We start from the raw sequence: 144,179 nt of genomic DNA, 5'->3' as shown, positions 1-144,179 counted from the left end.
TATCACAAATTTCCATCCATCCATTATCATTAACCGCTTAACCCTTTACAGGGTCGAGGTGGGTCGGAGCCTAACCCGGCAGACACAGGGTGCAAGATGGGACTACACCCTGGACACACACACAGGGCAATTTAGAGTGACTAACCAACCTGAACAGCATGTCTTTGGACTGTGGGAGGAAACCAGAGTACCCGGAGAAAACCCACGTGAACATGGAGAGAACATGCAAACTCCACACAGACAGACCCCTAGGTCGGAATTGAACCTAAGACTCTGGCGCAGTAGCGCTAAGCACCATGCCACTCCACAAATATAATGTGTTTCATTATAAAGCTGAATCTCTAATTGTATATTTTTCGATAGAACAATTACAAATGATAAGAGCACTGGGATCTTTTCTGGGATTGGTCAGCTGCTGGGTTCCAGGCAAGCGCTGATGGACCTTTTTCTGTTTGGAACTTTTTATATTCTTGTAGTATACACTGTACTGCATAAAATCATATTTCACTGTAGATTTGAGCTCAAGACTCCAGACTGGTGATTGATTAGTTATGTATATTATAGTCTCAAGTGTGTGTTGTATTGTTTATTGCTAACCACCTAAATGTATTTTGAACTTTAAGAGTTTTGGTCTCTTTGCACATTGCTGTCACACAGTGTTCTCTGATGCTTAAATTCTCATACAGCTTTTTAGATCTGAGACTATCTAGATGGTTATTGTAAACTGGAAGTCCATCATGAGTGACCAGTCAGAGTAGCATTTCTCAGTCACATCTCTCCAAAGCCACCTGCAAAGCCTGGTTTTGTCTCAGAATGTGTTAAAACATTGTGTCTAGCACCAAAAAGGGTCTTGCAGTCCAACATCTTGTGGTCTTATAAAAGCCCCTCCATCATTTTCATAGAATAATATGCCTTGTTCCAGAACACCCTGCAAAGTTTTCAAAAAGCGCATTACGTTACCTTTGCTGCGTCCTGTGTTGTCCGTTGTCACACAGCTTTATTAATCACAAATCATGGACCGTAAAACAGCTGGGCAACACATTTCTTAACATTTACTTAGGAAAGTTTACCAGGAGAAAAAAATGTCTTTGAAAGATTGTAGGGTATCCCTATATTGTTCCTTTTTGCAAAAATGCTGTTTTGCTGTTCCCGCAATACACCACTCACTTCATTCAGAGTGAATAAATAAAAATATCAAAACTATTGGGAATATGTTTAAAATATATATGCTGCTTTATCAGCAACATGGGATACAGCAAAGGTAAAGTAATGTGTTTTATTGTAACACTGCATGGGCTTCTGTAACACAATTTGAATGGGATGATACTGTCATAGCAGTTTCTCTTCATGTAAATCTAGCCATTGGGAGCATTTTAAATGACCCAAGAGTGCCATATAGGCCGTATATTAAGGTTTCCCTGCATCCCATTTAAAAGCTTTGTTTTTTATTTCTGTTCAGTTTGAATAGGCTCAGATATGCAGCGTGAAAGTGAGAAGGCACGATGCAAAGCAAAACAAGCAGAAAAGCGAATCATGAGGGGATACTTTGTGTCGTTGTTTAAAAGGGTACGTCCTTGCAAAAGTACAATATTCAAACAAGCACAGTGTTTATTGAATCCTGGAGCACTCAATAACTAACAAGCGTATTGGCGACATTCCTGCACTACCATGACAAACATGGAAACAAGATAACCATGACCTGCTGCCACTGTATGCACATGCACAAATGAAAGTGTAATCCATATACCCCAATGTTCTGCTTATTGTATAATTGTTGGGGACAGAGAAAAGAGATGCTTTGATTAATGCAAGTGGATCATTTTATAAGTGCCCAGACCAAAATGGTGTTTATGCTGAAATCCTGATTTAATCTCTTGTCCAGAAAATTGTAGCACAAACAATAGTTCCTCCTTCAATTTCACCGATTCTCCAGCTCAGAGAGATTTTTTTCAAAGGCAGATTGTAGGCAGGTGAAATTGTGAAAAATAAAATATCTTTTTATTGAAGTAAAATATCACTGTTTAAGGGACTTTCACTATGAAAAGATATCATTTAAAAGTGAAAAGAATCTCTGAAACATGTAATTAAAAGAAGTGTGGAAAGTAGGGCTCACATAAATTCAAGCTTAAAAAAAACGTAGCCAGTAAAATTAAAATATCTTCCCCTATATAAACCCAAGCTTTTCTTTTTATTATTATTATTATTATTATTATTATTATTATTATTATTATTATTATTTATTATCCGAATGATGTATTCAATATATTCTTAATTTTGAGTTATCTAATAGGGTATTTACAGTAAAGATTGAATATCAGTCCAAAATGTAAGTTGTGAAGCATAAAATACAGTACAATGTTATTCTACGAAATAGAAATGAACATTGCTAAGGGGGCTAAAACCAATTCCAAAATGTCTTTCCAATATTACAACAGCAAGAGAACATTCAAAGAGGAGCTTAAATGTCTAAGAGATACAAACGGCAAAATCATAGACAAAGAAAAAAAAAAAAGCAAATATATTAAATGATTACTTTTCACAAGTTTTTACAAAGGAGGATACGGACAACATGCCCCACATGTCAACCTGTTCCTATCCAGTTTTAAATAACTTTAGCATAACAAAGGCAGAAGTGTTAAAGGGACTAGGAGCTCTTAAAATAAACAAATCCCCTGGGCCGGATGAGATCCTCCCAATAGTACTCAAAGAAATGAAAGAAGTTATTTGCAAACCACTAACCAAGATCATGGAACAGTCTCTTGACACAGGGGTGGTACCGATAGACTGGAAAATTGCAAACGTAATACCGATCCACAAAAAGGGAAACAAAACTGAACCAGGTAACTACAGACCAGTAAGCCTGACTTCTATTATATGCAAACTTATGGAAACTATAATAAGATCCAAAATGGAAAATTACCTATATGGTAACAGGGTGCTGGGAGACAGTCAACATGGTTTTAGGAAAGGTGAAATTGCAAACGTAATACCGATCCACAAAAAGGGAAACAAAACTGAACCAGGTAACTACAGACCAGTAAGCCTGACTTCTATTATATGCAAACTTATGGAAACTATAATAAGATCCAAAATGGAAAATTACCTATATGGTAACAGGGTGCTGGGAGACAGTCAACATGGTTTTAGGAAAGGGAGATCGTGTCTAACTAACTTGCTTGATTTTTTTGAGGATGCAACTTCGGTAATGGATAATTGCAAAGCATATGACATGGTTTATTTAGATTTCCAGAAAGCTTTTGACAAAGTCCCACACAAAAGATTAATTCTCAAACTGAACGCAGTAGGGATTCAAGGAAACACATGTACATGGATTAGGGAGTGGTTAACATGTAGAAAACAGAAAGTACTGATTAGAGGAGAAACCTCAGAATGGAGTGTGGTAACCAGTGGAGTACCACAGGGATCAGTATTAGGTCCTCTGCTATTCCTAATCTACATTAATGATTTAGATTCTGGTATAGTAAGTAAACTTGTTAAATTTGCAGACGACACAAAAATAGGAGGAGTGGCAAACACTGTTGTAGCAGCAAAGGTCATTCAAAATGATCTAGACAAGATTCAGAACTGGGCAGACACATGGCAAATGACATTTAAAGAGAAAAGTGTAAGGTACTGCACGCAGGAAATAAAAATGTGCATTATAACTATCATATGGGAGATACTGAAATTGGAGAAGGTATTTATGAAAAAGACCTAGGAGTTTTTGTTGACTCAGAAATGTCTTCATCTAGACAATGTGGGGAAGCTATAAAAAAGGCCAACAAGATTTGCGGCTACATTGTGAAAAGTGTTGAATTTAAATCAAGGGAAGTAATGTTAAAACTGTACAATGCATTAGTAAAATCTCGTCTTGAATATTGTGTTCAGTTCTGGTCACCTCGCTACAAAAAAGATATTGCTGCTCTAGAAAGAGTGCAAAGAAGAGCGACCAGAATTATTCCGGGTTTAAAAGGCATGTCATATGCAGACAGGCTGAAAGAATGGAATCTGTTCAGTCTTGAACAAAGCAGACTACAAGGCGACCTAATTCAAGCATTCAAAATTCTAATGGAGATTAGACAAAGGGGCATTCAGAACAGAAAATAGGAGGCACTTTTTTACACAGAGAATCATGAGGGTCTGGAATCAACTGCCCAGTAATGTTGTTGAAGCTGACACCCTGGGATCCTTCAAGAAGCTGCTTGATAAGATTCTGGGATCAATAAGCTACTAACAACCAAACGAGCAAGATGGGCCGAATAGCCTCCTCTCGTTTGTAAACTTTCTTATGTTCTTATGTTCTTAATTTAAATGATTGTGTATTGCTCTCTTTACAGTATTTTTTTTTTTTTTGATGTTGACAGCAAACCCACACATTGCCTTGATGTCGACTATGAATCTCACCCTTGACGACTACCTAGCCCACTATTCCTTCTCGCTGTCCCTAAGAGGTAAACACTGTCTCTGTGTGGAGAGTGAATGTGATCTTCCCAGGATGCAGACTGAACAAGCAGGCTGAATTGATCCCAAGTGCTTTGGTTTTATATGCAGTCGTCTTAGTCTCATTTCAGTGGAACTGAATACCCAGTGGAGAACTGTGAAAATAAGAAGGGGATTCCTGATAGAGACATTGAAGCAATGCTGGTTACTTTGGTCTGACAAAAAAGCCACTATATTGATAGAAGCACCGTGAATGCAAAATAACCCTAGGAAAACAGTCTATAAAGATATCTCAGTAGACAACAGTTTTAATCCAATGTCCACTTCTATTCTTTTTAGAATGAAGTAGCAGCCTGAATCCAATGCTATTAACCCAAGGGACCTTGGAGGTGTATAAGTGGGCCATTGAAAGACTGAGACCCATCTTGCAAGAGAAGTAGGTGCACATCCACAATACTCAATGACAATAACTCTATACCAAGAAGCAGTGATGCAAACTAATGCTACCATGGTTCCACAGTGATCCATTTCCGTATTTTGACATACCAGTGTGTTGCACACTTAAATTAATACAGCCTACAAAATCATGCCATAAATCTTATCCATTTTTTTTTTTTTTTACTTGCATTACTGTGGCTACATAGAAGTCAGTTACTGCTTTACTACTTGTTCATTTCACTCTAGAAGTGTCTTTTGGGTCAAAGCATGTTACTGGCTGAAAGCATGTCCTATTGGCAACCATACTAATGCAATAGAGGAAAATTTAGAATACAAGTGCAATGATGGGAATACAAATGGCAGGTAACACTGTAGATTAAGTGTCTCGAATTTACATATTAGTTGCATGGTAAATGCATGTGTACTTGCACATAATTACGTATAGTTACAATGTACTTAACGTGTACGGCTTTTTGCACAAAATATGCAAGTACACAGTTGTATCAGGAAAGGGTTTAGGATTAGGGTTATATCATGCAAAAAAAAATTAGTACATGTAACTATGCATAATAACAGAGTATTAACTATATGTAAATGTGTGTAGTAAGCCTGTTAAAGGCTTCGAGGCCACGAGACAGTAGGTGTGCTTTAAATGTCATACATCCAAGTTGTTTCTAAGTCTGGGGAAAAGCATGTAATTGTGAAATGTGTCCTATTTTTAATAGGGAAAACATGTTGTGTACTCACTAATGGTATTTTGCTAGAATGAATCACTTTAGCAAAGTTTACACGCATCTAGACTGCAAGTAATTGATGGACCAGCAAACTGTGGTTTCTATGTATAATATCAGCTAACCTATGTACAGTATCTACTGTACTGTATACAGTTTGGCAAAATTGTGTTTGTATTTCTACAGGAAACTGGTCTCTATGGCAATACGGAAAGGTCTTTTTAGGACAGTTTAGCTGTTTTGAAACAATCTAATAAAACAATCCTGTGTCAGCAATGTGAGCAATCAGGCTCCTGTTAAATCTGCTCCAATCATTTCCACTCTAATTTTTCATGGTTCCAGGTAAAGTCTACCATCCTCGTAGCTCATTCCATTAAGCCCTGGGATTAGTATGACTGCTTTTCATTGGATTCTCTCCAGGGCCGCAATGTTCATTGGGTACTGTGGTGACCAAAATTGATTGCTTCCCTGTACTTTGTGCTATCTGCAGGTACTAAAAGAAAAACACCATAGTAAAAAAACAAACAAAAAAACCCTCCAATTTAATTTAAGCACTAGCAACAAAATGTCAGATTGAGTCCATTTTTGATACTAAACTGACTAGGCAGAGTGTTGCCACCCCCTCAGGTCTCTGTGATGCCGAGAAATCTCCTGGTTTGAAATCCTCTCATCCCACATCCAAGTGGAAAACTGGCCCTCCTCCCTCTCTGAACCCAGTAACGTGGGTCTCTGAGGGCTCTCCTGCAAAGCTTGCAGCGCTGAAGAGGAACCCAAGACACTGACTGTCCGCAGGTCTGTAGCTAAAACTGGCACCGCTTCACCACCCTTAATGAAAAGGGTGTTGGAGGGAATACGAATACATGTCAAATTAAGCACAGAACAAGCCATGGGAAACGTCTTTATGTAGTCTGCTTGGTAATTATCCCCGGCTCTAAGTCCTCAGTGTAGAAAAGAAACAGCAGAGATCCAAGCACCAATCCCCACTGAGCACATTGCTCCAACTAGGAGCTTCTCCAATTACAAACACTCTGCTTCATATGTCATCTTGTGTGTGGCACTTTGTCAGGTGCTTTTTTTATGATCAAATTTTTATTTGAGAAATGAGATATACATAATACATCAAAATGTAACAAAAGAACATTCCCATTGCCACGTGATCTGGAACCACAGGGTGTCAGTGGAACTATTAAACTTGAATTGCTGGAAATCCATGGTAGTAAATGCACTCAACACAGGAAGCAGGGTACTTGTAAGGGGAGTAATTTCTAGTTGATGCCATGTACACAGTGGGGTGCTGCAGGGATCAGTGTTAGGACCCCTGTTCTTATCGACATAAATGACTTACACAGAGGTATATTTAGCAGACTTTGTAGATGACACAAAGCTGGGGGAAGAGTTGACAAAACAGACTGCTCAAGAAATACACTTTACCAATATATTTGAATATAATTTATAATAAGTAAATGTTTTATACCTATGTAATGCGTTTTTGAATCAAGCAGACTTGTTCAAAAAACATTGAACACCTACAATTTCAGAAATAGCAGTTCTGTGTTATTAATAATGATTCATCATGTTTGAGTACCCTAGAGTATCAAACAAGTAAGCATGGAATGAAATTATGAAAAGCCTAAATCTGCTGGTAAACAGTTTGAGAAATAGAGTAACCTGGGCCTATATAATAGGACATACTCCACACCCCAAACATGTCGTTTTGTTGGTTAGAGGTTATACCGTTTTTGCTAAAACGATCATACACAAAAAAGTCCTGTGATTTAAAATGAAAGATTTCAGTCTTGACACTGTGTTCTTCTTTCAGATAAAAAGAACACTTGGAATGCATTGTATTTGTAATGACATCTTCCATTGTGAACACAGTCAGTAGGTGAATGTTTGAGCTGCATTTTCCTGGAGAAGCAGTGCATGATTTTGCTTTATCTTTTTACTTCTTTGGTCACTCTGTCAGTCATGCCGTGCTTTATAACATTATAGTGAGGAGCCATGGTTAAGAGGCTGTGCTATCTGTATTGTGCCTTACTGTATATCGAGAGTGAAAATGCTAGCGGAATGGCATTGTGGGGGGCCACGACTATACTTTCTTATAACTTGTTCCATGGTATTCACTTGTAGTCTTCATTGATTTTCATAGTGCTCCCAAAACCCCTATAGACTGGTGAGGTATGACATTGCCACAGCGTCCCGGCTGACAAAAACAAAGACCCCACTTCTGGTAGCAAGACATGATGTGAGCACAGAAGTGTGCTGGTAAGTCCTATATTATGACTGAACTACAAACAGACGTAATTCAACCAAGAACTATAGATTATAGGGAATGCTGTGTTAAATTGGGATTTCACATGTACACATCCATTTCACAGGCTCCAGCACACCCGGACACAGCAGACACAACAGAGTTTCTCTTTCAGGTAGGCGGACGTTAGCAAGCAGAAAAACAGTGAAAGCTGGATTCCATTTCAGAGACCTCTTCCACTTGTATCACATTCTGTATCTTGCCAGGAATTACTATATGGCACCATTCTCTTTTAGAGCAAGGAAACTAAAAAGGAACTACTTGTATACAGAATGAAGCAGTTCAGTTTAGAACATAAGAACATAACTAATCAGGTCTCAGAGGATGCAATGAGTCAGTATCAACAACATGACTAGGTAGCCTTTTCCTTTTGTGTAAAGAACAGTCTTCTACCTTAAGACTATCTTCACTTAATTTCTAGCCATGTGTACTGTAGTCACTTGGCTGCTGTTAATTTTGACAACTTTTTTTAAGATAAAGAATCTAGTCTTACTAATTCTTTGCTCTATATAAATTCAGTTCCCTCAATATTTTGAAAAATGTCCCCATACATATAAATGAGTGGTGTGTTCCCCCTCCCCGTGTTCATTTGCTTGGTTGAAGAGTTATTGTGCCTCTGAAAATCTCTGTAAGTGACAAAGGGCAAGGCTGCTTGCTGGTCTCCCTGAGTAACTGCTGTGTTTTCTTCTCACTTCCTTTGAAAGGGCGGAGGGGCCTCCTCTGGCCTTGACTTGCATCTTGTTTCCCCTCTTTGTTTTAAAGCACACTTTTAAAGGACAGCAGATCTTGGGAGAATGCAAGTCCTAGTAACAGGGCCTGGGGGGGAGCGGCTGGCAAACACAGCGAAGATCCTTCAGATGGCTTATTTGTTGTTTTCAAGATCTGTGTTCTGAAAAGCCCTCTCCAGGATGATGTCTCTATGCTTTGCTGTATTTCATCATCATCATCATCATCATCATCATCATCATCATCATAATAATAATAATAATAATAATTCATCATTTCCAGAGTTTGTGAAAAACACAATTTTGGCTTGAGATTGATAATGTTTACATTTCTGAATGCTTCTTTCGTAACAGAGTAATGAGCAGGAAAGAAAAACGTCCTTACCATAGCAACCATTGCAGCTCCTGGTACAGCCTGAGGTGATGACATATATCTACAGTCAATGCAGGAAATGCAAGATCGTCAAATTACCATCTAATCAGATTGATTTTCCTATAAAATGCAAAGACCTTGTTGTTGTAATAGACCCATCTCTGTCAGCAGACAGACAGTTCACAGAAGCAATCAAGCCAAAAGTGTAGAGTACAAAACAAAGGAGGTTATGATGAGCTCTGTGTCCAATTCTTGTCACCACGGTATCAAACTAAAAGTTACTGTACTGCTTAACAGAGTACAGATTGAATGCTGAAAAAATAGAAGGGTGTTTTGCCTAGCACAGCAAATGTACATGCAGTCGATCATGCTCATACTACAGATTTGTTACAAGCCAGTGGGTACTGTATATTGAGAAGTTGTATATAGTTGTATAAATATTGAGTCATTCTCTAGTAGTGTCGTAGAAAAGTGTGACATTATACATTTCTTGATTTTCAATTTCACAGCCAGGGCAGGGAGGAGCTCCAGGGTGCGGAAAGCCCTGCTCTGTCCCCCTGTAACACTGCCAGTTTGCAAGCGCCAACCCCACCCTGCCCTGTAGCTGATCATCTCACTACCTTTCCTTGGCGTATTTAATGGGTACAACACAAGCCAAGAGGAGCAAGTATACACCAGGGGGTGCTACAGGGCTGATCCACGATTAATACACTGCAGAACACTGCCATGTTCTGCACTATTGTTTCCAAAAGTAACTAATATATTAATAAAATGTGTGGACTCACCTAAAAAAATACTGATACTTGCACTGCTACTACTGTACTAATAATGTCATGCTGATGATTATTTTCACCACATTCCAGATGACGGGGCTTATTCTGATATTAGTTTGGCTATTAAGTGGGGGGCTGGAGAGTGTAGGAATTTCACTCTTTTGCTTATTTTGACATGCAAGTCAAGACAGTACATGGATTTCTGCTATAGTTGAACAATACATTTCTTTGTCTTTTTCTGGATGCGCAGACCTGTTCTATTTAAGTCAGAGTAAATCATTGAACAGAGAATGGTTCATTTCTAATGTTCTAGGATAGTGAATGATTTGCTGAAGATTGCCTGTTGATCGTGAATTCAAATAATTTCTGTATTAATAAAAACACCTCCCTTATATCACTGAACTGGCAGAGATTATGTTAAGGCCGTCATTTTATTGTATTCTTCTGCAGTTGTTGTGATAGATTTCACCAGAATTCAACAGGGGGAGGGTCCTGACAAAGCACATCGCGTGAATTATTGTAAACCCACCAAGAGTTCTGTCTGATTCTGTAGGGTTCTTTATGTCTAGTTAAAAAAAGCATACAGCCAAGATCTCCCAAGACTAAAAACAGGAAAAGGAAAACTGAGCGGTGCTGTCCAGAGACTCTCGACCTCAGCATGCTCGTCTCTACTGTCAGGCCCTTTCCTGTCTGTTTGTCAACAGATGTACGTTCAGGGGAAACTGTTTTTTGGAGGTACTGTTTTGAATGGATTACGGCTGCAGCAAGAAGGACCTGCTCAAGCAGATCGCCAAAACACACAGGGATTACTTGATGGGCGACGTCCTGCTTGATGACTACAATTTTAGGTAAAGGGGAAGCATAGACTGTATCACCCAGACTTGTTTGGGACCCAGGATGGGCTGCGAGTGGTTATAGATAAGACTTTAAGATGTCTTTGTAGATGTCATTTGGTTCAGGGGACACCACATTTAGTTGCTGGTCTTATTATACTGAAATGGACACTGCCAATTTTTTGGGCCCTGTTTATGAATTGTGTTCTCGAATGTAACAGTGGGCATATGCACAAAACTGACTGCAAGCAAACTTGGGGTTTAGCAACATTTTTAGGCTTGCAAAGTTGTCAGTTGCACATGCACCATCAGTCACTGGCCCATATCCCTTAGACATAACATTTAAAATAGATCAACACAAACATAAAATCCTTTACAAATAACCTGGACATTATACACATACATTTCCTGACCACTTAAAATTCAACCCCAGGCATTTTATTACAGCAGTGAAGATATCTGCCAAAAACCCAAATAGAATCATTAGCATAGGAATTTCATAATGGCAGTAACCTGCTTCCTGTGTCCAAAAAAATGCATGATTTCTTACCGGAATTTGTACAAATATTTACATTGATTTGAATAATATGACCACTTTTTTTCTACGGAGTCCTAGAAGTGGTGAATCAATTGCCAAGTCCTAGATGTAGTTATAGCGCATAGTAAGAAACGTTTTCTAAGAGGGGTCAGCTAATATTAAAGTTAGTTATTCAATTGCCAAAATATTGAAAACTAGAAAAGTTATAGTGCTATTCACTTTAGTCGTGTTACTCTCTATTCAGCCAGACCTTACTGCATGTTCAAGTTGGGGCCTAAAGCTGAGGGAGCACAAAGCCACTTTGTGGCTTGGAACTTGGTTTCAGTAGACTGGGTTTCAAGCCTCTGCACGGCACACCAGGGGAGACTTGGAGTTTAATGCAGCAAACTTGCCTCAAACCAAGTCTCTCGGTCTCCTGGAAGTGGGTTTCAAGCCACTGTTCCTGAAAAACTGGCTTCATGTTCCCTCAGCCTAAGTTAGAAGGTGAAATGCTAGTGCTTTAATGTACTATGAGTCGCCCCTGAGTTCTGAAATAATATGATTCATCAGACCAGTGAGATCCTCCAGTATTGCCATTGTGCACTTTCCCAAAGGTTTAAGGGCTTTTCTTGTTTTCAGGGATGCTGTAAAGGCTGTATTGCAAGCCGTCCTCTCAATAAATAAATTCCCTGCGTATGGCTGGTTTCTGGTACTCAGAGTGAAACTTTCCCTGGTTTACAACAACCTCCCTGTTGTGCTCGCCAGTAAAAAAAACATCTACCTTAAGTTTCTGCAACCAATGTTTTACGTGGTCTACAATTCAAACCATCGAAGTTCACTAATTCAGTCAATTTTAAATTGAACATGTTTAGTGCTTTATCATTCAATAATTTCTTCACGCCATTAGTTAAATGGTCCCAGATAATTCCAATGCTGTTGATAATAGTTTAGATTCGACCTATACCTGCATTCAATAACATTGGCAGAAAAAAAATCTAATGAATTGATTAGGCAAGTCATCCCTTAGGAAGAACATTTTTTTCCACATTGCAATGTGTTTAAACTATTTTTCCAGAATACAAATATGTAAAGTAGCAGCAGGTTAGTAAATACATGCGTACTTACACATAATTACAATGTTGTTATGCATTGTTACAATGTACTTAATGTGTAATTTATTTTGCATGCTATAACTCTAACTTTACACTTAACCATAGCTCCCCTAATCCTTTTCCGATACAATTGTGCACTTACAAACACTCAATTAGAAGATATGTAGTAATACTAAAATAAATGTATCCAATTATTTGGAAAACGTTTCGACTAGAAGCTTTTTTTTCAGTGTCTTTAGACAAAGTTAAAACCTTAGTTCTTTAAATATTTTTACATAAAAATGTATACATATATTACCTTTCATTTTGAAAAATAGTAATTTCTAAAATTTTGGAAATCTATACCTTCAACATTGATAACTAGATCACTATAACACTATATCTTGATACATATTTGTGTTATGAAGATGCCATGGTACATTTAGCTGCTGCAGAAATCAGATGAGAACCGAAAACGTGAAAGAACACCAAACTTCCTGTCAGGTGAAATCCGAGTAAGGCGCAAAGCAGGAAGTGAAGATTTGTTTGTCATGGCAACGGGCCTTGAGAGATAGCGGATAGAATGCAGGGAAACCCATGCAGAGTGACTGTAAAATTAATTTTATAAATTATTTTGTCATCACTTGTCAGTACAATATTTCCCTTACCACATACACTGGCCTTCGAAAACAAACACTTAAATACAACCAAATCACATATGAACACACATGCACTGCAATAAATTAACCAAATAAAAGCAGAACATAATACAACTTTAAATTTAAAGCTTAAAATACAACCATATAATTAAATAAATATTTGAATGAATACCACATACTGGGGCTCCAGAGTGGTGCATCCAGCAAAGGCGCTCCACGTGGATGTGCCCTATACCCTGGGGATGTCACAGCCAACCGTAACCGGGAGCTCCTAGGGGGCAGCGCACAATTGGCCGAGCGCTGCCTAGGTAGGGAGGACTTATGTCAGCAGATGGAATCCACAGCTCACCGCGCAGCAGCGACCCCTGTGGCCGATAGGGTGCCCGTGGTTCTCCAGTGGATCCTCCAGATCTGTGTCCTCCAGCACTATAGGTCTGGTGGCCTCGCTGTGGATCCGCAGCGTGAAAAATGATGGATTGGCAGGAGCACGTTTCGGAGAACACGCGCTCCAGCCTCCGTTTCCCGAGTCGACGGGGGGGGGGTGTTGCGAGCAGTGAGCTGAGGATACAGATAATAATTGGCTATACCAAATTGGGGAGAAAAACCAGGGTAAAAAAATGGAGATGAATTTTAAAAAAAAAATAAATAAAAAAAAAAGAATACCACATGCAATATATACTATGATACCGCCCAAAAAAACAACCACTTATACAAGAGGGTATTGCTTTAAAAATAATGGAGGCCTTTGAATGATTTGTTTGCATATCTTTTTTTTCTGGAAGAACTATTCAAACAGAAGATACACCATGAGAACCTTGCTCAAATGAACCATTGTGGTCTAATTCTGGTGTTCTACATTGCCCTGCCCCCTCACCTCAATCAGGAGTGCATGAATACCAGTTATCACATTGTCTCCTGCAGTCACTATGTTTTGCACTCCTGTGGCTGTTTAATTCAGCCAACAGCTGAGCTCAGGAACTCTATGATTTAACTCAGCTAGTGTACATAGAGAGCGTTTGAAACCCTATAGAGACAAAATGCACTGGAAAGAGTTTGCCGGTTCCAATCAATGCTGTGATGGATAATGGAGTGCACCTTTAGTGTAAGTAAAGACCCCCCCCCCATAGTCTGCATAACAAGGAATAATAAATGATCCCTGCGCTCTGCTCCGACTGCGTTAATGTCCGCGCAGTCCATCAATGTCTCTGTCCATTGCTGTGAATGATTGTGTGTAGCGGCATGCGCTTGCCCCTAAATGAAGGAATTAGTGAGGAAATAAGAGGCAGAATGTACATCATGTTATTAGGTACGGTAATGTCAGTTTTGCTGCCTTTTCCTGCAGCTCATGCACATTTCCCATATTCTTAAAGAGCTTTTGTTGTTCCAAATAATAACCGAATGATTTAACACCCTGGTTATGTTTGTTTGGGGTCTACAATGGCCATTATAAAGCATGCATTTTAAGAGCATAAGAACAAGAGAGGCCAAGCCGTGCCATCAGTGCTTGTCTGGCTTCTCGTAGCGGATTGATCCCCAGTGTCTTTGTTACGGCTCTATCGTGACCCTACTATGAGAAAATGTGAACATTATTGGCAATTATACAGCATCTGGGCACTGCTCGCCCATTGTTTTCTATAATGGTCTGTTATAGCTCAATAATGGAAAAGATGGCACTAATTAATGACACCTGTTCCAAAAAAACTGCTTAGTGTTGATGAGCTTCACAGAGACGCTCGAGCCCTGCTGTCAAAACACGAACCCTCAGAAGAATCCAGAAATGATTAAATAACTATTACTACTGTACTCCACATATTTAATGGAGACCCGCTTAAAAGGGTCTGTTTATTTGGAAAGAAATCTGGAAGAAATTATCTAAATTTCAAGTTATTTATTTATATTCAATGTATACCTTATTGTGATTAGTTGATTTAATCCCATTAAATAATGCTCCACAATTGCTCTATTATGTGTACACTTTTAATCTCTAATTTCTGTAAATTAATGTGTACCTTAAGGGTGTCTCTATTAATGCAGGAGATTAATTAATATTACAAAACTAGCAGTAAACAACTTGGAATGTTCATTGAACTATCTGTCTGTGTGCTTTTTTTCACTTTCCCAAATACAGTAATTTTGTGTAATTTGCCTGTAGGTACAATACTGACATTGATAAACCTGCACCTTTGTGTCTAATTGGTTAGTTATACTGTATTAATCAGCCTGGATTGGCAATGACTTTCAATTGTCCCAGGGAACAGTCATGAGGCAGAAACAGTAACTATCCCAAAAACTTTGATTGAAACCAGAAATTTGTACGATAACAAACACAAAAGAACACAGTACAGTAACTTTTTTTTTTTTTTTCAAGGCAAAACATCACATTACACAGGTATTGTCAGCATTAATTTCCCCCCATTTTATATTTCAAGCAATAAATAAAATGTAACGTCCAGTTTTTACAGTGAGAGTGTGTTATCCATCACAATATCACATACGTCTTAAAATCTGTACATGTTATCCTATGTATTTTTTAAAATGTGTCAAGTGGACTTGTTCTTCTGCTTGGTAAAGTCAATGTTAGTACATCACCTTGGTAACACTGAGGAACAAAACCTTTGCAAAACATACTTTTAATCACAGTCCTTGTTAGAAACTGAATATGGATTATGAAAACCTAATAATATCAGTTTAAGATGGTATCTAGAAGGAAGAAATCCATCAAAAGAAAGTTTGTATTTGTTTCTAACCAGTATATTTACTTATTGATCTATCATTTACAAGGGGGTCTTGGAAAACAATAAATAGACAATTACAAAGCACAAACACAATAAAATGTGTGGTCTAAACTTAAGCAGCAGCAGCATACAGAGATCAAAGAATAGAATAAATAAAACATATCTGTTTGTTCATGTGGACTGAAGGAGAAGCACAGGCAGGAGGTTTGAAGGAATTCCCAAATACGATCAGAGAAAGATGATCACATTCCATCTTCATGCTGTGATGTAAACAGTTCCTTGTCTTCGGGAGTTGATATGCAAAAGATAATTCTCTCAAACGTGGTTGAACCTTGGCAAACACCTGCAAGTAATCAAAACATGGGTGCATTTCACTCACACAGCTGTAGCCTCTTCCATATGTGTTTGGCTCAGCTGAATAAAAGACGAATGCAGAGGGGATGCTGCCAGTCCAAATATTAGTTCTGTTATTAGATTTTCAAAACATTTGTACAAACATTTGTCTCAACATTGGTAGTTTAGATCCGTCATGGTTTAGATAAATAAAAACTCACTTCTGAATTCTCTGTTTCTTCAGAATTTCAAGATACACCCCTTGCCTTTTAATATGATCAGCTGAACCACGTATATACAATAACTTTTGGGTTTCTCCTTTTGGTGAGTAAACTAAAGATAAAAATGGTTCCTCTTCCTCTTAACCTTTGTTGTTAATCTTGTTGACCAGCTTGGCTTTCTCTACCCCAAACAGTTTGTCTCATTGTTACTAGCTGCTTTTCTTGCCCGAGGGTCATGTTTCATTGGATATTCTCCAGCCCCTCTTGTTTACAAGCCCTGCACATTATATCCTATTGACAGTGTCCGATTGCTTCTTTAACAGGCAGAGACCAGACTCCACTCTGGACTATTTACTCAGGAATTTATCAGACAAAGATTGTGTCTCCTCAATGGTGAAAAGTGTGAATTTACAGGTATCCAAAGAAAAGTGACTGATTCTGATTTATATGGAGGAAAGATTAGACTAATAAAGTATGTTTCTTTTTCTGCTGTATGTTTGCTTAGTTTTTTATCTTTTTAGATGTATCAAGTCAAGTTTTTATCAACACGAACAATATAGACAGTGATAATAAAGTAAATTTCAAGATTACTGCTTGAACACAGACAAGTGGATACACCTGTCTATGTCACCAGACTCTGATATTCTGAATAACTTAAGCTAATATTTCCATCAAGTTTCATGACAATTGGATATGTGGTTCTCCAGATATGTGCAAAAATGAATGTCCTTGTTTCTGTTTTGACTGTTTCTCTGCTGTACTGTTCGTGTTGCATAGAAATAAAATGGCAACCTTCCCTCTTTTTCCCCCATTCCTGTATACGAAAATATAAAACACAAGAAGAGCGCATTTTTATTTCAGTATAACCTTCAATTTCCATGGTAACACATTTAGCAGTAATACATCTATTTGAATTACATTCTGCGGTTCTACTAAATATGAAATGACCACTGTGAACTAGCAGAGCGTGCCAATATACGACATTGTTGAGACAGCCTTGGGCAATAAGGACTACAATAGCTCAATGTTAATTTTGAATCTGTTTGAGCCTTTTCCCCACTAGTTTCTTACTACTGTTAAAGGTCTGAACTTGCCATTTGGACTAACTTGGACCTTCCTTTGGAAATTAGCACTATTAAACTGAGGCCAAGTTACTCCCAATTTTGTAGACAATCATACTTTTGTATGGCTAATCTTTTTACTTCAGCTTTGATGTTTTTGTGCATGCTTGGAGCCAATGCATTGCCTACGGTCAAACAGCAGTCACATATTAAGATCTAAAAGTGATAGTCAGTCAGTAGCACTTAACACAGTGTCATCTAGATAAATACCTGTATTGGAAATGTTCTTCTAGCTGCTAAAAAAACACGTGGCAAAGCATTTCACCGCTTTACTGCTTCAGTTAATACACCCCTAAATAAATTCCATTGGCTTATTGTTTCTGTTTATTGCCACTATCGCTTTGCAAGACTTCAGCTGATGTGCAATACCATTACATGAATACTGCTGTGCAAGACAATGATTACCATTGGACCAGTGTATGAGGAAGCAAAAAAACCCCAAAACTGCAGCTTTTCTCAGCACAACTAACTGTTAACATTATTAAAAAAAGTTAAACTGGTAACATAACAAACAAAGTTCATGACAAAGTTCATGGCAACCTAATATCATAATGGTACACTTTATTTTATACATTAGTAGACTGTTGTGTTGTAAAGCTGCCTAGAAAAAAACACTTAAATCAAGAGATCAGAAACAGGTTTGCACATGCATTTCATTTCATTACAAAGCACTAAGGAGCTATTCTACGAGAACGCAAGTACGGTAAACTACGTTATTGAGAGTTTAAACATTTCTTTGTCTGAATTGCACTGCAATGGAAAACTACTTATTTCTAAACATAAGAATATAGAAAAAGTTTGGGAATGAAGAGAGGCTGTTTATCCCATCAAGGCTTACCTCTTCCTAGCTCACAATTTTTCCAGACGAAGGGGATCTAATTTAATAAGACATTATTCATTCTTGTAAGTTTCCATAAGAAAGGGTCAGATCAGTTAAACTCTAGAAGACACTGAACTCTAGGTATTAAAAAACAAAGCAGGTTATTTTAACAGCAAGCGATCCACTTATTTCTGTGAAATGCTTAGAGGGATTTTGCAATTGAAGGTTTTATTTTGATGTCTGTGTACGAGGGGCAATATCTTTACATTTACTTTCAAATGGTTTCATGTTGTGGATAACGGATCTAATGGACGTTTTATGGCTGCTGCAGGAGTGATAAACCTGACACTTTCACTCCAATAATCCCTTCCCTCAACCTCACTAGAGCTGAAAGGAAAGGCCAATAAATTTCAATTTTTATTACAGCTCCTAGCATCGACAAAAACTGTCCACAAATGAAAGCCTGCTTAAAACCTAGTGAATTTTATTTTACAGTCCTTGTGAGGTTTAAAAAAAAAAAAAAGAAAACTCTACAGTGCAAAAGTGGTTGAGCTAGCAGTCTATGCTTTATTGATGCTTCATGGGGTTCAGCGGTAGGGGGAATAGGTTTGTTTTGTTTTGCACTTTTTCAAATTATAAAAGCTTTTATGATTTGTTTTATGATATGCACCATTGTATTTTCTTGTTAGCATATTGTGTCTTATTTTAAATTTTGTTTTATTTGCTAAATGTTTCACAAAAGTAGAATATTAAGATCCCTGAAGCAATGACATGGCTTTTTTCTCCCTCTACCCCTCACCTCCCCCCTTTTGATGCTTTTATCCACTGTGCAATCAAATCAGCTCAAAACAGCTACTGTACATTCTCTTCTCATCTGCTTATTTGTTCATCCACCCTTCTAGTCTATCTTGCCCTATAACCTTGGGTTCCCAGATGTTTGCCCCGTCAGAGTTTATTTTTATTTCTATTCAAACCCTGAGGTCACACTAAACATCAATGCTGGTAAGAATATATTTCCTTTGGGGGTGTTTTTTCAACTGTGGTGCTGAAAAGAACAATATATAAGCATTCATCTCTGTGTCTCTCTATAAATTAAAGAAACTGATTCAGTGCATTCAGAAGGGAAGGAGAAGCCCACCCATTTACTGATGCACATGTTCCACACCCCCTTCCCTATTGTCATGCTGCTGTTGCTTCCCTGCAGGAGATTATTGGAACATTGTGAAAGCCAATTGCACAAAAGTAGGGCCTACACTTTACTGACCTTTTATCACAAAACAGTGCCTGATCTTTACAGAACCACCTGATTATTAAAAAGATTACAAAAGAGAGGAGGCCATTCGACCCATCTATGCTCGTTTGGTTCCTAGGAGCTGATTGATGTCAAAGTTTGTCAATATGACTAGGTAACCTATTCCATACCCTCACCACTCTGTGTAAAATTGTTTCCTTCCCTCTGTCCTAAGCCTATACTCACTTCATTTCCAACTGTGTCCTTTGGTCTTGGTTAAGGTTAACTTTGTCAACTCCTTTTAAGATTAAAATAATAATAATCAGGTCAGTCTGTGGTACTGTAGCAGTTTTGCCTGTGTGTGTGTGTGTCTCTTTTGTGGCTGGAAGCCATCTTGGCTGGAGAAGAACCACCTGCAGGGGCCAAGATGGCCACCTTTTCACGGCCACCCATTGTAAATTGGTGTTATTGTTTAATTGTTTAACTCTTACATTAGTTTATTGAAAAGGGTAGGATGTGGCCAGGTGGCGATTGAATTATTGATGATCAATTAACGTCTGGCCACAGCCTATAAAAGGAAAAATGACATGTTTGTTTGAGGGCAGCACATGGAGAGTGCCCTAAAGACAGGAGTTCAGTGAAGGCACTGCCAAACCTAAAGAGGAAGAGAAGAGAGGAGAAAGAATGAAAGAAGAAATAAAAAAAGAAAGCACCACGATAGCTGTGCTTGGGAGTTGTTTTGTTCTGGATTTGTTTTGTTTCAAACTTTATTTTGTTCCCTTGTTTTATTTGTTTTGTTGTGAATAAAAGTGTGCTCCGGTGCTATAACAGCAGTTACTGTGTGAGCCTGCTCTTCTCGCCCCTGACCAGCTTTGACCGCACGCCACTTTGCCACACACCCCTAATTCTTCTTTGTTCTAGATTCAGTTCTCCAAGAGGTCTTTGTGTCAAAATCCAGATATTTCTGACTCCCTTTCCCATCGCCTTGTATGGGCAGCTTTAAATACCCCAGCACACGACAAGAAATGTAATAGCTGCCCCCTGTCATTACACATTAAATCTGATCATTTTATTGGCTGTGTTAATGGTCTTTGTCCTGTGATGATAAAACACTGCTCTCCCAGTTGGGGTAATACAGTATTGATATTGAATTATTTACAAAAGCACAATGAAGGCACTGTAAAAAGGATAGATAGCATTGACATATTCAAGGTCCAGACACAGAAACTGCAGTTAAAGTGCTTCTCACGCATTTTTGTTCTTGAAACACAAAACCGGAAACAAATAAAACAAACACAGGAACAAAAAGAAGGTGTAAACAAAACTCTTCAAAATAAACACTTCAGCATCCAAGTGTCAGCTGTCTCAATACTCCCTGCTACTCTCAACACCCTCTCCACTCCACACTCACACTCACCTACACACTCTCACAAACAAACATTCTTTTGTCTCTTTTATACCATGTGACCAGGGCTTAATTGACATGGGCCGGCCCACATTTAAGTGCTTCCAGCAAGAGACAGAGAACCGTCAACAGGGGACCAGGGCGACGTGGATGGGGTGTCGGGAGCGCAGGTTGGTGTCCGGACGACTTCAGCAGCAGCAGGTTCTGGTTCACCAGGTGCAAATGGTGGCCATCTTAACTCCAGGCTGTTCCTTCACCCCTGAGCCAAGATGGCTGCCAGCCATCTCACACACACACACACACACACACACATACACAAAGCCTCTTCTCTGCCATAATGGATACATACGGATTTAAAAATGGTTAAAAAAAAGTTTAATAAAATAATCATCTTTCTGTAAAAGAAAATGTTCATGTACTGTATAAAGGTGTGTGTGTTTTTAGAAATAGGAAACAGAAAAGCTACAATATTTACAAGGCCGTAGCCAGCTATGAGGCAACCGAGGCACGGGCCTCGTTTAAATCATACTTATCATTTTTTATTTAGGCTCTCTTACACGTTGCTTTGCTGCAAAATAAAATGCATTTCATCCCTCGTTGTGTGTACATGAATTCTCAAGTATATAAGACAGTACAGTAATTGATAGTGATACATTCTTTTCTCACCATTCTTATTGTACATTATAACAAACATTATATATAACTCATATATATACATTATAACAAACAAATATTATATATATATATATATAACTTAACAAGGTTCCAATGTTTGTCTGTCACCAATTTAGAATGTCTCATTACTCTCCCTCACAGCAATAACTGCCCACAACAGCTCAGAAGACCTGAAGCACCCTTCTATCCCCCAATCAAGCCAGTCTCTGTTACACCCGATGAAAAAGACCAGCCCTGCGGGTGTTTGGCCAGCCATGCCTGGTGTAGCACAACAAGGAGAAAAAGTCCCTTCCAGTTTTACCTCCCCAACCTGCGGGAACACCACTGTCTATGTGACTCTCCCTATTAAATCTCCAGCGAATGCTATCAATTTCTCACAGCCAGGATGCAAATCTGCGGTTCCTTGACTGTATGAAACACCACATGGCCGTGCCTTTTACCAGGTGAAGCCACTCAGGAAACCCATATAAGTGAGACTTTTTTAATTGTATCAGTATCAGTTGGGAAAGTAATAATTCTGATGGTGAATGTCACACTTGTTACCAGCAGAGCTCAAAATGCAAAATGACTCTGACTTGGGGGTTCTGCCACCCCTACAACCAGCTCCCCTTTTAAGAGTGCATTCCACCTTTCCTCCTGCTTTGCTCGAGAGCCAAAGTCTAAATTACATGTTTCTACCATAATGATTTCGTTATATATGCCTAGTTTGTTAGCACCTAATTAATATAAATTATATAGTGTACATGAGAGAATAAAGGAAGACGTTGATAGTTAATTAGCCTCCATGTAGTTCATTAAGCAGAGGGCAGAGGGATCCTCCCATTTATTGATTGATATGATAAGGTGAATTAGGTAGCTCCATAGCTCATCCTGTGTAGAATCTATCTTGCCTTGTTATATTTGAGCTCTACACCCGAGTTGTGTCCATTTCTATGTTCCATCAATGGAGCTGACAAAGATATCATCTATATGGGGGCATAAGTGTAAATAGATGTTATTGCTCAGGGTGTTAACCAGTTGCAAACGAGTCAGAAGTCTTGGCTGAATATTCTAAACAACCGCAATGCTATTTAAAACTTTTTAGGGAATGCTTTGCAGTAGCAGTTTTAGTTTGCAGTTGAAGATTAGATGAGTATTTATGTATGTATGTATTTGTGGGTGGTGGAGATCTTGCAAATGGGGGTTCTCAAATATTACAATGAGATGTACTAAAGCTGCCGACAATTGCGACACTTACAATTGCATCAATTTGTTAAGAACTTTTGAAAGCATGTTTTAAACAGTCGCAATTGTTGCTGGCATTTCCCAGTCCACTTTTTCTTGTGCTCAATGCATTTTTGAGGCGAACACCCAAGTACCTAGGGTGTACTTACAAGCCTTGAAAACACATTTCTGGTTTCCCCAGTGTGTTGGGAGCAATAGACTGCACACATGTGCCACTAACCCCTCCAGGTCATTCTAGCATCTGTATAGGACCATGATCTATTGTGTTAATAATAATAATAATAATAATAATAATAATAATAATAATAATAATAATAATAATAATAATAAAACCAACTGAAATCAATTAAATCAATTTAAAATAACTTGTACAATACAACCAGTATGTTTACAGTGCAGCAATATGGTTTATTTTGTGTTACCGGTAGCCTATAGGCTAAAGTAAAAGAAGGTGCTCTAGGTATTCATTTGATTGTTACTACTGTACTGTATACTGTATAGGCCTACTGTAAAGATTTATATTTTTACATAATGCAATGTGTAGCCTATCCAAAACACATTAGTGTTATTTCAGCACAATGATTTATACATTTAAAATACATTGAGCACTATAAATATATATGTGTGCAATTTTATTGTATTGATTTTAAACCCGAGACCTCCTTATGTTGGACAAACATGTCCGGTTTAGCATGGGGCTACTGTGTGATTATGAAAAACTGTTTGGGGGTGAAGGTGGGGTCCCACTATAGAATCTGATGGGATTAAACTGCCTTTCATGTTTCAATAACAGTATTAAAATGAAGGTCAAATGAAGATGGAACAGAATGCATTGTACAGATGACGTTTACATTTAACAAAAACTGTTACCCTTACATGCATAGACGTTATCCTTCGGGCAGCCTCTGCTGCAGCAAACCACAACTCAACTATTTATCTGAACAATGTTGCACGATTCTCCCAGTGTGTAATGCTGGAGATCTCGCTAAGAAGACGCAATAAATATATAAATTAGCTCTCTTCATTAACATATTTTCTGTTATATATTTCTCGTACATATGACAAAATGTTTAATGTGCTAAGTTTCGCAATGAAAATACAAATTGCTGCTGAGACTGGCCCATCTTAGTACACCTACCCCTAAGACTTTGAGTAGAATTTCAAATTGAAGAAAAAATTGTGCTTTTATACTGTTTCTAGCAATGACTTCAGGGACTAGTAAGAATGAGAGCCATCTACCACATCTTTTATCACCTTGGTTGCCCTTTGGATGCAGACCACACTAGTGTAAGAGGATAGAGGGAAAAGGATTTTGGATGATGCTGAGAGTTACCTGACAAGTATCCAGTCTAAATCCTTGTCATTATTCTGTCCTCATTAACATTTAATGGAAGATTTTATGGTTCCTGTCTAGGCAATGGCCTCCCCGTTGTAGGCGTTTGAAGTCAGCTGGGGAGAGCATACAGATTGAGAAGAGAGAAAGATAAAAGCACTAATGCAAAAAATGACCTTATCACAGAGATTCACTTATCGAGCGACCTTGAAAATGCAGTAAACACCGGTCACCTGGTACAGGGAATTCGACCACTGAAATGGGTGGGTGTACTTGAGATAACAGACATATTCTGTAGTGCTGAGACAAATAGTCGAATATACCAAACACTGCTGCAATGTATTCAGAAAAAATTACCATAGTCATATTTGTGATATAATAGAATTTTAAAATGACTATCAAAAACATTAAATGACAGTCTACTGTGCCAGGTTTATTGTACTGCAATATGGCACAAATTATAGTTTTGTTTTCTAACTAATTAAAAATAAAATAATATTTGTTAATTTTTGAAAAAAAAAAATTCAAACATAAAAAAAAAACATGTTTGGCCCAGCATGATTTTGATGCATTGTATACTGAACCAATGTTTTTGTCCCATAATTTGGTAGATTTGCAATTCACGCGAGTTCTGCTTCCAATCAATGGTCAACATTTAAAGAGATGTTTATGAATGTGTTATTGACATTCAAATAGATTTAATTAAGCATTAAAAACCTACTACCAGGTATTTGCATTGTAATAATAATCAATAAAAACTGAGCCATGTTGACAACGAAAACACATACAGAGCAACAAAGATTTTTTGGTATTGTAAAATTGACAGTATTAAAGACGAATTAGCTTGAACAGATTTTATTCCCACTTGTCTTCCTGTTGTGTGGTGTTTGTGATCGTTCAGAGTGGCTCTGTGTTCTGTCACTCCTCCAGTATTGAACGCTCTTTCCTTCTCTAAATCTCTGGATTGAATGAAGTGATGAAGCCTGTTCTGAGCAGGCCTCCAGTGTTGCAAGCTACAAGCCTTTAAGAAAGAACTGGCACAGTATCTGTTTATTAAACTTAATGACCACGAGGTATACCAATTCATTACCTATTTATATCTTACCTAAAGGAATACTCTGGAAACGTATTGAGCTGTAACTGAGCTGCTTATTTCAGCAATCAGTGCACTGAATACTTCTATATAAAACTTTAGTTTCAGCATATTGGCATCTGTCAAAGAAAAGTATCTGTTTTTTTTCTACATAATTTATTAATTTATCAATTTTTAAAACTTTTAAAACCTTCTATTTGTCAATTTGACTGCATATGTTTTGGTAGATTTTATTTTCACTTTTGTAATAGTGTACATATTTATCCTTTGAAATACTAAATTGTAATTCACGGCCCCCGTGGGTTGAACAATAGTGGGTGGCCAATCAAAAATAAGCCATGTGTGCTGTGCAGTGACTCTGGAGCTGAATCAATTAAACCATCAACTGTGAACATCGAGAATGTTGTCAGTTCTGAAGTTTAATTTCCTCTTTTGTTAGTCATGCTCTGTGTTATTTCCTAGCTGCCCTCCTGCCTTGGCTTGTAAAACCCCTGAGTGCAATTTAAACCAGAGATACAGTACATACATATATATATATATATATATATATATATATATATATATATATATATATATATATATATATATGAAGACATTGTCTAGGAATCTGGTATCAATTTCATGACAATGGTGTCTCATGATAATTATGTTTCTTACCGTTTGCAGATTATCAAGGATTTTCACTAAAATGATTATAACGATTAAGATTGTAATAGTAAATACTATCAAATAGTCTATAGGAGTCTCTTAAGGATGATGGGTCCGCTTTGTCTTTCGTTCCTCACGCTCTTAAAGACATTGCAGTATCTTAGAGCTTCCATGTTAGGGAGATAGAGAAGTGCTGAGTGCTGTCTATTTGCAAACACTAATAATGGGATAATAAATTATGAAACGCTATAAACAACTGGAATGAAACCCTGTGTCAGCTGGAAATGCCATCCAAACTCCTTTCACTGTTAACTGATCATTGAAGTTCATTGGTAGTGAGTAAATCTGAATAATTAATACATTCAAGAGGGGGTGTTTGTGGACAATGTTTAATTAATCTGACTTAAATTATTAATTACATTTCAAATTAAGGGGCAGCACGGGGTTCGATTCCGGCCGAGGGGTCTATCTGTGTAGAGTTTGCATGTTCTCCCTGTGTTTGCGTGAGTTTCCTCCGTGTACTCCAGTTTCCTCCCACAGTCTAAAGACATGCTGGTCAGGTTGATTGGTCACTCTAAATTGCCCCTGGTGTGTGTGTGTGTGGTGCCCTGCAATGGATTGGCATCCCAACCAGAGTGTAGCCCTGCCTTGCACCCTATGTATGCCGAGTTAACTGCCCTGTAAGCAGTTAATGATAATGGATGAATTTCAAATAAAGAAAAAGAAAACAACAACATTGGATAATTCAAAATGATATGGCAAGAAGTACCCCTGTGCTTATAAAAATATTATGCTAGTCTACAGCAACACCCCAATGCAAACATACCCCTCTGTTTTAAACAATATTTAAACAGTATTTGCACATGCTGTAGCTATGATAGTCCACGTACCCTCTTCCAGTAATCCCAATGGCAAGGTAAATGTGAAGGAGGAGTCTGGGTGACATCCCACAGGTTGTTAATTCATCTCTATGGGCAGGACTTGTTTAAGCCATTGGATTGAGAAGAAATGGAACGCTTTAGCCCTGGTGTTTGATTGTGATATCTCTTTTTTATTCAACAGGTAAGCCCGTGACCCTCCTGTGAATCTGTATGTGTGACCCCTGCTTTGAAACTGGTATACAGTATATACTGATTGTATATTATTCCAATGTGTGAGGATAGAAAATTACAGCCTGAATACAGTGTGGGATTAGGGCAGTAACAGTTTTCTTGGGTGGCTGTCCAATTTGTACAGTATGAGAAAATATGAATTGCAGCTACGCCTCTTCCTGTATAAACACAGCTGAAACCGTATTGTGAGTTTTCAAATAGGGTTGTCTACACAACTACAGAGAAAATAAACAAAACAGTATGTAATTAACTTATGACAGCTCCGAAACATTTATATGATGCAGTATACACTTTAAAGTTGTGGAAGGCTGTCCCAGAATGAACTGTAAAAGGATGAACTGAAAAAAAAAGCATTCCCTTCAGTGAGAATAGGTTTTAACTCAGTCTTGTGGTTTGATTTGATCAGCCTATAAACCAGGATCAACTACAGATGGACCTCTTTAGAGCATTTTATAAAACTAGGGAATCTTGCATTGCATCAAGCAACTAACCATGGTTCCCCGAGGTTACCCCAGTGCAGTAATATGCTCTTATAGAAAGCAGAGGTGGCTTTTGTTGGCAGGGTAATCAGTTTTATATTTAGGTATCATACACCACAAAGAGAAGAAAGCTTTTGAGTCAAGGCAGAGGACTCATTTGTACTCCTAAACACACTGGAGTGTAACCCTAATCAATGTGTTTACATAGTACAGCCTGTTATTAATATACATTTCCATTTAGCCATTCCAATGAATTTGTTTCCATCAACCACAACAAAACAATACATTGATGTAACCCTAGAGTTAGTGGGATAAATAATCACAGCTGAACCACTAGATAGAATTAGAACATTTTTCATATCCATCATTCTGTCCATCTCTTGGGATAAGACGGACTGGGTATTAGAATAGAAGCTTCTAAATATAACTGTCAGGTTCTAACAAGCTGAATACAAGCGTGCTCAATCAATTTGAAGAGCTACTTTTAAATCCAGTAAATTAATAAGTTCTTTAGTTGTTGTATGATTATACATTATGCTGATTAGCTTAGTTTTCATTTTATACTAGCTTTAAGGATTTCAAAAATCTCTTCTTCTGGTGTAAGTGGAGATATAAAGAAACTGATATTAGTGTTTACTTTTGCATAACAGAAACATAATGAACATTGACAACACCCAGCCATTACTCTCCATTATTTTCTATGGAGGTCAGCGGTTCTGTTGTAACCTAATAGTGTTAAAGATGACACAAATTAATATATAATGATTATTTCAGACAAAAAGAGGTAAACACATCACTTTACAAAGCAATATAATAGTGATAATGGCATTGCTGTCGCATGTTCTCCCTCTTTCAAATAATGTGTTAGACCTCTAGTCTCACTTTACTGATGCAGGAAGTCTATTCTTACCTTGTAAAATACCACGATCCCTTAATTAACGTATGTTTCTTGAAATTTCCACTTACACCTGAAGAAGAGACCTTTGGAGTCTCGAAAGCTAGTGTTTGCATTTCATAGTTAATTTTAAACCAGTTCATGTATGAATAGTTCATTTTAAAACAGTTGCAACTAATATCATTACATTATACTGTATATATTCAAAACTTTACATACCCCAATGGAAATTTTTAATTTCTGGACATTTTTAATTTCTAGACATTTCTCGAAAACAAAGAATTATAGGAAAAATCTTTTGTAGCAAAAGTTTTGCTTTTATGGGTGAGGAAAAAAGTTACAATACAATACATGTATGCCTTAATACATATGTTTAATCGTGAAACGCAATGAAATAAGCAATTTTTTACTGGGAAAAAAATACAGCCATAAACAAATATCTGCATACTGTACTGCTACATGTACAATAGGCTTGTGAAGGCTTTGTACTGCTGTATCCCAAGGATTTCAATGTAATATTTTTTTATGTTTATACTGTTTTAATGCTTGAACATAATTGGTGAGGTGTGTTAATGTTTAAATCATTGCTTCCAGAATATACCACCGCTGAAGATCACAGCCCCACTGTTGATGTGCTGTGGAACCCCTGAGCCAACCATTTTGCTTCTTTGTGCCTTAATTGATCAAGCTGTAAATCCAGATGAAATTCATTCTGAATACAGAAACCGTTGTGTCGATTAGGATCATACAGTATAAATGGTAATTCCATGTGTTCCGCTACCTTTTTATGGTGTTACCTTTCCTTTTGATGCCCTTGTTTCTGATAGTCACCGTTAGCATACAAATAAGGACTGTCAGGGCCAGCGCTATCATGGGCATGACTTCTTTATATTGCCACCAAAAAGCACTAAAGGAAACGTCACTCCTCACACAAAAGAAAAATGCTTCTAAATGCTTCTACAGCTTAGCATTGATCAGAAACCAAGCATTAATAACATATGAACATATGAGGTGCTAAGAACGAGAGGAGGCCTTTCAGCCAAGGCTCATCCAGTTCCTAGAAGCTGCTTGTCTACAGGTACACACATTGAGGCTTTATAAGTCACAGCAATGGAAACTAAATAGTCATGCTCATGGTAGTGTTTGCTGCAGCAGAGTGGTCTGTTTCAGCTCAGGGGCATGCTGTATGGGGTATGGGGATTTTTTCTTTGTTCACATTTATTCTGACTATATATATATATATATATATATATATATATATATATATATATATATATATATATATATATATATATATATATATATATATATATATAATCCAACATTGTAAGGTAACAGTATTCTTAAAAATATACACTGCTGTGCAAAAGTCTTAGACATTTTGTATTTTTCTACTCTGATGAGCATCAACAATTTACTCAGAGTCTCCACTAGTGTTTTCTACTATTATAACAACCTTGACTTCCATAAAGAAGGAAAAACATTGAGTGAAATAGCTTGTATCACTTGATTTTCAAGGTGTGGTATCCGTAGCATAATCAACAAATACAGAGAAACATCATCTGTAACTGACAAACCCAGGACTGGAAGACACAAAAAGCTGTCTAACAAGGATGAGCAATACTTGAAGATAATATCCTTAAGGAATAGAAAGAAGACAAGCGTTGAATTGGCAACAGAACTGGCAGATGGGATAGGTGTCATTGTCCATCGAATCAGCAGTACAAAGGTCACTCTTGAAGTCAGGACTTAAAGGATGTGTTGCAGTAAGAATACCTATGTTAAGAAAGGGGAACAAGACTAAAAGGCTAACATATTCACAAGAACACAGGACTAGGGAACAATGGTCAAAGGTGCTTTGTAGTGTTGATTTGATGGACAACGACACCTGTGCCTTCTGCCAGTTCTATTGTCAATTCAGTGCTTGTCTTCTTCCTATTCCTTAAGGATATTATCTATATAGCATACAGGAAAAGTGGAATTTAATAATTCAGTATTAAAATGTAAAAAATTGAAATATTCAGAATAATAGCCTTTGGTAGGCTTTCACCCAGCAAATATATGAACATCTGATTATGCATTTTCATGAATGCAATACTGTTTCTGAATAGAAATGCTTATATACGTATATAGAAGAGTGCTCAGCATGAATTTGTTTCATTTGGTACATGTGTGTGTATTTAAATAGTAGGGTGAATAGCTGACAGGAGTTAGAACATAAAAATATAAGAATATAAGATTTACAAACAGGAATTCTCCCAAAAGAATAAACTGACAACACGAAATGAAACAGCCATACAGCAATAAAGGAAAACAGTGGCAGTTATTTATCAGTTTATACAATTCAATTCAAGAACTAACTGCCAATTATATTACAGATAATGTGAATACAATACAACTGTGGTTCCATGTGTAAATAAAAAGCAAAACACAATGTATACATACTGTAAATCAGTGCACAATACCGTCAACGGTACAAACTCATGCAGTCACATTATATATAAGTAAGTGAGTGATTAAATCATTTTCTAAATGGTGTTATATTACTAAACATCTAGAATGCATTACCAATTAATGCAAAAGATCCTTAGATTATTTTGGGCCGAACATATTCGCATATCCTCTGAAAATTCAGACAAATATTTGAGTATTTGTTCATGTGCAAAACCTAATCAAAACCATTGTATGTAGAGGAGAAAAATATCTCACAAGTAAGATTAGGTTTGGAAGGTTCTTACATTACCCACTGAATTAACTACAAAAAAAAGATGCCATATAGAAGTTTAAGTTAAACAATTTTTCTTGTGTGTATTTCAGGCAAAAACAGTACAAAAAAGGCATTGGTTTGAAGTTTGATAATCATTTTATATTCGCAATATCACATACCTTTCACAAAACAACTTTCATCTGAAGCTGACCAGCTGTGAATATTTTCACAATCTTTGCTTTAACTGTGAATCCTATAGATAGTTTGTGAAAATCAATAGAATATCCCATATAACCGTATATCAAACTGGGATGAATGAGCAAACTTTATTGCATTTACTGCAACTTCTACCCCACAGGATTTGACCACTATATACTGAGATAGTATTCCTGTCCTAGTTCTAATCTCTTCGTATAATAACTTACTATAATTTATATTCTGACCTAGGGGTCTGTAAAATACCCCAATATAAAAAACCTCTAGTGTTTTTAACTAAATTGACTTGCTTTGTTTAATAGTTTAAAATAAATTAATGTTTTTTACTTCTACCCGTCCCTAACAGACAGTGGCATAGCTAGGGGGTGGCTTCACTTAATGCTGTAACTAAAAGCAGCAAACCTGTCCCAGGGAAATAAAGAATATTGCTAAGAGGGACAAGACAGGAGTGCGATTAACATGCGTTAAAAAATTAATTTCCCAATAAATGTTAACTACAATTTTATTGACAGCCTTAATCATTACCCATCTTCAAACCCCCCCCCCCCCCCCCCCCCTTTAATCAAAATCATGGCTACGCCACGGCTAACAGATAAAGATACACCTCCACCTCTCCTCCAGTAAGAATAGCTTCTACCCTGTACAGTATGTGGATTTCTTCTCCATCTTCACGAATAAGCCAAGTTTCTGTAATTCCAACAATGTTATACTTTTCAGTTCCATTCATGTGTGGTTCAAGTTTTATCAATTTCTTTTTGATGCTTCTGGCATTTAAAAACAGGCATTTAATGTGTGATTCTATACGACTTATTCCTTTAGCCCTAACTAAAACCTTGCTTTCAGTAACAGTTATTTGTCCCTACATAGACAATCACTGTTGGTTCTGTACCTGCCCAGTTTGTGACCCGGTCTACAGTGTCGATCACATCTTCAACTCCGGCACCAGGAAGACAGATAACACTTTTTTTTACACTTTCCCTTCCGCAGAACTTCCTGTCTATCAGCCTTATAATTGAATCCCTCAACATGATTGTCTGCCTCTGTCTATCCCCACTCTATTGATCAGCAGGCTTCCTAGCAGCACAGATACTTTCCTCCCCTGTATTACTAACTATTTTATAGACAACCCCAACACTCCCCCCCCGGTCGCTATCAGACTCTTGTTCTTGTGACCTAATGAAACTTGTTTGCAGGTTCTGGACTGTCCTCTGCTCTCCTCCTGTGTGCTGCTGATCTCTGTCTTACCCTATTTCCCCTTTTCCTTTTCCTTTTAACTTCTGTCCACTCCCTGTCTGCTCCACCCTACACCCTCTGTGTATCTAGTGGGGCTACATGCAACTCCTCCTGGGAGTCTTCAAACTGCCCTAACTCCTTGATTGCCCGCTGCTGGTCTAGCTGTTCTGTCAGACTAGCTGTTGGATTTTTGTACTTGTATTGTGCTCTGCAGCTAGCTCATAACCAACCCAGCTGTTCTTTTGTCAGACCTGCTAACTCTCTCGTCAGCCACCACATACTGCACCCAGGGCACTGCAGCAAATGCACTCCAAATTATCCAGTACACAGCTTTTTATTATGTCTTCTGCTAGTGGTGTCATATTAACAATTTTACCTGGTTTTAGATAGTAATATATTGAATTGATATGTTATTGATAGTTTCTTCAGTTCTTTTTGCTATTTATATAAATAGTTGATTGATTGGTCTTGCAAAGTAATTATTCTACCATATAATGCATATTATGAAACAAGATAAACTGTAGCGCGGTGACTGGAAACTGTGGAAGCAGTCAAGGAAGCTGTCCACATTTATAAAAGTCCCATGATAGCTCTGGAACAGGGATTACTGAATTCATTATTATCACCATTGGGAGGATTGATGAGCTATCTCTATGATAGGAACCAGACACCTCCCACCAGCATCTCCGTTACCAACAGTCCCATCATCTCTCCCAACAATCTCATGAATTAATCATGATACTTGCTTCTTTCAACAAAACATTGTCTCCGAACGCACAACCCAGTCTGAGTCTTTGTTCACAATATTAAAACACAACCTTGGTATTACCATTGTAAATGTGATTCCAAGGGAGACAATATTAATAATAGTCATCCTTATCAGGCTCTGTTGGGTCCAGCTGCGATTAATATTCCTGTCTGTACAATGTGTTTAAAGAAAGCATATTGCTGGCTATAATTCATCTGCAGGTGACAGGGCCTTGTGATTTGGGTTTGATTCTATTACTGTTTACACTCAGCTTGACAAATATCCCATAAAATAATAAAGGAACTTGGCAGACAGGATGTGAATTGGCATACAGTGCAAAATCTAATAAGGAATGGTGGCCATAGTACAGTAAAAAAAAGGAAGAGCACTAGCGCTTCTATAAAGAAGCAACCATATCTAGACAATCTCTCCGAGTTTGTAAACTAGTTTTGTCGGTGGAATCTGCAATTAAGCAAGCAGGAATTTCTAAACTTAAAACAATAAATAAAAAATGACCTATTTCTACCAGCATTCACAACATTGAGGGGGTTTGTGCTTTCCAATATACTGTTGTCATTGCTGTTCACTAAGTGATATAAGAGGCTTATTTTTAGTAAGCGCATAGGCAAATAATTAATGGTATAAAATTAATAAAAACGGACTCACTCACCCAGTAACTTGCAGTATTAAGTGAAGACATACTTGTCAACGCAGATCAGCTGTTTGGAAATGCAAGGTTCTGTGGCTGAAAAAAATATATCAGGAGATAGCTGACAGGGTTAGTGTGGTTGGTACTAAAAGGGAGATCATATACTGCCAGAAGTGCTGTTAAGATGAACATCAGATTGTAAACAAAACTGTGAGGTCTTCTCAATGGCAACAGGTGTTCTGGGACGTCAGAGACAGGAGAATTGCTACCAATTGGAGGCTCGGCTTGCCGTGCGGGCGGGACCCGGTTGCAACATTGTTGTCACAAATCAGTAGACAAGATGTTGCAACAATCAAGGGCTTGAGAGCGGGAAACCATGCATGCTTGGGATTGGTGGCTGGTGCACTGGGGGGTGTGGGTTGAACGTGGCCAGCACAGTTGTACCCCAACCAACCCAAACAATGAGCCGCCGGCAGTGTTTTGTCAGCCCAGCACGGGCCGAGCAGACCCCCACCAGCTGGTAGCAGGGTCTACATAGTTCTTGTCACTGGACCAAAAGAGAGGCTACTGGAAGTTTGCCCTTGCATCAGCGGCTAGGCCCAAGATAGCCTTTTTGACGGGCAGGGGATGCTGGCAGTTCCGCATAATGCAATTCAGGCTGTGCAACACCCTAGTGACCTTCGAAAGGCTCACTGAGAAGGTTATGGTCAGTGTCCCCTCTCAGGAACGCCTCGTCTACCTGGACAACCTGCTGGTGCATAGAGCATCGTTCCAGGCTGCTCTTGACGGCCAGCAGAGAGTGCTAGACTGAGTAACCACGGCTGGACTCAAGCAGCACCTAGACAAGTGCCGCTTTAGAGGCAGGGAGGTCACCTTCCTGGGCCACCGGGTGGGAGGAGAGGGGGACACACAGAATGGTCACATGCCGCCCTCCAGCAGTTTCCTGTTGGCGGACCCATGCAGACATCTTGGGCCTATGCACATGCCTGACCAGGAGGTGGAGATGGTGGCTGAAGCATTGCTTGAGGTGTTATTCAGCTGATTCAGGGTCCCCCAGGAGCTTCGTAGTGACCAGGGGCAGAACTTTGAAATCAAGGGCCACCAGACCCTTTCACTGAACCACCCGGCCAGAGTATGCCATGCTGCCGCAAGACTGTCTGGAGTTGGCCCACGGCTTTGCCAAAGAGCAGTTACAGGCTACGGGCTGCCAGCAGAAGAGAAACTACAACACCAGGGCACAAGGGAGGCACTTTGCAGCGTCGGAGCTGGTTTAGATGCACACCTCACAACGGAAGCGAGGCCACTGCCCCAAGCTGGAAAGCCACTGGCTAGGACCCAGTAAGTAGCCTATCACATAATTATTGGATAATTAAACAGACTTTTTTTGTATTATTACTACTGCCTTAAGTACATGGTCCTAAACGCAGGGGAATTGCATTTAAATGAATTGCATGTGCGGTCTATTAAAGTCATCGATTAAATTAGACAATCACTAATTTGCCTATGTTTATCATTTTCAAAATTTTGAGTAACACATTTTTGATTTCAGATACACAACAAATCAAAACAACAGAAAAAATTGGGTGTTTTAATACATTTTCACGCTACTGTCAATAAATAAATAAACCCCCTCTGCCACAGATGAAAGGGGTTAGCACACCGAAAACTTGCTTAATGAATTAAAATCTGATTTAAAAAAATAAAACTAGTCCTTAAAGCTTTGTGAACAGCACCCATTGAATGAAGACCAAATGTTGGGTCTGAAATCTGAAGCAGAAAATCAGCAGTACAATTCAAATTCTCCCCCTTGAAATCATGTCTTCTGTTCCTCCCATGCACAGCTGGGTTGTATGGTCCTGTGAAAGAACCGCAAACATCAACAACATTCCAGTCGTCATCCCTTATTGGAATATCTAACAGTGCCAGTTACAGCAGCTGCAAAGAGCGGATTGCTTTTTCAAAACTCAGCTCACCCAGGTCGCCAAGAAGTTATTTTTTCCTTCATGAATTTTAGCGCTGTTCCATATTCAGGCAGTTTTTATATTTAGTGGACGTCACAATAACACTTCTGGATCTGTCAGTGTTCGTTAATAGTAACTCTATTATGTGCCAATATACCTATTGTAATATGAAAAACAAAACAAAAAAAAAAAACTCTTTTTATTTTCCTTATAACATAAATATTTGTTCTCTTTGTGCTATTAGAATCCTGTTTGGGTTTTGTTTGTTTCACATCAGTTTGAATCCTGGCCAGACTGGAGTGGATCCATTAAGTAGGGGTGGCTTGTGACTAGGGTTAGCAGACATCTTAGGAAATTAAGGTGAGATGAATACAATTAGAATAATTAGTTTATTTATCAGACGCCTTTAGCCAAGGCGACTCACAGAAAATATGAAAAGTCCCCTTTAAATACCAAACTGGGGGCTGAGAAAGATTAGAAACAGATTGATTACATTAGGCAGAAGGCTAAATAAAGGAAGATTGTCTCCACTATATCTCAGTAAACCATTCAATGGGTTAGCCTTGTTGAAATATAGTGAAACATGTTGCATGCTGTGCAAGAGTACATTTTATTGCACTGCAAAAATACTAATGTTGTATTGAACACATATGTGTTGCAACCCCTGTTTAAATAAATATATATTCCAAACTGCTTGTTTTTCTATTTGAAAGCAGATTTTAATATTGCAGTATTGCAAATACAATGACCCATTTTGCAATGCAATATTACAGTGCGTCATAAGGCAATCAGAGAAAATTAGGTTTTGTTTTAGGGCTGCTTATTATTTTTCTATCGTTGCCTATTGAATATAACAGAAGGCTTGATTGTGAGTGACACAGAAAAATTGGAGGGATTAAAAATCACTTTCTGGAATGAGTGCAAATATTTTGAGAGACAGAGGAAGAAACGGCTGTGCATGTCCTGCTGTAAAACAGACAGAGAAGTTAATGCTTCAGCGACAGAAAATACAGCCCACTCACAACTTCATACTATCAAAAAAGTTTTTACTGCCATTCACTTTGCAATCAAAGCACACTCTAAATAAAAGCTGCAGGAGACATTGTGCCATTTAGTCATTACGTAGACGTTTGTGTGCTGTAATTGAAGGGAATACTGGATGCAAGTTAATAAAAAGCTGAAATGTACTTAACTTGTTAGAGGCTAAAACTGTGACATAGTGAAAGATTCAGATTGACACATTCAATAACATAATAAAATATGAGGGCCTTCAGAAGCATAGCATCAACTGAATTTAAAGTTCCATTTTTACCCTGGAGCGCAGTCCCTCCCCTGCAGAAGCAAGACAGTAAAAGAAATAGTTATGTCGGCAGAGAGGCAAATTATATATAGCAGCCGGAAAAATGAAATCTGTGAGCTTGGAGTCCACTCCCCAAAAGTCTTAAAACAATCAGTAACAGGAAAAAGTTAATCAAAAGGGAGTTGTTAAAGAGTTATGTAGCTATTGTTTACAGCTGAGGTCTGGTGGGCAGAAACCCAGACTTGCACCGTCTTTGTTGACCTTTGACTACAATGTAGGTGGCAAAATATTTGGGTGAACTTTTGATAAGCTGTATAACAATACAATACGGCTCTGTCATTAATAATTAAACTGGAATGCCCCTGAAACCCGAAAGAGTTTCATTACTGTACATTTAAGATTAAGAAAATACACAAACAAGATGAGGCCATTAGGCTTGTTCGTTTCCTAGAAGCTCATTGATCTTAACGGATCCAGGTAATTCTGACTCAACAGCATAACTAGGTACAAATGTAACTTGGATAGGTGCCCATGGTAGTTACTACATAAAATTAGTGTAACATGAATTGCATCTTATCTTATTGCTAAGGGACTGAAAAATCTAATCTTAAAGCAATCAGCTATCCGATCACCAAACATGAAAACAGCAAAAGGTTAAAGAATAAAAATACCTCTTTCTATGCTTTGCAAATGGCTTTGTTATTATTATTATTGTTATTATTATTATTATTATTATTATTATTATTATTATTATTATTATTATTATTATTATTAGTAGTAGTAGTAGTCGTAGTAGTAATATTATTATTTCAGTTTGGTTAAATATTCTTGCTAGGTCTACTTTCTTAGTTGATGATGAAGAATTGCTTTGTACAGCCTTTAGTTATAGTAGAAAGTCATAAACGGGATCTTCATCTCTGAAGTCTTATCATGGTCCAACTTTCAAATCTTAGTTTTTGGTCAATTTGCATGGCTTTTTAGCGCGAGAAGACAATTTACCCACTCTCTTGTTGTACCATGTTTTGGAAACCTACTTAGGCTCATTTTAAGATAATTTGTCCTACTTTGCATCCATTTTTTTTTTAGATTTGCTCCATCTTTAAACAACTTCTTCAGTTGTGTATCATAAGATGTTCTAAATATTAAAACTAGAAGCTGTTTAAAGATGGTGCTTCCATAAAAAAATTGATGCAGAATAGGACAAAAAAAAATCTAGTTTTATTAAAACTTCAGTCTTTAGTATGCTATTTAGGGTTATGAGATATGATCACATCAAAAATGGATACAAAGTTTGAAATAATTTTAAAATGAGCAAAATTACACAAGTTGGCTTACATGGTATTCAATAAACGTGGAAAAATATTGGCTGTCACCTGTAGAAAACATTAACATTTTATAAAGCCTTTCCCTTTAAGGCTTTCCTGTTTTACTCGACAAACAATATGAAGGGATGCCTTTCTTACCTGAATTCTGTACTACTTACACTTGCTTTCCCTGTCTTTGAATTCTCGTTTCATTTCTGCTCACATAAATAAACTGTAAGGCGCTTGCGTTGTTTCTCAACAATGTGCAGTCATTTCTCTTCATTTCTCTTCATCCAATCTCATGGCTTTTGAAAAAAAAAACTCACAATGTGATATGTTTTTCACTCTTGCAAGTTTTTGGGGGCACTTGGTGCAGCCTCGAAATGTTGCTTGATATCTCAACTGGCGCTGAGAGAGATAGGCAAGGAGGCAGTTCAGCTGGCAAGGCTGAAAATTAGGCAGTGGCTGGGAAGTAGGACGTAAATTATAAGCATGGCACTAACTGCAGAGAGAGGTAGATTTCAATGTAACTGGCTGAAATACTATTAGAGGTTGCCACTGATTGAAAATTGACATTAGTTTTGTCTTCAATCACTATACTGGAAGAACACTTGAGGGGAGTCAAGAATAGTTCAGGGTAAAGAAAAAGTGCTAAAGCAAAGCACTACTTTGACACAGGAGTAGCATCAAAGCTAACTAGGTATGTGAGCTCTGCATCACTGAGAGATGTTGAAAGGTTAGGCTTTACATATTTATTGTCAAACAAAGTCTCATGGCTTGCATCTCAGCCCATTGAATTATAAAATATTGACCAGTAAGGTAAAGCTGCTTTGCTGGCAATAGTCATAAAATATCAAAGGTCCTCTAAATAGCAGTATCGTCGAATGAGATAATGACGTTGAAACTCAATATGTGCAGGATGGGTTTTAGTATTTGAAAGAATTTAGAAAAGAGAATGATATGAAATTTGCTCAAGCAAACAAAGTGGATCACCTAATTTATTTGTAAATAGATAATACAGAAATACAGCCATGGTGCAAATAGCTGCTCTCACCTGGAAAACGTCAGGGTACGTGACGTAGCACTGTGCCCTTTTACTTAGCAAAATGAGTTTGAATCTGCAAACTACACCTGAGCACCTTGCCTAAGAGAAGAACAAAACAATTGCTTCATATGTTACTGAGCAACACAGTGGCATAGCCAGAGACCAAAGTCACAACCGTTACATTTTAATAAAGGGCCCTGCTGTTGATCATCTGTAGGGTCTGTGCTCTCCTGGGAATTGTTCCTGTTGAGATGCTGACTTTGAAGTCTAGCTGTTTGTTATTGTAACTTAATATACAGCAACAGTGATATTGAATTACTTTTGAATAGAATTTGAATCAATCTTGCAGTCGTCACTTTTTTTTTTTTTACAATGCTTTAAACGTCTAAAAGGTATGTCCTCGACTTGCTCCATCATTTTTTAGTCTTGTTTTTCATTTAAAAAAAAACAAAGCAAGAGTAGCGTATTATTGTTTGTCTCAACTGGAATTGTGTATGCGTTAGTTTAAGAGCATTACAGAAACCAGGACCAGAGGACACAGTTGGAAATTAAGTGGAGACAGACTTAGGACAGAGAGTGATACCAACAGCTACGAGGAACTGAATGAGCTTAGATGGGTCTAGTGGCCTCCTCTAGTTTATACATTTACTTATTTTCTTATCCTACTGTAAGCTCTGACAGGGATGGGTGTTCTTTCTTTTTTCATTTGCCCATTGTCCAGTTCATCTACCCAGTACAGTCTGCAGTGAATGTGTTTTTCATAACAACTATGCAAAGTGGCCAAGTGACATTAGATTCCCCCTGTATTTATTAATAACAACCCCCTTTGTTATTGTACTACGTTGGCTTTCATCAGTTAACACGTCCATGCCTGATTTCCTGATTAACCCCAATGTTGTTGAATACTGCACTGTGAATATTTGTTTTTTCACTGTGAATAACCCATTTCAGGAGAATTTCCTCTGCATGATGCAGTCCATTTAAACAACATGTTTTGCTCTGGCCTTCATTGACAGGAACACTGAGGTAACAAATTAGCCAAGTGACACAGCAGAGTGCGAGCGCATACTCTGCTTGCTTACAATAAGGAAACTGACTTGCACTAAAAACATGTTTTCAACTACCACACATCTGGAGCACGATTTACCAAGAAAAAGTCAACACAATTCAAAGCAGCCGTTTGTTACTGCCCTTCACAGCCACCACTACATTTTTTTTTTGACCTTTCTGCACCAAACAATAAAGTTCGGATCAAATTTAGTAACACTGGCAATCGAATGTTTTGCAACAAGGGGAAGCATCTTGCTGTTTTGCAGAATTTCTTTTTCACAGGGTCTATTTAAGATCATGCAAAACAAAAGGACATTTGTTGGCCATTACAGTTTAAAATTAAATAAAACCATGGACTGAATAAATGCTGCTAAACTCACCACACCCCGGACCCCAATTCCAACTATTGGTTCTTGTTTACCCTTGGGAAAGCTCCCCTCGCCGATTCTATTTCTAACCCGACTGCACCTGCTCAATGGATACACCAGACAAAGGTTGTTGTATTCACTCATGTTCAACCATGCCCCCACCCATATAAGCTTCACATTAAACAAAACTGCATTAGTTACTTTTGAAAACTGTGGGAGTGAATGTCTTACTCCAAACCCCTCCCCCAATTCAATGAAAGGATAGTCACATCTTTGGAGCTAACATTGCTGTTGGTTAAGAAGGAATTATACTTGCAGACAGATGAACCACAGTAATCGGATTGTGAAAGATTGATATTTTCTTGATGGCCAATTGACTGCCTGGCTGACAATTCTGTTTGTACTTTATTTGAATCAGGCTTATCTGACAGTAATTCTCTTACATAAAAAAACTGTGAAAGACAAGTTCATTTTTGAAGGTTAGTGTTAGGTTGGGTGTAGAAGCTAGGGAAGAGGGTAAGTCCTTAAGAAATGAATCTCTCTGACGTGTTTTAATAGTTTTGAGGGCAGTTGAAAGCTTTTCCTCTTGAAATCCCATGTTGTCAATGTTCTCGACTTGTGTTTAAACAATATACCAATAATGCCTTTTGTAACATTGTGCTGTCTTCTAAAGGATGTTTTGAACAACATGCTACATTGACATCAACGTTAACATCCTAAACTTGGTAATGAAATAATTGAATTTATACAACAAACATTGATAATAATAATTTTAATTTATACAACAAACATCTAGCATTGAATTGTTCTGATTCTGTGGTCATAAGTGAATGTTCTTTTTACAAGATCAGATTTTGGAATCAATCTTACACCCATTCAAATCCAATGACAGAATGGTGTGCAAATCACACTTTTACACTATGTTGTGTTATTACTTTCTTCTCCATATTATTATACTTGCTACATGAACAGAACACTCTAGTTATAACTATAGTTATCTCACTCATGTATAGCTGTAAATAATGAGTCTATCCTCATTCGTGTAATAACTATAGGACTCGATGAACAGCCATGGTGTATCCTCTATGAAGTTGCTTGCTATTTCTAAAAAATATAATTAGCTTTTGTTGTTTGAAACCATAGTGATAATAGGTTTGAATAGATACTGTGTTTTAGATTAACTATGCTTTTGAATCACTAGCTTTCAGTACCCAAAAGTCTCTTCTTCAGAAGCAGGTGGACATTTAAAGAAACAGATGTTTACATTTACATGTCAGAAGAATTGTCCGATTGTTGGAACAGAGCATTTCTGAAAATACACAATTCCTTTGGAAACTGAATGGGATGCTGATATAACTGGGAAAGAAAGCCATTGCTATAGTCCATGGTAAATATAACCAAATTGGTTGATTTTCGTGCCTTTGAAAGATGAGAAATTGCCTTTCAAGGCAGTACAATCCTCTTATCTGTATTCTGATGTTCCTGTCACATTATTAAGGATGGTATAGCATTGTATTTCAAAAATATGAAAACACCCCCTTGCTCAAACATAACCTTTGCTGCTTAGTCATTTTTGCAGCTGTCTATGCTTTTTTTCTTGAAAGCTCATTTATATTAGCCAAATTTTTTTTTCCCCTGGAAAGCATTAACATACCCCCCTCCCCTGGCAATGGGAGCTAGTATTTACCTGAGAAAATCATCTTAAATAATATACACAAGATGTATTATAAGACATTAGCCAACTTTTTCAATGATGTTATATGACCAAACCAATGACAAATTGCCATGTGTATATTATAAATGTATGTATTAAAAGCTTAAACATTATTATTATTATTATTATTATTTATTATTATTATTATTATTATTACAGGTACTGTATTTATTCTTGGCTGAAGAGAGAGAATACATAATGAGTTATTTTTTTATTACTCAGTTAAGCTGTTTTGGTGTCTATCTGAGGCTTTCAGTTTACTCATTAAAAAAAAAGCAGTGGACTAGGTTGATTTCTTTGTAAAACACCAATCATATGAAAAACACTTGTATGTAACATCTCCTAAGCAATACTAAAGAAATATCAAATCACCTGCAAACATTTAGACTAGAAGTCTTTTCTTAAACACTCTCAAGTTGTTTCACATTTATTCTTATATTTAAATCCGTTTTTTTCCTTGTAAAAAACAGAAGTAAATTAGAGATGGAGAAAAAACTTTCAAAATGTGGCCCAGAGTTTTAGTAACAGCACAATACGTGATAGAAAAACTAATTGTAGCCATTTTTGGACATTTATAAGTTCTATAACTACCTGTATCTCACAGTACTTTGGAGTTCCCATCCATAGGCATTTGCTGTAATAATGTTTGTAGCAGGTAGCCTGCTTCCGTTTTAACTATACTCTGACTATAATTCCACTATATCCACAGAACAGATCATTATATATTTAGCTTGTCTCCCAATGCAATATAAAGCATTACTGTAACTCACTGTCATAAGGCTGGGTTCCTTAAAATGATTAAGTAAAATCTTTAATAGCTTGCATTTATAAATGATAAATAAATGCACTTTAAAGTAAAACTGAAAAATGAATCACAACGTAATTGAAATATTAAATCCAGATCACAAATATTTAACACATTTTAAAATACTAAACAGAATCATGGCTATTGGCCTGATTAATACTAACAGCTCCATGATTGATTACACTTTGCACCAGTGCTTCAGTGAAAACTGTGGCTGTCAGTTTTCTTGACAGTTTGGAACCACCAACCTTCATATACAAAAGTGCTTCTCACTGAGGCATAAATTCTGCTAATCAGGTGAAACACAGACACAGCAGGATTTAAACAAGTCTGTATTAAGCTGTCTTCTGTTACTCTGGAATGTAGTGTTCACAGTTTTATATATACTGTTTCTACAGTACTTTAAAATCCAGTGATATGTACTTTGGTAAAATCGGATCCAGGATTGGCTTGGGTTTGGTATGAATCAAGAACTTATTTTACTGACTTATCTCTACTGCCATTTAAAAGCACGCTCATACAGGGACCCGGCTATGAATACAGTATAGCAGACATTATTTTGTCATCCAAACAGAGATGAGAAACAAAGCAAATGTACTGACAAATGATCATTATTGTACAGCAATCTATCTGTGTGTATGGTGCTATTTAATGTAACATCTGTAAATACATGTCAGAATTATTTAGATTCACAAAGACATTACCTAAAGCGTCAAATAGTTGAGTTCAAAATATGTTAACTAATCACCCCTTTAAAAAAACTAAATGTATAAATCCCATATTTTGAACATGTGTGGTGCTCCATTTGTGAATGTACTGTTTTGTAACAATTTGGTGCTTGTGCACTGTAATATAAAATTGATTTTTTTTTTAAAAATTTTTTTACCTTCTGACATTTATATGATATATGTCATTTATATGTTAATGAACGCAACCGTGACTGCACTTCAGTCCTTATGAAACTGCACATTTCATAATTACTTCACAATCACCTGACCTGCGATAAGCCGACTGACATCTTCTGAGGTTGAATGCCAGTTTTTTTTTTTTTTTTTTAATTCGACTAGCTGACTGTTATGCTGCTCAGGCGTTTACCTGCTGTTTCCACTTGCCACGTCTTTCCTTGGGCACAGACCCAAACACTCTTACTTTAAAAATTAGGCCAGTTCCCAAACATGTCAGCACTTTTTACCTGTAACTGTAGGGATATTGTTTTTATTATTATTTGTTCATTTAGCAGACATCTTTATCCAGGCGACTTACAGAGACTAGGGTGTGTGAACTGTGCATCAGCTGCAGAGCCACTTACAACAACGTCTCGCCTGAAAAACAGAGCATAAGGAGGTTAAGTGACTTGCTCAGGGTCACAAAGTAAGTCAGCGAATGAGCAGAGATTTGAATTGGGGACCTCCTGGTTACAAGCCCTTTTCTTTAACCACTGGATCACACAGCCTCCTATATATAAATCACGTGACATAACTTATCAATTCTGTGTCACATTGACATGCCCGGTTACGTGACGACAAAGGTCGGCTTTACTTGACAGTTTGACAGAAATCAGCTTGACTGAATCACACAGTAGTGCTACGGCCATACATTTTGCGTCGCCTAAAAATTTAGGATTAAGACATAATTAAAAAAAAAAAAAAGATAATATATTAACATAATTTAGATATTGTATATAACATCATGTAATCAAATAAACTACAAAATGATATCACTAAAGTCTACCGGAAGCCATAAATGTAGTACAGTATGTCATGTTAGATTTCAACTTGCCATTTTTTTGTTAAGTATATAGGAAACTACAAAGCGTTATGTAATTCAACATGTTAACATAGCATTATTCAGCAGGTTTAATTTGACTTTTAAAGCAAAATCAGTTAATTCTGTAAAGTGATACAAAACGTTTGGCAATAGCTGTAGATTAATGCATTTTGAATTCTTCGGGAATCCTTTCAATCAAAACGTATTGATCCCAATTATTGTTTCTTTCAAAACAAATTCAGTTTTGCTCTGAAGTGAATTCACACTGCAAAAGAATGCAATATGAAAGGAAATTCTAGTTTATTTTAGTTTTTTCTTAAACTGGTACAATGAATTATGGCAGATTCCAGAAGGATATTGAGCTAGTAAAAATATATAATATGTTTAGTCTAACAGAAGAAAGAAGGGTAAAGGTAAACTGGATTATAGTTATTAAAATCCTAAAATAAGCTGTTTCAAGTTAACCTCAGACAATATAACAGCAACACAGAGACCAAGATGGATGGCACTGTTGGAAAGTCTCTGTTTTTATAACAATAGTATAAAAAGTGTTTTTTATTTTATTTTATTACCAAAAAGGTAGTGACAAATATAAGTTTAGCCTTTATTGTATCGTTATAGTTGTGTTATTTGTAACTTTGTAAATTCCTATTTGTGTCTAATATGGCACCCTAATGGGTTAACTGTGCCAGCTTTGTCCATCTGTTGCTAAGGAAATGGTGCTTGTAGTTCAGGAAACAGGGAGAACAGTTTCCTGTTATGAAGAAAGGTTTTAAGAGACTGTTTTCCTCCAATCAGGCAACATATGTATGGGCAGGAAACCGGGCCTGGTAAAGCCTATCCCAGGGCCATTGGTATTTTTATGCTATGTTTTGTTAGCAAAGATGCAAAAATCATGTCAGTAATAGTTAGTCTTTGGAATGACCAATTTGTACCTGTTCCTAAAAAGCTCCCAAGAATATGTTTGGATTCTGGTGTCTGCCGGGATTATGAAAGGATTTATCAAAGTCAATGGGCTCTTTCAATAAAATACATATAGCCTAGATGTGTTAGGGTACAATATATCTCTTACCCTATCTACCAGGCAGTATATCTATACAACTTTCTTATGTTCTTATGTTCTTAACTACAATATGCTTCATATTGTCTGGATCCCCGAGGGAACAAACATTCGTGTACAGACTACTTATAAAAAGTCTCTTGAAAAATGCTTTTGAGCGATAGACAGTAATGACCCTAGGGAAAGGGGTGTCTATGGTCTGAATTAAGTAAGAGATTTGTGATATATAATAATAATAATAATAATAATAATAATAATAATAATAATAATAATAATAATAATAATAAAAATGATGTACTTATTTATATTTACAATACAAGCTTATATATTTGAAAAAAAAAAAAAAAGTCTGTGTATTAAAACAAGCATGAGTAATTCAACCCTTTACATTGAAGTGTTGTAAATGGTTTAGTTTGAAAGACAAACAAGCAGTACAGCCCACCCCCTTAGCGTATATTATTATGGTCAGTGACTGCTATAGCGCTATGAATAATACAATAAAAACGTTCACGTCCCCATATGTAATATATTATAATTAAGGTACTATGTATAAGAGTCAGAACCAAAATATTACACACATATAGGCGAATATTGGAGTATTCTTCAGAGGATACTTTTGTAAATTCGTGTTTTACATGTTGTGCCTGCAACGTATTCTGTATTGAATGCTTTACGCGTCTACATATTTAAATTACCGCGTTAAAGTAGAAAACCATTTGGTTTTTAGAATAGATCACAGCAATGTATGGTGCAGCTCGTATTAATGAAGTCATTAAGAAAGGGGTTACCGACAGTTGTGTTAAAGAGCAAGTTAAACTCGGATTGCTAAAAACAATATTAAATAACATTTAAAAGGTATGCTACCGTCTCGTTGATCCAAAACAACAACATGAAAAAGGATACATTGCTGGACACTATTAGATACGTCAGTAAGCAGCTCTTACTCTCCATTATTCACAACCACTTGCATGTAATCTAAATGCTGTGTTTGTGTGCAACTATTTATCTCACATCTGTGTACCCCGACCTCTCCTCACACGCGGACCGTCTCCGCGGTATGCAACCACCCTGCGCGCCCTGTAATCTGAGAAAGTAGACGTGAGACTGTCTCTTTAAATCCTGGGTTTGTTTTTGCCTGAAACTGAGGTTTGCACTGCACAATCCCTGATTGTGCAAAAGGGCTTCCTCTGCAGGAAAGGAGGGGAATGCGCGCTTCATCCAGCTAGACTTCAGAACACATTAAGCAGCATCTCGACAAAAGGGGACGCGAACTGAATAACGTTTACAAAACAATTTTGAAAGAAAAAATAATAATAATAATAAAAGAACTGGGAAAGATGAGCGATACGCAGCTTTTGTGTCTTTCCTTGTTGCTGGGGATTTCTAATAATGTGTTTTAATGTATATCTAGTGTGTAGCATCACTTTTAAAGGACTGTGATGATCTGAACACATTCTCATTGACTATTTGGGTGCGTCTCCCAAAATGAATACAACAGCAGGTACGTCTCTGTTTTGTAATATTTTCTTATATTGTTTGTATTAATTTTGACACTGAAGTGGTAAAAGATATGCATTCATCACTTTTATTTACATTACGTGTTTAAATTAAGACATCCGTAAATGCACCTGCGTTTGAACTGTGTAATTATTATTATTTGTTTACTTTTACGTCTTTAAAACTAATTAAGCAGGTAAATGTTTACTACACAAAGTTAGACTGCTTAGTGTCGTACAGTATAACTTTTATAGCAGGTTGTTTAAGTTTTGCAAGACCTGTAATACAATGTCAATTGCATATTATACAGTAACGGATATGATTTAAATTCCAAATCAGCCAGTACATCATGTATGATTCATAATTTCAGTTTATATTTCATTAAATGAAGAAAAGCTACATGATTAAGTTGATTTATGTTGATTTTATCCTAACAATACTTTGCAAAAAGTTTTGGGAAAAAAAAAAAAAAAAAACTGGCATACTAGAGAATAACGCAACGGTGCAGCGACTGGTCGTTTTTTTTTTTTATTATTATTAAAAAATGTCGCACTCTGTTCTGTGGTGACAAGTGCCAGTCCGGAGCTAGTACAGTGTCCAATGACCTGGAGGGTACAAAATCCATATATCTCCCGGGAGATATCAGAATTGCAATGCTAAGAAAAGTCGAGAATCAGCGCTCAATAAAGTTATTCTGAAATTGGCTTTGGTGGAGGTGAGACGATACTGTACAGGATTATTATAATTGAAGTTTTACAATTAGGTTTGTCATTTGTGAAATCGGATTCGTTCTAAATATAATAGTGCTTTCTGTTTAGGAAAATACACCTTTTATATTTATTGTCAGGTTAAGCCGAACACAATGCTATGTTACATTTTAAAACATATTGGCCTATTACCGACATTGCTTTTCCTCCTTTTATTATTATTATTATTATTATTATTATTATTATTATTATTATTATTATTATTATTATTATTATTATTATTATTATTATTTGTAATGAAACTGATTTTTGCAGTGTTCTGTTTTGAGGATCCTGGCAATTATTATTATTATTATTTTATTATTTATTTTATTTTTTAATATTTACAACTTTATTGTCTTCATCCATACGGATGTCATAGGAACGGTATGCAATCACATTAAACATATCGGATAAATGAGTACCTGCATGTGTCGATTTTGAAGCACACTCTGTACATAGAGTATATTGTAAATTGATACAGTAGTGTGTTTGTCTAATTAATTAATTAATTAAATAAGTGTAAAAAATGTTAACTGGTAAATATCGCAGTAGAAATGCCATTTTACATTTTAAGACAACTAATACATTCATACAACTATGTACAATATATACAATAATTAATGCACAATGTTTAAGTCGTGTATTTTGTGTTTACTGGTAACAGTTGATATATGGGTGTATTGTTAATGCAAGGCTGAAGTCGGTACCTGACTTAACTGTGGGAAAAATGGTCTCTTAGTGTGAAACACAGGAAACTCCCATAAGAGCTCAGTACCATAGTCTCACTCATTCACCAACAGTGAATAGAAATCTTGACAGGATTAAAGCAAACAAACAAAAAAAAAAAACTACACATTTTACATGGAGTTGGTTTTTAAAACTTAGCTAGCACAATTAACCATAAACATAATGAGCTTAAAAGTATCTGACCATTCTTTAAAAAATATTTTCTGTCGGAATGGTCTGTTTTGCAGTTTATAATATAATAGTGTACATTTTTAAACCTATACTTGAAAGTTTATTATTCCATAGGCCGTGCAGTTAACCCCCAGAAGGTTGAAAGGTTATAAATCGGCAAAGGCTATTAGTCAAACTGTTATAGTTGTGAACAGTAATACAATGAAGTTACTACAATGTACTACAATCAAGGCACTTTATTTTTGGTTTTTATTTTATATAACATTTCGTGGGATTTTATCAGAGTTTGTTTAAAAACTAAAATCATTTCCAAGCATTTCTGGGTATATATGGGGGTAATATTCAGGGAATGTTTTTAAAGCAGCTCTCGTGCTTCTGTTGATTGTGAATGCAAACCATGTAAAGCTGCTGAAGTTAACCTGTATCACTATTTCAGTTCTATTATGTTAAACATACAGTTATTTTTTTTTAGAGCTATATATACTGAATGTACAGTGATGTATTTTCTTGGTGTAAAACAGAATTTCCACACGTTCAGTGGGTTAACTTCAGGTTACAATAAGAAAATACAGGTCTTTTGTAAAATCCAGAAATGTTTTGGTAAAAATCGTTAAAACTACTGCTTGCCTCTATTAGAAAATGATAGAATACAGTCAGCCAATCGCATTCCAGCTCACATTCTATTAGACGGTAAATAAATGATGCAACGTCAGCAAATCAGCTGTGATTCCAAAATGTCATTTTCACTTCAAGCTTTGTCAGCCTATCAGCGTCCACTGTCAATTTGGTTTCTTTCCTGGAGGGAACATCAGCGTAGGGTTAGCACCTGGTTTGCTGTTAATGTTTCCAAAATTGAACTATTTTAGACTCAGAATGAACTCTGCAATGCAACATTTAATGTTTCAATAAGAATAGCAATCAGACCAGATAAATCAAAAAAATAAGTTAAAAGAATTAAACATTTTTAAAACAAATATGTTTTAATTTTATTTATGTTTTATTAAACTGTCAAGACTATTTACATTTCTCCGTGGAAGAGTACCTGACAAATGATAAATCCAGGTTTTAAATGTTGTCTATGAAAAGAAAAGAACAGTTATATCTTAATAGTCATAGTTTCACTATTGCCCGTGTTTAAAATACTATTTATAGAATTGATAGTACCGGCTTCGATACTTCTAGTGATAGAATACTCCAAAAGTACTAAAGTATCAGATTCTAAAGTAATTCTATTGGCTACTACATCCTTCTATATGCGGTAAAGGAATACTACATATAGAGCATACATTGGGATCACATTACAAGGCGAAATGCAGACACTATTACCACATACAGTACACCCAATTTCACTCTGATTTGGGGAGTGTTTTATTTCATTGCCCCAGCATGTATATAGGCTGACAAAACACTGTGTGAATTGTTTTGCTCCACACCTTTCCTGTGTCCTGATGATAAAACAAGACAGTAATGTCAAGTCAGGACAGAGGAGTCTGTAAACCCAAGCCTTACTGCTCAAAGCAGTGCAGTTTAACAATTTCAACACTGTCTCTAAATAGGTTTGTTCTCCAAAATTATCATTTTCTAAATTTGCATATCAGTTGTGTGGGAAACAATGTAACCAAATTTGAGACCTACATACTCAATAAGTCAATCTTTTTTTCCTAGTCAAATATATTTCATATATATGTTTACAGTATTTCTACATTAAAAACAGTATTATAAAAAGCAGTGCTAAACAATCACTTTTCCAGGACTGGTGCAGCTCCTCGATAACTAGGCATTAACACCATAGTGTTCCAGCTTGTTTCACAGACATGAATTAGCATTAATCTTAGACCACTTTACCTAGGGTAACATTAGCTAGTCCAAAATTAGTAGAACCAGCCATCACTGTGTTATAATAAAAACACATCATAAAATGTGTGTACACAATGTAGTTTACTGTTTCGTTTTACAGCAATAGTGTTCTGTAGTTTTCAGCGACGTTATCTTCCCAAGACCTGTATACATTTATGTAGAAGATATAACTATTTCTGTCATATTGTTGTTGTTTTTTTTTTTTATAATACTCTGGATATGATTATTTTCTACTTCTTTTTCAGATGATAAGAAGCCACCTCTAGCTCCGAAACCAAAGATTCTTGATCAGCTAACATCTAAGCTGCCTTCATCCCTGATGTCAAGACCTTTGTCTGCTTCCCGGGGTCCAAAGCCTCCGATTGCTCCCAAACCAAAGCTGATTCAGGATTCTGAAGATAAATGTTGCTTGTATACAAACAATAACCTGAACAGGTGCACAAATGGAAAGTTACTGTTTTCTGAAGAAGAGTTTAATGAGGAAAATACATGCAGCACCCGTTCTGAGTCTGAGGGCTTCCAAATCATGGACGATGGGTACATTATGCTTCCTGACAATGAGACTCTTACCAATGAAAGGGATGACAGTGATAATGAAGAGAGACAGTTGTTTGAGCTCTCTTGTGATGCTGAGGTGCTCAACTCTACTGATAGCATTGATAGAAATGGAGAGGTAGAATTGGAAGAGGCTCTTGAACCTGATCAGACTGAAGACAATGTATCATTAGAAACTTATGAAACTGGTGATACAGAATCAAGTAATACAGTAGAGGCTTGTACTGAACTTGTAGAAAGTGTTGAAGCCTTGAATGATGACAGAACATCAGACAGTGAGCACAGAGAGGGAGCTGAAGCTGTGGACTCAGGAGCTGGTGCACAGGATAATGATACAGGTGGGGAATCAGCTCAAGATCTGGGAGAGGTTGCAGAGGATGTGATTACCAATGATGACGAAAACCAAAAAGACCAGATCTTAGATGATGACACATCATGTGGAATTAGTGAAGAGAACAACCCTAATCAATCTCCATCACTTATTGAAGGATCTGATGATTTAAATGAACAAACTGATCCTGAGAAAGGGGATCAGGAAAATCTTGAGGACCTTTCATTAAACCAGGAGTGTGAGGATCAAGTTGTTGAACTGTGTGAAAATATGGTACCTGAGGAACAAGAAACTCAGGATTACCTTGTTTTTTCTTCAAATGCTCAGCAGTTGCAGCTTGCAAAACAAATAGTTCCTTGTTCTCTGATTCTTGATGCAAATTTATTGGATGAGACTGTTACTGTAGAACCTGATCTTTCACTTTCTGTGGGAGATGATGTGGCCACCATAAATATGGACAATGAAACCAATATGTTGGAGGAATTCACAGAAAATGAAACTAATGATATTATGAACTTGGAAAAATCTGAAAATATTGAGTCTTTTGAAGAGGAGCAAAACGTACCTACCTTAGAAGATGACATTGTAGAAGATGACTCAGCTCCAGAGGAGACTCATGCATATATTGATATAGAAAAGCCTTCTCATGAATGTGAAGGTCTTGACCAAGAATTAGTGTATGAAAAAAAGGATGATGAGATATTTCCCAGTGACACAGAGGAAAATGTATATAGCTTAGCGGGAGCAGATGATTTATCTGATGAAAGTGCTAAATCTGTGGACACTAGTACAGTGGAAAATATTAACAATATAAATACTTTTGAAGATGAGGCTCTAAGCAAACTTGAAGAATTGGTTGTGGAACCAGAAGAGACAGAAACTGTGTGCACTGATGTTAATGATTACACAATCTGCAATCAGGACCATTATGGCCTTCAAGCAGAATTATGCACCATTACATTGCCAGAAGACTTATCAGTAGATTATCTTTTTAACAGACCAGCACTGCTAGATGACTCAGAACTTTTTAGTGATGATAATGAAGGTCTTATAGTGCCCTATATGGAAGACATAGAACAGGAAAAATCAGAGGATACCATCAGTGAGGAGCATGTGTATGAAGAGGCTGGACTAGACACAGATGGTGAAAATCTAAACTTTGTTGCTGTCGATAGAAAAACTATTGTAACAAGAACAAGGTCTTATTCTGGCAAAGTGCCTGGTTATGTGCCTGAGACGGTTCCAGAGGAATCTGATTTACAAAACACCAATGAATACTGCACAGTGGCATTGGACAAAAGCAATCAACATCTTGGTGAAAGTGAACAGCTTGACATAAACAGAACAATGCTATCTAAGTCGAGGCGTTTTATTTTATACCCTAGGTCATACTCGGTTGAAGGTCGTGATATGCCAATGTCTGTTTATAGAGAAAATGATGGAGTGGAGAACTGTGGAATTAAGAGGAACGATGATAACCTTTTCCTGCCTTGTGTTATCGGGTCCTCTGGCAGTTTCTCCCAGAGAAGCTACCTTTCCTCCAGCGGGATGTCAACTCCATCCTCAGTAGTTGATATTCCACCTCCTTTTGAACTAGCTTGCATAACCAAGAAGCCGGTCACTAAAAGCTCACCATCACTCCTAATGGAGAATGAGTCTTCAGACAAACCAAAAAAGAAAAAGTTGTCGTTCAAGCGTTTCTTAACACTTCGGTTCAAGAAGAAGACAGAAAATAAAGTCCATGTAGATGTTAATGTTTCTTCGTCTAGGTCTTCTTCTGAGTCCAGTCATCAAGGACCTTTAAGACTGCTGGAATTGGACAGGAGAAGTCTTAGCAGCTCACCACAAATGAAGTCCCGGTCAGGAAAAGCACGGGCATCAGACTCACCATCTACTTTTCTGTTTTACAAGGATGGCAAGAGAAAAGGGACCCACAAAACATTCAGTAGGAGTGTGTCTAGAGTGGAGTCCTTTGAGGATCGGTCGAGACCTCCTTTTATGGCCCTTCCTTTGACAAAGCCAAGATCTATTTCTTTCCCGAATGCTGATACTTCAGATTATGAGAACATTCCAGCCATGAACTCTGACTACGAAAATATTCAGATTCCACTCAGGAGACCGTCCAGAACAGGCACCTTTACAGAGTTCTTTGAGGATCCATGTAGAGCCCTGTCTTCTGCCAATGAGAATGATGGCTATGTAGACATGAGCAGCTTTAACGCTTTTGAAAGCAATCCTCAAACGCCCGACCAGGAAACAGAAAGGTACTGTAAATTATTATGTAAGACCTGTTAGGTTTTTTTTTCCAATTCAGGAGATTGAAAACTTTCTACGTTTTTTTTTAAATGTACAATTGACTTTATTTACCAGTTGTGATGGGCTGCCTCACCAAAGAAATGCTTTCAGCATAAAGAACAAAACATGGGTAACTTTCTGTAAAGGGAAATCATCAATAAGAACACATTAAGAAACACAAATATTCTGTAATGAAAGATGCAATGGATCTGCTTGTCAGATGTGCTTTTATCAATAAATGGATGTTTTACTTTTGACACCAGAATCTTGTTTGGAGATAATAACACTCATAACTATCTTCGAATCACTAGCACATATTAAGAATTATTACTAAGCCTTCTCCCTTAAATGATCATTTAACATATTAATTCAGACATTGTGTCCCAGATTACCTCTGCTAACCATATTAAGGCACTATAAACAATCCTGCATTTGTTTTTCCATACATATTTCATGTACTTCTTTTTCTTTTCTTTCAATTTTTGCAGCAAGTCATGATTTATTTATATAACTGATAGGTATTCTATACTGTTCTATAAGCTATTGAGATCAAATAATGTGTGTGTGTGTGTGTGTGTGTGTGTGTGTGTGTGTGTGTGTGTGTGTGTGTATGTATATATATTTCATACCTGTTTTTGTATTGACACCAAAATATCACAGTATGATTTTTATAGTTAATAATTTTACTCTATCTTTACAGCTTTTTATGTGTATGTGTTTGAATTTGGGCTAACGTTGTTGCAATGAATGGATGAATGTAGAATGTATCATGAACAGAAGATTACTAAATCATTTGTAAACTGCTTACACTTATTGCAATACCTCTTATTCGATATAATTACGTATCTTTAATAAGATTGTCCTTTAGGTATGTGCAAAAAATAAATAAATATGAAGAAGTAAAATCACTCCAGTATTTAAACATCTGTGATTAGTGACAAATACAGTAATTTAGTTAGATGTTCCTAATCAAATAGGATATTCTAAGGATCTAATAGGATATTCTAAAGATCTAATAGGATATTCTAAAGATCTAATAGGATATTCTGAGAATCTAATAGGGTATTCTAAAGATCTAATGGGATATTCTAAGGATCTAATAGGATATTCTAAAGATCTAATAGGATATTCTAAGGATCTAATAGGATATTCTAAAGATCTAATAGGATATTCTAAGTTTCAAGTGCCAAAAGTCTTGATATTTGTTTTCTGCTAGATTACATTATCTAATCACTCGATGTCTAACCTGTGAGATGTACCCTTGTCTGTGCCTCAAAACCTTTTATATTACATTTCTAATGACATTCCTTATCAAACCAACAGCCCATGTGCCCCAGTTTTAAACTGTTCAAAGTGTTCTTTAGCATTATGAAACTAATTGCTACCCTCTAACCTGTGGGACTCATTTCACCCTCAAGCATGTACATAACCCCTTCCTCCACGTCACGCTACAGCCAACATGTAAAGCATGAACATATATATATATATATAAACCAGTATTCTTCCTTGGGAAGCATGGTGTTCGCTACTGTATATACAAAAATAGTCATTTACTGAGCCTAAACAACCCATTTAAACAAGTCCAAAAACCATATTGGCTCTACAAAGAACGCACAGAACCCTTTTAATCTAATGGTGTATCGCAATGGATCTTTGGAAACACTAACCCATACAACGTATACAAATCTGAAATATTTCCTTTAAAGACAGCTGGTTCCATTATTAATAAACAACATGAAGGTTTATTAGTATTTGTGTTGTTAAAGTGCAAATACTGTAAAAACTTTTTGACACACCACAATGGATCTTTAGTGTTATAAACAGACTACAGGAATCGAACTGAAAACAGATCAATTTCATTGAACTATATGCATCAATAAACACATAGCATCACGTATCAGATATTTAACTACAGTCAGGTTGTTTATTTTTCATTTCAACTGAAAGAAGGTTTTATTTTGACCTCATTCATGTCCCAACACTATTGTTTTAATGTTGCAGTAAACATAAAGTTGCAAGCACTTCCTCTAGAGAGAGACCATTGAAATTGTGAAATTCCCAAAAACATGACTATCTGCGGCCAGAGGAAGTTTTCTGTTTTCTTTTGTGGCTTTGTTTTTATATGCTGCTGTTTCTCAAAATTTTATCACGTAGCCTTCACTTGCTGCTATTAGGATATTTGTTTACAGACCTTTACTTGTTTTATCAAGAGCTGGAGAGCACTGTGTACAAATACAACACTCTTTATTCCTGTATTATTAATGTAGCAAATGCATTTTTAAACACAGTAAGAATTGTTTTGATATTGTCTGTCCTCTTTTAATGAACTATGGTGTTCCCTCATGAAACTCAATTTCCTATTGCCGCATGCAGTAATGCAACAAACAAAGATGGGATTAGTTTCACAGAGAACTTCTAGCAGATTAACGTTGAAGATTCTGATGTCTAACACAGCACACTCTAATACCATCTTATATATCGCACGCTTATTTGTTGATATAGTCTCGACAGTATATATATCTACGTATAAATATATATATATATATATATAAAGTATATAAAACATAACAATGTCAGAGCTACATTAGTCAATGATAAGGATGCATGTTTGTTTTTATTCTTTCAACTTATTTTTTTCATTGCACTTTTGTGAAACTGGCCCAGGGAGATTTACCCCAAAGAGAATTCAGTGGTGGGATAGTCACCTTTATTTAAGCAATTCTCAATCCAGGGTATGGGAATACAAATACCAAAGCAGTCAGGATGGTTTTTAAATATTTTCTACAGTTGTATTCAGAATGTGTTCTCCAACTTTCATGAAAGGAACACTGGTCAAAAAATTACTCTGAATCTACAGCTATGGCTAAAAGTTTTGCATCATCGTATATAATTAACTAACTTTGCTCCATAAAGTCAAATGAAACTTGTTGAATAATGTTACGTTAACATATTGAATTACATACTGCTTTGTAGTTTTCCATATAAATTTCAAAATCTAATAATGTTCTACTATTACAGCTTCCAGTAGACTTGCTATATCATTTTGTAGTTTCTTTATTATACAATGTTAAATAAAAATCAAAATTGTGTTCATATAGGTGATGCAAAAGTTTTGGCCACAGCTCCATAGTCTTTAAATTAGCATAATGTTGTTTTTCTTATTATATCGTGGTCAATTTTCAGTGGTGAATTTGGGGCTTGGTATGTTTATTGTTTAAGCCCCTCTTTAAAAGAGTGCTAATTAAAATGTTCTTCTTTTGAAGATCTTTTGGTCTGTTGTTTTGTACTTCACTTGGTATATGCAGATATTTCATAGACAATGTTATGTAAATGAAAAGTTGCTGGTACCTAATAACTTGATATCCTGGTACCAAATCGCTACACGTGTTGTAATTCAAACTCACTGGCATTTTAACTATTTGCATTGACGTAAATAAACTCAAGCAGAATGCAAAAATAGACTACAATCTTTATAAAGCAAATAACAGGCAGAAATGCTGTAACTCCTTAATCTTAAGTAATGTAAACAGAAGAACCAACTGAAGGGAGGTTTCCCTTGTAAAAGTTTACCATGGAACATTTGCACAGGAATTGTAAAGTTTTGCTTATACTAGATACATGCTTATACTAGATACACTTTTGTTAGCTACAATTGCTTTAAGTGAGGCAGACACGATTAACCAGGATTGGTGTTGGATACCATTATCACACAACTTGAATCAATATTTTGGCTTGGAACTCATTATAACATTGCTGCATTTCTTTTTCTTTGCTGGCAGCATGTGTGAAAGGGGGGGGGGGGGGGGAGAATAGGCAAAAAAAAAATAATACAATAAATCTGCCTGATGCCAAATCTCTCTTCATTTTTTAGGCTTTTATCTTTTATAATCCATGCCCATTGTACGTGCATTTAGAAAGCGGGATTTCGCTTGACTTTCACTTCTGTGAGAGACTTAAAACACACTTAAGTAAGACAATAACTTGTGGCATCCATACAAATAAATGGTAGTGCTGAACTATTAAGTACTTTCAAGTAGCCTTTTGGTGGCTTTCATGTAACCATGGCAACACTGAGAAAGTGGAGTGAGTGCAATTCTTCATTAATTGCAGTGGAAGAGCTCACTTGCATTACTGCATGCTATACTTGCATCACTCTCACTCTGTCTCTTATGATCATGTGGAATACTGAGATTCTAAAGGAAATGGAGAGCAGTCTCCCTCTTCAGTCTTAACATCTGTCTTTACTGTTTCTTTGAATCTGTCTAAATGCACCGCTGTTGAGTGTGTTAGAGCTATGGGTGTGTAAGGGTTTCTTGGAAATGCCTTGCTTGAAGGTGACACATTGATCGATGCGTGGATATTGCTGCTTCAGTATTTTTTTTTTTTTATCAAAGGACATGGCTTAGAGGTAATGCAAGTCTTTGTCACAAGGGTTATCCAGTCTATTGACTATAGCTGCTGCTATTAATAGCATCCTTTCAAAGTCAGAGGTTCTGTGGTGTGTGTTCAGTCTTCAGCTGTCAGGGGAACATCCCCCCTTTACATATACACGTGTGTAGGTCACTGGGCCCTGGATTACATTTTCCTGTTCAGATCCTTATAAAGATGCTTGATTTATAGCCCTATCAATTAGCATAATTCCAGTCAGTGATAAATTAACTTTATCAAATGTAAGTTTGGACAATACCATTTCTCCATGATTGAAGCAATTAATGAACCTCATCACGGCCTGATAATCCATTAGAAAGGATTCTTTTGTGTAAATCAGGTGGAAAATAACCCTTAATGTTATTGAATGATCACTAAATTAAACAAGTAGCTTGTGTGTGTGTGTGTGTGTGTGTGTGTGTGTGTGTGTGTATATATATATAATTACTTGCTATTTTCATATAAATAGCATTTTTTTTTGCCATTTTTATCATGTATTGCATAGTAATGCTAGTAGCATTAGAGTACATCTGCAACACACATTAGTTTGTCATTCACAATTAGTCTTAACTGACCTTAAATGTATCTTAGCGAGTGATGCACAGTACCATGACTACCATCACTATCATGATTGGCTGCAGCCAGGCACATTCTAATTGCTACCAAGCTTGTATGTGTCATTTCTGCCATGTCTGTCTTTCCAATTACAATACTGTACTTATTATAAAAGTTACCACAGTGATTCTGTAGTTTTCCCATGCTTTCCCCGTGGACATACCTTGCACTTTCCATAGTTTACCATGGTTTGTCATGTTTTGAATATGCTTTACCATATTACTCTGGGCTTTACAATGCTTACCTATTCTTTATCATGCTTTCACTGTGCTTTATTACACTTTGCTTCACTTTTACCAAAAAAAAAAGCGCATACAGAGGTTCCTCATGCTGTACCTGAAAGTTAAAAAAAGATGTGTTTAAAATGTAGAGTTTATCAGATAATAGCCAAATACAACCTGTCTGTACCAGGCTAGGAGTTTCTGATAGAAGATGGTGTTAAATCAAGGTCATTATTGTGTTTACCATATAGTGTGTGACAGAGGCCATTATCAATGCATAAGGGTCCCCATGTTTTGAATGAGGATCCTAATCAAGGCACTGTTGTTCTGCACTGCTTTGGGATTCTATAGAATTCCTCCAGTAGAACCCAGAGGTCAGTTCAGGGGTCTTTTTTCTCTCAATATTGCTAAAGGTTTCGTTCTCATAACTGAAGCAGTTATCACTGCAGCATTCTTCAAGAAAGAAAGTCAACTTGTAGTTAGACATATGCAGCTGTTTTTTGTCCAATATTACCTACTGCCTTTCTGATAATAAAAATAATCTATTGACTTATCATTCAGCGATTGAAGTGCCTCGAGGAAAGAACATATTATTCTGCTAGACAAGTCAAAAATGACTGATAAATTGCATTTGATAACCTCAATTAGGCTGCTTAAACAAAACCCTTCTCTTAAAAATGAATATGAAATAACCCTCAGATTAGCTCATGTCGGCTTTAAAAATGAGCAAATGTTGTTTATGTGATCGTTTACTGTTGTGCCTAAAGGAAAGCCTACCTCTTGTAATAGCAGTAATAAATGGGCAGTGTTTTATGCCAGTTTAAATGCATGAGATTCTTTTTCTGGGTTGCAGTTGGTGTTATGCCTTTAGGTAAAACAAAAAAAAAAAATCATAGTATCTAAATTAGAGCGTACGTTTATTTTCACTGAGGGGGGCTGATGTGAAAGTTTTTTTAACAGCTGAAAAAATAGATTCTTCATCCAGCCTGCATCTGTGAATCCCATTTCTCTCTCAGGATCTGCATTATAGCAGCTGCACTATGAGCCATTATCTAGATATCTGGGGACAGTACCATCCACTTACACCATCCACCTGGGTTTAGCAGCCCTCTTCTCCAGTGGAACTGTACATTATTTGTAATTGGAAGTAGCTCTGTCATTCGACTTCTCGTTTGTGAAAAACTGGAATTAAAATCATAAAGATCATTTCACGTCTCGCCTGCCATGTTCCTTTCTGTTATATTAATGTACAAAGCATTTCCCACAGTGTGAAGTTCGATTGGCTTGCCTGGTGAAAGCATGGCATGGCGTATCGGTTAGTCATAGTCAGGGAAGCACAAGCTTGTGTCCTGGCTGTGCAAAATTGACGGTCTTCACTGCGGATTCCAGGTGTTTCCATGTTTGCTCTGATCAATGTACTCTTAATAAACAGTCACATCTTTTACTAATACTAATATAATACAAAAAATATAATAATGGCTCACTTCCCTTATATGCTCCAACATGTTTACAGGTAGCTATAACATGGTCATGTTTTGGGTTAAAACATTTTTTTCAAATGAGCATTAAGTGAGTGATTCTTATATTTTCTTCTAACTTACAACTTAAATTCTTCCTTATATAGTCACACAAAGCAACATACTGTACACTATTTACTGACCTACATGGGTTTACACCTCTAAATTCGCCTGCATCCAGAGTGGTTTACTTTGCTGTTTATATCCATGGTTGCTTAGATGTAATGCAGAAATATACAACCCTTTATAAGGTTTTCAGCGACGTTTAGCACACAGCTTTTATAAGAAGACAGAAATCCAATACCATTGACTATGTTGTTGCGATGTGTATTGTGCGATCATACGCAATGTGAAGTATCAGTCCTGTCTTTTGTTCTCAAGCTGTAAGCTAGTTGCACCATTGCTCTCCTAAGCCCTTAAAGTCACTCTCTTAATTAATCCAGCCAATTACCCGACTGCAAGAGTGCGCTTTATTAGCTTTTTAAGGGCAGACACTGGCAAAACAGTGAGTGCTTTTTTAAGTGCAAGCTCTCATCCATTTAGTCTAATTGCTTCATTAGGACATAATTAATTGGTATTTCAGACAGAGGCAGCAGTATGAAAGACCCTTGCTTATTAATTCCCACCAGCTCAGTCAGTAAGACCATGGCCTTGTAACTTAATTAGGAGCAGTGATGACACACACGCTTACAATACAGTGTGTGTCTCAGCCATTTAACACATTCCTTTCCTTTTTAGTCTCAATTGTAATACAGTAGTGTGCAAATTTATTAGAACATCCCATTGCTTCTGTTGTTTTGATGTGTTGTGCCAATGAAATCAAACCACAGTAACTGGACTTCTTGGAAAGTTGTTAAAATAAACTAGTGATTGCTTAATGTCATTGATTGCTTTACAACAGTAAGAGAAAAGGAACACATAGCCACAAATGATAAATTGCATGAGACTTTTTAGAAGTTGTTTAAGATGCCTAATTAAAGCACAAAGTGGTGTAGCATTTATACACAAGTCCCTATTGTTGCTATATCGCTGACTGAAAATTGAAATTCTACCACCCTGAGGTTTTCATGCAGGTACAGTTGGTATATAAAGGATATAACTGAGGTGTTATTTGCACACTATCGTACTGTATATAGAATTCATACTAACAAAATACTTCTGGTTGGTTGTTTACTACTTTTGCCAGTCAAGAGCAGTGCTACAGGGAAAATCTCTAAACAAGCAGCACTTTAATCTTTTTTGGTTTTCCAGAAATTTCGTTTTTCAAGTCATCCTGGGCCAAAAAAAGGCCCCATTGATATTAAACCATCATTACATTTATAAAACCAGCATGATTAGCTGAAAACCAGTTTTGTCAAGTCTGAAACCAGTCATGGCCGTTGCTAAGGTTAATGTAGACAAACTATTGAGCTTGGTTTTAAACTGATGTTCAACAATATCCATTACCCTACACAATAAAACATGATATACTGCACTGTGATGACCTCTGACACTGGTCTGTCTTACTCGTCTTACCAGCAGTACATATATGTCATTGCTATCTCTTTGAGACAATGTCAAACACTAAAGATACAAAAAGAGATGCAGGAGTATTAAAACATATTTCTTGTCTCAAAAGAGCGCCTAACAACATGTACAACGTATATCTAAGCAAGCAAAAGATTACGCTAGTTAAGTGTGATATAGCATACCCATACCAAGTTGATCTTTAAGTGTAGCATTGCATTTGATTTGTCAAAACTAGACAGCAGGTTATGGTGTGGGAAACAAGTCTGCCTTTTCAGATTAGGAGGGAAATCTGTCAGGACAATATGAATCTGTTAATGATAGTTCAGAGTCCTTGTAGTGGGAGCTGTTGACACAGAGGCAATAAGCTCCTGCTTTGCAGGATTCATAGGCACGGCTGTGGCGTCATATTAAAGTTCATTGGTCAACTCTTTTTGGCGTGTAATAATATATTATACTGAGCTTGTGATCAAAACTGCAACAGTAAATAGATGCTTTTGTAAATGCTATCCCTGCCATTTCATTTTTTCCATCAGTAATAATGACGCTTCATACAAACTATTGCATTTCACATTTATTTTTTTCTATCGTGACCTGAAAATTGTGAAACATAACAAATTTGTGACTTTAAGGTTTCATTACACTAGTGTTTAGAGATCTGGTAGTCTGGTAATGTTAAAAACGGTTCCTTTTATTTTTTTATTTATTTCCTCACGAACTAGGATTTAACATTTCAAGTTAAGTGAGAAACACAATGACAATCTTTTAGGCTGAGGGCAGGAGTGCTACTTGCCAGTTGCTGGTGGTGTCTTTGGCTCTAACACATTCTGATTGATGCTGTGAAAATAGACACTTTCTTTTGTCTTTTGAAAGAATGCCCTTTTCCAATTGATTTAACCATGAATAAGGGTATGACTTTGATATAGATACAAGTAAACCCATCCGGTAACTGGGTACAGGTGATATTTATCTTTAAATCTTGGATACAAATCTTTTAAAATGTTGGTAGACAAGCGGTGCCTTGTATACTTGTGCGTAAAAGCTCTTCTTGTGTATCAGCGGTGCTGGGCTGTAGCTTTTGGCACAGCAGGGCCTGGGTGTGGGGCATCTTAACGTCAGCCGCTGTTAGTTCATTGCCAGGTCATCTCTGGGGAGGAAGCGTTCTGGCTCTGTTCTTCCACCTAGCTGTTTACAGGAAATGCGAGACAAGGGCCTCAGAACTGGGCTGTGGTGTCGTAGGGTGTGACGCTCTCGGTGTAAAATTGGAACAACACAAGCTGACGTGAGGTACTGGAATCCAGTAGTCATTTTATTGTTGTTACAAATATAATCAGCCATCATTCACTAGTAGAGTTCTGTCAGACACCTTGTTCACCATTTTACAAATGCTATTGAACACTGCAGCTAAAATCTATTGTCATAAAACAAAAACACACAAAAAAAACATATACCGGTACTGTTATCATTTTAGAACAGGCTGGGTTTACTGTTCCTGAATTGCTTCGAAGTGCTAGCTACTCTATTGGAAATGTAATGACTTTAAAAAAAATTAATTGAAAAAAATAACTTTTGCCAGTGTGTTACTTAAAGTGTTACTGAGCCTCCTGCAGTGTTCACAACATGTTACTTTACCTTTGCTGTATCCTGTGCGGTCCATATTGCAGGAATATATTTTCCAATATAATCCCAATTGATATTTTTATTCACACATATTAGGGATCAGTATATTTTTCAGCTGTTACCCTGGAACATTCGCCAGGAAAAAGGTACATTTTTTTTAATCACCACTGTGTATCCAGTTCATATTCCCTCCTGCAACAATGCTGGTGTATTGTGGAAACAGAAAACCAGCACTGTTGCAGGAGGGAGCGTGATCTGGATGCACTGCAATAAAAATATCTAGATTATCGAGACACTGCAGTTGAAAGCATAATGCTGCAATAGAGAGAACATGGGAAACAGCAAAGGTAACTTCATGTGTTTCTTGTAAACACTGCAAGGTCTTAAGGGCAATATACTGAAGTAGGTTGCATTTGTGTATAAGAAGATATACTATTCAACTGCTGGAAAGAAGGAATTTCCTCACCTAATTACATCATTAAATGAATACTGCCCCAATGACACAGAGTGACCAAGGCAAGCTACTGTATGGGACCGTGTGATTGTTTGGGGGTTCTGTGTGACATCCTGTTGCAGGATGGAGTGAAGTAGGGGGGGGAGGAGAGCAGCTCTTCAATTAGTGCAGATGATTATGAAGCAGCATTGACTCACTACTGTACACACAACAAATACAGATCATAATTGATACAGAACTGCTGAAAGCACAGGACCCTGTGAAGAAGTGTCTCCTGCCCTCTGTCCTGTCCTAAGTCTCTCTCCACTGTGCTGTGCTTAGTGTTGGTGCGGGTTAACTTTGTAATAGGGATGAAACCAAACTGAATCTGACATTTGCATAAAATACTAATGTGTGGTCCAGTGGATAAAGCAAAGGACTTGTACCTAAGAGGTCCTTGGTTCAAATCTTGGCTCACTCACTGTGTGACCCTCAGCAAGTCATTCTCCACACCCAAGTCTCTGTAAGCTGCCTTGGGTAGAGGTAATAATATTAGTTTTCGATAAAAGTGATGTTGTGGACAAATATCTGGAAAGAGATTTGAGTTAGATGCTTCAGTGAGCAAGTCAGTTGATTTTTATTAAGGTAGCTTCAATTACTGTTCATGTATTGAAATTTGTTTAGTTTGTTTGATTACTTTATTGCTGCAGTCTATCGGCATATTGATTGAATTCAAGTGTAAGTGCCTTATCCATAGTCATTTGTATTATAGTAAGAGGCTATAATGAACCAGCATACAAAATGAGAACTTTGCTTATGATTTTTGGTGGACTGGCTTTATTTTATGCTGACAGATGGCATTTTAACTTAGAAGTGCTTTCTCATCAGAAACTCTTTTAAAATGCTGCCAAACATCTCACTCATTCATGAAGATTAAATAACTTCAATATTGAAAAGCATTCGCTGTTGTTGTAGATGTGATTTGCATGAGATTTGTCACTTACAACCAGCCATGGCAACAATGAGGGTACAAGGAAAGTAGTAAATAAAAAAGTCTCTTAATACATCATTTTATTCTGTCTATGTTGTGTCTACTTGTATGATACATTGGAATGAGTGATGCAATAACACTGTATTAAGCTTATTTGTCACAATTTGAAAAATGACACGTGTGTAATAATGCTGTGACCCATTCCCTTGGCTGCACAAGTGCACTTTGGTTTTTCAGTTTTTGATTTTACCGAAAAACGTTTGGATGTCAGAAACAGCCGATAGAGTTGATAAAAAAAACAATCTGATCATAACAGACTTGCGTCCCTATTTTGTAAACGTCTTTTAAGACTTTAAAGATTTCAATCATGTCCCCCCTAATTCTTCTCTAGGACTTCTGGCAGACACATCTATTTGGGGTCATGTGTTCAGTGGGGTTCGGCAGGGGTTGTGATAGAACACACACTATGTCTTATATCTACATCAGTGACCTACAGTAGATAGGGAGACAACTAGACACCTATCCAGTGATCCAGGAAAGCTAAAAGGATACAGATTACAGAACTGGTATGAAACAGAAGTGAAAGAACTGGAACCGGCCAACCAGGAGACAGAACTTACTGTTGTAATAGACTGATCAGCAACCAGACAGTATCAGGAAGCAATTCAAAAGGAATACAGAATGCTTGGTAATGCAGATAAATGAGGCTGTATAATGCGCTGGTGATACCTCACCTGGAATACTGTGTTCAATTTGGGTCCCCATACTACAAATAAGACATTGCAGCATTGGAGAGCGTCCAGAGCAACAGACTAATCCCAGGGCTTAAGGGAAGAAGTCATGGAACAGGAACGGAATCGATTTAGCCTGGAATAAAGAAGGGTCAAAGACGAAGTGATTGCAGTTTTTAAAATCCTAAAAAGAGTTGGGATCTACAATGATGCAAAGAGATATGATCTTACTTGTGTTAATTTTGTCTGATCAATCTGTCTATGCCTCTCTCTCTCTCTTGAAATGATCCACAGGATGTAAATGAAGCCACAGGACAGGGTCAGATACTCAAATTAATGTTCTTTGTGCTCCTGTCAAGTAGCAGCTGCAGCGCAATGGACACAAACAGGTTGGGATACCAGAGGGTCAACAATCTGAACATTTATTGTTGGATCTATGCATGTGCAACTACTTTATATGCCACAGTGACTTAATTAACACCCTGTGTATTGAGGGAAACAGTAGAGACAGAAGCAGCAGGGCAGATTCATACGATTACATTACACTAAGCCATCAAAGTCAATTCATAGCATTAACATTCACAATCAGATTGAATGTAGTGAAGCATCTGGGTCTCGGAGGCGCCAAGGCTGGAGAACTTAATGTGATCAGGTAACGCGTTCCAACTAGGTAAAGCCCTAGGGCAAAGGGTTAATGTGGCTAAATTACATTTCTAGGAGAGAGTGTTTTATGTTGCTATACTCAGCTGTTTAATGAAAAACATTTTGGTTTATCCTTGAGTTATAATAACAAACTAATATAACAGGTTTTAGCCATTGATGATTTAAAGATACCCAGACAACCTGCATGATTGTGGCTCTCCAGGACCAGGGTTGGCCACTCCTGTAATATACGATACTAATAAACCACTCTAAAATGGTGTTTACAAAGAAATGTTAAGATTTGACTGAGGATGTAGAAATGTGAAAGCGTCTTTAACAGGGAAAAGGCTAGGCTTGAACCAGTGACCAAGCACGCCGCAAACAAGCATCTTAACCACTGTGAAAGACAGCCAGGAATGTCTGCATTTGTGCTGGTAGAGCTTTTATCTTCCAGAACATTGACCACCCCTTACATGAAGACATTTCCCTCCCCATAACATAATGCAGAAGTGTTTAAGTCAACAAGCCTGTCATTTGTGTATTTCTACTTCAAACTAAAGTATAGAGGCCAGAAAGCTTGACTACAAGCATCAGCGTAATACCTGCTTTTTTCTATATTTGGGTAAATATGTTCGCTAAATAAATAGCATTATTAATTACAACATCCTTCTGGTGTGAAATATTGTACTGTACTGTATATGAAAAAGCTACCATGTTGAACAGAAGTATGTTTATTACAGTACCACATTCTGTCTCTTTTGTATGTTGATTCAGTCAATTAAGTGTGAAGCACCGTAGGCGTTCTGCTTCTGCAGCCACACTGGCTGTGGTTTCTGTATTATTTCAAAGCAATTGTTTTTACATGAGCAAGCCATTTCTTTGCAATCTGTTCTTACTCATGTGTGTCACTACTACAAGGGAAAGAAAGAGAATTCTTCTGGGGTTATAGGAAACCTACTGATATCACATGGGATTTTTTTTTTTTGTTTTGTTTTGTTTTTTAAATAATTGACACTATTTGAAGATCTTTTCTGCTGTTTATCTTCCTGTAGTTCAACTAAAAGGTGTACCAGTCTCAAATTTACAATTGGGTCATTCCATATAAAATTACACAAAAGGTTGCTCCAGCTGTCCAGCCACCTATGGTTAGCCTCGCCATTTATCTGCAAGCTAATGCATGGGCAGGGGTACCTCAAAAGGCGAGGCCAGATGCCAAAGAATGTAGTGTAAAATATGTATAATGTTGTCTAGTCTATGTTTTAATAAATCATCTATCTCATGTGTTTCCTGACAGAACACACATCCACATATTTAAGTGTGTTTCCACTGAGTTCTCGTGAGCACTGTGTATGCAGAGTGACTGAAAAACCTTCTCCCGCCTCTGCCCCACAGTGCCTATACAGAACCCTACAGAGTGTGTCCCGTGTCGCTGGTTCCAGTGGTGGATGTTACATCTGATGAAGATGAAGGGAAGAGTTCAGGGGAGGAGGATTCCCTGGTGGAACACAACAAGGTGAGACAGGTGATTTCCATTGGGGCTTCATCATTCTGGCAGCTTTGAAGACATTAGAAAATTGAAATCAGTGTTTTCTGTTACGTTATGATTCTCACAGATATTTTATTTATTTTAGAACTTATTCATAAGCTATATTCATATAGTGATTCATACAGTGTATACTTGAGGACTCTTTAAGCATTTCACAGGTTTATTTGTCATTAAATCTGATGTGAAAAACCTGTATGATTATAACAGGAGATGTTCTTGTTTATTTTCATAGGCTTTCTAACTTTTTGTTTTTTTTTTTAACAATTACAGGTTATTAAAGTCAATTGAGATCTTGATTCTTCAATATATGTATACTGTTTGCAAACTGTTTAACTACAGTAGTTAAAACATATGTGGATTTGTAAAAGAAAACTGGTCTCAAAAACCAAACCACAGTGACGGAATTCTCAGTAGTCAACTGCTTGTTTTCCTCTCTGATTATGCTTTATTTGAGTCAGACACCATGTGGCCTTCATGACACTACAGGGCTACTTAATACTGTATACCTACATGCCGAGGAAAAACCCACTTTGTATAAATGACATGTCATAACACTTCTTACAAACCAAAAGTACTAAAATTGAAAATTAATTTCAGGCGTATTTTCAGCCGTCAACAAACGAATGACAGTATATCAACACGGGGACACTAGTTTACCACGACGCCTGAAATACTTGGTCCATATTGGTTTTGTTAAACCATGAAAGACAGCTAGATCTGCATGCAGTTTCCAGCAGCAGTAGAAGGAGATTCAGATCTCGAGGCTCTTTTCTTCATGATTTCTATGTCTCTGTTTTTGGATTGGAGAGCTTTCTGAAGGACGGTGACAGATGTTTTTTATTTAGATGTTCATTTAGAATTTATAGAAGCTTATCTTTAGAAAACTGAAGAGAACATGCTTCCACCATATTTTTTCTTTGTGATGTGAAGGTAGCACATCAGTCGAGGTCAGAGCGTTGCTATGAGTATATGTACCGTTGCTATGGAAGTATTAAAGTATATGTACCATTGTGGAAATATAGACTTTTTTTAAAGACTTCGGGGTCTGTAGTGCAAGCTATAATCTGCCACGTGCTGGTGTTTTATAAAATTAGGAGATGGGTTTTATAACCAAGATTTATATATATATTAGTTAGTTGTAAAATCTGTCTTTTTTTTTTACCTCTCAGTTTAATTCATAACACTAACATGAACATGACTGAATTGATGTAAGAGGTGGAATATTAATTGCAGTTGGCATTGGGATTTAGAATGCATGTCAGTTGAATACAAGATGTTTTAAGTGGGATATAAAACTCAAAGTGGGGAAAATGTGTTTAAATAATCAATAGTTTCTCAAGAACACTTAATTATTGTATTGTCAGCTTCTCTTAGTACATTTACATTTGGATAACTCCATTCTTGAGGTAAGCTGTCAGAGTAGACAGAACGTGATCTAATTGTGTAATGAAGGCAGCTACTCTATTAAGAGTTTCCTTTCCATTTTAATTAAGAATCACAGTTAGAATCTAAAGAATAGGGAAGCTAATCTACAACTGCAGCCTCTGAAAACTGGGTCAGTTATGCATACCTGCTGTAGACTTCCTGGAATATCAGCAGCAGGAAACTTGACGCTAAGAACATTAGACAGGTTTAAATTTGAATCATGAAGGTGACCCTAAAGACGTGTATGATGAAAACATGAGGCGTTCTTGTTTATTTCCATGGGCTTTCTAATTCAATGAGGAGGAATGCATGACATTAGTGGATAACATACTATATATTGTCGTATCATTTTAACAATAATCCTGTTCACATTGTGTGTAGAGATGTTTTCCATAAAGTCAGTCCCTGGACATTGTTGTTAGCTACAGAGTTCACTCAGGGTTAAACAAACAGTTATTTAATAACATGGGGGGGCAACGCCTAGCCTCATCGTCTCAGAACCAGACAGGCGCAAGTCAGTTGACACAGGCCACCCAGTGATTTGTCTGTCTGCCAAATAAGCAGACAGTAGACACATCTCAGGCAGCCACTTCAGACAGTGGGTTTGAAAGCTACATTTCTGTTTAATGACTGAAAAACAAAGTGTGAAGTTATAGTCAGGGTTGCAAATATACTCAATAGCTTTTCAACACCAGTCAACTTGTGCTCTGGGTTTTTGTTTCAATGAGAAACTATTTATTTATTTATTTATTTATTTATTCATCAAGCCCCCGAGATGAAATTGCAGCATTTGTGTTACACTGCTTTGTAATGTGCATCTCATAGGATCTGTGTTTTTTATTGTTTTCTATTTTCTGTTTATGAACTTAACAAAGCAACACCGGGTGGCACTGAGAAGCAAAAGACCACCTGTTCCTGTCACCATTACACAGTACAGACATTATCGGTGACAGGGTGCAGCCACGCTACCAAAACCCACCACTAGAGGCGCTCTCACACAAGCTATCTATCTATCTATCTATCTATCTATCTATCTATCTATCTATCTATCTATGTATCTATCAGTAATGTAGGTACACAAAAATGTGAATAATTGATGATTTATTTTTTATATCAGGACATTTCGGACTATAGGTCCTTCTTCAGCTTATTTACATCATTGCTTTTTCCTTCCAGCTGAAGAAGAACTTGTAGTCTGAAACATCCTGATATAATTATTATTTTTTTTTTTTTTTTTTGTATCTACATTACCTTTTTCTTTGTTAAATCCATAGTGGCCCTAGAGCCTATTGACAGTGATATGGCAGGTGTTTCTTTTTTTTCATTTAAACCCAGTATGAAATACAAATAAGAACTAGAAGAATATAGTAAGAGTGCAAGGCTTTCTGTAAATGTGTTTATAACACCTTTACATCTTCTTGTTTATAGCATGCATTATCTTCTTGTTTATAACATGCATTATCTCCTTGTTTATAACATGTATTATCTCCTTGTTTATAACATGCATTATCTCCTTGGGTGCTTGCAGCTCCCACACTGTTTTTATAAGTTTTCTTGTGTTGGGTTTTTATGTTTATTTCTATGAAATATTGTGACTCTTGTGAACAACTTGAAGACTATTGTTATTTCTATGAACATTATCATTTGCACATTGGTGTGATTTGTTTTGGAAGTCAAACATACTTTTAGTTTTATATTCACTTTAAAATCTGACATAAACCACTGGGGACATGTGACTACTAATTGAACCATTTCATTGTTTCTCTTTGCAGACTGATGGGCAATCAAGAGCTTTTTATATAGCAAAGGAACTGGTGGACTCTGAGAAAGTGTAAGTATGCAAAATAAATAAGCGTGTTAGGCTGGGTCACTTGCTGGTATTACAATAAAATATGATAACCACCTCATCATAATTGTGTCTACCTCCCTCACTTCCATTTTTGTACAACAAAAGAAAAAATGTGTAGATTGCCTGTAAAAACATGTAAGAACATTTACGAACCAGAGGAGGCCTTTCAGGCCATCTAAGATTGCCCAGTTCCTAGAATCTGATCTCAAATCTTGGTCAAGTTGGGTCTTAAAGGATCCCAGCGATTGTCCCTCAACAACATGACTAGGTAACCCATCCATTACCCTCACCACTTGAGTCTCGGATTTGAGTTCTGTACTTTAGTCAGCTTCAGTATGAACATAATAAGATCTCACTAGGGTTATTGCAAATTATGTCATCTCAACAGTGAAAACTGTCTTTACTCTTCGTCTTTTGTGGCTATACATATAGGTCGTCTCCAGTTTATATTTAAGTGCAGGTGGATCTAGCGATACTGCACTATCCAACAAGGGTGTAATCTGACTTTCAATTAAGTCAAAGGCAGTAGACAGGTAGCAATCAACACTGTTACACATTTAATTGAAAGTCAGCAATTGGCAAATCATTAAAACTGAACAGAATTCAGAAGCACTAACTTAATTCAGTGTTGTCCTTTTGGCTTATTTTTACAGGTATGTGGAGAGCCTGAAGCTACTACACGTGGTAAGATGAGTTTCAGTTTTGTGTTGAAATTCCTGTTGCTGATGAGATGTTAGTTTGTTATTGGGGAAGCCGTGATCATTTATAATACCCTATTAATAGAACTTCAAAGAGACTGAGCAAAAACAGGGACAAACAATAAGTGGAGCTGACTTTATGAGTTCAACAATAACTTGGCAAAATAAGCAATAAAACACAGAAGCGCTGATACAACAACTAAGCCTGTTTGACTGTGGAACTCAAATATAGTACTGTTGTATTTATTTATTTATTTATTTAATCAGGAGATTTATCCATTGAGACCGAGGCCTCATTTACAAGGGGGTCCTGGAACACAATGAAAGGACGATTGCAAAGTGCAAACAACACAAAAAATAACGTGTGGTTCAGACTTAATCAGCTCTTTGTTAATCTGGACTGAAAGAGAAGCATTGGCAGGAGGTTTGAAGCAATTCCCAAATACAATCAGAGAAAGAAAGGTTATAAAGGTTATCAAATGCCATCTTCATACTGTGATGGAAACTGTTTGACGTCTTCGATAGTGTTTGAACCCTTCCAATAGCCAAATTAACAGAATCTTAAGTGCGTAAACTGCAACCAATGTTAGGCTGTATTCACACTGGGTCCGTTTAAAGGGTTTGTTCTGCACTCGGTACAGTTCGGTACATTTGGTGTGAAGTGTGAACAACAATGTCCACTGGGGAAACGAACCGTACCAGTACAGAGTCCACCTAAAGAGGTGGTCTTGGTCCATTTGGCAAACAAACCGAGTCTGGTTCGCTTGCTAAACCTCAAAGTGAACAACTAGTCCTTTTGCACATGAAAAACGGACTATACAAGGTAACTTGGCTAGCATAATTTAGTTCATATTTTGAAAAAAACAACTAGAGCAAAAACTAAATGTCTCAGGGCTACATTAGGGATTGTCCCAGTTTTCAGCCCTCATTTTTGTCCCAGTCAGAAACAATACAATTGTTAAATCGTCCCGGTTTTGTGGTTGTATCTCAAAACAATACCAACGAAAAAAGGCTATGGTTTATAAATGAGAACCAGCCTAGTTTTATGTTCACATGACAATGATGTGTAAAAGAGGACCACTGTAGAACAAATCTGCCACATGAATTATATAGCAGGCTACAGCTAATTTATGTAGAGACTGCTTACAAGCAAACTGGTAAATATAATCACCATAATCTAAAACTGGAAAAATAGTAGCAGTCATTAACCTGCTAGACAGGGGAAAAGCTTTCTTCTTCCTAAAGAGAAAACCTAATTTAGGTCCTCATTTTAAAAACAGTTTATCAACATGGTAATTAAAAGTAAGATGCTGATCAGCCCGTTTACCTAGATAGTTATTAAAGAAAGCTTTATCTAGTAACTTTCCATGTAGTGTAACAAGAGCCCCAGACAGATTTCCAATCTCCCTCCTGCTAGAGCAGAACAGATTTGTTTTTTGATTTAGATACATTAAGTAATAATTTGTCCTGAAACAGTCTATGCAATGTTAAATGCAGTCTGCAAATCCCTCCGTACTGCTTGTACGGAGCATCCTGCTGTATACAGAATAGTGTCACCAGTATATAAATGTACCCAAATCGGATCCCAGTTATATAGAGGGTAGAGAGGATTGGTCCCAGGACTGGCCCCTGAGGTATCCCTACATAGAGGCTCAGGGTGGAAATAATTCCATCAACTCTTATTGCCTGTGTTTGATCGTTTAGGCAACCCTTGAACCAATCCACAGCCCTCTCACTAAATCCTGATCATTTTTTACACAGAATTGTATGATCTGCAGAATTCAAGGCTTTAGATTAATCCAGTAGTAAAGCACCAATGAATTTACCAGAATCCAGAACAAGTGATATATCATTCACCACTTGCAGTTTGTGTGCTGTCTTTCAAACTAAATCCAGACTGATGATCTGCTTGGATATTATTCTCTTCTAAGAACCTCTTTATTTGTTCGTTTACTAAACTCTCAAAACACTTTGGCAATACCTGGAAGTACAGCTATAGGTCTGTAGTTGTGTAGGGTCAAATGGTCACCTCCTTTAAAAATAAGGACAGCATATGCAGATTTCCTAATTGACAGCATTCGGTTTGAAATTAATGGGAGATAAACTCTTTCAGTCCTGAATTATTGTTGTACTCTTTTATTGAGTAGACATGAGAACAGGACAAAAAATATGTTGGTAAATGTCACTTTAAAGTCCTGTCAGATGAGGAATCTTTGGCCTCAAATATCAAACAATACAGCAGATATAATATTGTTCTTACTTGCCTTTTATCTTCTCAGTATTTATTTCCTTCTCACAGGCCTTGGTATTCTTTGAAACAGTTAGGACTGAGAAGGGTTAAATAGATCAGCTCACGGTTGAGCAAAAATCCATGCTGTTACCTGTAAAAAATGTTATTTTTGTATAATCTAGACACAGTAATAGCTTAAGTGTTTTAATAGTACATAAATACAATTTAGCTGTACTTTGCTGTCTTAGTTCAGCTGAATTAGACTCAGTGTCTGATTGAACACTGCTTTTAATAGAACCTGAAGATATTTGCATAGTACATTCATCAAGTGCCAAACCAGCCCTAACAATATGTTTGTTGAGTGACATCTTTACTCTCAGTATAAGTGCTATCATTAAATGTCACCTGTTGAGGCCATGCTGATGAGACACTAATACCTTCTTTCAGAAGTTTCCAAAATGTATGTGGGCTGTTCACATTATTAGTAGTAAGCTGCAGGTAATAATCACAATTTGTTTTCTTAATTAAATGTGTACATTTATTCCTCAAGGCATGGTTTACGTGCTCTAGCTCAGCAATGGTCCCAAGCTTCAAAAGACCGTGATATTGCACTAGTAAACCAGCCACAGACGTATGTTTTTACACAAGGATTTTTGAACGGGGCATGATTATTAATAACTGAAGCCAATTCATCCAAAAAAAGTTCCAAGCAATGGTGTTCTCTGGAATAGCTAAAATTACAGTCCAGTCTATATGAGCCGAATGAGATAGAACATTTTGCTTGCTACAATTCTTAAAAGTTCTTTTACAGATCATTTTAGATTTAAGTTGAGAAAGCGTCTTGAATACAATACATCACATTGTGGTACAAAATGTACCAGAGGAGCATTTGTAAAACACAAATCAATTATTTAGTTATATCTTTTTGTTTGGGATGAGTTGGAACATCTATCAGTTGGGTTAGACCTAATGCCAAGCTTTAGATTTAGCAGAAAGCCAGTCATAGTTAAAATCACCAATGAGTACCAATTCAATAGTGCTTAAAAAGGCTGAGAGTTAAGATAACGTCAAATCTAGAGCAGATGGTGGCCTAATAGAACTCATTATATTCTGGAAAACCAGGAAAAGTGAATACATTCCCCCTGTTATGGCCTATTTGCTCTGGTTCCCTGTGGAATATATAATTTATTGTAAGATTTTGATGTTAACTTATAAAGCCTTGAATGGATTAGCACCCAGTTATTTGCAGGAGTTACTGACCCCATATCTTCCAAATTGCACTTTGAGATCACAGGAACTAGGTCCAAGCTGGAAAATCCGTGCTTACTAACCTGTCTCACGCAGTTACATAGTTGCTATTTTTTAAATAGAGGATACTAAATGAGCTGTGGCACGTCATTATTCTCCTAGTTAGATTGGGCACACCTGCAAGCACCAAATGGTCGACTAGTGACAGCTGACCTCACGAATCGCATGCTTCAGTTTCAAAGCAGCAGCAGCAACACAGTCATGTTTTATGTGTGTTTAAAGTGTGTGCTAGTAGTGAACTACCAGTCTCAATATTTGAATTGAAATGGAAAGTAATTGTAAAGTGTGCAGTTTCAGATGGATGGAAGTCCATTATTTATTTATTTATTTACTTATTTATTTTAAATCCAAGCAGTTCTAAAGTAGATGTCACAAAACTGTATGGACACAACAGCGCACCAGACATTATAAATGTATGATTTATTAATATTTCGTTTTAAGTGGCGACTAGACAACTATTTGACTCTGGCAAGTAAGTCGGTCATTCTTCCCATACCTGCAAGTTATTGAGAGGATCACAATCTGGGGCTATATGAATACACCTAATATATACACTGTATATATGTAACACTTGCATTTTACATGTATAATACACACTGTGGATGTCATGGTGATCTACTTTTTCATGATGCTAATACTTGAGGAATGGCAATAAGACTCCTATTGCATAGCAGTTTCATGCTATCCAGGTTTTAGTACAAGCTTGATTAGCCACAATGTATAGGTAGCAAACTCAGGTGTGTCTTGTTAAACTCTTAGTAAAACCAGGAATGGATGCTATGCAAATGAGGTTTTATTTCCATTAGTATTTTCTAACTTGTGTTTAGCAGTTAATTATGAGCCGACACATGTTACATGCTACAATAATATGACTCCTTTATTTCAGAAGAATGGCCAACTTATGTTTTTAGCTCCCACCCTTCCCTCATAAAAACTTGACAAGCCAGATAGAATCCCTAAAGAGCTGAATGTTTTTGCACACCGGATGAAAAATCTTGTAATCCCATGTGACTACTTTTAGAATGTGTTTACAACCACAATTGATGTGTAACTAATTGGGAATAATAAAACCTTGAAAGATTGCCCATTAGATGGCATTTCTATACACCCGCACAGCTATTGAATTGAGCTATAATTACAAACAGCATTGTGTAAATCTCAACCAGCCTATAATAGCTAACTTGGGTTTGTAATGTCAGCAGTGACTTACAATCTTAATCATCATTTAAGGGTGTTTCTTTTCAGGAAAGAAAGTCTTAAAACAATGTCTGCACATTACCTGTGTACATAGAAATTCCACAGGTAATGTGTAGAAAAGAGTCTAGAATAATTCAACTTATATTTTGCTTTCTAGGTGTTAGATACCATTTAGACAGTATTCTTGCTTTTCTGTCAGAGATGCTCTACATTATTTTGCGGGTAGGTTTGGGTCAAGATAAACCATCTGTGTGTGAATAAAAACAAAGGAAGTGGAAGAAATTGTACATCTGCTCAATGATGTAATCATTTAACTGTTTATCTGGGTAGATTAGACCTGCTGGTTATTGCTGACTTTCACATCAGTCTGACTGCTGTGCAAACAGGGGGTGCTTCCTGGTCAAAAGACTTACAGGATGCATTCTACAGGGTTTGAGACTGACTGCCAGAGGAACAAGTCAGCCCTCCGTATTGTGAATCCCATAAAGGCACCCATACCATTCTTGTACCTTTACAGTTTGTTTGGTTACTCGTGTTTGTTCTGTATATGAATGATGCCGTATAATGTGCCTTATTCATTATGGTATACTGTTTTTGTGGTTCAGGTTTGGTTTTGTTGGAGAAAGTATAATTTTGCTTCTAGAATGGAGTTGGATGTGCAATCGGATTCGCTTCCTCATGTGGTTCCATGGTTCTCAGTTCCAGAACTTGGGTATCAGGTATTCAGTCTAAGACATCGCTGTCTCTGAATTGGATGCATCATAAAAAAGGCATTATCTGATTTGTCATCGTATGGGAGGGAGTTTACCGTGAAAGACTGGATTCTGTAGCTAGGCCCACAGGAAGTCTCCAATAGAGGAATCGCTCCAGTTTCCTGACTCTGCGCCTGCCTTCTGTTATGAAAAGCCATTGGGAACCAGACAATCGCTCATGCTGCAAGGTATCGTGGGATTAGTGGTGAGCATTATCACTGAATTAGAACCCTTCCCTGACCCTCTGATCTAAGCCACTGGGACAACTACCAGGACTTGTTACATTAAGACAATGGAGTTCATTAGAGGTGCTGCTTTGAATCTCACTTGTCAGCAGCCCTTGAACACTATCTACTTTTTTTTTTTTTTTTGAACTTACAAAAACCTTAATAGATGGGGAAGTCCATATCATCCTGAGTATTGCATATTTGTCACAGTTGTGTGGACAAGACCACCGTTGGAGATATGTTGATATATGCAAGCTTACTATTGTTCTATTGTTTATGTGTAAAAGAACAAAAAAAGACTTTCCACCTATTCCCAGATGGGAAGTCAGAAACTGCTTTTCAATGGGAATATTTAGAAAAACAGAGCAGACAGGAGGCATGGGGCTCTATTCTTTTCATAGATATGGGGGCATCCTGCGATAACAGACACAGCCTAGTTCAGGTTAAAACTGGGAGTAGTGGTGCCTCTAATTCCTTCTCCTTTTTGCGTATTGGATTTTTAAAACTTGTTTTTGTAGCTAAATGTTATGCACATTGCCCCTCATCATACCTCAAACACTCTGGAGGGATAACGCTAGGTTGTGAGAACAGTCCAGTCTCTATGCCCGTTCAGCCCTTGGCTTCCATTGTTTTGCGACTGCGAGTATCTTGACCATTATGCTTAAGACAGGGGTCAGAATCCATACCTGCGTCCATCAACACGGTCTGCTATACTCTTCCCCTTTAACCTTGTTAATCAACTACAGCCATTCTGACATCCATGTCATGGCAACAATCTAGGCTGCATGGGAACTGGCAGCCATGCTCAATGCAAGCAAGGGACTAACTGCTATGCAAGTAAAGTCAGCTGACAGTATCCAGGGGCAGTAATAATCCTGTTGTGTGTTTCACTTAGTATTTGAAAGATTACTGACCCCAGGTTTTAGTCTAGTAACACCTCCCTTCCTCCTACTCAGTGAGAACAATGTATTTATACAGAAGATTGATGAAGGTGGATAAGGGAGTGTATGAGGGGGCTGTAGAGAGTTGGGGCCTCCAAGCAGTTCTCTGTCCAATACAGCCATCCCACCTACTTAGTTTATACATTTTCCCTTCCTGATTGAGTACCAAACTAAATAAGTAACTTGAAAAGAATTTTTTTTTTTGTCGGGGGGGGGGGGGGGGGGGGGGGGGGGGGGGGGGGGGGGGGGGGGGGGGGGAGGGGGGGTGGGGGGGGGGGGGGGGGGGGGGGGGGGGGGGGGGGGGAGGGGGGGGGGGGGGGGGGGGGGGGGGGGGGGGGGGGGGGGGGGGGGGGGGGGGGGGGGGGGGGGGGGGGGGGGGGGGGGGGGGGGGGGGGGGGGGGGGGGGGGGGGGGGGGGGGGGGGGGGGGGGGGGGTGGGGGGGGGGGGGGGGGGGTGGGGGGGGGGGGGGGGGGGGGGGGGGGGGGGTACTTTTTTTTTTTTTTTCCTTTGTAAATGATATTGTAATTTTTATCCCCCGTGGGAGATACATATCTCCAGTAAAAGGTACACATAGTGGAGGAATCCGTACAGCCATACAGCTATGTCAAGTATATTTAAGCATCCCTGTGAGGGATCTTATAGGCTTTTATGCATCTGCTACCATATCTGTTTCAGACCTCAGATGTTCATTGTTTTGAAGATGCTTGGGCAAAATGTAACAGCGCCCTTTACTTTGAAAATACTGTACTTTTTTTTTTTTTCAGATGATAAAACACAAACACTTTGAGAAATTGCAATCATGTTTTCTACACAACAGTATTACGTACCGGTGGGTCACATTCAACTGTGGGTATTGCACTTGTTTGTGTTGAGAGACCATTTATGGCAGTGACCTTGACTTTGACCTTGAAGTTGACCTGGCTGCCAAAGTGAAGTCATGTCACTTTTTAGGTTTCCGCATTATAGATGCACACTTATTGTATTCGTACTTAGTACAGTTGTCTTCTATGATTATCCCAGTCCTCCTGCCATATTTCAGAAACTAATAATGAAACATGCTTATTGAAATATATACATTATCTTGGTTTAGTACGCGCTATGGAAGATACTATAGAAATTGCATTTAACAAGAACAAAATACTAATACTACCTTTCTAATGTCAGGTATTAATTTCTAATGTCAGGTATTATAATTCTACATCATATTTGTCCTAATAAGGCATATTTATTTTTGTCATAGATGGATACAACAATTATGTGTAAAAGGTAGAATTCAACACAGCTTGTTTTTAGGCACCCCTGTGGGGTAGCTTATTTGTCATTTTCATTGCGCCGTCATGGCTGATATTTTGACAGCTAATATCTCATAAGCTATTGACATAGCCAGTGACATAGTTTCAATGCTGTGGGAACTCTTTGAAGAACATCTGACAGCACCCTTTATTTTGGCCTGTGACCTAAGGTGGCGGACACATTGTGGTTATGTGACTTTTTGATTTCTGGATGACAAAGACCCAACTCAGAGTTTGTCTTCAGGCTTCAGTACACAGCTGATTTTTCAATTCATTACTGTGGGTATCTGTTATAAAAGACAGCTGTAGTGGGTGACGTCAGACCAGAAACAGGAACCAACACAGAACAGAGAGAGACGTGGAGTTTTGGTGAAGCTGAGCACTTGCTTGCGCTCAGCATTTAATGATTAAACACACAGAAAATAAAAGGTTGAAAGACAAACAAAACACAGGACATGGCACTCTTAGACAAAACAAAGAGACAAACAAAACAGACTACACAGACAAACACAGTGAGCTGGTATTATTATAACTATTATTTTATTGTTACCTCCATCTCCAATCCCATTCTCCACTCATTGAACACACAACCCAGAGTGAGTGAAAACATGCTGCTTTTATGCAGCTGTACCGAGACTCGACTGCTAATCGATTATTCAATTGGAGTCTTGGTACAACTGCATGTGAATTAACAAAATGCAATTCCCCGTGCTCACATATTATTACATTTTATCTGCATGTGAAGTGCTGTGCAATCCTCATGCCTAAATACAAATAAACATTTTAAATCACTCATGTTCATAACCCATATTACATCCTATGTACCAATGACTATACACCAACTTCAACACACTACACGCAACATACAACACAGGAATACACAGAGGGGCGGGGCAACATTGCCACAGTAGTGTACTGGAAAAATTAACCCGTTAGTAAAAAGAAGTGAAATTGTAATGAATTGTCTTAACCTCTAGCCACATCATGATGCAGATATATATTTTTTTCACTTCTACATTTTACTTTGTTTATAAAATATCAGATACTATTCCCCTGGTGATGCATTTCTTGTTTTATGTTTTTTTTGTTTGTTTTTTAATTGCAGGACTTCAGAGAAGCCATCCAGAAAGCGAATTGTGAACAAAGTGAACCTGTGGTGGAAGAAGAGAACTTAACTGCAATTCTGTGTGAGCTGCCACAAGTCTATGAGCTGCACCAGGACATTCTCAAGGAGTTGGAGGAGAGAATCAATGACTGGTTAGTGATGTCTAAAGCCAACGATCGAGCCATCCTCCTGGATCTGTTTGTCTTGCATTTACATTACACTTGCCTTTTCAGAAAAAAAAATTTGTGTTGTTTTTTTTTTTTGCAATTTGTTCAAAATTGAAAAGAGATTACATCACTCCTGTCTTGGAGGCATTGCACTGGCTGCCTATCAGGTTTAGAATTGATTTTAAAATTTTAATGCTGACATATAGGGCTCTTTATGGGCTAGCTCCGGCTTATCTGTCAGATCTGTTATCTTTTTACACTCCCACTTGCAACCTCCGCTCTGCTGATTTCAGACTGCTGTGTGTCCCGCCTGCTCGGCTGAGCTCTATGGGTGACAGGGCCTTCTGTTGCTATGCCCAAAATTACAGAACTCTATTCCACTAGAGATCAGGGACTCAGATTCTTTGAGTGTTTTTAAAGTTAATTTAAAGACTTACTTTTTTAGAAAGGCGTTTTTATGATTTTTATGATTGTTTTATTTCCTTGTGCTTTTTTGTGCATACTCTGTTTATTTATTGCTGAACTATTAATTGTGAAGTGCTCTGAGATCACTGCTTTTAAGGGCACTATACAAACTAAAGTTTATTATTATTATTATTATTATTATTATTATTATTATTATTATTATTATTATTATTATTATTATTACTATTATTATTATTATTATTATTATTATTATTATTATTATTATAACTCAATCAGGCTGAGAAAAAGGAAACGAGTGGTAGCGAGAGCAGTCTCTGCTGTGATGATTCAGTCTCCTTGCAGCTTCACTGCTGCCCTCTTAATTAAAGGGCAATCATACACATGTACCTGGCTCATCTGGCACAAAAATACCCTTCCCATGGTTTCTAATGATGAGCTGCTTTGTATTAGCATGGCTTTGAGCTTGCTTGACCACTCAACGCCCTCCTTTGACGTTTTCATTGCAAACCATTGTCATGTTTGACCTTGTTTCAGGGAGGCGCATACAAGGATTGCTGATGTTATTCTGTCAAGAAGACCACAGTTCAACGTCTTTAACACATACCTCACAGAATTTGATAGGAACATTGCCTTGCTTGACGAGTGCTGTCAGAAATCCCAGATATTCGCTTCAGCTGTACAACAATTTGAGGTAAGCCCTGCAAAACATGGGAGGATTTCTATATTAAAGGCAGCATCAGCAGTCCCGAATGGATCAAACCTCTGTTAAAAGACCTCTCTAAAAAGCAACATGGAGTGAAGTATCTAACGCTCATTGGAACATATTTGTAGTGTTTCCTCCATTCTTTCTGTCCTATATTTTGAAAGGAGTAAAACATATGGTAATGTTACAAAATTAGATACAGAACACACAGAGATTGCCGAAGAGAATGTCAAATATACAACGTAGTTGTTTGGTTTTAGTTTTGGTAAATTAAAGGGTGTTTTATCTCTTTCAAAAATAAAAAAAAAACAAGCAGTCCTATTCTGAGCATGAGGGGTCATTTAAATTACAAAAAATGGTGTTTAAAAGTGAAAAATCTCAGGCTGCTCCTAATTTCACTGCTCTCCTTGACAGGCTATGGTCTTTGGGATGTTAGACATTATTCCCTAGATCCATCTAGAATCAAAACAGATCTAGGAAAGCATTAATGTCAACTGATGTTACTAATATTGTTAATTGTTGTACTTTTAATCAAGCCACTTTAAAAGAGTTTCGTTTTTTGAAATGCAGATTACTTTGCATCAAATTAATTGATGGGTGATAGTTTTTGGTTTGTTCAAAATTCAGACAAGTATTCAAAAATTAATCATTTTCAAAACTTAATCAATGTCATTATATGTAACACTTTATTCAAGTAAAGAAGTGAGGTAGTAAGAATAGGTTGTGAAGGTCTTACTTTACACCACGTCTACTCTCACTGAGTTAACTACAATACAAAGTATGGGGGTGGTGTACAATCAGTATCCCCTGATTCTGACTCCCAAATCTGAAGCAGCATCTGTGGTTTAAGACAGAGATCACTTTGTGTGTGCATCCTAATCTGCTCTACTTTTTGCTGTCTAAAACTTTTAAACAGGTGGTCAACAGTAGCTGTGTTGATCAATTGTTTTTCTATCTATCTATCTATCTATCTATCTATCTATCTATCTATCTATCTATCTATCTATCTATCCATCTATCTGTAGGTACATAAAACTGATTGATGATTGAAAATCAATTATATCAGAACATTGCAGACAACAAGTCCTTTAAAGTTCTTTTTTCACTTTTTTCTATCAATTCTGTGATTTCTGACGGACACCGATTTTTGCTCTTTTGTTAGTTTGAATATTTAACTAAAACATATACTATCACAACATATGTATTCAGTCAATGTAGGCCTCTGGGGAGGAAGCAAATGTGTGAATATGCAAACGTTAGCAGTCAGTTTTGTAACCTAATAAAGGCTGGTGGACTTATTTATGCAATGCTCCAGAGAGTGGGTTCAAATGCATCCATCTTAGCGCCTGTATTGATTAGCAAAACTGTACGGGGACTGGCTGTTCCATTCAGAAAGGTCAAGCTGGAGAATGCCAACTTCAACAACAAAGCTTGAAAAGGCCACCGGAAAACGGTCTGAATCCCTCCCAAAGGTGTGTGCAGCCATTCCAACAAGAGCCACTTGACACAGCAGCTTTGCTAGTATGCAATCTCAATTGTCCTGAGTGCTGGGTGACACATTGCACTGATGCAGTAACTTCAATTTCATTATTTAGGCTGAGGATTTAAGATTTAGAACAGAGGGAAGAGAACACTTCTTCGCACAGAGTGTTGAGGTTATAGAATAGGCTACCTAGTCATTTTGTTAAGAAAGCATCACTTGGGTCCTGTAAGACTCAGCTTGACAAAGCTCTGACATCAATCAGCTACTAGGAACTGAAGATCTTAGAAGGGCCAAGTGGCCTCCACTTGCTTCTGTTCTTTGTTCTTATTTATAGTGAACTGGATATTGTATGGGTGAATTTTATGTTTGTTTTAATGTAATAGATTAACGGTTAGCAAGACAGAGGTTTGAATATTAACAGTAGATCAAACGATAGACCTTATGAGTGCGATTCAGAATGACTCCAGTTATATTTTAGAATATTTCTGAAAGAAAGAGCAATTCAGTAATTGTATATAATTTGCTTAAAGCTGTCATCAAAAATCACGCCCCTACATGTGGCATGTTGTTGTAACACAGTAAGACAAGATATTGTTTGGAGTGTGTTTGAGAGGGCTGGACTCAAACAAGAAAGGAGTTGTAGTAAATGGCTTTTGAGCACTTCTGTTGTTGGCTGAGAGGTTGCTGTCTCAGAATTTTAAACTAATACAAACACAGCTACTGTACATACAATAGCTTGACGTCAGTCCATTTCACAATGTAGTGTGTGACAGACAGTCAGTTAAATAGTTCAATTAAACGTATAATGTAAATTATAGTAACATTTAACACAAGTCATACTAGATACTGTACAATATGGAACATTGACTTTATCCTTGTACAGTAACTCTTTATTTAGATGCATTATACTGTTATTCTTTTAATTAGACATAATGTATTTAACTGTCCAGTTAACTGCATTGTGTATTATTGTTTCACCACGACTGAGAAAATTCACTGTAAAAAATCTTTGTAATAATAATAATAATAATATAATAATAATAATAATAATAATAAATAATAATAATAATAAAGACTACAAGTTTCAAAATGTTACAACCCTCAATTATTAGGCATATTATGTAGAAAAATATATAAGCAATCAGTAAAAAAAAAAAAAAAAAAAAGTATTTAAATAATGGCTTTTGCATATAAACCTGCAAAACAGATCCCAAAAAATTGAAACAGAGAAGTTAGCTGTGAAAAGAATGTATGAAATTACAACAAAAGCTCTCCAGGATGGCCTTTGCTTATTGTTTCGGTTTATTTTATTTATTTCATAAATCCATTTAAGATGGATAACATGTTGGCGTTTCTGAACTTTTGGTTTCTGCATTATAAAGACCTAACTATTCCAGATATTGGCTTCATGCTGCCACATTATTTTAATCTCTGGCCACATCAATGGTACTTTGACATAGTGGCCTATATTTTCCTCTAAGTACAAATTGCAAGCTGTCCACTCTATAAAATGTATTACATGGGGCCCAGTGGCTTTATAGTTGTTACCCAGCTGTGTTAGATGATTCTCTCAGTAAGGTTCCATTACAGATGGTGTCCAGTAGAAATTAACCATTTTACTGCTGCATTGTTTTAACCTGAGAACAATGATACAGATCTTTTTTCACATATCTATTTTACTTCATGTTTACAAACCATTCAATCTGCTCGAATATGCCCCCGGGATCACATTTCCAGTTGATTTGATGTATAAAATCATACAATTTTTGGACATGAATGTGGTCAATTCCACATCTAAGCCAAGTGTACTCACTTTGTTGTAAAAGATTGTGTTCGTGGTAACTGTTTTGTCAGGAATCAACTGCCTTTATAATCTTTTGCATGAGAAATATTTAGAGACCCGCGAAATTGGGGAACATTTCCATATAACACTGACTTAAGGGTGATTTACAGTATAACCGTAAATCTCGAAAAACTTCACTTCTAAATCTTTTGTAGTCATTTTTGCATTACTTTAGTATAAATACATGTTAATTTGGATTCATGTGTTGTTTTTTTCTGACTTTATGTGAACGAAAAGACACACATTTGGCTGTTTTCCCATTGGAAATAGTGATATTTTGAAATATCACTGTCCTGGTCACAAAAGCAGTTTGTGGGGAATAATAGCCATTTTCCATACGTTTGAGGCATAAGCAATTAGGAAATAACACTTACTACCCAGGAACAAAAGTAATGGGACTTTAAATTAAATCATAAATTTGAAATTGTGCGTGCATAGGAATGTAAATGCATGCTTTTCAAATGATAAATATGAAACACATGCAGAATTGTATTTATTCAGAAATATCAGCAGGTGGTTTTAAGAGGTACTAAACACTAACACATTAGAGACAATCAGAGGGTTTCATGCTGTATGTCATTCTTGGCTGTGGAGGCTGATTTGTGTGGCACTAGCAGTATAGACCACGTGTGTACATCTGTGAGAAATACAAATCAAAGGATTACAGTAAATGCATCCTGCATATAATTGTACCCAGTGTTGGGGAAGTAACTTTTTAAAGTAACCTGTAACAGCAAAATTGTAACACTTTACAGTAACTTATCAATTAGAAGAGAAAAAATGAACTACTTAAAGTTACAGTTTATATTTTACAGAGGCATTTTTGCTTGGGTTTGGTCAGGCTTCATGTCAAGCTATTATTTTAAGATCCAGCTAACTAACTCGCTCATTCCCTCCTCGGACGCCATTTTCCAGCAAGTTGATATTCATGTGACAAGTAAGGTTTGACTGACGTATGCTCTGATTTCCATCTCCATGCATTAACCATAGTCTTTTTTAAATGTAAAAAAAAGTAACTACTTTATTTTTTCACTTAAAATGTAATCTGTTGGCTCCCAAGTGGCGCATCCAGCAAAGGTGCTTCACGCGGATGTGCCCTATAGTCTGGGGATCGCAGGTTTGAGTCCAGGCTATGTCACAGCCGACCGTGACTGTGAGTTCCTAGGGGGCAGCGCACAATTGGCTGAGCGCTGCCCGGGTAGAGAGAGCCTAGGTCGGCAGGGAATCCACGGCTCACCGCTCGAAAAACCGGGGTAAAAAAGAATTGGCGACGACTAAATTTACAAAAAAAAAAAAAAAAATGTATTCTGTTACTGGTCTGAAAAAGGAACCCTTACAGTTACAAGTTACTGAAAAATGTAATCAGATTACAGTACTGTGTTACATGTAATATGTAACTCCAACACTGGTTGTATCTTACATTTTTTTCCAATGAAATTCAATATCTGTTATGTATTTAATTAAAATGCAGTCCAACCCGTTTAAGCGTATAACCTATTTCCACAAATATTTATACACTTAAACAGAGTGTATACTTATATGGGTTGGTGATGTGCAATCCCAATTCTTCTTCTGAAATGTAACTGCACCGATGAGAAAGTGCTTTACTTCGTTTAAATCAATCCAACAATTAATAATTATTTAACTTGTATAAGAAAACACAGAACCATCAGTTTATAATGCATTTTATTTAAATGCACATTAGATGGTAATGCACATCTACATTTACTAAATAAAGAGACATTGGCTGTGTGCAACAAAGAAACGTCTGAGGCAAATAGAAAATGCTTTTTCAGGTCACATAGGCTCCTGTTGTGATCTGGTTGGGTTATGGTAGTCCTCTGTAAAGTGTTTAATCCACTAATAAAGGCAGATTTAAAGTGAAGTTGGTCTGCTATCTTTATAACATTATAAAATGTTGTTATGTATTCATGTTTGACAGCATTGTTTCTGTAGAAAAAAAAAACAATCCTAATGTTTATGTTTGTAGAATACTTGAACAAAGATTTACATAGAACAATGTTGTGTTAATCACAGGGGCAAACCATTCTTATACCTATAAACAACAAAAAAACAAACACTTGTCAATCATTCCTGTGTTTAATCATTAGTTTAACGGCTTTTCTACACTCTTGAAATAATTTGATTTTATAGGAGCTGTTCACATTAATAACTGTCAGTTCCATTGTGTATAACTGTCATTTGCAGTGACAAGATAGGCAGCAGCTGTCAGAGACTGTGCAGAAGTGCTGCCCAAGCTAATGAGAGGCACCTCACAGAGTGGAGAATTAGGTTGTGATTTAATATATATTTAGGGCCTTAATTGTATTAAACTCAAAAATAAATACTTCATAACTAAAATGCACTATGTCGCAAGTATTTGCTGATATTTAGTTTATTACCTTTATTACGCAAATAGTTTTATTTTCAGTAGCTGCCCACGGAAAACTATGCATTGCCCATTGGCTAGCCTTTAATTCGAATGGTTTATGTACTGTAGCTGAACTGATCATTTCAAAGCTGATCATATTCCTATTTTCCTTTTGGGGAACAGCAAAGTCCTGCCTGTGCCAACGTGAGTGTGAAACATCAGCTGCTCAAAGTTGTTCTCCGGGTCCTTCAGTATCGCATGCTTCTTACAGGTGAGAGAGCTATTTAATATTCGCACTAATATTCACTGAAATGAAGGGGCGGCACAATGAGTGTCCTTATTGTAGAGAGATCTGCATATGAAGAAACGTTGAGCAGTGTATTACAGCAAGACAATAAAGCACCCTTTCATGAACTACTTACAAAGTCACGTCATTCAAAATACTATAGAACTAGTGTTCAAGAAATAATTCAACTGTATTTTCAAACAAATGAATAAAAGGTGTTCTATTGATTTCATGAAGTAATCACAGATCCATGATACATTTCCAATAAGAGTCACTGTGCTCTGTTTTAGCTCTATACATGATCTGCATCAAACCACTGCCTCACTGATGTTAATAAGGCAGTTCACCTTCCGTTTCCAATCTGAATGTTTAGAAAATTGTGTCGTGAATTTGCTGAATTATCTAATGCCAGAAATGTGTAAAACATGCTCCTTATATTTGTAAAAGAGTGCATGTTATAGTTTAATACATTCTGGTAGACCCATAAATGGACCTACTGGTCTATCGTAACATGTATTAAGTATATAATGTAATAATGTCTCATGTTTGTGTTTACAGATTATCTGAACAACCTGTCCCCAGACTCGTCAGAGTATGAAGACACTCAAGGTATTGGCATATAAAGTAGCGTGGTACAGGGTTCTAGAATGCAACTTTTTGGTTTTGGTTTCTGGATGATTTAAATCAATAATTTTTAGACTTGACATTTGGCATATAGGTAGTCTATGATTCATTTGACAAAACTACCATCATTTTAGGATTTTCTTTTTACTTTCACACTTTGGGCCCTAATCACATAAAGCTGACATTACACCACTAATTCTTACCAATATGCATTGCTTTGATAGTTCTCACATTTTCAGTGATGCATTGAATGTTTTATTGGGATTTGGCAGCACAGAGGCACTGCATATGTTTCAGTGCACAATGGATCACCTATTGCACTAGTAAGCTTCGCCATTTCATTTCCCCACACCAATGTTAAGTAGTTTTTGCAAAAGCAATTTTAGCTGGAATAGTTAGGTAACAAATCATAGTCGATGGTTCTTGCAAGGAGCTCCCTTTAACCTTAGATCAAATCACGTAAACATCAAGCATGTTTTAGGAGCTTCCAATACCAGATTGAATAGTCAATCAAATAGCTAGTACTGTATTAGGTCTCCACTCTGAGTTTGCCTCCTCCCCAGCCTCACCTGCTTTTTGGGTTCATCACATTAGGAGAGCAGCTACCCTGCCCATGGTTTCCCTACAGTCAGCCTTTCCACTGATCTGCTATTTGATTTACGGGCATGGGTACCTCGAAAGGGGAGGTCAAAGGCCAAAGAATGTAGTGTAAAATATGCACAATGTAGTAGTGCTGTCTAGTCTCTGTTTTAAAAAATGATCTGTTGCATGAACTTTCTGACTGAACACACATTATGATTTTTGAACAGGTAAGTAATTAAATATTAGTCAAATGTAAAGTAACCCTGCAAGACAACCACCTTGGTTAGGGAGGGTCTGCTTGGTTGTTCAACTCAACTGTGTCTCTTAGAGCCAAGTTTTCTAACCTGCAGTGTTTTCTTTTCCTCCATTTCCTGTGCCAGCTGCCTTGGTAATTGTCTCTGAAGTTGCAGATCGAGCCAATGACAGCATGAGACAAGGGGTGAGTCTCCTTGTATCCTGTTATTTGTTATCATGTTGCCCAACAGTGAAAAATACTATTGCTCCCCAGCTGTCAGGGAAATATTAGTGAGGTGGTCTAAAAACTACCATTATGAAAAAAAAATAGATTGGGATGTCAGGCTGTCATTAATATCCTGTACTGTGTAAATAAAATGTCAGTGCATTAAAAAGAAATCTAGAAATTACACATGCATCATTGATAGGATACTTGCAAAAAGTAAATAAATAAACGTTTACAGTACTGAGCAATTTTACCTTTTCCTTTAACACATTTTCCCCAATAAGGATAGTTACAAATTCTTGTAGTGGCGCTGTCCTGTGTCTACCCTGTATCAAATGGTTACTATACAGGCTACAGGGATTACAACAAAATATGTTACCTACCCTTACTCTCTGCTGTGTTGTATATATTTCTGCAATATCTTTTTCCTCATCAACACAATTGTTTTGATATCGTATTCACTTGTACTTAGTCAGAAATCAGAACAGTTATTATTATTTGACACCAGGGCCATGCCACTAAATATCTTTAAAAGCCTAAAAATGGCTCCAACTGCAAAGTACAGTAAGTCCTTGAACTGTATGCATTTACCTTCTGTGTTTTGTGTGGACAAACAAGTCTTATACAGATAGGACTGGTGTAATTAAAGTTTCCAGGTGCTTAATAACAAGGACTGCAGTGTGGAGAGGTGTTGTTGACTCTCTCTCTCTCTCTCTCTCTCTCTCTCTCTCTCGCTCAGGAGAACCTCCTCCGTCTGGTTCACATCGAGTACAGTGTTAGGGGCCAGAGAGACCTGCTCCAGCCAGGAAGGGTGAGTACTGCACTCTCTGATAAGGACATTGTTTTTAACAAGTCTCAAACACAACAGGGCCTTCAAATCGTATGTAATTAAAAAGCCTCCCTCAGCCCCTCTCTCCACTCAGTGTCACAGAGCTCTCATTTAAAGGGCCAGTGTAGAGTTCTTGTGGGATTTATCACACCACATTCTTCTTTCATGTTCTGTTATTAAAAATTGCTGAGAGCCGTTACAAGTGTCAGTCTTCCACAGAAGACCTTTAATAAGCAATTCCTGTTAGAAAACATATTTATGATGCATTCGAGATTTATGTCTAAGATTTTCTTTTGAGGGTATAGATTTCATCCTTTTGATTTATTAATTATTACATACAAGCAATGGGAGCCTTACTATTGAGTAAAAGGAAGCTAGTATAAATGTGGTGTTTGTTCCTCAATTAGGGATGCAAGTTTCCCCAAAACAAAACCGATAACTTCATAAAATTCCAAACCAAATAATACCAACAAAAGATGAAACTGAAGCAAACCCTATTCCCGACATTAGCATACAACGCTGCATGCAAAAGTTGTACATAACCTAATTTTAGTATTGATATTTATCTACATATATATTTTAAACTATATGAACATAATTTTGATATTAACATCAACGTAATGAAAGAAACTACACAATTATATAGCAAAAATCTACCGGAAGCCGTAATAGTAGTGCAGTATTTCATGTTAGATTTTGAAATCTTAAATTTTTCAATTTTACAACGCGGTATATAATTCAATATGTTAAGGTTTCGTTTAACTTTATGAAGCAAAATTAGCTCATTCTATAGGGTGATGCAAAACATTTGGCCATAGCTATAGGCAGTTCATATAACATACCTTAATAATTTTAATATAGTAACATAAATCAAAAGTTGTGACAAGGCTTCCCAGATTGATTCTGACAGATTGATTCTGACAGCCTATTATTTCTATATCACTGATTAGTGACCAAAAATTGAAATTCTCCCACCCACAGTACTCATGTAAGTTCTTGAAGTGTTCTAATACATTTGCACACAATAAAATGTCAGTACATTTAAAAACTAAATTTTTTTCTACAACAAACTGAGCTGTGCATATTAAGTCATGTTTAGTGACATCAGTGAATTTCATCTCACATTTCTTAATTATGTAACCAACTGCATGTGAGAATTTCCAAAAGGTGTCTTAAAGTTCTGTTGAAATTCCTTAATATAGTAATGAGTCCCACATAGTGATGTACACTTGTTCTTCTGTCTGTTTGTTAGGTGTTTGTGAAGGAAGGAACATTAATGAAGGTATCCAGGAAAAACAGACACCCTCGGCATCTGTTCTTGGTAATGCTTATTTTATTTCCCCTTTGTAAATCGAAGGTTAGACTGGAGAATCATTAATAATGCATTTAAGTGTTTATTACACTTAAAAGACAGTATTACCTTACAGTAAATATAGTTTCGCATAATCTGGTTTTCAAATGGCATTTCAGCATATGCAATGAAACGACAATTCTGTTTGCAGTGTGACAAGGTGCTCGTGTCACGTGTGTGGGTAACTGCTGTTTAAGCAATACAGAGAGACATGAGAGGTGGGGTTGAAAATGCCAGCACTGGCGTGCAGGATTTATTAATACAAAAGAAAATAAACAAAGGGGTGATGTGATGTTACCAGCGGTGGTAATGCACAGAGGACACATACAGCAAGCTGAGCAAAAGGAAAAATAAAACACAGTACAAAAACTACAAATAAAAGGTGCCATACAGGGTGATAGCCTTATAAACGAGCCGTCCCACTCCAGGAACCAGCTACTCTACATAACCCTCGTTATACGTTACATGCGAAAATTATCCCTTAAACTAACCTACGTATGAGCCAGTATTCATACGACGACTCCTGCTGCTTCATACAGTTTCAGGGTTGCGTAGCTGTCATTCCTGCAGAGCTGACCCTCACCTCCTGAGTATAAGCAGCACCCGTCCTTAGCGTGGCAATGCAGTCGCCTAGACCGATCTCCAACGGATGTTTTCAAACTGACGGACACTCAGCCAAGACCCGCCCACCTACTGATTGAGGACCGGCACAGCCAATCACTTGCTGCCAGTCTTTAACTCCAGTCTTTAATTAACTCCTGTTTTATGAAGGAGACAAAACATATGTTAATTTAACAGAACTCGAACAACTGAGTTATATATTTCAGGTCACTTTACCAGTCTGTTTATGATCATTATGTACAATATCTGTGGAAAGCTGCAAATTCTGCGGGAGCCTGAAAATTCGAGGAATTCCATCATCTGCAGATTTGGATTGCCTCTAGTTATGAGCCTCCATAATTTTGCTCTGTTTTGTAATTTGGATTTCAGGAATTTATTATTATTATTATTATTATTATTATTATTATTATTATTATTATTGGTGTATAGTCTAAAAGCCAACATACCAACATCCCTACCAGTTATTGTACAGCACATTCTTACACTTAGCTATAATGCTAAGAAATCTAATGACTGGCTGAATTTTTACAAATGCTGAATTTCCAATACTACTCGCCTCTAAACTGTCACTGCCTGTGAGATCTGGGGACTGTATATCTTAAATATTATTTAGCAAAATCTAATGAGTAGGGATTTTAAATACTATATTATGTAAATAAATGCAGGCAGTGCCTGTAGTACTTTACACAAAACATCAAACAAGCACAAGGCTTTCAAAACAGCCTTCATTATCCTTGCACTAGGCAATTTGCATTATTTCACATGAATAATGTTTCTTACATGTCATGCATGTTATATTGGTCTTCTGAGAGTTATAGGTGCATTACTTTTAATAAGTTTGGTCGTAAAAACGAAGCCTGGCAATAATATTCTGACTGATTGTCTTGTTACAGTGCTTGAAAACAAATTGTTCTTTCAATTGAGTTGATCATAAATTGAAGTCCCTCAGCATTTTGCCAGTAGCAGAAATGAGCCTGCTAATTTTACAAATGAGCGTGTGGAACTCAGCTGCAGAACACTTGCAGCACAAATGCTTCTAGAAACAGTGTTTATTACTCTTGAATTTATAGTAGGATTTAATTACAATAAACAAATGTGGATCATACCATAAAATGATGCTTGCTGCATATAAATTCTCTACTCATTCAGCAGAAAATCATTTTAAACACATCTGTCATTACATGCACATTGCAAACAGCTGTTATACCCTTACCCTTTTATTTAACCACAAAACACTTAAGACTGCCCCTTAAGATTCAAGATCGTGCTTCCTGACTTGGGGTTACCAAGCTGGTGTCTTCCACCTTTGTCCTTGGGTAGTCATTCAGCAATCTCAAAAAGATCACAAAGCTGCCATGGACCACTGTATCAAATCCTCATGTCTCAGAGACCATATACTGTATACACAGCATGCTGAATGTGTTGGTTATCTTGACATTGACCTCTGACTTCATGCACAGCTGTATTTTCGGTTAAGATTTTCTTGGTTAAGTTCCATTACAGGTGTTTCATTTGATTGTTTCGAAGGCACTAAGAAGAATCAGCAAGGACTTGATTGAAGTCTTTAAAATCTTAAAATGAATTGACAAAGACAACCCTGTAGTCAATACCTTCAGCACAACACAGAAACCAGGACCAGAGAACACATTCAGAAATGAAATGGAGGCTTAGGGCAGAGGATAGGAGACGCTTCTTTATACTGAGATTGGCGAGGGTATGGAATGGGTTACGCAGTGATGGGCCAAGTGCCCTTCTTTCATTCATAAATAATGATCTCTTATGACATATCCATTTAAATTAATGTTTACAGACCATTCTAACAGAGATGCCTTTACATGCTTTGTGATTATAGTTAATAATCTGTTGAGTTTTGATTAATACATGCTGCATGAAAAGCAAAGCATAGAAGAGTTGGCATTTGTTGGTTAAGATGTTAAATCAACAGTAGGATATGTAGGTAGCTTATGAGGACTAAATTGTGTTGGAAGCACTTTAATTCAAAATTGTTTATAGTGCCAGTGTCTTTAAAAGCAATTGAAAGTGTGTTCAGGTGGAACCGGTGAATATTAAGAGATGCTAAGCCCCTCCCAAGTTGTACTATATGTCTCATTATTGCTTGAAAGGAGACTCTGCTTGGATCTCATCATGTTCTCTGCTGAAGGTGGAGTGTTATTTGTTTCATTTACCGACCAGTTCTTTGAAACAAGGTAACAATATGCTGAGTGAAATAACAGAAAGGCAGGATAAAGCAGTGTCATTATCTTTGAAAGGAAGCAAGGACATCAGATATCTCCACCCAAAACAGGGCTCTCTTGACCAATGGTGTTATCGAGCGCTGGCTTTCCTGACAGGATGTTTGGTATGGGTTACTGAATGCCTGTTTCCTGTTCAGGGGCTATTTACAAAAATACAAGAGTCACACTCTCAAACACAGTCAAGGGCTGGGAAAGTTGGAAAGAAAGCCCTCCTACAAAGCAGAATACATGTATCAATAGACAGATATACTGTTTCATTTGGAAATAATAACATTTTTTCAATGACACGTGTAACATTAGGCAAACCATTAGTCTATTGGTCTGTAGCGTTGCATGGAGCAGGGTCCCAATATTTGGTAATGTAATATATCAGAGCAGTGAGTAGTATTGAAGAGTTTTACACAAGGTGAACGAAGGTTAAGATTGATAACAGTTTTAAAATGCTAGGCATGAAGCAACTTTCTTTTCTTCCCACAAACCTGCCTGTATGTACATTGAATCTTCAATTCTGTTAGATAAAAACAATGACGGTCGCTAATCTTTTTTCTCACCCGGCCATACACTGGGTTTACCGATCCTATTCTTTCATGAGGCTCAGACCAGGGGAGATCTTTGTGTCTATCACATCTGCTTCTCCTCCCAAGATGAGAACAGGCTAAACTAACAGCATGCAGCCTGAAGCTGTGGTCTGATAATTGTGTTTTTCATAGTGACTGGATACAGTCCAGACACATGCACTTTCTTAAAGGTTTAGGGAAAGTTATATTATTTAATACATCTCAGAGAACAGTAGCTGAGAGACTAGGTGCAATTGTTTTCATTACAGTACCAGCCTTTGAAATTTGATGGTGATGTCTCCACTTTTGAAAAAGCAATGCAAATGTTTGAGTAACTGACAGCTCTTTGTAAAAAAAAGGTTGGGGATGTGTGAGAAATTTGTATATTTTACTTAATCTGGCCCAGCTATACACAATAGAGCAGATTTAAGCAACTCAAATGTTATCAGTAAAGAGGCATGGGAATAAACACTGGTATAATCGTGTTTGTAATACACTAAGTGATTAAATATGTCACACTGACCTTCTTATCCCTTCTTTGGAAACAGCTTAGATATTTGCTTTTGGTTTTGTTAATAGCTGCAGTCTTCCATGTAGTAAATGGGCTGTGATGTATGTACCCATCAGTGCAGATATGAGGGAGGTGATGGAGCGGCAGGTTCTAATGTTAGGCAGGGCTGCCACAGCTCCCTTTAGATTAATGGTCCTTGGGAGGGTAATTTATGAAGCAATAAGTAAACTGAGTAAAGATGCTTGACAAGTCATTTGTCACCTGCTTGTGTTTAAAGTCCTTTTATGCTGTTTTTAAACTCAGCTTTTATGGATCCATCCTGTTTTGAACAGACACTCATTTCACGTGCATGCATGCGTGCGTGTGTGTGTGTGCGTGTGTGTGTGTGTGCGTGTGTGTGTGTGTGTGTGTGTGTGTGTGTGTGCGTGTGTGTGTGTGTGTGTTGGGGGGACGGGTTAATGTAAGCTTTCAGATCGAATGCAAAGGCAGCATAAAGACTGGGTAAAATATGAAAATGTATAAAAAGTGTATCCAAATTTACATTCATGGCATCTGGTTTTACAGTTCATAGCAAAATTGTTAGGCTCTAGCCTTCTTCATTTGGGCTCCTTCCTTGAAACATTTAGCTCCTGCCCATAATGAGAACCCTTGAGGTTGCTAGGTTAGAGTTAATCAAACCAGCTTTCTACAAAATAAACCAAATGAAGTTAATGTACAAAGTACTTGTGGTATAAACAGGAAAAGCTGATTCCAGGCTGTTGGGTGTTTGTGTATCAGCTCTTCAAGTCAGGTGTCCTTTCGTTCTATATTCACAGAGTGGGGTGTGGCATGGAAAGCATTATCAAGTGGTTGATGTTTTATCCTGTAAGAGCTGACTAGATAAAGTTCCTGGATCAAACAGCTACTGGGAACCAGAGGAGCATTAATAGGTCAAGTGGCTTATTAGAGTCAATCACTGTATGTAAAGTCTCATTTAGTAATCGTGCTGCTCTGTAATAAGCAATGGTTCTTTTTTTTAAAACCGAAAAAGTGTGGGTTTGCATATTTTCATCTAAAAAATTGTGCTTAGGTATTCCAAAGATCACAGTGAAATTTCAGGTAAATGGTGTAATCTTTTCTATACAGCCTGAGGATCTGGTGGAATTGCATAGCCCATTCTTCATACTTTAATGTGAAATTTTGAGACTCCAAAAAGAATAACGTTGCACGTTTTTCAATGTGGGTGAAGAGCAACAATGACAGCATGTTCCAATGCGTTCTGTCTATATAGATAGCAATAGAAGACTTGTTTCTGTTTGTCTTTTTTTTAAATCTAATTTCAAATGGTTTGCTGTGCATAACTGTGAGATATCTTGAACATTGTGCCAAACGCGGTAATATATATATATATATATATATATATATATATATATATATATATATATATATATATATATATATATATATATATATATATATATATATATATAGATCTTATTTATTTAAATTTATCATGTTAGAGTACCCACTAAAAGCATTTGATCTGAATGGTTTTATTTTAAGCTAAAAGATATATGCTGGGAAAAGCCAATATGGTGTTTATTTGCCAACCTGTTTTCTACATATATATTTTTTTTTACAGATGAATGATGTTTTGCTGTATACCTACCCACAGCAGGATGGCAAATACAGGCTAAAGAACACACTGTCCTTGTCAGGCATGAAGGTACGTTCATTAAATAACTGCACAGCCCTCTTCTCTGCCAGAAAACTGTGTATGTGAATAATAAAAAGTGTATCTGAATAATTTCAATAGATTTAGCATTCGCTATGTAGGTCTCAATGTATATGTTAGCAAACATAGACAAGCATGCTATCTGGTACTGCACTAGGTTAAAGAAATCTCTGTTTGAAAGGCTTGCTTTTGTATAATCTTGCACTTTCCTGGTCATTTTACCTGGAGAGAAGTTGTTCCCACCCCTTTATGGCCGTCTTTCCTGTCAGTAACCAACCAGCTACGTCCCCTATTGACAGACATGCTTTGCAGCCAGTGTCACACAGCTGAGGTGAAATGTCCTGGGAAGTACAAGTAAAAAAGATTTCCTGGGAGGAAAGGCAAGGAAACAGAGAAGTTTCTTTAACTAATGTACTAGATGCCATAGTTTAAAAGTAAAATACGTGTTTGCAATTATTATTTGTTTCTTTCAAAACTACACATTTGAGTCCTATATAATTAATTAAAGTGCATGACAGGTACTATGAGAGTAGTATGTTAGCTAGAAGCACTTAAATGAGTGTAACCTGCTGTATTTTTCAACAGGCATATGAACAAAAATGTGCATCATTTTACTGTTTTACTGTACTGTGTTGTGGCTGTTTGCCATTTACAGGCCATTTAAGAAAACCTGTTTAAAAAAAAATAATACAAAACTGTATCTGCTCTTAAAACCTGTGGTTATTTCTGATTGCCTATCCATAAAGCATGTTCATTGCATTCAGTCTGTGTGGCAGGCTGGCAAGTGAATAGAGGCCCAGAGACAGTCTGCAGTTTCAAAAAAATACTAATTTTATTATAAATAAACAAAAATAAAGGTGCACAAAGGCAAAATAACAGATACTCAAACACACATAAAGCAAAAACAAAACTCACAAAAATAAAGGTTTCCAGGCTGGGCAATGCCTTCACTGGTTTTAGCAAAATTCAAAAACCCCCACACCCCACACCCCACACCCCACACCCCACACCCCACACCCCACACCCCACCCCACACCCCACCCACACCCCACACCCCACACCCCACACCCACACCCCCAACCCGCTTCCTCAGCTCCCTCCTCCTCTAATGAGAAGCAGAGGCCTCCTTTTATGTCAGGTGGCTGGGCACTGATTGATCATTAATTAACCTAATCATCTAATCAACCCCAGCCACCTGAACACAATGAACCCAGGCAGGTAGGGGAATTTAACCCCATCCCTGCCAATTTCTAAAGGGCAGAACTCTGCTCTGCCACAGTCTGTTATAAATTTATGACAGTACAGTGGAATTCATTAAACCAGGATAGGGCTTATTTAAGTCTTGAACTTCAGCTTTTTCCATCACATTGATGCAGAGCTAGAACAAATACAAGTTACAACTAATTTAAACAATTACTTAAATGTTACTATTATAAATAGCTTAAGGGTCCTAAAAAAAAAGAAAAAATTCAAGCTGATTTTTTTAAATAAAAATATTCAATAATCAATCAGTTACAGACTGATTGATAATGCTCAGGATCTTTTCTGCCACATTTTATTTTTAAATAGATAAATGAATACATAAATTGAAATAAATAAATACAAGCAGAAATAAAGAAATGCATCCATGTACATGTATTTACTCTTATCCACACCCAAGTGAAATGTCTGGTAAACAACCTTTATGGATATGGCCCACTATATCCAAATGCTGTTCATAAAATGGGAAGAAAGAAGGAAAAAAAGACAAATAACGATACAGTGTGCTGCCGTTATCTAATATTATTGAGATGCAGCCCAACATAATACTGGCTCAAGTAAACAATGATTGAAATATAGGATCTCTGGAAATGTCTATGTCCTTGTAATATCACTGCATTAACCCAGCTTTTTTCCAACAGAATATGAATACCCAGCCTCAAATCCACAGATTCTTATCATTCAGTTCGGTGGAGTCTATTGTCCATTTGCTTATAAATAATGTAGTATTTGAACAGTATATGTGATAACATTATAAGCATACAGCCGTCCTGTGATGCTGAAACAAAGCTGTCACTGAGGGAGCTCCACTCACACCAAGGGAACTGTTCCATTTCATTGTTCTGGTGTGCTTCTTAAAGGCTGAGGTCAGCTCATATCTGTGATAGCAAACATCCCTTCAAAGTCAAAGGGGATGACAGCACCTGAACACTGGCTATTGTTCCACTCAATCATCTCAGTGCAGATTGCAAATCCGTTCTGTCCTCTGTTTCAGATCAGTAAACCCATTATTGACAAAGTCCAGAATGCACTGAAGATCGAGGGGGCTGACTACTCCATTATTCTTTCTGCAAGGTACTTTGTTACATTTCTATCAGTCCGGATACTCATGTTTTAACCCCACACTACAACACGTGTTCATGCTTCTCACCTAAATATTATTAAAATGTGCAGTTTTGAAAGAAACACATGTCATAGCACACATGTATTTAAATGAACACACGGTGGACCATATTTTCAAAGCATAACTTGAATCAAACAAATAAAATATATTTCAAGTTCTCTTCAGCACTCTCAATGTGTTTTGTTTACCATTTTGTAACATAACTTTTTTTTTTTTTTTTGCCTGTCAAAAAACTAAAGAATAGAGAAAAGACTTCAAAACTATGGCCCAGTGTCTGCTTCTACTTTAGGTTAATGAGAGTTTCTAAGCTTTATTGTCAGTATATAGATTGTACTTCCACATCCTCGTTTCATCTCAGCAGCATCTTCTGGGCCAATCCATGTTATTGGTTAAAAGTATGTCAGTCAATAAGGGAGGCAGCTGGTTGGTAACGACAGGAAGGAATCCATTTAAAGGGGTGGGGCCAGTTTGAACAAGCAACTGCAATACTAACTGAAAGCATGATGTAGTAGCAGATATAATGTTTTAAAAAATAATAATAATACAATTATAAAGTGGAAGACAATCAGCATAATCTCATAACTAAAGCTTCTGACTGACACTCTACTCCCTTAACTGCCATGGAGGTAAAAACAAAAGAATATTAAAAAGCAAAAAGAGTTCCTCAGTAGTATGCAAAATGTATGTCTCATTATCCACCACAGATATTAAAATGCATAAAAAAACATGTCATCATAGATTTGATGGCTTGAAAGCTAGCAATGGCAAAAAAACTGTCTGCCTGTTTCACACTCAAGTATAGTAACACCCGGCGACTGCAGACACAGGACAGCAGGTGCAAAAGGGCTGATTACGGACCCACACTTTAATGAGATTCTTATCCCATGCATCCTAAATTGAATCTGTCTTTGGTTAGCTGGGTTTTAATGTAAATTACTGATCTGGAATAATGTGTTTAATACCTGAGGTCAATTACAAGCAGAGAGCAAAACTTAAACGTACCAGCGGCTGATTGGCTTGACTGTCCCCTAGTTCAAAACTAGCCACTACGATGCATATAATGCTTTGGCAGGGAGAATGATAGTAAATTGTTCAGCATAGCTTTCCTGGCATTGTAAAGGGAAATACAGTTATTTTAAGCACAAGTCAAAAAAAAAAAAAAATTAAAAACTACAAAGAAACAACAAGACCTTAGGAGCCATCCGATTATAATTAATTGTGTGATTTCAGTTTGCATACTGGTGCATTATATCCTAGCACGAACTATCAGTAAGTACCATCTCTATTCTATTTCTAAATGAAGGCACCCCCAGCAGCTTGCATCATGCTTCTGCATTCGTTCCTACCGCATCCAACTGACTAGAGCCAGCCCTGATTGCCTTCTGAGATTTGGCAAGATATCCCTGCGCTCACAATGTGAAATGAATGCTTTACCAAGATCCTCCCGTATCACATGAATATAAAGATCTCTGTTTTGATATGCTTGTACTAGAAGATGGTAGTAAGTCAATGACGCGTAATCTAATCTGCACACAAGGGGCTGTGAGATTGCCATTTTATTGCCTGTACATTAATTGTAGACATTTTTTAATTTAGAGGATCATTGATTTTAATGGCTGTAAGCACCATGTACAGTTGCATATTTGCAGATTCACAGAGCTGGTAAAGTATTTATTTCCCCTGTCAGAAGGGGCTTAACGTTTTATTAGTTCAAATTATGAAGGCTAATGGCTCTCGAATATATTTTTTATGTAAAATGTAAATGTCCCTGTGTTACATATTTTAGATTTCTTTCAGAAAAGAAACAATTTAGATCTACATTAGACATGTGTTTAACTAAGATGTGCTTAATTCATCTCCATAAACTGTTACTGTGCAGTGTCGAAGTGTCAGTTAATTTCTTATGCAGTGTTAATAGTTATTTTAAATCAGACTGTACAATTCAATTATATAAATTCAGAGCTAGTAAGACTCAAGTACCAAATATTAAACTGACATATATTAAACATCTTGTACTATGCTTTTAGGTATTGGCGTGTTTAATCAGTTGCCATCCCCCTAATTCATATTAGGGTTAAATAATATATCTCAAATTTTTGCCTACTTGAATTTTCAGTCAACTAAGTTGTATTTATAAGTGGAGAAAGCACTTCCTTTGGGTTTCATGCTCGTGCCCCTAATTGTGGTATTGCTATCCCTACTCAAAATGAAATGCAGTGCACAAACTGGATTTTGGAAAGGTGCACTATGAGGGAATCTTAAAGAAACATGGAACACGTGATTACATTTAAGCATCATTGGGGATACAGATAAAGCAGAGGTGACCAGGAGAATGCTCCAGTTGCATCCGTTGTGAATCTGGATGGCCAGGATTAGATCAATTAAATTGGAACGGTTCTGTAATACCATTCTCAAACACCCTTTTAATGCAATGTATGTTTAATTACACTATGTAACACAATTTTTGTTCCTGGGTAGTAAGTGTTATTTCTTAATTGCTTATGCCTCGAAAGTATAGAAAATGGCTATTATTCCCCACAAACTTTGCTTTTGTGACCAAGACAGTGATATTTCAAAATATCACTATTTCCAATGGGAAAACGGGCAAATGTGCGTCTTTTCGTTCACATAAAGTCAGAAAAAAAAAACATATGAATCCAAATTAACATGTATTTATACTAAAGTAATACAAAGATGACTACAAAAGATTTAGGAGTGAGTAGTTTTTCGAGATTTACAATTATACTGTAAATACAGTATAATTGTAAATCTCGAAAAACTACTGACTACATTACTGACTAAACTACATTTTTGTTTGTGTACTTAATCTGTGTGAGTGTGCCCTCTTGTGACAAAATCACATACAGCAGCACTATATTCATCTGATTCCTGTTTGGGTTGTTCCACATCAAGTGGACCCACGGTGCCCACTTCACCATCTCAGATTATTTTGATATAGCATATGGACGTACCTAGAGGTGTTTTAGGCCTTATCCCAAAATATTAGCTGTCAGCTCATGATTTTATGTTATATGCCTTTAATGGGGGGGGGGGGGGGGGGGGGGGTGGGGGGGGGATGGGGGGGGGGGGGGTGTAAAGGGGTCATGTGTGAGAGGTCTCAAAGAGCTTTCAAAGTATTCAAGATATCTTATTGATACTCACTGCACACATAGGACAGCTCTTCTAGTTTAACAATGTGTCAGCATATTACCTGCTGGTGACCGCTGATGTTAATGCAATGCTGGAGCAAATTGTAGAAAAAAATGTAATGACGTCTCATATCATACAGTGTGTGTATTTTTATTCCTGCTTATTAAGACATTTTGGCTTACCTTCCAAACATCATTAAAATCTGTTTTCTTCAGTGGAGTTTATGAGAAAAAAAAGCATGGGAACACTGTTCACCATGACTCATTTGGACAGCAGTGTAAAAAAAAAAAAAACTTTATATTGTAATATTTTGCACCACAAGACGGCGCACTTCAATTTGTTTTTATCACGCTTGAAGCTGTAAAGGCTTAGTATTGCTACATCATGTTGTCGGATTTAAAGAGAGAGGGTCCTTTTTTGAAGCCAGTGTACACTGATGTAAACCGCAGTCTTTCCATACAGGGTACTAACTGGAAGTGAATCTTTGATTCCCAGAATGTTTCAGACTCTGTTTATTTGTCTCGCAGCTCTTGCAGTGAAAGAGAGGACTGGTACCATGTTCTCAGCAGAGCTGTTGCAGATCATTCAAGAGGCCGAGCCAGTCCAAGCAGCGTTGAGGTAAATGCTTTCCCATGTATGTGGGCTTTTTGTCAAACAATGCAGAAGCCCCTTTTAAAGAAGGTGAGGCTGTGTTCTGCTAAATATTAATAACACATGGATAAACACAGTGGATGCAGACTTTATAAAGTTCAGCTTCACACACATGCAATTAGGTAGGGTATATAACACAGGCACTCATTAGCGAGATTGAGACAAGCTACCTGAATCCTCTCCTGACGACAGGCCATCTCTGTGCCTGAGAATTAGGTAACTGATCATTATCTGTTTCCTGCTTCAAACTAGGTGCTGGCTTTCCTTCTTCCTACTTTCCTTCTCTTGCACTAGGTTCTCCCTTTAGGGGAGGTCAAGCTCACTTCCATCCATAGGGGCCAGGCAGCGGCAGTCTCACCCCAGCGAGACAGTGCCTAATGAGTTTGGGTAGACCCCTGGTTTCTGGCCTTTCTTACCTTTCTTCTTTAAGTTCCCCATCAGGAAAGCAAAGCTCACTTCCAAGCTCCAGTGGTGGCTTCCCTGTGATCTTCCACTGCGTGCCTCGTTCTCTCATTCACACACACGGCCTCTGCTCCTGTCCAGTGAATAATATTGCCCCTGTTTCCAGGCCCGAGAGAAGCTGTGGATGTGCCTGGGTGAAAAACCCCCCACGCTGGTGCCTGTTTCCCATGTGATGATGTGCATGAACTGTGCCTCTGATTTCAGCCTCACCCTGCGTCGTCATCACTGCCATGCCTGTGGAAAGGTACGCTCGTGAATCAGCTCACTCACATATTCAGCACACTGCCAATCTTTTGAGAATGTCTGTCTGCTGAGATATTTTTTGTATGAGCAATGTTAGTATACAGGATATGTATTATCTTTTGCTATATCTACCAAGGGGAGAATGCTCTGTTGAGTTCTGACAGGGCATTTGATTGCAAAGTACTGTTTTCATGTATTGAAACAAATATATATGCTCACAGGTTTACATATTTAAGCCACACACCAGGACCAACTCACATGACCTCATTTGAGAACAGGCTGCTTTGTAATTTTAACTGGCATCAACTGGTTATTTTAATTTTCTCTTTAACTGTATATTTACTCTTATTTAGTTAACTGCAAAAGCTAAATCTGAATATAATGTATCAACTTACATAAATGCAGGGCTCCAGTAAAGGCACTCCACGTGGAGTGCAGGTTGCACCCTATAGTTTGGACATCACCGGTTCAATTCCACGCTATACCGGGGGCAGCGCACAATTGGCCGAGCACCGACCGGGGGGCATAGGTCGGCCAGGGTGTCCTCAGCTCACTGTGCAGCAGCGCCCCCTGTAGACTGTTACATAAATACAGCTTGTGTTCTGATTTGTTACTTAATGAGTTAAGAAATTTTTTTTTTTTTTCAAGTTTGAAGTTCATGAAACCTTTTAAAACGTTTTAGAGTGATTTTATTGGTTTAGTTTCATTTTTCAAAGCACTGTTTGACCTCAGTGATGATAAAAAAAAAAAACAGTCAAATCCACCCACTTCACATTAGATGCCTGCAGTAGATGGGAATAGACAGTTTGAATTTCCTTAAAGATACAATGCTTGAAAAAAACAATTGAAAGTAAAATTTTTAATAAAAAGCAATGTTAGTGTTTGTAATTTAATACAGACTGGCCATATTTACAAAGATTTTGTTAGACTGCTGGTTTCATTAACAGTCATCTCTACAGTTCGAGAATAGGGACCATTGAAAGCTTTGAGAATAAGGGCCATCGTTTACACTGTCGTGCTGTAATGATATTCTTCGTTATAATATGTAATAAAACTACAACATGGTATGGTTGTTTCTGTTTGCTTCAGTTGTTAAATTCAGATTTCATTTTATAAATGACCTTGCTTTTAAAGAGGTCTGTAAACATCTTGCCATGGTATCAAAAGTAGTAAGAAAAACAGACAAAAACATTTTTTTAATGGTAAAACTTCAGTATGCACGTAAAAAAAAAAAAAAAACTATTTTTGTTTACACCGATTACATGTCTCCTGTATTTCTTAAAGATTTCTATGCATTCCAATTCCTGTTTGTTTTATTTTCTTCTTTGCAGTGACAGAATGCTGCCAGATTAGTAGACACCACACTACTCAACCTTAAAAAAAAAAACTTTTCTTTCAATAAACATAGAATATATAAATGAGCATATTAATCAGACTATATTATCACTCAGTATTATGTCTCTTATCATTCTGGGTCTGGTAATGCATAGCTGCCCAAATCCTGAAATGATACATTCTTCTTTCTGTGCCTGCTTTTTCTCTCCACTCGCAGTCCCTTCTGTTCTTACCTAAACCCTATTTCTACTGGAGGCTGGTGCAAGGTTCAAGTGATCTTAAGGTTATTGTACATATATGCCACTTTGTAGCTGGCTGAACAAGTTCCTCTTTGCATGCAAGGCGGTGCATCCAAAAGAAGTTTTCTGAAAACTAGAAAGTAAGTTTACAATTTCTGAGGGGTCCCTGAGTGGCTCACCTGGTAAAAGTACAGCCGCGTGGTGTGCAGGGTGAGTCATGCAGTCAGGGAAGCGCAGGTTCCTGCCCTGGCTGTGCAGAGTCCTTTGATGTCGTTGGGGATAACATTTATTATTTACAATCGATGATAGTTTTTTAGAACATCATCTGAAATTAGCAGTGCTTCTCAGTTTTCCGAAAACTTTTGTTGTGTTTTGTTTGTGTAAATGCACTGTATGTTTATATATGAATGTGTTTGTACTGTACCGGTCGTGTATTGCAATCCAATGTGGATCTTTACTAGATGGTAGTTAGATTTCTGTGGTTTGCAAAAAGAAAAAAAAAAATTATTTATTTTTTGCTCTTTTGTACCTCCTTCAGATTGTGTGCCGGAGCTGTTCCAGGAATAAGTGTCCACTCAAATACCTCAAGGACAGGCTTGCCAAAGTATGTGACCAGTGCTACACGGAGCTGAAGAAAAGAGGTAGTTACAAATCAAGAAATAATCATCCCTGTATTCCTGATATGCTTACAAATACCTTCTGGTCACCAAATAAATGGATGTTTATAGCTGTCTGGAATTGCTAGTGAGTCGTTTGGATTCATGAGATCATATAGTCTAAGGGTTTCATATCAAACTGCTACTGTGCAAGTTAAAATGTTCAGTTCCATGTCTTAAAATGTTCAGTTCCATGTCTTATGGTAAAAGTCTTCTCATGAGCACGTTGGATGTACAAGAAGTGCGAAACGAGAAGACACTAACTTACTGTAAGAGCCAGAGTCATCTGTACTCAGAACAACCGGGTGGGTTATCTTTATAACCCTAAGAATGGTTGTGTAATAATGTCTGACAAGACCTGTATTGAACGGACTCATGTAACCCAGTAATGTTCATATTGGTGGTATCTCCTCCACAGGGGTGGAGTGCCCAACACCAGGCGATAACTTACTGTCCAGATCCTCAGGACGGCCCTTATCAGCTGTGTTCCAGAGCATCCACCCCACAGCACTGTGGAAGCAGAGGAAAAACCCCTCTGCACTGACACAGGTGAGGAGAAACTCCCTTTACAAAGCCCCCTGTCCATAGTTATCACTTTAGAAACCAGTACGAGGCTCTTGTATCGTTCTGCCGAGAACTACTCTGAGAACTAATCTGTGAATGGGACTTGAAACTGATAACCCCTGTCGACATTACTTAGAGACTCTGCAGAAAGTTTCCTCGTTTATTTACCTATGACAATAAAAAGTACAGAATCTACTAATGAAATTAATTATTTCCTTAACCCACAAGACTAATACTATCATTCAAAATCAATTATTGTTTGGTAGTACCTTTTATTTAGCCTTTTATTATGTTAAAAAGTTAATAAGCAAAGATGCTATTCAGGTAATTCATTTCTTAAAGTTCTGTGAATAGAGCATGTTATGAGATATGTGATGTAGTTAAGGTGTGTAAAATGACACCTAGTGGTGTTTATTTGATACTACAGCTACAGCGCCACTATTTTTAATTGAAGCTGTCAATAAAGATCTCTTCCTGTTTTAGGTTGCAGCCTCTGCAGAGGGATCCTCAATGAATGGCCCCCTTCGACGCTGTAAGAGGAACAAGAGGCACTGGAAAAATCTGTGGTTTGTCATCAAAGACAAAGTGCTGTACACTTATACAACCAGTGAGGTAGGGGTCCTACAGTCTCCTTTTATCCACATATTACAGAGCTGTCTTATAATGAACTGAGCTTGACAGGAACACTTCATTTGTTCAGCCTAGAACACAGAGGAATTAGGGGAGAGGGGATGATTATCCGTCCTAATTCTTCTTCCCCAAGATCAATCAGTTTCTAGGAACCGGACAAGCTTGGATAACCCAAATGGCCCCATCTCATTCGTAAATGTTCTCATGTTCTTATAATGTAGGTAACCAACTCAATAAAAAGTTCAAACTTATAGAGTTGAGTATTACTATCTGGTGTACCAACCAAACCGAGAGAGAATAAATGTTTGAGTGCTTTTAGGGTTGCAGGAGTGTTTTAAACTGCTGTTTTTATAGTCAACAGGATGCGATGACTGAAGCAGAAAATAATACAAACTGGTATTTCATAGCCTTAGCAAGTTATTTTTGTTAGGTGGTCATCTGGATTATTATCGCCTGTCAGCTTGGCTTTATAATTTTGATGCTAAAAAGACACGGCAGGTAGCATATTACCTTTAATTTAATAATACCCCAGCTACCTTTGTCAGGATTGTATACTGTAAGTAACCCATCTCTGTTTTACACTCTACAGTACCTGAGAGAAGACCTATGAAGGGGTAAAACAATGAAGGGAATATGCTAACATCTCTCTACCTTGCAGGACAAAGTTGCTACTGAAAGCTTACCTCTCCTGGGGTTTACAGTGAAGCTGTCAGGAAAAGTGGAGGGAGGTATGGAGGCAAGCTTGGTGTTTCAGCTCTACCACAAGAAAACTCTCTATTATACCTTTCAAGCGGAGAACACATACACAGCACAGAGGTAACAGCACCAGCAACATACCTTTTATACTGTAACTGTTGAAACTAGCTGTTCACACGACACTCACAACTCAGCAAAAACAGTCTTCACAGACTACATTGAAATCATTCATCGAGTGTAATAATTACAGAGTTCAGAATGTAATGACTGAACCTGCATTAGCATTACGCCATTCTCACAAGTCCCTGGTCTTTATTTACACTGTGAAGCCCATATATTCTGCCACAATACAGCAGGATAAATGTACAGTACTAATTTATTTTATAATACGGTTTGCAAAAATAACATATCCATTTTCTTCAAATTATTTTGTCATATATGCCATTCCCTTTTCCTTTTACCTAATTAATTTTTTTTTTGGTTTGCAGATGGGTTGAAGCCATAGAAGAAGCTACTGTGTTATAGCACTAGCTATCTGAGTGGTCTTGATTCACAGAGTTCTACATCTTCTTCAACACACATTCCAGAAACTGATGACGCAAACTCACACACTGCAGTCTGTAACAAAGCATGCACCCAAACAATGAATGTAAAGACAAAAAAAAAAAAAAAAAAAACTTGCCTTCAATCTGCTGACTTAATGCCAGACATCTTCTGATGGACATTGCGCACACTTGCACAACAAGTTCAATGCTTTCCGGATGAGGTAACTTTTTTTTTGTTTTATAACTTTAGTGAACTCCAAGAGAGACAAAGAGATGGCACTGAAAATGAATGTCTTTTATCTTCTGAGCATGTACAGCACAGGCAGCTGTAGTGCTGGCATGTCTATGCTGCAAAGACAATGTGCCAATGTGCCACGTGCCAAACCTTGCAACAGTAAAGTCGTCCTCAAGAAGGCTGGGGTCTCCACAGTGTCCAGTTTCTGGCATCTTTAAAAGGCTTGCTATGGTTTTCTGGTTCTCTTGTTATGTAACCTGTCCACCTACAGCTGTAATCCAGGACTACATCAGATTGAAATCCATTTGCATACCATAACTAATCCAATGTACAACCCAGCAAATATTAGTCACCTGAACGCACAGAAGGCTGATAAATGTAGACACTCCCGTTCACAACCCCGCATATTACATTTTCTCCACTCATTGGCACACCTTAGTTACTGCTTCAATTAAAAACAAAATCAAAAGTACATTTAAAGCATGGTAAATCATCACATGTCCCTGCTTTTTGTTAAGACAGTCAGATCTGAACCATGGTAAATGTTGTTCCATAGGCGTCTACTTCATGGTGCTCCCCAAAAAGAAACGTTTGGGGACAGATGGCCCAGGTCACTTTAATCCTATGGTTTTGTAATGTATACAGTGATCAATTATTTTATCCAGCTGATATTTTTTCTAGTTAATAGGCAATAACTCTCCTTCTACTTCTAATGCGCCACTCTGTTCTCTGCTAAAGACTCTCTTTGTAATGGTCTTTAGAGCACAGGATATTTCTATGACCCATGCTGAGCTAAAACTGTTTAGAAATATGTTTCCAGAGTGTAATGAAAAATGGAAGCAATAGAATTGGCCACCAAAAACAATATGAAAGATATGTGGGTGAGAACATGATTTAATTGCGAGCATCCTTTTTTATTCTGCCTTTAACCAGTCACTAAATAGACAAAACGTGTGGGTCTGCTTATTTACGGTGCCCCTCTCATTCACATCTGTGTATTAAGAGAAAGCTTAGTAGTTTTTTTGCTACTGCTTTTGTAGGAGTACACATACAGTAGATATGAAGAACATATGAAAAATTTGAACATTTGACCCATTAATAGTCATCCGTTTCCTAGTAACTGATATATCCCAAACTTTCATCTAGTCGTTTATCAAAGGATCCCAGTGATTTAGCAGCACTTTCATTAAGGTGTATTTAAACCTAATATAAATGTATAGATGAATTGTAAACTGAAATGAAAATGTGTTGTTTTGTTTTTTTTAATACAAACATTAAGGGGTTATTTGGTACAATAGTTGAGAGCCCTAACTAGAAATCATCTGCTTGCGAACACAGACGGATTGTCTAAGTGCCTCAGCTACTGTACAATGTTGGTCCACGGAAATGTTTGGGCTCCATGCTTAAATAAGCATGTACAATGTCTGCCTTTTATTTAAACACGTAACCACATTAAGCTTAAACAATGGTGCCTTGTTCTAGTATAATTGAAATCTGAATCCGTCACACCTTTATTCTTACATTTCTGATTGAATGCGAATGAAGCAAATTTAATCTGGATGTATTTATTTTTTACATTCAGATCAAATCCCCTGGCAGCATAGGCTCCACTTGTTCATAATTTTTCATATGTTCTTATGTTGATCAGCAATATCCAATCAAGGATCTGAGAATTAATGGTGAGTTTTTGCTTCAGATTCTTCAGATGTGCTTCTAAAGACCTACTGTATTAACAAGGCTTGTTCTGCATACCACATTATTTGTACTCCATCAAGCTTCATTCTAAAACCACCAGCTTCAATGTGACAATGCATAAGGCTATAGAATAGTCCCCTGCACAGAATGTTTGAATGGTTCTGTATTTTATTGCACAGAATGGTATTATAGTGAATTATTTTATGTATGTGAGGAAACTGTTAATAATGAATTCATAAAGCAGAACAGCCAGGCTATCTGGTTATGAAGCGGCTTCTGTACTCTGTCTGCAAGTGACCGAGGATCTAGATTGATAATCTTGGAATGTTGGATTTATGTGAAAATGAAAACAGTTTCCTAAGCACAAAGAAAGAGTCATGAAACTGGAGAAATTGAACGATGAAAACACTTAGAGCAGATGTGGCATTGCTCATATGGAACAGGGCCAAGGCGTTGCAGGGGGACAGGTTAGTGGTTACACTCGGGTGTACCTTATATAGAGAAGACATAACATTGGGAGTCGAAAGGAGTGCTTTAAAAATGTTACGCAGCCACTGAAATGGAAAGTGATGCAAACATCATCTAAACAACAAACAGAATACATTGGTTAAGATCATTTAAATAAAAAATTGCAAATACTATATTTGGTCGATTTAAAATGTATTACTTTAAATGACAATTTTAGCATCTTGGCATCTCGGCAACCGATAGATAAGAGATCGTTGAGGAATAAGATTTATTTATGTATTTCTAAACAGCAATGCAACAAAAACATTCATCTTTTACTTTCATTGTAAAATCAAAACCTGCTTTTCAATGAAGTGCTCATTAAGTCATTGGGCATTTTGCTTATTGTCTGTCTTATGCCCAATGCTGTATTTTTTTAAAGGTTGTCACAGATGTTATGCTTTCCGGGAAATGTTACCCATTGCTGTGTAATATGTTGTTCCCCTTGAAAATTCCCATTTCTGAAAGAATAGTTTAAATCTACATATTTTTTTATTACTTAAAAATAAATACAGCAAACATTTGCCTTATTGACGCACTACGTATTAACTGCATTTAGGAACCTGGCAACCCGTTTAGTTTGCTTCCGGTAAAAGATTGAACACACTGTACAGAACAGCACAATTTCTTTAAAATGTCTTCATGACAAAGACACCCGCTGCATCAAACGTTAGAAATATTTCTGCTAAAGATCGCTCTGTACAGTAAAAGTAGGGGACTTATCACATGTCTGTTGTTATTTTTACATGTATTTATGGTTTTATTTGTTTGATATTTCACTGACGGTGAAAACAGAATGTCTTTAAAAGGTGGACAAAAAAAAGAAATATTCTACAGTTCAGCATTTACTGTTTTTCAGGCAAGCCTTTAAATATTTAGGAACATTTGTTCTATAACAGCTCAAGAGAAAACAGTCAATGTTGAAAGTGACAACTCAATTTGTTTCTGCTTTAATAAATATTATGTTTAATTGTGAACTATCTTGAAATACCTATTTTCAGACCATGAAATAAGCCATTGTGTTTACTGTGAAAAAAATATGGCAGTGCTTCTGCTCCTCAAAATGAGGGATGTATGTTAAAGGAAGACAGCAGATTGTTAATCACAGACTGCAAGAGGGCTCGCCCACTCCTTCTCAATTATTATAATACTAATAATGGATACATTCAAAAAAATCCATTGAAAACTTCCCTAACATTTACATTTTGAGAACAAGAACTCCACTCAGCACTGACAAAGGTCACAGTGTACATTATTGCAACTGCACAGCTCAACTGGTTTTGTTAGGGCAGTGCTTGGCATTTGTCTGTTTTTATATTTTTGTGCGTGGTGAGTTAAGTCCTGCCAAAACAGATGGGGCATGAAACCTCTTTTATCATTGATCTGAACTGGTGTTTACTGTTTATACAGTTTAACAAAGCACAGGTTTTATGCATACACAAATGCCCCATCATTTTTCTACTATGATATCTCTTTCAATGTTTAGTGTTGAACATTCTACTAAAATGGCCTTGCACACTTAAGTTGTAAATGTAAAACATTATTTTGCTTTATTTTGCACTGCCAAAAGGAAGGAATGCTACGATTCTCTCAGATTTGACTAACCCATGTTTCAGACTGCACTCTGGTGACAGCAGTAATGCAAAGGTGCTGATGTTTAGTGACTGTACTTGCAAGTAAAAGATGGAGAGACATGAAAATATTTTCTTGTAAAAATCAGTATATAATGGATTGTATCTTTGTTTAAAGCGATGTGAAAATAATAATAAAAAATAATAAAATCTTAAATGATCTCATCTTTAATTACTAACAAGAAACCACACAGTATCCAGGTATTTCTTTAAAGGACAAAAACCCAAGGGGTCTGGCACTGCCTAGTTTCCAGTTACATTGGTTATGGGAATACTGATATCATTCTGTCTACAACTGTTCCAGCAGCTATGGTGAGGCTTCCAGGACAGAGCCAGACCCCAATGACCCAGAGTTTGCTATATATATAAATTAATTGGCCAATGTCTTTATCGAGTAGTGTATTCCATACAGAATGTTTTAAAATATCCTATGTGGGGTTCTACACAGTGGTAGTTGTTCTGCCACTACCACTAGTTCCTCTAAAATAAATGGCCCTTTTGAATGTGCTTGAAACACAGCATTGTATTGTATGTGTGTGTGTGTGTGTGTGTGTGTGTGTGTGTGTGTGTGTGTGTGTGTGTGTATGTATATATATATATATATATATATATATATATATATATATATATATATATATAATCTCAGATATATTATATATATATATATATATCATATATATATATATATAAAATAGTATTTACCTGACTCCCTTTTATTTCAGTATCATCCCAGCTGCAGTCTTATGACCTAGGCATAAGCTAATAGTTTAAATGCCTCTGCGTCTGTGTGTTGTCTCGTCTTACTTTAATCACAGTTTAAAGAATAGAATAAGGAGGATGCAAAAAGCACACATATGAAAGAGCTGTAGCCAATCAGCGCTGTCAAACCGAGGCAGACCGGGCGACGGCCCCTCCCGTCTGGCTTCGTCGCGCTCTGAGCTGGGAAGGAGAAGAGAGCTCGAGGAAGAAGAAAAAAACTTCCAGCGCGCTGGCGGAACGGGGTCACGAACTATGACCTTTCACAAAAGAAAAACAATATTTATTTTTTTTTAAAAAAAAAAAAAACCCATCACAACCAAAACATCATTATTTTTCAAAAGGTAAGATTTGTGTTATTTTATGTTGATTAAAATATATATTCCAACGCGTCACGGGCGAACACGGGTTATTTTTTTCTTGTATTCCTTTATCTCTGGGAGGCTCGTGCCAGGTCAGACAGTTGTGTTTAAATTACAGTTGTTAGTACACAATTGTGTGTGTGTTTTTGCGACTGTATCTTGAACATTTTCGGCTTAATGCTTTATTTAGTTTCGTTTATTTTAGCTCAAAGTGGTCGTAGACAAATGTATGCTAACCGTCTGTGTTAATATCATCTATCACGCAGCTGAACCCGACCCTTTTACCTTTGGCATCCCGGGGACAGTGGATTGGTTTGGGTTTTTGAATACATAGAGAGCTGGCCAGAGGCATTTAATCGATGCACCTGTCGTTATTTTAGATAACCAGATATAGTATTGCGATGTTTTGGTCTAAATACTTTTAAAATAGCTTACGCTATTCAATGGCTGCGCTGGAGAACTTGGCTGAATGCCATATTCTCCATTTTGTTCAGTTTTTTTTTTTTTTTTTTTTTTTTTGGTTTGTTTTGCCTCCAATGCGTTTCCAAGTCAGACAAGGACTACACTAGTGAGAGACAGTCGGACCAATCAGAGAGCATTTACATCGCCTCTGCAAACACCGAATGCGGCAAGGTTTACTTACAGATGGGGACAGTTCGCAAGCTTTTATACAGACATGTTATTGTTATAGTTGATTAGTTAGAATCAGTTAATAATAATTTGGAAATGTTTTGTAACGATTCAATAGACAAATAGGTTCATAATGGAAGCTGATATTTCAGCCTTTCACATGCAAATATATATTTTAGTAGTGGCTCAGTACAATAATAATAATAATAATAAAAAAATGATATGCGTATCCATTAGTTTTTTTTTTTTTTTTTTTAAGTTGACTTTGATATGTACATCGAGTGGGCGGCACAGATATTTGAAGTAGCCTTAAATTAAAATTAGAGCAGCCCAGGAAATAATACAATTGCCTCTCAGAGAAAGGGTGTGCTGCTGCTATACTAGAGAGCAAACTGTTCATTTCCTGTCAACACCTAGCAAAATGAATATCCCAAACAAACAAAAAAAATGCAAGCCCGGGAATCCGATTAAGTCTCTTCCCACACAAAATATATTGTAAATAGCGGTGTTTTCTGTATGCACGGCAGGGACAAGGTTAATCGCTGCTGTGTGTGTTTAGCTACAAAGCTGCAATTCTAACCTGGAGTGTTTCTGATTGAGGGGGGAGGGGTTAGACAACCTAGAGGTAAATCTGACAGCATGAAGAAAAGAAAGTCAACCTTTTTCAACCTTTTAATATGATTGTACCATCAGAAACAAAAACACATTGGACATGTGAGAAAACGCCAAGTTATAAAAAGTGCCAAGCCATTTAAAGTGGAGATATCAAAAACACAAGCCAAGTTTCAAGAAACCATTTGGGCAACCTTGCCCAGCACTAAACAAATAAACACAACTGTAAAAGCAGTTGGGGTCAAGGTTGCCCCAATTGTTTCTACTAACTTGGCATGTGTTTTTGATGCAAGTTCGATCCGCTTTTATTGTGCCTGAAAAACACAAGCCAAGTAATTACATGCATATTGTATACTGTTTATCTGCTTGTGATGTATGTGCTTGATTACAAAGGCACCTGTTTTTGTACACGTCATACATTCATTAGAAAAAGTTGTTGAGGATATTATAGTCTTGGTTGTGTTGGCTTATTCGCTGAGTAGCTGTTTAGATGTCCAGTTTAAAAGCTGTTCCTGCTTCTGCGAGTTTGTGATTTTAACGTGTTACAGCAGATGACTACATTAGACTACCTGATGAACAACAAGGCTATACATTTGCATTAAGAAACCTTTCACCTGATTATGTCACAAGTCAATGTGTCTGTGTCCCACAAGGCTGCTCAGTGAGTGAATTCACTTTGTTGTGACACAGAGCATGCTTTGTTGGTGGTTGGTTTGTTGGTTTGGTTTCTAGCAACTCAGTTTTGCTTGGATGACGGCATCCATTAGTGTTGCACGTGAGGGTACTGACTGAATCTGTCATTACTGCAGTGAAGTGGTTCCGATCCATTAAAATAGACCTCAGTGTCTTCACACAGTACATAGCTGTATTGTATGATTAGGCTATCTTTACAGAGTTCCATTCCAAGTGGCATTTCACTGCCACACTGTTTGAAACTCTGACCATAAATGAAATATTGTTATTTGTTTATTTAGCAGACGGCTTTATCCAAGGTGACTTGCAGAGACTAGGGTGTGTGAATTATGCCTCAGCTGCAGAGTTTACAAGCCCTTTCCCTTAGCCACCGGACCACACAGCCTCCTTATACATGTCTTCACAGTTGGTACACAGCTATATAATTCATAATGTTTTAACCTCCAGCCATATTTCAGAAACTGTCAGCAGTAAATAATTATTATAATTGATAGCTCTCCCACTGCTCATTTGTTGACATGTCCGTGTACATCATGTTTACGACCGTTCTGTCCAAGATGACACTGGGGTCCTTAATATTTGTTCACAAAAACACCCCATTTGAGCATGTGCTAGTTATTGGTTTTTGAAGCATTCTGATCCATAACAAACTGGGTTTCACATGTTAATCCCAATGCATTAGCTAGACGTTGTTGTAAGTTACTCTGCAACTGATGCATAGTTCACTCACCTTACTAAATCCTTGAGGATCTCATGGGGTTTTCTAGTGTTTAGAGTCTGCAGAGCACAGTAGTTCTCTAATATTTAAAAATGACAGGTTCATAACGCTTGTCCTTTAATTAGCTACTTTAGTCACACCTTGGATCTGTATTTTTAATCAGGATTGATTAAATGCAGTGTTGAGTAGCATTCTGGCACTGAGAAGTACACTAGTTTAATTTTACTTTGGCTGATAGAAGCTGCTGGCATTTTTTCAAACAGTTTTCGCTAATGATCTTCCATTGCTATGGCAACCAATATGGAGGTGCTTTCTCAGCTGATAGTGGTCACACAGCAGGTGGCCGAGGTGAGTGACGGATGATACTAGCTGGAACACCTTGGTTTTCAAAAGAATTCATAAAGCATACTTGACTTGACCTTGGCATATCGTGATGAATATCGAATGCCTTTTTTTATAATAATGGAATATGTTGTGTTTACATTTTTAAAAAGTAATGCGTTCAAAAAATAGTTATTCACTTACATTGAATTTATATCTTTCTTTGTTCATATTGTATACATTTTACAGTGGTAGCCACACTTGATGTACAATGATTGTCAGTGCTTTACCATGCTTTCACTGTGCTTTGTAATACTTTGCTTGGCTTTTACTATGTTAACCGTTTATAAGGGTAGAAATATTTGAGCTTATAAAGCAATATTGTTTGGTCAAACAAAATGTAATAATCTCTAAAATAGCAAGACAGTATAAAATATGGAGGAAACAATTTTAGCACAATTTGTTTTAGTTAAAATTAAACTGAAAATTGTCCTAAACTAGCTCGTATGAACTCTAGTGATCTTCACATAAACTCATATCCTGAGCTTCGCTATTGCAGAAAATAAAAAAAAGCGGCATTTTTGTATCACTTATTTTTCAACCAAATTTGAAATGCCCATTTCAAACGTCACCTCGCCAGTACATCCCCATACTTAGACATGTATGAAACCAGTGCAGCACTCCCTGTGGTCCCTGATTAAAATTATAACAGGGATTTTCTCAACAAAGTTACCACACTCTGAAAATAACCCCTGCCATACAGATTGTGCTTGTCAGTTATTAACATATCTCAAACTTAGCATTGTGTTTGTGTGTCTTCTTTTTCAGAAGAGGGCATATGCTCACAGATAATGTACAACAGTCCTCATTATTTGATAAATCCACATTATCTTTGGCAAGACTTTGAGTCAAAGTCCTGGTTATGAAACTTGAGTTTGGTTTTAAGTTACGGAATTTTGTGTAGTCAAATTCCTGTTCTGGCTACAGTGAATAAAGCTTAAAAGAAGTAGGCTGTTTATAGCAAGCAAAAAGCCAGAGAGACACAGTTAATTCAGAAATACTGTGTACAATATATTGGTCATTAAACACGCAATGCACACATGGCTAGATTTACCAAACCCAATGCCACAAAAAGGTGTCGGCTCAATCAGAGATGAATAAGCGTGTAAGTTTGTATATGTAATTTAACATGAATGGTATGTGAAATGTTATCAAAATGGCATGTATATGATTTATGTAACTTAATGTAAGTTTGATGGATATGAAGGTTCACTTTTGTTTTGCTTGTCTTCAATCTGTGCACATTTCACATTTTCTTGGGTGGAATGTTTAGTCTCTTACTTGCTGCTTTAGCATTGTAATCGTGTGTGTGTTTGTGTGTGTGTATATATATATATATATATATATATATATATATATATATATATATATATATATATATATATATATATATATATATATATATATATATACACACAGTGGCTTTCAAAAGAATTCACCCTCCCCCCCTTGGACTTTTTCACATTTAATTGTGTCACAACATGGAATCAAAATGGATTTAATTAGGAGTTTTTGCCACTGATCAACACAAAAAAAGTCCATAATGTCAAAGTGAAAAATAAAATCTACAAATTGTTCTAAATTAATTACAAATATAAAACAGAAAATAATTGATTGCATAAGTATTCACCCCCTTTGCTATGACACACCTAAATAAGCTCTAGAAGTCACATAATTAGTTGAATGGAGTCTAGCTGTGTGCAGTTAAGGCGTTTCACATGATTTCAGGTTAAATACACCTGTCTCTGGGAGGTCTCACAGTTGGTTAGTACATTTCCTAACAAAAACTACATCATGAAGACAAAGGAACATTCAAAGCAAATCAAGAATAAGGTTCTTCAAAAGCACCAATCAGTGGTAGGATATAAGACCATTTCAAAAGCATTGAATATCCCCCAGAGCACAGTAAAGGCCATTATTAAGAAATGGAGAGAATATGGCACAACTGTGAATCTGTCTAGAACAGGCTGACCTCAAAAACTGAGTAACCAGGCGAGAATGGCACTGGTCAGGGACGCCACCAAGAGGTCTATGGCAACTCTAAAGTTACAGTCTTCCACAGCTGAGCTGGGAGACACTGTGCATATGGCAACAATAGCCCGGGTGCTTCACAAAACTGGCCTTTATAGGAGAGTGGCACCAAATCTTGGCTACAGTTTGTCAGATGGCATGTGGGAGACTCTTGAGACCAAGTGGAAGAAGATTCTATGGTCTGATGAGACCAAAATAGAGCTTTTTGGCCTCAATGCTAAGCGCTATGTTTGGCGCAAGCCTAACACCGCACATCATTGTGAGAATACCATCCCTACCGTGAAGCAGCAGCATGCTATGGGGATGCTTCTCTGCATCAGGGCCTGGAAAGCTGGTGACGATAGAGGGCAAGTGGATTCAGCAAAGTATAGAGAAATCCTGGAGGAAAACCTGCTGAAGTCTGCAAGAGACCTGGGACTTGGGAGAAGATTCATCTTCCAGCAGGACAATGACCCCAAACATACCACCAAAGCCACACTGGAGTGGCTTAAAAACAAAAAGGTCAATGTCCTGGAGTGGCCCAGTCAAAGCCCAGAACTCAATCCAATTGAGAATATGTGGAAAGAGTTAAAAATTGCTGTTCACAAAAGGTCCTTATCCAACTTGATGGAGCTTGAGTAATTTTGCAAAGAAGAATGGGCAAAAATTGCAGTGTCCAGATGTGCAAAGCTGGTAGAGACTTATCCAAATACACCCATGGCTGTAATTGCTACCAAAGGTGCCTCTACCAAATATTGACTCAAGAGGGTGAATACTTATGCAATCAACTTTTTTCTGTTTTGTATTTATTTGTAATTTAATTTAGAACATTTTGTAGATTTTATTTTTCACTTTGACATTATAGACTTTTTTTGTGTTGATCAGTGGCAAAAACTCCTAATTAAATCCATTTGATTCCATGTTGTAACACAATAAAATGTGGAAAAGTCCAAGGGGGGTGAATACTTTTAAGAGCCACTGTACATTCTACATAACAGAAAATTGCAACAAAAAATATATAATACATACAATCTATGTAAAAATTACTACACAACATCCATGCTGTAATAAAATTGATGTGTATTTTGTATGCAGTGGGATGCTGTGTACTCAGTGGGATGCTGTGTACTCTGTGGGATGCTGTGTACTCGGTGGGATACCGTGTACTCAGTGGGATGCCGTGTACTCTGTGGGATGCTGTGTACTCGGTGGGATGTGATGTTCTCAGTGGGATGCTGTGTACTCTGTGGGATGCTGTGTACTCTGTGGGATGCTGTGTACTCTGTGGGATGCTGTGTACTCGGTGGGATACCGTGTACTCAGTGGGATGCAGTGTATGCAATGGGATGCTGTGTACTCAGTGGGATGCGGTGTATGCAGTGGGATGCGTTTACTCAGTGGGATGCTGGGTACTCACTGAGATGCCTCCAACAGGATTTAGACTGTATACAGAACTGAGCAGAAACTTGGAAAATGGAATGAATTTCATGTAAATAGATGTGTTGCGCACATAAAAACAAAAATGTAGGACTCAAATACCAAATGGTTTAACCAGAGATAAAACAAGCCTCCTACTAGATTTGCCGCTGTCCACAAGAAGACAGTGTGGGGAAGTAATTATAAAAAATTAAAAAAAAACTAACCTTGGCTGTCAGTTTCATTTACAATGGGCAAAATACCTGATCTGATAGAAGGTTAATCATAGACAATTGGTTCTCTGTTACTTTCACATCAAAGACTGCTCACATTTCTGATGATTTAGAGGACGTCAACCTGCAACATTCTCTGAAGGATTTGGCAGGTTAAATCAATGCTGCCTTGATTACTCCTGTTTGACAGCGTTATGGCAGGTTTTCCTAAATTCTGTATCCTAAATATAATTGTTCGAGACTGTTAATATATAATGTATATATTATATAGATATTAATATATATATATATATATATATATATAATATATATATATATATATATATATATTAGAAAATACTGCTGTTGGAAAAGCAGGGAGCTGTGGTAACCTGTTTCACTACATACAGATCCACTGTAGCATCACAACATATGAAAAGCTAAGGCACTGGGACCTGAGCAGCAGCCCCCCCGATGAAACTATGCACATTATTAGACAAATTGCCTCAGCAGCAGGCAAAACAGCAGGAAAACGTCGATTCTGCTTCCTTGGTTACCGGGGACTGATAATGCACTTGACCTTCAGAGGATCAGGGTTACTGAGAGGGCAACTATTCTGTCTGCATTGTGGGAGCGCTTTGCATATGGAGAGGCTAAACAAAAACTGTTATACTGCAGCTGAGAAAGATTGTATTTGGAATTCTAGGTTTTTTGTCATTGAGAACAATGTGCAGACCTGCAGGGATCGAATGACACTGTAAGTACTGTAACCACTGTGCTGCCAGCTGAGCTCCTGGAAGCACCATTCAGTTGTCTGAAGGAAGCTTAATTGTTCATGCTGCAAAAGAATAGGGTGGGTTAGTATATCTGCAAAGGTCACATAGGATTTGTGTGTTCACTTTAGCCTTAAGAATATTTAAAGGTCTGTTTTGTTTGAGTAGAGGGCAGTATAAAGAAATACAAACTCATTTAGTATTATCGGTTTATCTGTAGAGCAGCCTAATTTTGACTTTGTGTAATTAAATAAAATACAATATGAAAGGTCTGCTGCATGATATCCTTATCTATAACGAATTACTTTATTCTTAATAATTGTTGCTAGTATGCTGGTCTATGTGATATTGTTTTTCATTGTTAAATGTGTGAAATGCGATAACTTTGCTGCAATATTGATTTGATTATGAAAGGGTGTATAGATTGTGTTTTATTAGCAATGTATAGCTTACCTTACAGTTGTGTGCATAATAAATATTATTCTCACTGTGTTTGTTCTACCTTGTCATTGTTTTCCAAATTGTTACAAGAATAAGAAGGGAACACAATGTAAAAAAATGTGTTTTATTAATAGTAAACTGTTTTATTATGTAGTAAAATATTTTACTTGTCACTTCAAAGGAGTCAAATAAGAAACATACACATTCAAAAATACAAAATAATTGTTAATTCAAATAGCCTAGGTAAAAATAGTGAAATAGGTCTATCAGTCCCAACTTTATCAAATACATGATTTATTTATATATTTTTTTAATGTCTGGTGCTGTATTTGTGAACATAGTTGTGTTTTTCTAAAACATTGCTGTTTGTGCACTACATTTTAAAACTATTTATTAACATACTAAAGTGTTATCTATATGAGATTGAAACAGCAACTGTACTTGCGTCCACCTGAAACACAGCACAGTTCTTCCACAGTCATGTGGCGTGAGATTAGTCGACTGGCAGCTTCGACTGTCACTTTTCTATTTGACTAGTTGGCTAGTCAACCCGTAGTGTGTACACATCACAACATTAGAAAGCAGTAACAATATAAATGAGTGGTTTTTTTTATGTTGTATTGTTCTACTTTGTCAGAAGACTATTTCAATACTCTACAACTTTAGTCAGAAATGCTGCATACAGTAGAAAGTCCAACCTTATGCAATTACCAGTGTACTGATAATATAGTGGAGTGGAACACAGTTGTATGACTGATAAATGTGATTGATTTTAAAGATGAAGTCCCTAATAAATGATGAATTGTTGAGCGTCTCGTAGTTTCAAAAGATGTTGGAATGTGTGAAACATGGTGGTGGGTATCTACTGTAAATGCTGTTTTTTTGGGGGAGCAGTACAGAGTGCTGAGGATCTTTCAGCCAGTCAGAGTGCAAGTTTAGTATGCTGTGTGTCACAAACAAACCCTGTGCATGACATCAACCTTTCCATATTGACTTTCTACCGTACTGAACAATTAGTGACACCTGCTTAAAAAGTCTAGTCGAAACACTGACATCACAACTGATAACACACCCCAGCCACCTAACTGAATTCCCTTCTTCAAACTTTTCCCTGTTGTGAATGCAAAGGCCAGTGAACTAAATAAGTAAGTAGACAAGATTAGAAATACAGATGCTCTTTAAATACATAATGCAGAATGTTGTAAAAAAAAAAAAAAAAAAAAAATACAGTACCAATCGGCTACATATTGGAGTATATTATTTTGTCAATATTTTAACAAAGTTTATTCATATGCAGGGCTTTGTTAGTTCTCATTAACGTTATATTTATAGTAGAGTTATATGAATCTAGATCAGTGGTTCCCACACTGGGAGCCACAAGATAGTTTCTGTGAGTATGCAGCACATGCAGAAATATGCCCCTGATTGCTGACAAAGCAGTGCTCTAAAACTGGGAGGATCAATTAATGTACATGAACGTTGCTGTTAGATTAGACTGCAAAAGCCTATTGCAATCTTGGTTTCCAATTGCCCATGCTAACAGTCTGCCATTATACATTTCAAAGGGTTGATTCTAAGGAACAAAGTGTCAGATTTCTGTGGATTCAGTCAGAGAGTCTAACCCAGTTTGTTTTTATTGCTCTTTAGATCTGTATTAAATGTGAGTTATAGGTGCCTGATTATTACATATACAGCTCTGGAAAAAATTAAGAGACCACTGCAAAATTATCAGTTGCTCTGGTTTTACTATTTATAGGTATGTGTTTGGGCAAAATGAACATTTTTGTTTTATTCTATAAACTACTGACAACATTTCTCCCAAATTCCAAATAAAAATATTGTCATTTAGAGCATTTATTTGCAGAAAACGACAACTGGTCAAAATAACAAAAAAGATGCAGGGTTGTCAGACCTCAAATAATGCAAAGAAAATAAGTTCATACTCATTTTTAAAACAACACAATACTAATGTTTTAACTTAAGAAGAGTTCAGAAATCAATATTTGGTGGAATAACCCTGATTTTCAAGCACAGCTTTCATGCGTCTTGGCATGCTCTCCACCAGTCTTTCACATTGATGTTGGGTGACTTTATGCTGCTCCTGGCGCAAAAATTCAAGCAGCTCGGCTTTGTTTGATGGCTTGTGACCATCCATCTTCCTCTTGATCACATTCCAGAGGTTTTCAATGGGGTTCAGGGTCTTGATCTGGTGGTCCTCCATCCACACCTTGATTGACCTAGCTGTGTGGCATGGAGCATTGTCCTGCTGGAAAAACCAATCCTCAGAGTTGAGGAACATTGTCAGAGCAGGAGGAAGCAAGTTTTCTTCCAGGACAGCCTTGTACTTGGCTTGATTCATGCCAAAGCTGCCCGATTCCAGCCTTGCTGAAGCACCCCCAGATCATCACCAATCCTCCACCACATTTCACAGTGGGTGCGAGACACTGCGGCTTGTAGGCCTCTCCAGGTCTCCGTCTAACCATTAGACGACAGGTGTTGGGCAAAGCTGAAAATTGGGTGCTTCAGCAAGGCTGGAATCGGGCAGATTTGTCTTTGTGAAGGACGCATGAATCAAGCCAAGTACAAGGTTGTCCTGGAAGAAAACTTGCTTCCTTCTGCTCTGACAATGTTCCCCAACTCTGAGGATTGGTTTTTCCAGCAGGACAATGCTCCGTGCCACACAGCCAGGTTAATCAAGGTGTGGATGGAGGACCACCAGATCAAGACCCTGTCATGGCCAGCCCAATCGCCAGACCTGAACCCCATTGAAAACCTCTGGAATGTGATCAAGAAGAAGATGGATGGTCACAAGCCATCAAACAAAGCCGAGCTGCTTGAATTTTTGCGCCAGGAGCAGCATAAAGTCACCCAACATCAATGTGAAAGACTGGTGGAGAGCATGCCAAGACGCATGAAAGCTGTGCTTGAAAATCAGGGTTATTCCACCAAATATTGATTTCTGAACTCTTCCTAAGTTAAAACATTAGTATTGTGTTGTTTTAAAAATGAATATGAACTTATTTTCTTTGCATTATTCGAGGTCTGACAACACTGCACCTTTTTTGTTATTTTGACCAGTTGTCATTTTCTGCAAATAAATGCTCTAAATGACAATATTTTTATTTGGAATTTGGGAGAAATGTTGTCAGTAGTTTATAGAATAAAACAAAAATGTTCATTTTACCCAAACACATACCTATAAATAGTAAAACCAGAGCAACTGATAATTTTGCAGTGGTCTCTTAATTTTTTCCGGAGCTGTAGGTGATTACTTTGTTTGCTGTCAGGAATTAATAGAAGCTTGCATTGTAACCCTGTACTGCCCTGTTCACCTGTAAGTCACCTTGGATAAAGGTGTCTGCTAAATAAATAAATAGTATTAGATAATAGTATATAGATTAAAAGAGAACAGTAAAATGTCCTAAAACCTAGAAATAACAGACTGCACTCTGCATGCTAATTCATGTAGAGCAAAATATTATAAGAATGGTCTTGTGTAGTGGGCATTGCCTTATGTATATAATTTTCTCTGAACAACCAGTCGTCACTGTGATGTCATTCTTAGGTCCAGACTGTGTAGACCTCGGTGTCAAACTCCTCAGTGATGAGCAGCTCCCCACAGCGAATCCAGATCATCTCCACAGACTCCACTGTTACATCTCCGCAGCGCATACAGGTAATGGGGAATGAATGCTGCATATCAAGTGGAATTCTCAGTACAGTACCATGTGCCATGTTATTATGCAGTTCCAAGTTTAGGTTCTGATATAGTCATTTGAAACAAGTAAGCATTCACTAAATGCCTCACTGGTTGAGTTAAAAATAATTTAGAGAACTGCTTGTTCAAATTTAGTGTGTCTTTGTTACAAGAAGTTGTTCTACATAACCTGTTTTTCACTTTACACACAGTCTGTGTCAGATTTACGAACGTGCTACTGGTCCTGACTGGTCCTTATTGTCCGACTTTATACCCTGTGTAAATTGGAACACTGCCATTAGTCCCAACCCTTTGGCAAAGTTTCACAGTCATGTAACAGAAGAAAGTGTGAACTATGTTTGTCTCTCAAGCATCTATAACATCCTTTTTTGCTGAGTTCTATTACATTATAACCCTAACTTTAGGTGATTAGAGTGGGTGGTTTGTTTTGCTTTTGTGTAGTTTTCTGCTTAGGATAAGAAGTGCATAGTTGTGAAAACTATACATGTAAGCGACTGCTGTATATGTAAGGCCTAACATATTTTATTGAAAAGACTAATATAGCCCCAAATCTTATGTGTTTCTTTAGAATGAAACTATGAATAAAAGCACAAACCAGATGGCATACTAATACTATTAATAATTCCTGTTTCAGATTGTAACAGATCAGCAGACTGGTCAGAAGATCCAGATAGTAACAGCAGTTGATTCATCTGCATCCAGACAGCAGTTTATACTGACCGCTCCAGATGGAAGTGGTGCAGGGAAGGTGATCCTTGCAGCACCAGACAGTGCAAACACCAAGCAGCTTATTTTTACAACAGCTGAAAACATTGTGCCAGGCAGAATCCAGGTAATCATATTTACAGTGTTGACTACACATTTTATACATGTTGATACATGTTATCTGCTTCTTTCTCAAAACACGGCAACTGGCCAGGCTTTTTCTGTGAAGGCATCCCTTGTAGAAATTTACCATAGTGAAAGTATAACATAGGTAATCATTGCAGAGCTGTGGTTCCCAGCCTTTTTCAATGTAGGGACCACCTTGGCGTGTAGATTTTTCCCACGGTCTACTTGTCACACATTTTTTCACAACAGCATTTTGAAACTAGTTTGTATATGTATATGTATAATTACAGGTAGAAAGTAAAAGTATTTATATCACGTACCTAACTTAGTGAGATTCCTAGGCTTGAATCTTCGCTACCAGGTCTGCAAGGAATGTGGTCATTTTATGTTTTCAGTGTTGATGATGGCAAAGTTTATATATATATATATATATATATATATATATATATATATATATATATTATTACATTCTGAATGCTTTGTAGATAAGTGGCATCTCAATTTTGCAGCAGCATTAAGAGTTTTGTCTGACAAAACCTCCTTACAAAATGCACTAGGGCTTGCTTTGTCCTCGGATCCAGTCAATGTAAATGCCAGTGCTGGAACCCACAACCATTACCCTGTGTAGCAAATTAATCTGTCCATTTCTAACACAACGTATTGTACTCTCTACTGCACGCCCGTAGGAAAAGAAAACAGATAAAGGGGAAAATTGCAGACTACATACACATCTTATTATATATAATGTGGTGTTTCAGTGGATGCTCCCCCAGGGCCAGGGTGTTTTGGCTGTAGTTGACTCTCTTCCTATAAAAATCTATTTTATACAATAGCATCTCTGAATCGGTGTCCTTTTTTTTTCAGAACACTCCGGGGAACATTATAAAGTACTACAGAAACCATGTAAACTTTTCTGTTTTTTTTTTTTTTTTCAACATGGTATTTTTTTTAAATTTTTATCATGTTTGCTTAGAGATATGTGTATAAAAACATGCTGTTCTATAACCTGAGGTACCTTTACAATACTTCCTGAAAGTTTTATTGAGACACATTGATGTTTGAGCAAATTGCAAGATATAGTTGTTTTCATCTGTGTGATTGAAATGACAATACACGTTTGTTATTAGTGTCTTTATAAGCTATAATGGACACTACTCTTGGTTATTTTCTCAAAATAAATATTTATAAATAAAATAATATTTATTCATTCCATTATTATCAGTAATAAGGAAGAAAAAAAAAACGTACCTGATAACTTTAGTTCATGAAATAGAATCTCCTTATATCCACTCGTTTCTTGATATTTATAAATGTTGTAAAAACATATATATTAAAACACATGACAGGATAATGTTCTAATATAACTATAAGTCAAATGCATCAGATTTACAGTGTTTTTATGTTTTTTCTTAGCTGTAAACAAGTTCTTGTGTCATGTTTTGTTTCTCTGTACCGTTGAAAATGTCTCTTTCCTTTAACACTAGAAGCACCGGAATTTCAAACTATCTAGAAGCGCCAAACCAGTCATTTTAACAGGTAGCTTTTTAAACAGCTGTAATATGATAATGAAAGACAAAAAATTTTATAAAACTCAAAAGTTTTATTTATGAACATCAAATCAAACATTTGCACAACAGAGGCACCATATTTAAATGGAAAAGAAAACAAAATATTTTTCAAAAGGAGCAGTACAAAACAAGGAAAACTTAAAATATTAATAAAATAAACATTTCTCTAGTAACTATTTTGAAATGGTCCTCTGTACATAGGAAATTGTGTAAACATTTTATTTGTAAAAAAAACATCAAAGGGTCAATGACACACTTAAATAAGCTCTGGTGCAACCAATTGTCTTTAGAAGTCACATAATTGGTTGAATGGAGTCCACCTGTGTGCAATTAAGGTGTTTCACATGATTTCAGGTTAAATACACCTGTCTCTGGGAGGTCCCACAGTTGGTTAGTACATTTCCTAACAAAAACTACATCTTGAAGATGAAGGAACATTCAAAGCAAATCCAGAATAAGGTTCTTCAAAAGCACCAATCAGTGGTAGGATATAAGAACATTTCCAAGGCATTGAATATCCCCAGGACCACAGTAAAGTCCATTATTAAGAAATGGAGAGAATATGGCACAACTGTGAATCTGTCTAGAACAGGCCGACGGGCACTAGTCAGGGAGGCCACCAACAGGCCTATGGCAACTATAAAGGAGTTACAGTCTTCCACGGCTGAGCTGGGAGACACTGTACATACGGCAACAATAGCCTGGGTGCTTCACAAAACTGGCCTTTATGGGAGAGTTTGCCAGAAGGCATGTGGGAGACTCTGAGATCAAGTGGAAGAAGATTCTATGGTCTAATGAGATCAAAATAGAGCTTTTGGCCTCAACGCTAAGCGATATGTTTGGCACAAGCCTAAAACTACACATCATGCTATGGCGATGTTTCTCTGCACCAGGGCCTGGAAAGCTCATTAAGATGTTGGCAAAATGGATGGAGCGAAGTACAGAGAAATCCTGGAGGAAAACCTGCTGAAGTCTGCAAGAGACCTGGAACTTGGGAGAAGATTCATCTTCCAGCAGGACAATGACCCCAAACATACCACCAAAGCCACACTGGAGTGGCTTAAAAACAAAAAGGTCAATGTCCTGGAGTGGCCCAGTCAAAGCCCAGAACTCAATCCAATTGAGAATATGTGGAAAGAGTTAAAAATTGCTGTTCACCAAAGGTCCCCATCCAACTTGATGGAGCTTGAGTAATTTTGCAAAGAAGAATGGGCAAAAATTGCAGTGTCCAGATGTGCAAAGCTGGTAGAGACTTATCCAAATAGACTCATGGCTGTAATTGCTGCCAAAGGTGCCTCTACCAAATATTGACACAAGGGGGTGAATACTTATGCAATCAATTATTTTCTATTTTGTATTTGTAATTAATTTAGAACAATTTGTAGATGCTATTTTCCACTTTGACAATATGGACTTTTTTGTGTTGATCAGTAGCAAAAACAACTAATTAAATCCATTTTGATTCCATGTTGTGACACAATAAAATGTGGAAAAGTCCAAGGGGGGTGTGTCTTTTTTGAGAGCCGCTGTACATGACTTGTTTGAAAAGTGAAGTCACAAATTGATGTTTTAATAACATTTGTTTTAGATTTCCTCTTCAGTGCCATTGGAATTAATATTGCTAAAGGTGTAATTAAATTAAATGAAGATAGGCATATTTTCCACAGCTTCTTTGATGTGGTACTATTTTGAGGATAATTGGGACCTTTACGTAAAGTAAATGCACATGGTTTATAACCAAGATTATAAAGCCTTATAATTGGTATTTTTCATTTTAATGAAATTCTTCTGTTTAAATTAAATTGAGGATATGTATTTTTGAGGTACATCCACTACGGATCAAAAAAGTCATTAAAACATTTTCTTGGCGTTAAAATCGCTGTGTATATCACTGTGTAATCGTAAATTATTAGAATCACTGTTTGTGATACTTGATTTATTTCTACAGAATTCTAGATATTGTGTTGTTTACATTTACAAGTTATTTATATTAGACAGTGAACTGTATGCTAATCATGTACTATACTCCAGAGATGAAGAAATAAAACAGCTGAAGAGCTACTCCAGTTATTTGTATAAGTTGCTGTTAATTTTCTTTACTGAAGTATTTAAATATATGTTTTTAACTCTTTAATACCACACAGCATGTTTTCTGAGAGTGCCTTTTCATCACAAGTTTTCCTACCGGTGGAAAGCATTTCAGAACACTCTGGCAGGAACCCATTTTCTTTATACAGCTGCTGTCTCTGTAATGTCATGATCTCATCTCTAAGAGACCATTTCAGTCTGACTTAGTATTTGCAGGGTTATATATGTGTATTGTTCAGATGACCTCTGATCTAATTGTGTCATGTTACTTTTTAGGTTTCTGCATGATAGATACAATGCACTTAATCGCCTCATATTTAGTACACAGCTGTATGTTGTGATTCTCTCAGTAATGTTTCATTACAAGTGCAGTCCAATAAAAATTAACCATTTGCCACATTCTTTTAACCTGTTAATTAGTGAGTCAGTATACCGCCCTTTCGGGAAAACACCTTCAGGAATAAAATGAGTAAATGGGTGTCTGTATTAAGATCTGTCACTGCTTAGAACAGTACAGTAGACCCCAGTTTCTTCATGTTTGTCTGTATTCTGTAATTCTACATTATTTTAACCTCTGAGATACATACAATCTCTTCCCATTTGGTACAATTTGTATTTTATTATTCTCTTGAGGGCATTGTCTGGTATAAAATAACCCTGTTGCTGCCGTATTTGTAATATCTAGGTGCATTTCAGAAGCCGTCAGTTATACAAACTTAATATATTTTTCTTCTGCTTTACAATTTTTTTTGTTATGTTTTACATTTTATTACCTACATGTTACAAGTCATTTCAGAGATACCATTCCCCTCACATAATGCCCCTTGGGCATTCTTGTTTTGTTTATGCCTAATTAAACAGCTGTTTGTGCTGCGAGAGCTAGAGATGAAACGTGCTTAGTATATTCAGGTTTTATGTTCCAGTCTTTTTAACCATGCAGACAGTCTGACTGCAGCCATAAACATTTTTTTTTTCTTGCTTCATCTTCATCACTACTGATTAAGACCCCACTAATTTCTGTTTCACTATTTCAGATTGTGACAGATGCAGCCTCAGTGGAGCGTTTACTGGGGAAAACAGACGTAGGGAGAGCACAGCCTGTGGAGTATTGTGTTGTTTGTGGAGACAAGGCATCAGGTAAGATAACATGCATGATTACAACTAAAGAAGCTCACACAGGTACATTATATAATGCTGTACACGGCAGTTAAGAGGACATATTTTTTTGTTTATTAAACCTGTTTTGTTAATTTACAGTTACAGTGGCATCAGTGAATGAATTGCAGACTGTGTCTTTCTTGTGTTTTTTTTTGTATTCTTCTGCTTTCTGTATAGGGCGCCATTATGGTGCAGTTAGCTGTGAGGGGTGCAAGGGTTTTTTTAAGAGAAGTGTTCGGAAGAACCTGACCTACAGTTGCCGTAGCAGCCAGGACTGCCTTGTCAATAAGCACCATCGCAACCGTTGCCAATTCTGCAGGCTTAAGAAATGCTTAGACATGGGTATGAAAATGGAATGTAAGTACTGTTACTGAAGCAGCTATTACATACAGCATTACACCTGTGCAAACCCTGTCACAATTCACACACACAAAAAAGCAAAACACATCACTTTTGTTTTTATGTATTTAAAGGGATTGTAGCAAATAACATAATTCCATAAATATTACCTGTTGTGCACTTCCATTTGTTATACAGATCTCAGTTGTCAAAGAAACACATTATTGTAAACATGTATTTCTTATTTTGAAACGTGATATCTGGTACTATACTTGGGTAAAGAAACCTGTGTTTGATATCAGTGCTTTTACATAGGGCTGCACTTGCATTTGACTTGTTAACATTATTGACCTGCCTTTTATTTTGCTGCTCCTTTTTAAAATTGGCCGTTTCTGTTCATTATCTGTAGTACTGATCCTATTATTCTTCAAACGTTTTACACATAACCGAGGGCATCTATCTGAACTTTCTTTTTAAAGTTGTTATTTTATTGGAAAATGGCATTCGAATGATTTCCATTAGAGGTGTTCCTTGAAGTATGCTGGTGTTCCACAAAACATGCAATGGAAGAAAACTCTGTCCCTCTGATTTCTAACCCGTTATTTTAACTGTTGTCACAGCTGTACAGAGTGAACGCAAGCCAATAGAGATTCCAAGAGAAAAGCCTGCTAACTGTGCAGCCTCCACTGAAAAGATCTATATCAGGAAAGACCTGAGGAGCCCTCTGATAGCAACACCAACATTTATAGCAGAAAAAGATGGCTCAAGGTATTTGGTAGTCACTGTGTATTTTTCAGTTTTGCTGTCTGTTTTTGAAGGATTATAGCAGTAATTATAATTGAGGTCTAGTAATAACCAACCATATTTTGTACCTCATTTGCCACAAAACATTCCACAAGATGTAAACTTGACATAAGAAGGCTGCACACATTATGGTTCTGTGAGGTTTTTTTTGGTTCCCAGATAACAAAGATGACACGCCTTTGAACATCACAGAACTCTAAGCCCATCTTGAAATCTTGACTTGTTTGAGATCATCTTGTGTTTTTTCAGGCACCATAGGCAGTTACTTTTCTAACAGCTACAGTTTTAAAATGCTTTAAGAAGGCATAGAGAAACCAAATGTTCCGTTTTCTGCACAGTGACACCCGGAATAAGTATAAAGAAGGATTAAGCTAAGCTAGCAGCTCTTGTCTTCTTAAGTTTGTGTGCTATATTATGGATATCAAAAAAACATAGTTACAGGTTTAGCCAATGTAATAAGTGCTTTTAATAGTATTTACAATAATGTACTAAGTCAAGATCACCGTCACACAATGAAAGTGTCTTAAATGCCACCTCACCACTGCAGACCACTTAAAGCCCACTTTCTGCGGTCATGCCAAGCCCCTCGTTTCACCTGCTAGGAAACAGGTGTTATGCAGGAGGCTAGGGACGTGGAGTGCCTGGCCAGTAGGGGTCTCAAAACAATTTACAGCGGGAGCACCAGCACTTAACATGGCAGGAAACACGTTGACTTGAGTCAAGCTTGGCTTTTGTTCACAAAAGCACCAATACACTATCTAATTTGGATTACTATATTTTCGTTTTTTTAGCAGTTATTCAGTGTGTATTTTCATACTTTTCATATTCAAACTGTATATTTGTGTATAATATGTATTCAATTCCTCATAGATCTAGTCTGCTTGATCCTGGAATGTTAGTCAATATTCAGCAGCCATTAATGCAAACAGATGGAACGTTACTTCTAGATACAGACTTAAAGGTAAGGCATTTCAATTAGGCCACTAGAGACTGTAACCTCACAAATGTGTATTTGCGTTCAGTAGAGAAACAAGAGAATCTGACACATGAAAAGAACTGCAGCCACACTGGGCCAGTTTCAAAAGGTCTGTTTTGATTTGTTTGAAACAATATCAGTTTGCATGCTGTTCACATTTATCTGAGAGCAAAGGGGCTGAGTTAGTTTGTGCATTCGGTTTGTTTAGTTAGGACTTCATCCAGTTGCTCATCCAATACAGAGACCTCTTTTACCCTGCAGATGCTCCACTTCTTACTAGGTATCTCGTCTTGAAATCATTTTGACGAAGTTTCTTCACCTGAAGCCTACTTTGTACACCGTTTCTATTAAAACCCTTCTCATTTAGTAATGCATTTTACTGTGTTTGTGTGTTTTGTCCAGTTCAGCTGGGATTTTGGTGTCTGACCACATTTTTTATCTGAGCTTCAGTTTCTCGCACTGACAGTTCCCCGAGACATTTTGTTTTTTGCTGTACTTGAATATAAACTAAACTATGCGAGAAATGTTTACTTCCGAGTCAGGTTACCTTGTGTAGTGCGCTTCCTATGTGCAAAAGGACAGGGTCCACATTGAGGTTTAGCAAGTGAACCAGACTCAGTGTGTTTGCCAAACATCAATTGCATGTCATCACTTGTACTGCTTAATGATTTCATGATTTATTTTTATTTTTATGAAAAAACTTTTTTTTGTTCAGATGGAGCTCTAAACACATCTTTTTTTTTCCATTCTAGGCTGAATCAAATCAAGGAGATTTAGGTACTTTAGCAAACGTGGTCTCTTCCCTTGCTAACCTTAATGAATCTCCTAACAATGGAGATACCTCAGAAATGCAGCAGGAGGACCAATCTGCCAGCGAGATCACACGGTATATACACTTTATAATGTTGTACCGTTTTGCACTTATAACCTTTATTGGTGCTTATCTCTTGCCAATAGATTATTATTATTATTATTATTATTATTATTATTATTATTATTATTATATTAATTAGTAGTAGTAAAGTGGTAGTACCCTTTGTGGCAAGGTGCGGGAATGTAGAGAAAAAATGTGTTTGTGTGCAAGGATGTGAGTTTAAGATGGCAGGGAAAAAGAGATCCTGCCTTAACGAATCCTTGCCTGGAATGTGGCTGAGGCATAAGGGGGTAATTGACTATCAATTAAGCCTCAGCCACATGGCGTAAAAGCTGGCCTTGTTTCCCCCGTATGAGGTGGGTGATGGAGCGAGAGGCTGTCTGTGTGAAGCCTGTGAATAGACCTTGTGTCTGGGTCAGGTATTTTATGGGTGCTGGGGGCTATATCACACCTTATAAAATGTTTCCCATAGTAAAAGCAGAGCAAAATTAAGAAGAAAGACGCAAAAGAAAGCATGGCATAGACTTTGTAAGCCTTGTAAAGCCCAGATAGGTAAGGTAAAGCATATTACTATTGTAAACTATGGTATGTGCATGGTAAACTGCTAAATGGCTGTGCAAATCAATTGTGGTGAAGATATGATTATCCTTTGTTTCTAGTGCCTTTGACACTTTGGCAAAAGCACTGAACCCCACAGACAGCAACACAGGGCAGAGCCTAGCAGAGGGAGCAGACGCAGCGGGAGGAGCCAGCATCCAGGTGATCAGCAGAGACCAGTCAACCCCCATCATCGAAGTGGAAGGACCTCTCCTCACAGATACACATGTTAGTTTTAAGGTTTGTATCTGTAATGCTAATGAGAGTCGGCTGTTTAACAACTGTCTAGCACGGGCTCCTTTTAACAGCTTTGTTACTTCTTTGGAGAGATGTTGTATAGCCTGTTTAAAATGAAACACTAGTGCCATCTGAAGGTATTGAGTTGAAATGAAAAATCTGCACTTGAAGCCTGTCTGAGCAGCAGAGAGGGAAGGCAAAAATATGTTTGAAGGAGAAGCATTCACTGAAGGAAAATAATAATTAAATGTGAAGATTCAACCAGTTTAAAATAGTCACAAATACTGTACCCAGCTTATGTAGGCAACAGCAAGACTCTTAAGATATATTTTAATCAGATTGGTGTTCCTTTGATTTCATAGTAGACTATTGGCAATTTTTGGTGATTTATCCTTATAATAACTGTGAAAAAATACCATAATACAAAAAATAACAACTGTGGTTCAAGACAACGGGTCTGCAATGTTAACATTAAAATATATTTAACTTAAACAATATAGCATGCAAAATACAGCTAAAAGAGGTGACTGCTCCAACAGGTAAGATTCAGTTTTAATTCTAGCATGCCTGCGATTTTACAACAAGCTATAAATTAAATCTGCCAGTCAACTGGGACATCCCCTCTCTTTATATGTTTGAAAAACGTTAATGCACAAGTCACACTGTAAAGGTGTGCCTAAACCCAATAGTCACGTACAAAAGGAGGTTCCTTCATGGCTGCAGTAGTTTCCTATTAAGTCTAACTTTCTACTGCGTCTAACACTACCTGCACAGTTAACTGCTCAGGGTTATTTCATGTCTTTGTTATTTGTCTCTGTGTTGTAGCTGACAATGCCCACCCCCATGCCAGAGTATTTGAATGTCCACTATATCTGCGAATCTGCCTCCAGATTGCTGTTTCTCTCCATGCACTGGGCCAGGTCCATTCCTGCGTTCCAAGCACTCGGGTGAGACGGACATCACTGTATACCTATTAGCAGCATTTAAGATATGTAAAGCTATATAAATCAAGGAAGAACTTGCATTCAACTATTAAGTGTTTGTCTTTTACAGTCAAGATTGCAATACAAGTCTGGTTCGGGCGTGCTGGAATGAGCTGTTTACATTAGGTCTGGCACAGTGTGCCCAAGTTATGAATCTTTCTACAATCCTTGCAGCCATTGTCAACCACCTACAGAACAGCATACAGGATGGTAAGTTACTGTGATCAAGTTTCTGGACTAGTCAAAAGAGTGGATGACTACATTCATTTCAATATGAACTTAGGCTTGTGGCATTCGTAAGCTGCTTGCTCTAAGTTAGTTCAGGGAAATGAACATATTTGGTATAAAATCCTTTAAAAATAAATAAATAAATAAATGTGCTTTTGGTAAAGGGCATACCATCATTTAATTAAGATTATTAAGATTATTTCAAAAGGTACTGGATAATGAACGTTAAACAGAATAACAATGTTTATCCTGTACAGTATATAAAAAAACTTAAGCCCTGAGAAATGATTATCACCTCATAATGTCTTCTAATCTTTTACATGCACCCATGGTCTCAGCCACTAGTAACATTATATTTTATTATTAGCATTAGGCAGTAGCAATCGGAAGCTACTGAACAGACATTAAAATCATACAAAACAAAGATCACCTCAACTGTTTTCTTCATGCAAGCTAAAGAATATGTTTTTCCATGTTGCGTACCAGTAAACTACCGGGTAAAATTGTGTTAAGTATTGTATTTTTTCAGAGAAGCTGTCTGGGGACAGAATAAAACTGGTGATGGAGCACATCTGGAAGCTGCAGGAGTTTTGTAACAGCATGGCTAAAATTGAGATCGACAGATATGAGTATGCTTATCTTAAGGCTATTGTGCTTTTCAGTCCTGGTAAGTCAACCACTGCTGTATACAGGCCGTTCAGTCACTTGCATTGTGTACGTGTAGTATCCACAGATAACTGACACAAATATTTGAAACACAATGGTGGAAATATTTAAATCTACTGTTTTAATGGCTATTGTACAACTGTGTTAGAAACATGTACAAGTTTTGGTCCAAAAATATATACCTAACATTTATAACGCTTATATCTAACATGGCTGCCGTATTGAGGTCATTCTGGTAGGCTACAGCACACTGGATTCAGTCAGGTGTTGTAGACAAGACAGGATCTTAGGGAAAGAGCACTGGAAAGTGAAACATTGCTCGACAAATGTGAGAGGCTATTGTGGTGGCAAAGTAAAATAAATAATGTGCCTTCTACACACCTTACTGTTTTTATTGTTTCTGTGTGATGTGTTTGCATTTCCAAACATACAGTTCTCTAAAGAAATGCCAGACAGCTGCTGGCAGAGATTATAGAATATATTTTAATGCACAGAACATAAAAAGAAAGCAATGGCTTTTAGAGTGAACCAGTGCTCCTTTTTATTGAATACACGTTTAATTAAATAACCCTTCTTGCAATGCATTATGGGAAACATGTCTCTCGTAAATGTGTTCTGTTTAGATCACCCTGGGCTAAACAGCACAAGCCAGATTGAACAATTTCAAGAGAAAGCGCAGATGGAGTTGCAAGATTATGTACAGAAAACTTACCCAGATGATACATACAGGTATGGTACTACAGCAATATCAGTTCTATATATCTGTTCTAGGGCAGTTCCTATTGGCATCAGCCTTCTTGGCAAAGAAGCAAAGCGATAAATACTACTAAGCCCAAAAACAGATGTTATTATCATCAAATCTGTTTCACCTGTCTGGTCACATGACGATGAGAACACACAAACAAAACTATTTTTCATAACAATACGATTTATTGACAGTCCACTTGTAAAATGGTACTGTAGATGCCCCAGGATGGGGACAGAGGGAATTTACACAGCAAGATGGGTTGGTTCTAAAACAGATGTTCCCACCAGTGTTTTGTGTTCAGATTTTTCATAATGTGCAAAAACAAAGTGTTATGAGAAAAATCATATACCTCATCAATCAATCAATAAATCTTTATTTTATATAGCGCCTTTCATAGTGGAACACCATCACAAAACGCTTTACAAGATGCAGTAAATACAAGAAAGTCCATAATACTTCAAATACAGAGAAATGCATAGTACATGATATACAGTAAAAAACAATGCATAATACATTAAATACAGTGGAAAGTACATAATATATGATAGTAACATAATACATGAAATAGTACAATAATATGTGAAATAGTAGCAGAAGCTAATAGTAGATATCAGGCTTAAGGAGCATGGAAAGCAAGAGAGAACAGGTGGGTCTTGAGAGTTGATTTAAAGCGAGCGACCGTGGGAGTATTACGCACCAAAGCTGGGAGAGAGTTCCAAAGAGTCAGAGCCATGAAGCTAAATGAGGGTTGTCCAGGTGTGGTGCACTTTTGCTTGGTGATAACAAGCAGGACAGAGTCAGAGGACCTCAGCTCGCAGGCAGGGACATAGCGGGTCAGCAGGTTGAGGAGGTACTCGGGACCTGTGTGATGAAGGGCATTGTAGGTGAGCAGGAGAGTTTTGAACATAATCCTGAACTTTACAGGTAGACAGTGCATCTGGGCAAGACGGGGGGGGGGTGATGTGATCACGTTACATCTGGTAAGGATCCTGGCAGCAGCATTCTGAACTAGCTGCAGTCGGTTTATGGTGCGTGCTGGGAGACCCCATATAGAGAGTTGCAGTAGTCGAGTCGAGAGGAGACAAATGCATGACAAAGTATCTCCGCATCCTGGAGGGAAAGGTAGGGACAGACTTTGGAGATGTTTCGAAGATGGTAGAAGGAAGATTTGACCACAGAGGAGATGTGGGCATCAAAGGAGAGGTTGTTGTCAAGAAGTACACCAAGGCTTCGTACTGTGGGGGAAGGCAGCAGCAGACAGTTTCCGAGGTTCAGAGCAGCTATATTGAGATTCTTAAGTTGAGTTTTAGATCCTACTAGGAGTTCAGATTTGTTAGTGTTCAGTTGAAGAAAGACATCCAGACCTCGATGTCTTGAATGCAGGCAGAGAGCCGGACCATGGCAGAGGGGCTACCAAGATTGAGTTTTAAGTAGAGCTGGGTGTCGTCAGCATAGGAGTGAAACATGAGGTTATGTTGGCTGATGAGGTGACCCAAGGGAAGCATATATATAACTGTGACTATTCTATACTGTGCTAAAAAAACAGGGATGCAGTATAGAAATTATTAATGTGCAATGAAAAATGCATTTTTTCTCAAAACATTTGATCTACAACTGATTATAAAAATGTGAATGTGTAATGTTCATGTTTAAGGTTATTGAAAAACCCATTCGCAAACCTTTTTTCTTTTTTTTTTCTTCTTCTTTCCAGGTTAGCCCGAATTTTGATGCGCCTCCCAGCACTTCGACTGATGAGTTCCAGTATAACAGAAGAGCTGTTCTTTACTGGACTCATTGGGAATGTTCCTATTGACAGTATAATTCCTTACATTCTGAAAATGGAAACTGCAGAATACAACAGCCAGATCACTGGGACCTCTGCATAGTCTGAGTTTTCAGCACTTTTAAAGTTTAAAGCTGGTTACGGAAAACAGATGGTGTTTCACATTGATGACTGCAACATAACTACTTTTCTGTAGAAAACAAGGATTGAAGAAGAGAAAAGATTAGGAATCCAACCACATTTTAGATTTTTTGAGAATTGTCGGACCAGCGTTTCTGCCTGTTATTTGCATCTAAAACTGGAAAGGATCACATTGAACAAGGCTGAGTCTGAGGCCTGTTTAGAGAAGCACTTACTGTAAGCATTGGCATGGCAGAAACCTATGGTCATACTCGGTTTTCTGATTGCTTTTAAAGGTAAAGCTTTGTATCCACTGCATATTGTAAGTAGAGCAAAATTAGTTTCCATCTGCATAGCATAATTGCATTGAAACGTCAGTGTGTTTTATTATTAAGTCAGTTAGTTTGCTGCCTTAGCTTTAACCTGAATGCCAATTTCTAAATTCTTCCCAATATGCAAAAATAAACAAAAAATATGAAGTTATGTTAATGTGTGATTGACAAAACCTTCATTCTAATGTAATTTGGGTGTCTACTTTTATGGATTATTTTTAATTTGGAAAACAAGAAATACTGTTTTAATACCTACATGAAATGTGTACCATAATTTGCTCTCTCTCTCTCTCTCTCAAGTAGGGCATCATCAGGCTGTCGTGCTAAATTCATTGGTGTTTCTGCAATTTGTAAACTTGTGCCACAGCTAGACGTTGCTATGGAAATGTGGCTCTTAGGGATTGTGATACTGTAAATATATTGATATTAATATTATAACAAATATTAACAATAGGCCATATGTTATATACTATTAGACTGTTTGTGACATAACATGGTGTGCCACAATACGCATACTGTGAAAAAGAAACAAGTAATTTAACTTTGCAATATATAGAAAAATCAAGCGGATACATTTTTTAAGATCTGCCACTTAAAATTTGTGAAACAAACTAATCATAGAAACACACTTTTTAGCTGGAGTGAAGCAGGGGTGGGGGTTGTGTAGTTAATAGAAAAAAAAATACTTGATTGATAAACATATCGCTGGTCATGTTTTACTTGCAGTGCTTCTCATTAAATCTGTTCATGGCAAGAACCTCAACTTTTCATTAAACATTTATTTTTAGCTCGAAAATAAAATGGAATGGGCCCTAAGTTTTTAATATAGAGCTTAGCAGCTGTAAAATCGAATGCATTCACATTTCATGTTCAATTTGCGGCCATGACAATCAAATGCTGTATGAGATGGGCTCTCTGTATTGTAACGCAGTGGGTCTTATGTGATGACAGGTTTTTGATTGTCACATCGCAAACCAGAATTCCAGGTTTTCCATTTTTTGGCGTACAGTATTGTATATAACTTATTATGTCTGCTTTCAGTAAAATATTTGCAATCATAGAAAGCTTTTAACACAATGGTGTATTAGTAATTGTTGCATATATCTTTTTTTTTTTTTTTTTACTTATTACCACACACACTAAAATATGTTACATTTTGCTTTAAAAATGCAAACAAATTTAGAGTGAAAAAATGCATGCAGCTCTGTATAAAAATATATTTATGGTTTCAAAGACATTAAAGCTAGGCATATCATGAAGAAATAGTTACCAATCAAAAAAAAATACTTTGTCTAAAAAAAAAATTAAAGACCTGCCTAGCCAACACGGTCGAGAGTATTGAAAAAAATAGAATTGTTGTCTTTCTTACTTTTTAACCTGTCTCTGTGAGAACAGAAGGAGGCTGTGTAGTCCAGTGGTTAAAGAAACAGACTTAGAACCAGGAGGTCCCCCATTCAAATCCCAGCTTAGCCACTGACTCATTGTGTGACCCTGAGCAAGTCACTTAACATCCTTATGCTTCGTCTTTCGGGTGAGATGTTGTTGTAAGTGATTCTGCAACTGATGCATAGTTCACACACCCTAGTCTCGTATCTTGTAAAGCACTTTGTGATGGTAGTCCACTATGAAAGGTGCTATATATAAAAAATAATAGTGTATAAACTCCAGGTTTCCAAAATCCATTGAGACTCTTGCTTTAAGTGTTATTTTATGTGAATTCAGCTTTGTACTGTACATGTGATTTCATTAAAAATGAGTGCATGCTGTTTTTTAATCAGAACTTTTGTAATCTAATCGGTATCTTCAATTGAAGAGAAGGTGCTTTGTTTTTTTTTGTTTTTTTTTGTATATAGAGCATTGCAGTGCATGGAATAGCTTCTGCATTTTTTAAATGCCCCCCCCCCCCCCCCCCCCCCCCCCCCCAAAAAAAAAGTGGAGTAATTAGAAATGTGGCTAAAAATACTACTACCTAAAGAGCTGTTCATACTATTAAATAACATCAGCACTGAGGAGTCATTCTTTGTCCGAATAAGCTAAATGTCTGAGGGACAAAAATAGCACCAACGGATGATACAGTGATGTTATTAATAAGGTAAGATTTGTCATTTTAAACGGGGGAAAATCTCTTTCACTCTTCAGGTTACATGATAGTGTCATTAATGTTATAATAAAAATAAAATGGGTTTCTAACTACGCTACAGTATTTGATTATTTGATCAGTTTTCATTTCTTTTAATTTAGTGCTAAATTTGATCAATCTGAATCCTTCCTGGATAAGCCATACATGGATTGTATTAGGTTGTTAATGGTTGTTGCCATCCAAGAGTTCTGTAAATTGCTCTAATAAAATCCAGCAGTGGTATATTCCAGCAGGGTAGAACAGACCCCAAGTCCTTTTAAGTTGAATTCCTTATTTGGTATTTCAGTTGTTAATCCATGAATATATTCGTAATGTTTTGGAGGGTCTTGTTTTGGTACTGTACATCTTGTTCTATGTTTTGTTTTTTAAAGGGTAGAATACTTATTTAGCTCGGCTTTGTCTATCTTATGGTCTTATGGTCACAACTAATATTTATAAATGTATATATATATATATATATATATATATATATATATATATATATATATATATATATAATATATATATCAGAGTAGCACTTTTCTTCAGTCTATTTTAGAGGCTCAGAATGTTTATTAGCGTGCATTTGAGAACATAAGGCTTTGTTACAACATTGATGTTAATTGTATGCCATTGCTCCTACATCTATTAATAAGATGTGTTTATTAAGATGTACTAAACATTATATTGTGTATAGATTTTATAAACCTAAGTAAATCTTTTTCTTTTTTTTTTTTCCCCCTAGGATAAAATGGTTTAGATCTTTGTAACTCATACCATTGTCACTTTTTGGTTTTTGGATGATAAACCTAACATTTCAACCCATTGACTTAATTCTCGTACACAGCTGAATTCTGTGATTCTCTAGGTCAAGTTTGATCGTGGGTGTCACAGAAGAAAAATGAACTCTTATGCCATAGCCACAGTGGCACCCTCCTGTCTGTTTGAGATAGTGACTTCATATTCACAAACTGGGGGTTAT

The 144,179-nt window shown here is 37.2% G+C and overlaps 2 protein-coding genes across 5 annotated transcripts; both read left to right on the top strand.

Annotated features, from left to right (window-relative positions):
* Positions 1-47,339: 47,339 nt before the first annotated feature.
* On the top strand, positions 47,340-112,881 carry LOC121298190 (FYVE, RhoGEF and PH domain-containing protein 5-like). Its single transcript, XM_041225127.1, has 21 exons — positions 47,340-47,644; positions 51,410-54,314; positions 68,442-68,562; positions 71,793-71,851; positions 72,523-72,553; positions 81,620-81,771; positions 82,747-82,903; positions 88,796-88,883; positions 89,457-89,507; positions 90,485-90,543; positions 91,304-91,375; positions 92,646-92,714; positions 98,310-98,393; positions 100,657-100,736; positions 104,463-104,553; positions 105,155-105,292; positions 107,404-107,506; positions 107,940-108,070; positions 108,569-108,697; positions 109,374-109,531; positions 109,900-112,881. The coding sequence occupies exons 1-21, from the start codon at positions 47,629-47,631 to the stop codon at positions 109,934-109,936; spliced, it is 4,731 nt and encodes a 1,576-aa protein (XP_041081061.1). The 5' UTR covers positions 47,340-47,628; the 3' UTR covers positions 109,937-112,881.
* A 2,066-nt stretch (positions 112,882-114,947) lies between these two features.
* On the top strand, positions 114,948-142,550 carry LOC121298122 (nuclear receptor subfamily 2 group C member 2-like). 4 transcript variants are annotated; one of them, XM_041224955.1, is made up of 14 exons: positions 114,948-115,124; positions 126,594-126,704; positions 127,381-127,578; positions 132,268-132,370; positions 132,569-132,748; positions 133,351-133,498; positions 134,405-134,495; positions 135,263-135,396; positions 136,044-136,209; positions 137,044-137,165; positions 137,272-137,411; positions 137,959-138,096; positions 138,719-138,824; positions 140,555-142,550. In XM_041224955.1, the coding sequence occupies exons 2-14, from the start codon at positions 126,633-126,635 to the stop codon at positions 140,727-140,729; spliced, it is 1,773 nt and encodes a 590-aa protein (XP_041080889.1). In that variant the 5' UTR covers positions 114,948-115,124; positions 126,594-126,632; the 3' UTR covers positions 140,730-142,550. The 4 variants fall into 4 exon arrangements, with proteins under 4 accessions (XP_041080889.1, XP_041080885.1, XP_041080888.1 ...); XM_041224951.1 differs by having other exon boundaries at positions 136,044-136,221; XM_041224954.1 differs by lacking the exon at positions 114,948-115,124 and adding an exon at positions 115,189-115,234 and having other exon boundaries at positions 136,044-136,221.
* Positions 142,551-144,179: the final 1,629 nt, after the last annotated feature.

The sequence above is a fragment of the Polyodon spathula genome, chromosome 23 (genome assembly GCF_017654505.1).
Source record: "Polyodon spathula isolate WHYD16114869_AA chromosome 23, ASM1765450v1, whole genome shotgun sequence".
Classification (NCBI taxonomy): Eukaryota; Metazoa; Chordata; class Actinopteri; order Acipenseriformes; family Polyodontidae; genus Polyodon; species Polyodon spathula.
This window is presented reverse-complemented; position numbering and strand designations above follow the sequence as displayed.

Bases quoted from the DNA above. Each gene is read 5' to 3' on its own strand.
- LOC121298190 (XM_041225127.1), top strand. The intron at 100,737-104,462 runs GTACTTTGTTAC...TTTGTCTCGCAG, and splicing joins TCCATTATTCTTTCTGCAAG to CTCTTGCAGTGAAAGAGAGG. The intron at 105,293-107,403 runs GTACGCTCGTGA...TACCTCCTTCAG, and splicing joins ACTGCCATGCCTGTGGAAAG to ATTGTGTGCCGGAGCTGTTC.
- LOC121298122 (XM_041224951.1), top strand. From the start codon at position 126,633: ATGAGCAGCTCCCCACAGCGAATCCAGATCATCTCCACAGACTCCACT. The intron at 132,371-132,568 runs GTAAGATAACAT...CTTTCTGTATAG, and splicing joins TTGTGGAGACAAGGCATCAG to GGCGCCATTATGGTGCAGTT. The intron at 137,166-137,271 runs GTGAGACGGACA...TGTCTTTTACAG, and splicing joins CCTGCGTTCCAAGCACTCGG to TCAAGATTGCAATACAAGTC.